General features: G+C 32.1%; 4 protein-coding genes and 1 long non-coding RNA gene across 5 annotated transcripts; 4 read left to right on the forward strand and 1 right to left on the reverse strand.

Moving 5' to 3' along the window:
- Window positions 1-18,467: 18,467 nt before the first annotated feature.
- LOC143051175 (uncharacterized) lies at window positions 18,468-22,861 on the forward strand. The gene is made up of 5 exons (XM_076224170.1): window positions 18,468-18,664; window positions 19,516-19,680; window positions 20,859-20,986; window positions 21,419-21,542; window positions 22,613-22,861. The coding sequence occupies exons 2-5, from the start codon at window positions 19,587-19,589 to the stop codon at window positions 22,795-22,797; spliced, it is 531 nt and encodes a 176-aa protein (XP_076080285.1). The 5' UTR covers window positions 18,468-18,664; window positions 19,516-19,586; the 3' UTR covers window positions 22,798-22,861.
- A 1,859-nt stretch (window positions 22,862-24,720) lies between these two features.
- Window positions 24,721-41,320, forward strand: LOC143050761 (uncharacterized). The gene is made up of 3 exons (XM_076223881.1): window positions 24,721-24,757; window positions 27,688-27,790; window positions 41,197-41,320. Exons 1-3 carry the CDS (start codon window positions 24,721-24,723, stop codon window positions 41,318-41,320), a joined length of 264 nt encoding a protein of 87 aa, XP_076079996.1.
- A 21,996-nt stretch (window positions 41,321-63,316) lies between these two features.
- LOC143051640 (uncharacterized) lies at window positions 63,317-68,287 on the forward strand. The gene is made up of 3 exons (XR_012970862.1): window positions 63,317-63,436; window positions 66,410-66,542; window positions 68,123-68,287. It is a non-coding gene; the product is annotated as an uncharacterized LOC143051640 (long non-coding RNA).
- A 7,133-nt stretch (window positions 68,288-75,420) lies between these two features.
- On the reverse strand, window positions 75,421-96,294 carry LOC143051176 (uncharacterized). Its single transcript, XM_076224171.1, has 5 exons — window positions 96,222-96,294; window positions 81,261-81,345; window positions 78,462-78,526; window positions 76,862-76,948; window positions 75,421-75,855 (listed from the first exon to the last, which is right to left on the reverse strand). The coding sequence occupies exons 2-5, from the start codon at window positions 81,293-81,295 to the stop codon at window positions 75,614-75,616; spliced, it is 429 nt and encodes a 142-aa protein (XP_076080286.1). The 5' UTR covers window positions 81,296-81,345; window positions 96,222-96,294; the 3' UTR covers window positions 75,421-75,613.
- Window positions 96,295-102,645: 6,351 nt separating this feature from the next.
- LOC143051178 (uncharacterized) lies at window positions 102,646-113,460 on the forward strand. The gene is made up of 8 exons (XM_076224172.1): window positions 102,646-102,754; window positions 103,671-103,834; window positions 107,065-107,189; window positions 107,973-108,121; window positions 108,687-108,747; window positions 111,330-111,489; window positions 112,011-112,146; window positions 112,902-113,460. Exons 1-8 carry the CDS (start codon window positions 102,670-102,672, stop codon window positions 113,261-113,263), a joined length of 1,242 nt encoding a protein of 413 aa, XP_076080287.1. The 5' UTR covers window positions 102,646-102,669; the 3' UTR covers window positions 113,264-113,460.
- The last annotated feature ends 2,578 nt before the right edge of the window (window positions 113,461-116,038 follow it).

The following is a 116,038-nucleotide window of genomic DNA, read 5'->3' on the forward strand; positions in this document are numbered from 1 at the left end:
AATTCAACACTTATTTAAAATTTTAGTTATCTACGATATGCAAAGATATACTAAACAATAAGACCTATTTGTGTTTCATACATGATAATTAGTTTCACTAATGCAGGCAGTAACTTATGTACCCTGTCCTGTCTGTAATGTGATGTTCTATTTCAATATGATAAATCTTTTTACTTCGACACTTCAACGAGTGACCGCACAAAACATTAATTCACGGATGCGCGTAGCGCATGCGTTAATTATCAGTGTTGTTTGGTCACGAGTTAACTACTTTTCGAGATTTGATATCTCAAATAAGTTATTTATTGTTTTACATTGGCAATGGCTTTTTTCAAAGAAATTAATGTAAAACATGTAAGGAACTATATCTTTTTTCTACGCACCCACAATTTGTTTTGATCCGCCGTTAACGAAGTCTTGAAAACGCCTATTGTTGTGTGACGCGAGAAAGTGAAATAACCACGTTTATTTAACATGTGAAATTATCGGTTTTTATTTAACTGGGAAATCATTGTAATTCATTGCAACTATATGTAATATTTTTTTTCCTCAATACATTTTTAAATATGTAGTATATTCATTTGAATAACTTATAATCGATCTGCAAAATGAGTGAAATTAATCTTGACAATCGATTATAGTTTTCAGACACGTAATGTAGTTTTATCTAAGATTGTAGTGTGAAGTATTGGCGACAATGACAAACGCGAAGTGATGTTAATACTGTACATGTTACGTTGCGTCAGCTGAGCTAACATTGATAGTAAAAGAATAACGTGTTGACAAAATTGCATCTACATATAAGTTCACTTTAATTTTTTCAACGGTTTTTCAAAGCAGAATGGACGGAACTGTTGATTTTTACAAAACATGGAAAGATTATGAGATTAGATTTGGAGAGTTGAAATCGGTGTTTTGGTTAGGTAATTTTATCTTTAAAATACATAAAAAAGCAAACATATTTTTCAGTCTGCAAAGCCAGTTACGCTAACTTTCATCAGCTTTTCATATCCTACTTGAGTACACGTTTTCCTAGGCATATGGGGAAAAGTTTTTAAATTCATTTCGTTGTATAAGAATCATAACAATATCAGCGGAGACAAAAATAAATAGGCGAAATATATCAAAGGGAAGTCGAAAATTCACTGACACCGGAATGGCTAACAAAATAAAATATGACCAATAGACAACCAAAAAACGACATAGAAAACTCTAAACTGAGTAACACGACCCCCTAAAAAAACTTGTGATGAGCTCAGGTGCTCCGAAAGGTTAAGAAATTCCTGCTCCACCAGTGACATCCGTCATGTTGCTCATTTTACTACAAACCATGTAGTCAGTCTTTTTTGGTAGGTTACACTCGCGGAAAAATAAACAGGGTTATAGTTCTGACATTTAGAACATATGAGCATTCATATGTAAATTGAATATCCCCTAACGACTTCCATAAAATTTACGAAGGTATAATTTCAACTTTATTACATAGAACAACGAATTTTTGAAAAAAGGTTTGTATTTACACATGCTACTTGTTTAGCTTAAACTTTCGGAAACATATTTATGAAGAGGGTACTTTGGTATAAATATTTGTCAGTTATTTCATATAATAAATATCAATAACTAATTCAACACTTGTTTAAAATTTTAGTTGTATACGATATGCAAAGCTTTACTAAACAATAATACCTCTTTGTTTTTCATGCATGATAATTAGTTTCACTAATGCAGTTACTTATGCACCCTGTCCTGTCTGTAATGTGATGTTCTATTTCAATTTGATAGATCTTTTTACTTTGATAGGTTAACAAATCACAGAAACGTAGAGACATATAAGCGCGGTAGAGAATTATACGATAACAACTAAATAACAGTCACGCGTTCGGTTTGTCTAAAAGTGTTAAAAAGGCCGTTAGTTTTCTCGTTTGAATTGTTTTACATTGTCTTATCGGGGCCTTTTATAGCTGACTATGCGGTAAGGGTTTGCTCATTGTTAAAGGCCGTACGGTGACCTATAGTTGTTAATTTCTGTGTCATTTTGGTCTTTTGTGGATAGTTGTCTCATTGGCAATCATACCACATCTTCTTTTTTTATATTGTCTTCTTTCTCATGCAAAAAAAAAACATTTTGTTATATAACTGTGACGTCATCAACTTTAATGGCAAGTCAAATAAAAGGTCGACGATTGAAATTTTTGTTTTCTTTTGAACAGGAAATAAATTTCTTAATCTTCTTACATCTTCTGACACCTACAATATGTACATCCATCCTGAAGATTTTGAAGGGAATTCGAGGTACGCTGAATATACTGAGTTCAGTATAGGTGATGCCACAACAAAGTATACTTTGGATGTATTTACACGGTGTCGAATAGTAACAGACTTATCGTTTTTTTTTTTCGGCGGTTTCGTACTAATCGGGTTCAGCAACGGACTTATCGTGTTTTCAGGTGACAACATTTGGCGTAAGTGGTTATTTCTTTCAATTTGTATTACAGCAGAATTGATATTTCCAAATAAGCTTGAATGGGGAAAATATTTATCATGCTGGATATCTAGTAATATACTCATGGGAAGCTACGATTTATTTTAAATTGTTTCCACCAATATGGTACCCCAACTTGAAAACAAACATTTTTCATGGAAAGATGTCCAATTGAAGCGTGTTTTAAGTTTATTGTTTTCTTCTCCAAGTAAATATTTGGTTATTATTCATCAAATTTAGTCATTTTCCCCTTCGGAACTGTTTCATGCACTATTAAGGTCTTAAATGATGGTTAAGTTGGAAAATTTGTGGCACTGGACTCGTGTTTTTGGCAACGGACTTTTTGTGCACAAATGAATATGGAAACTCATATCTTCTCAGTTAGTCTATGTGTTTACTCTGCCTCATGGTAGTTCAACACTTCTTACTTTATACATTAATCACACATCAAACAATGATATACTTTTATTAATCCACAAGCAAATGTGTGGAATTCTATCAGTATCTCGTCCTCATAGCAGGGAGGGCTCTAGTCGAAATAATTATGACGTCTGGGAAGGCTATTCTAAATGCTTACTTTGATGCCCTTCTGCGACGATGTAAGGCATCAAAGAAAGCCTTTCAAGACGTGATAGTTATTTGAACTAGTAGGTATAAAAAAAAAGTTGTGGTATGATTGCCAATCAGAGAACTCTCCACAAGAGACCAAAATGACAGTTATTCCCAATTATATGTCACCGTACGGCAAAGTAAAAGTAGTACAACTTTTAAGTAACATACCCTTTTCAAACATTAATTTGTTATGATATGTTCCAAATGACGTAACTAATTCCATCCCTTTTTCCCATTTTGTGACCTACCGAATTTACCTATCGTTAACAACATACTTGTACTAACATGAGTAAAATGAAGGGTGCCACATGTTGAGCATGAGCTGCTTACCCTTTTGGAGCAACTGCGATCTGCTTACCCTTTTGGGGCAACTGCGATCATCCCTCGTTTTTGGTGGGATTCGTGTTGCTCAGACTTGTGTTTTGCATACTATCGTTTGTCTGTGTCTTTTGTCTCGTATAGCCATTTCGTTGTCAGTTTATTTTTTGACTTTTGAGTTTGAATCTCTCTCTTGTTACTTTCGACTCTGCCTTGCTCCGTATCATTTCAGACACACACCTTAACAACCAACATGTGTTACTAATATTAGAGTTTAAGTTTAAATGTGTTCATATTCCCCTTTTTATTTACTTGCACAGGAGATAGCCTGATGTATTCTGATAACAGCAACACTTGGAATCAAAACGGCATGATGTTTTCTACTTACGACAAGGATACTGACAGAAGTCCTAGCAACTGCGCACTTGCATACAAAGGGGCATTGTGGTACAATAATTCTCTTTATTCTAATTTGAATGGGAAATATCTTGGAAGAGAGCACTCGTCTTATGCCGATTTTATCAAAAGGGGTACATGGAAAGGATTTCGATATTTACTAAAATCTACTAAAATGATGATTAAACGAAAATAGGAAAGACTGACAATTTATTAAGGAAAGCACGCAATAAATAACATTTGAAGAACATTGTTTAATGATGTAACATGAAAATAAAACAGTTTGAAGATAAGCACAGAGAGTAAATTATATGCTTACTAGATAAATAAACTTTCTTTATATTCGTCTTTTTGTTTTATTTTTCGTTTATTTCCTATGAACGTTCTGTTTGGTGAAAGGTAAACTTTTCAAACTATGAAGTAGCTGTTGGAACAGAGTGGTTAACAAGTTAAAAAATATTTCGCTGTACTCGTGTTACTCCTTACAGCCCAAAAGCTTTACAAAACTGATAGAAATTCAAAATAAACAATTGTTAAGAGAACAATGGAAGGTTTTTCCAAAATATATTGACGAGAAGCTTCTTCTGGTTAGCTAACAGTGACTACTGGAGTCCAATCATATATATTTAATAAACATATGGTTTTTATAAATGTTTGACTGATTAAGGGACCTAATTATCAACTTCCGGTCTCAGATGATAGCTGTATTTACATTGATTTCAAAAATATTTGGTTTCTATATACTTTTGCCTGTAAAAATGGAGATATTAGGTACTTTCAGTTTATTAAAGGTCAATTCTGGATTCTACTGATTATGGTTATGTATGCATGTTTTAAAAATATATAGTTTCTGAGTACTTTTTAATGAAATAAATGCTACCCAGGCTACTTCCGCTTTACTCAAGGTTACGCCCGGTTTATATTTTCAAGATCAGCATCTAACAGTTTGCAAAACATGCTATGGCTTTTTCGTGAGGGAGTAATAACCAATTAACCTTCAATTGAATCTTTCAGAGACAATTTACATGCAAGAAACTGAAATAAATAAAAACCAATTATTCAGAGATGAATTGAAGGTCTTTCAACCCTTTCCGATATATTTTTGATGTGCAAAAATAGGTTTAAAATGTTAATTCAGGTGTCAAATGATAGCACATTCTTTGTTGATTCCCAAAACTGAATGGTTTCTGAATAATTTTTACATCAGTTCTGAAAAATGGGATGACCTGTATTGTTTGAAAATTAATTTGACACAGATTTCAAAAAGAAATGTAATAATTTTACCTGAACTAAGTAAAAACAACAGCCACATCCGGTTCATCTCAGGTAACTTCTGGTTTGATTTTGCAAGGTCATATGGCTTTCAACCTAATACATAAAGTCCTATGGCTTTATGATTTATCAATGCGAATTTAAAGAAAAGTCAAATTCATCTATGACCTAGGTCCTAAACCAAGCATCTCGAATTAAAGACCCTAGGTCTGTCATATTCATGGTTAATGAGTTATATCACTTTACTCACAATTCATTTGCAATTCTTAATACAAAAGGGACGAAAACTTTAATGTCTACGCACTGTTTCAACCAACATTTTATGAGTTATGACTTGTCCCAAAAGATAAATTTTAATAAAATATTGTCGGTACCTTGTACGGTTTATAAAAAGAAATGAGATAACAAAACAAAATCAAAATTTAGAATAAAACCTTGATTTACTTTTGTTTTGGAACAAGGATACCCTTTATCTCTATCACTTACGCATGTTACGGTTCATTAGTTACATTAATATATCACTTATATCAAAAACAAAAGAGGAAATAACTCTGAGGATTTAACGAGTCATTTGGAAAAATAATTTTGTCGATTTCTGTCATGGTTGTGAAGCAAATACACACACAAGAAAAGCATATTTTTGGGAGATAACTCTTAGAAAGAAATTAGTTCAGTTGAACAAGGTCAAAATTAAAGAATATAAACTGTACGATTACTTATACAAAATATTTAAGAAACAAAAATTACATGCAAGAACAAAATTTGGCGGAAGAAAAAGCTGATAATCAGAACAAAAGCAATACTAGTAGGTCTTTCCACAGAAAAATGGAAAGACCTAATAATCGGAAAAAATACATTCTTTAGGTATTTCCACAGAAAATTGGAAAGACTTCATACAGTAAAAATTGTTAACGATAAATACAATAAACAATAACAGCAGAATATAATATTGTCTAAGATGATACATGAAAATAAATTTAAGTCTTATGAAACCTCAAATTAAAATAAAATTATTTGTTCACATTTAGAAGAAGTTTATTTCTTGTAATTGTAAGGAAGCGATTCGTCAACATATTTTTAGTATGCAAGTGACCTTAGCGTGACCCTTCTCGTAAAAATCCAGTGATCGCAATACGCATGAATCGGTGTTTAAAATAAACTATTATCTGATTGAACATCTTATACACGTGTCCAATAACCATGCCTCTTTGTTTACTATAAGATGATAATCGGTAAACTACGGCTTTAAAACACGGCAATTAATAAGCTGCAATAACAGACAGAGAGAAAAAAAATTGACGATCATACGATATGTTTACGTAAAAAATGATAAAATCGTGCACAGAAGAAGTTTATGATATATACATGACTTGGTTCAATAATTGGACAAACATTATTTTCACCAGTCACTCGTTTCATATGATTTTAAATGGACATTTTAATCAACTGACCATTCTGAACAAAAACAACAAAAAATAAGTTCAGAGTTTAAGATAGTATTTCAGATTTTAAAAAATGGTTAATTCAGCCATTCAGTATGTTGTTGTATTTTAACATGTAAAAAACCCTACTGAACAGTCTAGACTGAAGATATCTAAATTGACTGTAATTGAAAGAAGGTTTTAAGAAGAAACGGGATATACAGTGTACAGAGTACAAACTTTGCGTTGAAAGTCAATATGTATACTTGGTCTGCAGTAGCATTGACAGTTTAATTGTTTGTCATACATGCATAAAGATATAAGATAAACGTCATTTATATAAAAACACATGATATATCATTTAAGCTTCATTCAAGGTATTTTCATACCTATTTGTCCTTTGATAACAATGTAAACAAACTACTATAATGTTAACGTTTTATTTTAACAAATTGTTTGCAAAGTTTTGTAATTTCATTGAATTTGGGTTATCAGTTAGATAAAAAAAAAAGAAGGCAATACACCTTCTGTTTGAATATAATGTTCAGCATGTTTTACGCATTTCATCACTACGCGGGCATTTCTTGGTTTATAAGACATTTCAATAGGAAATTAAAATGAAAAATTATAAATCAAGTCGTACTTCTTTTCATCGACAATCTCATACTCATACAATGAAGACTAACAGATGCATTTTCTTGCAGAATGTATTTTTAAAAACTGTCAATTTCATTATCAGAAATTTCAAACCATTGGGTTGATTGGATGACACCTGGCTATGCGTAACACTTTTAATCATACCTTCAATATACAATACCGTATAGCGGGCTACTTACGCGAGGATGAAAGGTTCGCTTCTTTTCGCTGAAAGAACAAAATTTACAAAACAAAAATTATAAGCGTACATACAAAGGGATTGATAACAGTTTTAAATCTGCCAGAATAATAACCGCAAAAATATTTCTTTTACCTTATTCAATACAAATCGCGAAATTTTATAACAGAACCGCAGAAATAACCCGCTGGAATTTATTTTACAAATCAATTAAAAAACAAGCCTAGGATAACTCATGATCGTCGAAAAAAGAACAATAGATATACGAAGATGTGGTATGAGTAAAATTGTGAAAGGAAATAGGGAATGTGTTAAAACGACAACAACTTGACCATAGCGCAGACAACAGCCTATTAACGGCAACAGTAGTATACTGCTGTTCGAAATTCATAAGTCGAGTAAGAAGAATACCGATCCGGGGTACAAACTAAAACTGTTGAAAGCACATCAAATATAAAAGGAGAACCAAGACGCAACAAAAACACAACACTAAAATGCAACAAACACAGAAACGAACTATATTATAAAAGTGGCAATTTTTCTGACTTAGTGCAGGACATTTTAAGAAAACAATGGTCGATTGAACCTGATTTTGCGGCTAGCCAAAATTCCCGCTTTTATAGCATTGTTATGTATAACACTAAAATGATAACATTACATTACAGGACTACAGTACAAATAAACGCAGTCCTACACACATACGGGTGCTCTTACCAACACCCCATTTCATCTACAAACCGCGAAAAGTGGAAATTCTAGCAGAGAGCGCCGTTGACATAGACTTCTCAGAGAGTTATACGTCTGTTTCTACAAATGTTTAGGCTGAAAATGAAGCCATAGGTACAGATGTGGTTTATCAACATCATACTACACATTTGAATATCCTCAGAGGAATATTCAGAAGCCTGTATTCTTGCCAAGCGAAAAGACGGTGCAAATGTCGTTTACTTGATTCAGAAATTTGGAGAGCCAGCACAGAATGCCTCACACTTTGTACTGTTGTAAGATCACTTTAGCAAGCATCATTGACTTCAAATCTTCACTAAAAAACATATGTCAAAATTTGAAAATAGCGCAGTCAGTAAAATTTACAATCTAACAACTATTCAGAGATATTACGATATAATGTTAATACACAGACCTATAGCGTATCAGTTGGCGAAGTTGTCGTAAATTTGTATTGTAGATTTAAGCCGTACTTCGTCTTTACTCTGTAGGAGCACACCCCTGTTTATGAAACCCGTATATGCTCAACATATACGTGCGTAATGTAGAATTTATGATATGTAAATGTCAGACGATGAGGCAGAATGTACGTAGCTGCTGAGCAATTTAAACAGGAAAACCAACGGTATAATCTATATAAAAAAAAAACGTTAAACGAGAAACTTCTATGACCACAACAACAAACGACAACAAATGAACAACAGGCTCCTGACTAAGGACTGGTGCCAAAAATGCAGCAGATGTAAAGTTTTTAATAGATGCCAACCTTCACAAAATCCTGAGACAGCAGCAAACTTACAACATCAAAAGACACACATCAATTGAAAATGTTAAAATCTATCACGATAGGAACTGGTTGTTTCGCAACTTCCAAAAAACAAATATGACACCGTGGATGTTTTTATTTGAAGATTTTTGTTTCAGTGTGCTTTCTTTAAAAAATAAAAATAAACCTACATTGTAACGAGACATAATTGTTTACATTTTAAAGTATTTTGTATAAAATTGAGGATATGTGGTATAATTGCTAATAAATCACAACTATCAATTAAAGTTAAAAGGGATGCAGATAATGTTGAGCATCTGTGAAGTCTTCAACAATTAGATAAACCTACTATTTGTCTTTAATTTCTGACAGCATTTAATCAAATTCTTAATAGAAAAATTACGTTTGACATATTAACAGGTAATGATATTATAAATATTTAATTATTCATAGTACAACATTGATAATTATCCTTAAACTGTAAAAATACCATACTTTCGGCTTACATTCGTGAAAGGATAGGTTAAAGAAGATATGTCAAAAAACATTACTGAAGTTAGAGATAACTTGATACACTCAGACAATGTTCAAGTTTCGATAAAGTGTTTTACTGCATCATTAAATAACAATATTTCGAATGAAAAGAGTTTTTTGCAAATAAACGTAAAATATCAATATAAAGGTCGTTATAAGAAAACAAACAAAAAACTTCAAATGTAAACGAAGTTTATTTTATAATTTACACAATCCGTTAACGCGGAAAGTGAACGCGCTTTTACATGTACTTTCAAGCACGTACAGATAAACTTGACATTTGTGAAATCTGAGGTAAACGCCCATTTAGTACTTACTTAAAGTAATACTTGGTTTGCAGTCAACTTAAAAACTCGAGGTTTTTTGTGATTGCAATTACCGTGTTCCTTTTAACTATAAAGTTACCTTCGTATAAAATATAAAGCATATTTACAAAGACAGAAATGTTACTTGGTTATCTAAGCGTCAGGTTAATTTTGAGTTGAAATTGCTGTACAAAAATGCAAACAAACAAATACCAATCAAATATTGAAATAAATACTGCAGTGTACCGGTTTGCAAAGGTCATTACTCGATTGAGAGAAAACAAATCATGATTACAAACTAAAACTGTAGGAAATATACAAAAGAAGATGTGGTTTGATTGCCAATGGGACAACTGCCCACAACAGACCAAAATGACACAGACATTAACAACTATAGGTCAACGTACACATCAACTGTAAGGTGTAAATTGAAATGTAAATTAAACGATAAAATACATGATGCCAGAAGACTAAAAGGCAAATTGACAGAAAAAGCAGTAATATAGTAGATCGTGAATAGAAACATGTCTCAGGGGGTCCTGGGGAACAAAAATCACAACCAAAACCGAGTTGAACGCAAGTACCTGGAAAACATGCAGAGCTATTCAATTGTGTCGCCAATTTTGTCCATGTATGTGTGTACAATTGGATATTCTGTTTAACTAATTTGACAGGGTAAAAGGAATAATAAATTTAAGAGTAGTTGATGCATCAGTGATTAGAAACCTTCCACCTGGTAACACACATGACCTAACTGTGATGATTGCTGAAAAGGCAGCAGATCTAATAAAATGGGCACGGACATTCTAAACATATAAATAAAAAATGTATTCAAGTTGATTGTTTTAAATGTGTACCTTGCATATGCATAAGACGTATTAACAAAAATGATTCATTGGCACAAAATTGACCTATTTAGAATATGCTGTGTCATTGTGTGTGGTGAAGCTCAAAAAAGGGTTAGCAAACATGAATGGTTTGGGTACAATAAACCGTACATATATGTTTGTTTGGACTAAAGAAGCAGAAATAAACAAAGTGCAGCAAATCTACATAATTTGTTCACTACAAAAAGTCTTTCTGTGTTTTCTTATCCCTTGTGGAATGTTTTCTTCCCGACAATCAAACCACATCTTCTAATTTTTATATATTAACATACAATATAGGTGGCATAGGCTATTCGTTTAAATATTTGCAGAGTCAAAACTGTAAAACAGAGTCAGTGTACCCCTACAACTATTGTTTATTTTTATTTTTAAAAAATATTTGGTCAAATGTTATATTTTTGAAGTTTAATATTATACTTCAATGTTTATATATAAATACACTTTTGGAGGAAATAAAATTATGTGTATATACTTTCATGAGGAAAATAAGATTTAATAAACAACTAAATCGATGCACTGTTCTCGGGTTTAAAAATTGTCAAGTACAATTTCATGATGTGGAGGTGTTACATGTACAATGTACATGTAGGTCATGAATAAAAAACACTTTGTCTAAGGTAAATATAGAATCTTTGTCCTTAAGATAACTTTGCCTTTGGCATGTTCAAAGTTGAAAATCTATAATCATTACCATTTTCACTTTAGCAATAAATAATGATTTTACTTTTGACATAAGTGATACAACTACTTACTCATTACACTTTTGTTACATTTCAATTAAATAATGATTTAATTTACTTGAACTAGGATTGCTTCTTCAAACATATGTTTATAAAGTAAGTTTGCTGCTCAGTTTTAAAAAAACAAGTTTTTCAAACATTAGTTTATATTGCTACAGGATTGTTTTCCAAATATGAGCCTTTGAAATTTTGGCGGGAAAATGTTTTTTGAATATTTGTAGCTTTCTCATTTAAATTTTAATGTAACATCTTACAGATGGCTTATGATTATATGTTAAAGATTAATGTTTTGATTTTCCTTTTTCCGATTTGTTATGATGTTTAACTATTTACCTTAGAAAAAAGTAGATAAAGAGTTATACATATAAATATAAGATGTGGTATACTTGTCAATTGTCAACTTCCGAGCTTGTCATCCTACGGTTCACAACCATGAGCGAACCTAAAAATACATGGTCAGCCGAAAAAGCTACGAAATGTAAATTTTAAACAATTCAAACAAACAACATAGTGGCTTCATTTATGTGAAAACAATGAACGAAATACAGATATGATTGACAGCAACACATGATATCAATGGATTACAGGCTTTTGACATGGAATAAGTGAGCGGGCACCCATTCAAACCATTTACATAGGACAGCGATGCAATATTACAACAAATGGATAAACTACCTGTCGATCAGGTTCAACTCATCAAATCACAAAAGCACACACACACAAAGATTTAGGTAGTTGTATTTATAAATCACAACAACAACAAAAAAACAGACATTAAGTTCATAAGTGTACTCTAAATTACTGATACATTGTAAATTGTGTCAACCGACACCGGGGAAACAGAAAAAAATGTTGGATTAAGCAGGGTGTCGTAATACTCAGGTTTTTTCTGAAAGGATAAGTATATTTTGGAATCATTAACATGTGTCGGTTAAAGCAGGATGTTGGAGACCTCGGGTGTCGGATTATGCACGTCACACTGTAGTTAGTTTAAAGGCAATTACAAAAGTAATGAAAAAAATGTATCTCACAAATTTGTATCAATCACCATGAATCTAACATTTCAATTTGAAGGTGTGACAGAAGATATCAATTTTGTAACACACTTACGATAGCCAGAAATACAGAAATCAGCTGAAGCATTCAGCGTATCCTACATACAACAGTATATATTTCATTATAAATCATGATATATAAACTATCTCATGACATATTGTTAATGTTAATTATGCTAATTATGCATAGGTAACATTATTAACAAGTTGCACAGTATTGAATTACTTTTATTGATGAAGGTATGTCTTGTTAATGATCTTTTTCATACGTGCAGTCATTGTCTTCTTTATGCATTCATGCATTGTTATTTTTACACGTAAGTTTCTTTAAACATACATTTATTATGTTTTATGACACCAGAGGTTACATGAAAACCCAATAAAGGTATGAACTACTTAGTTAATTATCGTTTGTAGTCATTAACATACTACGTCATTAGATAGTGTATATATTATGTTTAATAATGGATCCGTATTGTTTTTATTTGTGCAAGATTTTCAAAATAATACTTCGCTGATTTACATGTTCCTGGCTTTCGTAAGTGTGTTACAATCACAACTGCATCGACATTTTGGATGTGTGTTGATTGATACTATAAACACAGATACATTATCTATAAATGAGTTGTTATCCGTCAGTAATTCCGAGTCATTTTACTGACTTGTTCCTTTATTCGTTTGAGGCTGATTTCAAACACTCAGGAACTTGTTAGAAAAAATAGAAGTAAGCAGTATCCTTTAATTTTTCTTTTCGCTACATTGCTTTTGTACTCCCACTAATAATTTCAAAATTTGGTTACTATATTGATCGCCTTTATCCCATGGAACTTGAATTATAACAAATGCAGTTAGATCTACTGAATATCTTGACTTTCACCTATAAATTCATAACGACGGTCGACTGAAAACAAAAACGTACGACAAAAGAGTATATTTCACCTACCTATTACGATATTCAAAGGCACGTATTTCAAGTTATGACGTCATTGAGAGAAGGTCGCTGTTCACAAAAAAGCTATTAGACTATAGGTTGGAAGTTTGGAGTTTAAAATATACATTCAAAAGTGTACAGACGCCTGGACCGTAATGGAATATCCTTTTCAAAGATGACAAGGCACTGCAACACGACGAGGTGGGTGGGTGTTGGGTGGGGGTTAGGTGGAGCTGGATCTTCTCACTCCTCCGGAGCACTTGATATGTTCTTTTTTTTAGGTTGGGTTCATGTTGCTCAGTCTGTAGTTTTCTATGTTGTATCATGTGTACTATTGTTCGTCTGCTTGTCCTTTTTTTTCTTTTTATTTAGCCATGGCTTCTATTTTTCACTTTGAATCTTCCTCTAGTATCTTTCACCTCTCTTGTATTGTATATAAAATTTTATATATTCACATTATTACAATAACTCAGCAAAACATACATTAAAAAGTTCCTTTACGAATTCATTTATAATATTTTTGAAACCCTGATTGCATATAATGCTTTTATAAGAGTGTTAAACTTAACCATATCGGGGCCTTTTATATCTGACTATGCGGTATTGTTTTTGGTCATTGTTGAAGGCCGTACGGTGACCTATAGTTGTTAATGTCTGTGTCATTTTGGTCTCTTGTGGCAATCATACCACATCTTCTATTTTATATATGGTGACATAGTAATCAGTGATCGTTTAGTGCGTCCAAGACAAATCTTCTGCTTAAGTTGTGTGAACTAGAGATATGCATACCTTTAATTTGATTCCGTTTTTCTGGAGAAAGTTTAATATAGAGTTTTGTCCAGGTCAACCCCCCCCCCCCCCCCCCCCTTTTCCCAAACTCATTCGTTCACTTTATATGTTGAGACTTTTTGATTTTTTTAATTTCCAGTGAAGATGGATCGCATACACATTGACTGTAAAATTAAATGAAATATTAAGTCCAATTGTACATTTTATCAATATCTCTATTTTATGATAATTATTTAACCCATTACACTAAACTCAAAAACTTTATTATCATTTAAAGATATTGTAAAATTAAATTATATAGACAATAACAATTTCGGTAAGCCTATGTTTTTTAAGACATTTTATTGCCGATAATTTATTTGTTTCATCGTAAGGATCAGATAATTATAAACAAACAGAACTTGATTGCATTCTTTGTATAATGCAGACTAGAATTGAATAATAAGAAAAGAATTCGCCGGAGCAGTAATGGAGCTTCACCCTTAAACGTTGGCACTGAGTATGGCCTTTCATCCTCAAACCTAAATTGATATTGACAAGAGGTACAATACAAAATAACTTGAACTTGACCTGAACTAAATGTTAAGTCAACAGTCATAAAATATGCTTAGTTTTGAAAATAAATCAATGAAAAGATATTTAATTCAATTCCAATTCCTAAAACGATTTACATTTCGGACTGACTATTGTTTTCAAGAAAAGATTAATGCACTATTCCTAGACGTTCTCTTTTAAAACCTTTACATTAATTCAACCTATACAAGCTATAAAAAGAACACCAGTTGACATTAAATGGAAATTTTGTAAGTACGTGAAGTAATTCAAATCTAAATTATATGTTGTTTAAATAACAAAAAAGTTTGATTTATGAAACTGTTTGTTTCATAATCAACAATGCATGTATTATACAGAAAACAGAGAATGAACGTTTGAAGAAAAATACGATAAATAAAAGTGTATATAGAAAAAAGATGAAATTACGTTTTAAGGATAAAAATAACCACATATATCAATACAAATGATTCGAACCTACACATCTTCCTTATGAGCTTACCTGTACATCATAAGAATAATTAACATTTTATGTCATTGAATAGTGCATACATTAAAATAAATGATAAATGAATATTATCTTTATTTATACATGATGAATTTAAGACTTCAACTGATTTCAATTTTCTTCACTACGGTAAGTTTTTATACATTATGATTTTCACAATCGCTACTTTAAATATACTTTATATGGAATGTACTTTTTGTAAAGATAAGGTAAATTTCACTTAAATAAAATACATTACAAAACCTTAACAAGAAATACAAGGGATAGACAATATAATATACAGGTAAATGAAAGTATCTGCAGTTAATAAGTTAGAACTGACCTAAATATGAAAGGAAATTATTTTTCATTATATAGACTTATTAAAACGAAGTCACTTTCTATGAATAATTAGAAATTAAAATTTGCCCCATTAAAAAATGGAACCAACGACTTTCGTTGCATTACCGTAAAAAACTTTCATTTAGTGAAGATTATTTGTACCTTTTAGAACATCGTTACTTTCGTAGCACTGTTGCGGGAGTGGTCAATAAATATGATGCTATATTTCACGAATAACTACCAAATCAAATATTTATAGTTGAAAATCATAATTGTGGTGTCATGAGGAAATTAACATTTAGTACCTACGAAACAAACACAATTTTCAATTTAATCTGCGTATTGACGATCACAAAAACGATTGATGAGTCTTAGCAATTAAGGAAAACAGGTGACCCCGTTTATCTGGTAAATGACATGAAAAAGGCGAGTATAACTTACCAAGTTTTTCGGTGAAGGATAACACTCGACAGTGGTCTATTGTGTCGTCACTATGTAGGTGAAATAGCGGACACAAGTTACGTTATAGTGTCCTTAAGGAATCGAATTTATTAAATTTGTTAAGATCGATTTCAATTATACGTTTAAAATATTGATACATGGAGCCATAAATGCTGAAATAAACAAGATGTCGGATCGCCATATGATTCCAAATGAGATTACTCTGAATAAGTCCAATTGAAGCAGATTATATTAAGTGTAGGTCATCTACCGTCTACGACAAAACACGTCGGCCTATTTATAGAACAAACCAATAACATAACAAAATATGGTGCATATATAATATAGCAGAGTAAATAAATATAAGAAGACATGGTGTTAGTGACAGTGAGTCAGATAACTCTGCAGTTAAGTCGCAATTTGTAAAATGTAAATCATTATATGTGAAAAACGGCCCCACACAAAGAGCATTGACACGAACAAGAGGTTCTTGGCTTAGGACAGGTGCAAACAAATACAGCGGGTTTAAACGTTGAAACTTATTGCAGTTGATTCTGAAACAGTTGTTTAATTGTACAACATACTCATGTATAACCAAAGTTTAAAAAAAAATATAGTTCGTAAAGGCTTAACTCAAAAGTTTAGACAAAAGAGACAAAGTACTGTAAGCAATATCAAAGCCAGTCACAACCAATTGATAACAAAAAACAACAGGTTAAATAAATAAACATTTCACTAATTCAGTGTGAAGACGTCATCAAAATTCTTAGAATCAAACGACCTTCTGGAATAGAATTATGTAAAAAAAGTAGATACAATTGCAAACACATTTTGAACTGTAAGCTGTTTTGATCAGAACAGTCATGGAGGTATAGAACCACTAATTAAGACCAAGTCGAAAAGAACGTACAAGAAAATGGAACATATTATAAACATAATGGTTCTTAAGCATATCTGTATTTAGGTGAAATATATGGGTATTATATGAAAGCTTAGGGACTTGGGATTTAACAAAACCCTCGTTTAAAGTTTCTTTTAAATAAGGAAGAAGAATAAACAGTTATCATAGGAGGGCACATTTGCCCGATTTGTTCCGATCAGAAGAAGAGGTTTTTGTACTTTAAAAATTCCGCAAACTAGTATGCTTTAATATGTAATTAAAGGTATGTTGATTTTTAAATACTGGATAGCCTATAGTTTTGACATTGATGACTGCTACTGCATTTGAGCATGAAACTAAAGAAGAACGAAAGATACCAGAGAGACATTAAAACTCATGGATAAAAGAAAACTGGTAACGCCATGGCAAAAAAGGAAAAACAAACAGACAAATAAACGTACACAAGACACAACATAGAAAACTACAGACTAAGCAACATGAACCCCACCAAAATACTAGGGTGACATCTGGTGCTCCGGAAGGATAAGCAGATCCTGCTCCACATGTGACACATGCCGTGTTGCTTATGATATTACAAACCTGGTAAATAAGTTAAACTTGATGTGTCACATTCGTGAAAGTGGAACGGGATTGAAGTTACGACCTTGGGATATATCCGATAACATCTGTCATGCGAAAATTCTGTAACGGTCAACCAACTCCTAATAGCGTCCGTAATAATTACGTCGGGATGGTTTAAACTTCAACCATTGCAACTCTATGTTAAATGGCTTCCTTCTGAGATGTCATAAATGTAGCATAAAAATCAACGAGGCAATGAATTAATGGTTTTATACAAAAAGGATATCAGTCAATTATTAAGTCATGTTCAGTCTGTCTATTAATTTTCCGCTTTATCCACTGCCACAATGGTAAATACAGAACTATTCAAAAAATTTGCTTGTACTTAAATAAGATCACTTTATTCTGTAATGAGACATTTTAGTATTGCTTATTAATGTATACAATAGTTCTTAATTAAATCGATGTTATCTTCGGACAAATATTTTGTTTTGATTCATGGTAATTAAGATGATAATATTTGCTTGAAATTATGTTATATTGGATGTTTATACCGCTTCTTCTTTTAAGAAAAAATGCCACTGAAGAATGTATATAAATAGTTCCTTCTTGCATGCAATCTAGTCTTAACTTAAAGATAAAAAGATATACGTCAGAAAATGGTATATCACTTTCAAGCTAAAGAAATGACACCAATTAAATCCCGTGATTGTAAAGTATAGACCAAACGATAAAGTTTCTTGATCCCGTTTACTAAACGGGTAGTCCTCGTTTGCAATTTTTCCTTACACATGACGGAAAGTCTAATGAAAATCCGAACAAGCAAATAGACTCTGAATATTTCTCGACGTTTTGTTAAAGTTTCAAAATATTGAAACCATATTCTGATGAAAAAGGCCGTTTAAGACTAGCATGCACGGTCGTGATACAATAACGTTAAGTATAAGTGGGAAAACCTAAGTCTAACATTCTGTTAAGTTAGGTTTATTTAAGTGCATAGACGGAATTTTACAAATACCCCAAAAATAAAAATGAACAAACATATAATTAATATCAGTTATGATCAAATTATATGTATGTAATTAACATGATACTTGTATTTTTTACAGAAAATTGGTGTTATATCATGTATATCAGGTCGTAATATATGCGACCTACCAAAAGTTGTTGGTTCATGTAAAGCAGAAATACAAAGATATTATTATGATGTTAAAACTGATCAGTGTAAAAGATTCAAATATAGTGGCTGCTGGGGTAACAATAATAATTTCAAAACGAGACGAGATTGCACAACTGCATGTCATAAACGAGGTAAGTTGTATGTTAAATATATATATATGATCGATGCCCAGCCTTTAACTATAACGTTTTGTTTGTTTGTAAATGTATTGAAAAACATCTAATAAGGCAAAGCATATGCAAGTGCACATAAAACAGTTAAACATGTACAGGAAAACAGATATTATTACGCAATTTTTCTTATATCTTACTTAAAGCGGTAAAATTAATAAATTCTCACTTTATTTTCACTCATATGGTCAGAATCCACACATTGTTAAAATATGATTATTAAAGTAGGAATAAGACACAGTTGAGATATACATAATATTTAAAAATAAAAACTGTGTTTTACAAAATTTTATAAAATTTGTACATAGTTCGAACCGATTGACATACATACTTTCGCCAGTTTATGTTCGACGTACGAGTTTGAATATCCCTCTAGTATAATGACCTTCTCTTTTTTATACTGACGATACAATATTGTGATCCTTGTTTATTTGAACAGAAACAAATACCAATAAAAATATATTGCATATGGCTGAAGCCGAAGTTACAATATACCTCGTTGTATACTTTTTATAGCCCTAATGACGTATATGTTTTACTGAATTTTCCCCCATTAAGTTACATGTACGTTTGGTATCGTTTTTGGATTCGATCCAGAACTTGTTAATTATTTGTAATAATGATGATATGGAAAACAAAAGAACATTGAATGGTACAATACTATTATCATATATGTTGTATAAATAAAATTGAATTAATGAATTCGTCGTATTAAAGTATTAAACTAACACTATATCTTTAAGAATAATTTAGATATTTGATTGACATAACATTAAGCCGTATTTAATTTAATCGATGTTTGATATTTTCAGTGTGTACGTTACCAAAGTTAATTGGTAAAGGTGATTCAAAATCTCCGAGATGGTTTTACAATCCTACAACAATGCTGTGTGAAAAGTTTATGTATGGTGGTAAAAAGGGCAATGAGAATAATTTTAGAACCGAAAGAAGATGTGAGCAACTATGTGATGGCGTTAGTGAGTACAATGTGTCTAGCTTTTGATATTGTTGCTAAAAAACAATGAGAGTAGAAGTAAACGAAACAGCAGAAATAGAAAATAAAAATAAACATCTAAAAATCAAAATTAGGTCTCACAGGTAAATGGTTGATATACAGAGTGTGTCCATAAATATTTGTCACTTGAGATTTTTTGCTATATATTGTATATAAAACTACATTTTTTCAAAAAAATATTTTGGGGTCATTTTTAGTTTGCTTTTTTAAAAGTAACTTGGTACCAATAGAAGCAGAATTGTCACAGGTTTATTTGTTATATTTTTTGTGTGAATCATTTTCATTTTTTCACAAAATAAACAGAAAACTTATTTTCTGTTAAAAAATTCACTATATATTTAACCAAATTAAATAATAAAATGTTATTGTATGTCTTAACATCAAGAGAAAACAAAAAGACCTGAAGACAAAACTATGACAAAATAAACAACCATACTTTAGACAATTCTACCTCATTTAAGACCTTGTTAAAAAAAAGGATCATAAATCCCTTCAAAATATTCAAAACTAAGTACTCCAACTACTGTTTATCATATAGATTGATCAAACACAAGGTATTTCATGACTTACGGATTTTGCCCCACTGGTGTTTGAGTTTTGTCAGATATAAGAATCATCTCGTTTTATTCAGGCAGTGTCAATAAAGATTTTGCCCACTAACCCATCATTTTATTCTACATGGTTTAAAATGCCATATTTACTTTTGAAATATATTTTAAAATCTTAATAATTATCATTGTTTTGAAAAGAAAAGTGTTTGTTATATGTATCTAGAGAGAATCATTTACCGCTAAATTTTTAAAGACCTATTTCTCGAAAACGAACACCCTTCATTTTTTCTTTGTTTTTTTTTTCGTTTTTTTTTTTTTTTTTTTTTTTCTTTTTTGTAACGTACTTTAAGTTAACATTCTTAAAAAAGCTTGTGTTTATGATACAGAGTAACAAACATCTTTAAGTTGAATCAAAAAGCAGCAATCAGTAAGGTAATAATTTTGAGAATACATGTTCTTGTAAGTAAAAAAACATGATGAAAGTTTATTCATTCTGTTTTTTTTTTTTTTTTTTCTTTTTTTTTACCGCTGATCTTTGTACCTGTTGGTTAAACCATACATTAAAATTCATAATTCTGAATATTTTTAGAAGAACATCCATGTACACCACATCCCGGATGCCCACGGCCATTACCAGGTATTTGTCGAGGCTATATATATGAAATTGTCAATGGAGTGAAATGCTTTGCTGGATGCACAAATCCCAGTTGTAAAAAAGTAGGTAGATTTTGTAAAATGTACATGTAAGTGAACATTATTGTACAATAATTCAGAAAATAGTACGTAGCACACAAACGAGTATTTGATAGAGGAGTGAGAAATTGGTATTACTAATATAATACAAGTAGAGATCTTGTTGAAGTTTTGTGATCTAAGCAAACACATAGCAATCGTGAGGATCCATTTCAGAAATTAACAATATAAATAAAATTGCATAACATGTTCCGCTGGCTACTCTGTTGACATTGGATGAATTATATTGTACCAACAAATGCAATTCAACACTTAATTGACTTCTTTGTGCAGCGCTCTACTTTCATAGTATCATTTTAACATAACATTTCAATTTGTTTTACCAAATATTGTTGTAAATGAGATTTTTTGGGAATGCCTTTCTCATTTGTTTATAAATTAAAGGTATTTTTTTAGGGTTCATGTCCATCTAGCCCACCAGACCTTCCATGTAAGTCAAGATGCGACCTAGAAAGTGATTACCAATGTCCGGGTGATCAACTATGTTGCCAGGAACGATGTTGTCGGGATCCAGTTTTAGGTAAGTACAAAGAATCATATATCTGTGGTCTTTCTAAAAATTAAATTTTGTTTACCAAAAATAATAGATTTATCTTGCTTAATCAACACATGTTTTCCTTATTCTGTTTTAAACTCAGGTTTACTTACTATATAAATACGAATTAAGTTATATAGTTCATTTTACTCAATGTTGAAGGCCGTACCGTTACCTAAAATTATTTGCATCCGTGTCATATTGTCTCTTGTGGAGAATTATCTCATTGACAATCATACAACATCTTCTTTTTTATATAAGGAGTCTCACCGTTAAATTAAAATATAAATGATCGGATTTACACCCTCGTTCTTGAATGTAACACAAACAGACCTGTGTAGAGACGTTAATCTGTAGACATTAATAGTTTTTACCTTTAATTTTTTATTTTGTTTCTTTTTTTTATATTTCTTTTATGTTATGTTATTTTCTAATTACTTCTTTGTCTTGTTAACACAAAGAACATATTAACTTATCTTCTATATGTTTATACTGAAAATATAATCAAAAATCTTCGGACGCCATCGTCCATATCCATGGTTCCATATCACCAATTAGTAGCTTTTTGTCTTTCGAATTCCCGTCAAGGCAGACTAGGGAATAGAACTAGCCATTGATCTTCCTCCGAACGGCAGTATACTTCTTCCCAAATTGGGGCCTTCGTTTGGCTGTGCGGAAAATAAAAATATGCGGCCATGTCCGATAAGATGCCTCGTGTAAAAAGCTCTTTGCACGTTATGAACCTTTGCAACAACACTTTGAATGGTTCGTGTCTGCCTGTTACAAGGCTACATTTATGTCCCAAATCAGTTTATCCTACTGTTTCTGTTGCAATCTACTATTTCCTGGACCGTCGTCTCAGTAGGCTTCCTTTTCAGAATCTTCTTTTGTTTTTATTGTTTATTTATTCTCGTACTAAACATGCATGAAGCATTTTGACACTCGACGTTCAGGAACCAATAATCAATCAATCGTGCACATCCAATTCGCTGGTTTTTAAACATTTGTTTACATCGTTAGCCTTAAATTTAGCAATGCATTTATTCTAATTTCAGAACCGAAGACGGGTTATTGCCCAGAAGATCCGAAACCAAGAAATTGCTATTTAAGAAACTCCGAATGTGAATCAGATAGTCAATGTAAAGGGAAACGGAAATGCTGCAGATTTTCATGTCAAAAATTCTGTGTTGATCCTAAAGATGAACGTGAAATTATTATGATTAGTAATGTTGAAAATTAAAATAATACATTTTAGAACTCGGAATATGTTTCATTTTATATTAAAACGATCATGTATTTCGAAATGTTTCTCTTTTTTTTTTAAATTTGTGATATTAAGAATAACTAACTCACTAAACTCTATGCATGTTACATATTCAATCAGTAGCTAAAATAACTATACATTGGAACAAAATAGGGTTGGATATAGAGTTTATAAATACTGCCAGCAAGTAGCAAAAACATCAAAATATAAATCAAATCGCATCATCTTTTTTACTATTTTAACTCATGTTCTACCATGTCATCCTTTTGGACGTATAATCAAATTCGCCCTTTCAAAAGGGGTAAATGTTCGCCTTACCAATGTAGTGTACACTTGAATACACTTACTCTCATCCAAATCATTGGGTATAAGTTCAAATCCACAACGATGCACATATTTAAATAGTAAAATAACAAACATACCGAACTACAAGGAAAATAAAAATCGGAGAGACCCGTATCAATTGTCAAAATCAAAAGCTCAAAAACATCACAGAAATAAAAAAAGCTGCCCTTTTCCTTGCTTGGTACAGGCATTTCCTGATGAGAAAATTGAGGATAAAAACTAAGTTTACAGTTATTTTATCCTCTCACTTGTATGAGAGTCGTATACATATTCATTATATTGAAAACAATGTGTGAACAAAACAAATCGGATTTAAAAAATAAATAAATAAAAGTTACATATAACCGTTATTACTATAAAATTAACAGAAAATATGCTCTTCAACTTCGTACTTTATTTGGCATTTTTAACTTTTTGGGATTCGAGCGTCACTGATGAGTCTTTTGTAGACGAAAAGACTCATATTTGTAAAGTTGGCACGGAAGATTTATCAAAACGGTCTTGGTATATTCTAAAAAAAAAAATGTTATTAAAGAAAATACGAAACGTTATTTGACATAACCCTGTCATCAACTTTCTGCTAAGACATTTGGATTTTGTCTAATGCATAGTTCGATTCTGTGTGTATTACATTGTAATGTTGTTTTGTTGTTCTTCTCTTATATTTAATGCGTTTCCCTCAGTTTTAGTTTGTAACCCGGATTTGGTTTTTTCTATCGATTTATGAGTTTTGAACAGCATTATACTACTGTTGCCTTTATTTGTGACATTTTATAAATTAGGACTACCACTGTCACACAATAGAAGTTCCACCATAATATTTACTCGAAAGATAATATATTATGTAACAAAAATTCCATATGCAATTAATATTATGTGATGTATATTCCATAAGCTTAACAAAAGTATTCAATTTTTAGACTAGAATGTAAACAGGGTTGTAATAAACCATGAATATTTTGAATATGTCTCTTCTATTCTTTCCAATGTGCCATATTGAGAACAAGAACTCGCTCTTACCTTCTGAAACTGATATTGCATGTGAACACTTTGCAATTTGGGTGATATGTAAACGCTTTCAACTTGGATGACATGTCAAAGTTTTGCAGACCGGGGACATGTTGAAGCTTTGCATTTAGGGTGACATGTGAAAGCTTTTCAGTTTTGATGACAAGAGAAATATTTGCAATCTAGATAACATGGAAGCTTCGGAGTTTGGATGACATGTCGAAGCTTTACAGTTTAATGACATTTGAAAGTTTTGTAGCTTTGCAAGATGGCTGACATGTGAAAGCTTTGTAGTTTGGCTGACATGTTAAAGCTTTGCAGTTTGGGTGAAATGTGATGGCTTTGCAATTCGGGTAACACGTGAAAGCTTTGCAGTTTGGTATGTAAAAGCTTTGCAGTTAGCGTGACATATGCAAGCTTTACAGTTTAAGTTATATGTAAAAGTTTCGCTTAAGCTAAGAAACAACCAACAGGAGTGCATGCAAAATATATTGAGTAACATAAGCTTGACTCTTGAAAGGTTCATGCGTGATAAAACATATCGTCATGAGATTCCCAGTAAATAAACTCATCCTAGATGCTAGTATTGAAATTTTGTATTTGCGCTAAACGCGCGTTTCGTCTACATAAGACTCTTCAGTGACGCTCGAATAAAAAAAATGTTAAAATGTTAAATGAATTACATAGTTAAAGAGCATTGAGGACCAACATTTCCTAAATGTTTTGCCAACTACAGCTTAGGTATTATATTCTTGAGGCAGACAAGCTTTAGTATTTCAAAATTTCAAAGTTTTATGACCATATTAACGATAATTCATGTCACCACAGAAGTTAGGACTACTGGGCTGGTATTATATTACCCTCGGAGAACAAAAACTCCAACAATAGTGGCATTGACCCAGTGGTTGTAAATAAACTGATCAAAGATACCTAGATTGAAATTTTGTATTTGAGTCAGACGCGCGTTTCGTCTACATAAGACTCGTCAGTGACGCTCGAAAACAAAATTTATACGAAGTAGAAGAGCATTAAGAACCAAAATATTCATACAGTTTTGGCAAATACAGCTAAGGTGATATTATCCTGATGTAGAAAAGCCTTGGTATTTTAAAAAATCAAAGTTTTGTAAACAGTTTATAAATATGACTTTATAAACGTTACTTCAAGTCAATACAGAAGTGCTGACTACTGAGCTGGTGTTATCCTCGGGATATAAAAACTCTATCAGCAGTGGCGTTGACCCAGTGGTTGTAAATTAACTCATCATAGATACTAAGATTAAGATGTTGTATTTGAGCCAGATGAGCGTTTCTTCTGCATTATACATAAGACTCATTAGTGACGCTTGAATTAAAAAATGTTTAACCTGCCAAAAAAATGTATTAAGCTGAAGAGCATTGCGGACCAAAAAGATACAGCTAATGTAATCCATGCCTAAGGTTGAAAAGCCTTAGTATTTGAAAATCCCAAAGTTACCTAACACTACAAGGACATAACTCTGTAAAATCAACTCAAAGTTTTAATAACGTTGTATTGGTAGGGCAAACATTAAGCTTCTCTTTGATCAAAATCAGTCTTCGTCAAACTGATATGTATCCAACCATTTTTTCCGAGAAAGTGATTGGTTCAAGTTTTTTTTTTTATTTTATTTTTTTCACACGATCAAAACAAATATTTTGTCAACATTTAAAATTAAACGAGCCTATCTTATATTTAATATCTTTATTTCTGATTTTCCAAAAAAAATGCTTTAGTAATTGAGATTGAATCCTGATGAAAACTGAAACAAGTAAAACACTTACTTACATATAACCCGCACAGCAGTCGATGAAATTTATTTGCAATTCTTATATTACGCATTGTAAAATCGATTGACATTCATTACTAAATAAAACATCAAAACAATATGGATTTATAAAACACTTTTTTATTCTAGACGTTGTCCTGAAACGTTTGGTGCTCATAACATTATTGTGACCTATAAAAGAAACACATCTGATGAGTTAAGCCTTTTTCAACTGACTGTTAGTTCGTTCTTATGTTGTACTGTTATACCACTGTCCCATGTTATGGGGAGGGTTGGGATCCCGCTAACATGTTTAACTCCGCCACATTATTTATGTATGTGCTTGTCCCAAGTCAGGAGCCTGTAATTCAGTGGTTGTCGTTTGTTTATGTGTTACATATTTTTTTTTTACATAGATAAGGCCCGTTAGTTTTCTCGTTTGAATTGTTTTACATTGTCTTATCGGGGCCTTTTATAGCTCACTTTGCGGTATGGGCTTTGCTCATTGTTGAAGGCCGTACGGTGACCTATAGTTGTTAATGTCTGTGTTATTGTGGTCTATTGTGGATAGTTGTCTCATTGGCAATCATACCACATCTTCTTTTTTATACATAATGACATCACAAGAAAGTTTACTAAGTTTTTTTTATATCTGCATTTAATGATATAAAAACTACAGATGTTGCTGATCCGCTTATGCAAACCTTATCTTTATAATTTGTAGCTATTAATATAGTGCATACATGTAAGTATTGTATTCTATACTTTTTCTGGATCAGTGTTGATTTTATCATTCATGATGCAGTCAAGTCTACAGCTGATTATCATATTTCTCGCCTCAGTAAGTTTGTTGATTATCATCATACACAATGTTATACTGTTTTTGATATGCAATTGTTTATGGCTTTTTTACACTATGATAATATTTCTTTACCTTTGTAAAATTAGTTTAAAATTTTCGAATTGACATCACTTATAATTATTTTTAACCCTCTGATATAAAGAATGGTAACAGTAGTATACCGCTGTTCGAAATTCATTAATGGAATTAGAAAAAAAAAAAAACTCAAATGTGTCAATCTACAGTGCTTATTGTTATCAATCTAGAAAATTTTCAAGAACATGGCGAAGCCTATTATACGTTTTGTTTTTTTGCTACCTCTTTATTGTGTATCAATACTGTATTGATTTGGCATCACAACAACTCATACAGAGCATCATAAATACAACAAATGATTTGAAATCAGTTCTTCATCGAAAACGTATTGTGTAACACCTGCTTTCATTTAGTTCAACAGAAGTTCCACGATTGTGCTCACCATTGAAAAATGTTATTCAAACAATTACCTGATCTATTTCTCTATATAATGAAATGTACCTAGTGTTTATCGTGAAAGCTCCTACCGGTTTATCCACCTCAATATTTATGAAATAACCATGCACTATTGTTACAGTTGTGAAATACATTCAAAAGTACATATTTGTGTACATAAATTAGTCCGATAGTGTTCTCGTTTGAATTGTTTTATATTTGTCATTTCGGGGCCTTTTATAGCTGATTATGCGGTATTAACAAACAAATAAAAATCAAATTAACAACCAGATCACAGTATGGCTTAGCACTAGAACAATTTCATTTGACATAATTCGTAATATCATTAAAGGTAGTTGGTTTAATATCGAGTGATAATGTTTGCGACCTTCCAAAAGTTGTTGGTCCATGTAAGCAACGATAAAAAGATTTCACTATGATGTACAAGCTGGGCGGTGTAAAAGATTTTTCTATGGTGGTTGCGAGGGCAACTATAATAATTTCGAAACGAGACAAGAGTGTGCTACTGCATGAAAAAAACGAGGTATTTATATATGTCTTTAAACTATGCAGTGTTTATGAATGTAGATATGCGGTAATCATATAATATAACATGATTTGTCCACACGCAACTGTATATTTAAGCAGTTAAAATCACACACAATTACAGGTAACCTATTTGAAGAGATATCGACATGATTATTTACCCCAAGGGTGACTGGGGTACAGAAATATGATCACTTAGTCTTCTCCCGACCGGCAGTAAAACGCTTGCCGAAGTAAGGGCGTCCGTTTGGCTGTTCGGGATTTATCAAGTTCGCAGTCACGTCCGGTCAGAAGGGGGACGTTAAATCCGATGTCTCGTGTAAAGAGAATGCCACGCTCTTTGCACGTTAAGAACCCTTGCAACAACTCTTTGAGGGGTCCGTAGGTGGCCTGTTGCAAGGCAAAATTTCTGTCCCTATCCAATATACCCTCATTTTCCAGTGGAAGTTCAAATTTCCCCGACCATAATCCCAGATGACCTTCTATTGAATCAACCTACCTACTGTATTTATTGTATATATGCATGAAATATTTGCCACTGGACGTTAAGCAACCAACAATCAATCAATCAATCATGAACCGAAAGTTTATACTTGAGTTTTAAAGAGTCGAAATACTTATATATTTTTTTTAAACATTTACGATATCGAATAACAAGATTAGCGTATCCTTTTCATATTATTAAAAACTCATAATGAAATTTGTACAGTCATGTGCTTTCCTATGAAAAAAGGGGTCGCAGCTTAATAATAAACTGGGCAAACACTTAAGGTGTACTTAGAGAGAAAAAAACTATCATTTAGACATGATTAACGTTCTTTACAAAATAAATCATCTGAACATTATTTATTTATAAACCGCTTTTAATCTTGGACGTTGTCCCGGCACATTTAGTGCCCTTAACATTTTTTCCTCAAACATGAGAATCAACTGACATCAAAAGGAAGTTTACTAAGTTATTATTTCATATCTGCAATATATGATTTATAAAACTACATATGTTGCTAATCCGCTTATTCGTACCTTATCTGTATAAGTTGCAGCTTTTATAATGATATAGTGCATATATTGTAAAAAAAATCTAGATTAGTTCATTTTATCATTCACACATGCTTTGGCAATACATAACTGTTCAATTAAGCAGTAAAAATCAAACACAATTACAGATATCTAATTTGAGGATCTATTAACTGAATGTTAAACGGAAGTTTATATTTGAATTTTAAAGTGTCCACATACTAAAAGTTAATAGTTTTTGTTAACATTAAAGCAATCGAATGACATGATTTGCGTATACTTTTGATAATAACAAAAACCCATAATGATATTTGTACATGTGCTTTCCTAAGTTAAATTTCACCGCAGCTAAATAATGAACCAGACGAACACTTAGATGTGTATTTCTTGTCAATTTTATTGTCAAAAGTATACTCAAATTCTCATATTTGATTTGTGATATATAAAACCGTATAGTCGAATAACAAAAAGTATTATAAGTAATTAACAATATATGTAATCAATTACATGTATATTTATAATCATTATTCTGTATATAAGTCTATGTGTCATCTTAAGCATTTTAACCAACAAGATGGCCTTCGAAAACTGCCGACTGTCATATAAACTGACATAAACATAAATTCAAACACAAATACTTGTAGGTAATGAACACTAGCGTTTACAATTTTCTTATTGAATGATTTCAAAATTATATTGATCATCGTTTTACCTTATACATGTTATAAGAATCAGTCAACAAAGTGGTTTAGCCTTGTTTCACTTTCTTTTTTACATCTTTTTATTTTTAATAGCTTAACAAGCATAGTACATCCGAAATGTTTTATTCGGCTAAGAAGCTAAATCTAGGGTCACATGAATTCGTCATAAATGAAGTTGATTTATTACTGGCAAATCAATAATCCATCAGGAATGTTTGTGAACTGATTTTTACAATATTTGGCCAAAACCTGTTCCTAGTAACGAAATATTATTTTAGTATTAGGCACTTATTAGAAGTTGAAACTTAAAAACGCATCGTCAATCTAAATTTTCATCAAATATGTAGCTAATGCAGTTTAAGAAGATTGAACCATAAGTAATGGTAGTAATAATATGTTCATAGCATACATGTAAATGTGTAAAACATATTCAATTAAAGGTCGAAATACGACTTTCAACACGGAGCATTGGCTAAATTTTGTCTAGTCACACCTCTTGATGATAGAAATTGTAATAGCTTTAAACGCATGGCATGGATAAGATGATGTGCATTTGCTTTTGATACCAATTTAAGCCGATGACAGGATGTTTATTTTGTTATACAAGTGAAAGGTTTAGATAGCTATAACCAGGATTAATCCACAATTTTCTGATAAAGAAAATGCATGTACCAAATCGAACTATAACAATTTGTTATCAATTCGTTTGATGAGTTTAACTTGTGGTTGAGATTTCGATTTTGACATCTGATAAATGACATCCATTTTTAGTTTCCTCGAAGATCAGTGTGTTTGCGAACTTACTTTTATAAGCAGTTGACAGTGACATTCCAATAGCCTATATATATAATGAAATGAATATTGTCAGCATTATTGTAATGTATATGTTTTAGTGTGCACTTTACCAATGTTTATTGGAGAAGGTCAATCTTCTAGACCAGGATGGTTTTACAATGTCACGTCAATGAAGTGTGAAAGATTTTTGTTTGGTGAAATAGAGGGTAATAGGAATAACTTTAGAACCAAAAGACGATGTGAGCGACTTTGTAATGGCGTTAGTGAGTAAACTTTAAACATATTTGTTATGAAAAGGAATTTGAAAAAAATGGGATTATATGTTGTTAAACAACAAACCAAAAGCACAAGGAAAAATATTAATTTCAAAATTTGGTTGTATAAGCATTGCTTTTAACGATTGAAATATTGCACACAAGGTGCACATTAATCTCCGAGTATTACCTGTTGCCGATATCAGTATATTTACATCATACAACTATCATGTTAAGCCAACAATCATTCTTGCATATACTATTTCCCCTGTTTCAAAGGAGCACATATACAACTCGATTATACAGATAAAAATATAACTTTATAAAAAAGATTAATCAAGTTCTCGTTCAACAATATTTCAAGTTACATGCAGAGTAATCATAAAAGAATATTTTTTATCAGAAAAGTTGTTCTTGAAAATTAAGAACAAATGAACTAATGCATTTTTACTTTCTGATGTACAATCGATGTTTGAACCTATTAACACAAATTAATATTCTGAATATTTCTAGAGGAATATCCATGTAAACGAACCCCAGGATGTCCTGCGCCCCCGCCAGGTATTTGTCCTGGATCTATATATGAAATCGTGAATGGAGTGAGATGTTTCATCGGGTGCACATATCCCAGGTGTAAACAGGTGATTATATTGAAAAAGGAATAATTTAAATTCAATGAACACGTACATTCTTGTATTAATAAATTGTAATTTTTGGTTAGCATTTCCAACGCTGTAATTTCAAAAATATTTAAACATGCCCTGGTTGCTTCTCTGTTCAAGTGTTGATGATTCCTCAAGTAAGTTAATCATTTTATTTCAAAGACAAAAACACTTAAATTAAAAGTGAAATATTCTGCTTTCTTTCACTTCGTTATTGACTTGGCTTTGCGAAAGGTATTCCTACGTTCCAATTTTAAACGTGGTACCCTTGATCCATTTGAACGAACAATATGAACAGTAGCAATTGTACCATAAGGCACGTGTTTAAGTAAAAAATGTAGCAAAATATATACAAACAAAAGTCTTTGAAAAAGAAGGCGGACAGACGTAAATTGACAATCAAAAAGAAGAAGTAACGGAGAAAACCGAAACAGACAAAAAAATGCATAACTGTCGGATAAACAATTTGAAGAAAAACTACAGACGGCGTTCAAAAACAATCTTGAGTAATCTACGATGTTCTGTAAGAGTAGCCAAATCATGCACCAGATGTGTCACCCGTATAAGTGCTTCCAGATGTGTCACCCGTATAAGTGCTTCCAGATGTGTCACCCGTATAAGTTCCAGATGTGTCACCCGTATAAGTGCTTCCAGATGTGTCACCCGTATAAGTGCTTCCAGATGTGTCACCCGTATAAGTGCTTCCAGATGTGTCACCCGTATAAGTGCTTCCAGATGTGTCACCCGTATAAGTGCTTCCAGATGTGTCACCCGTATAAGTGCTTATGATAAGAACGAAGAATAAGTCTTTTTCTGGTATGTCACATTCCAATAGAAAACAGAATGGAATTGTGGTGACATCAATTGACACAAACCATGCTAGAATAATGTTGACCTTTTCAACACATTGAAGTGGAGGTTATTCACGATATTTGTGTTTTACATTTTTCATTAGTCTATCACACATATTTCAATACATCATATTCCAGTTTGTTTACCGATATAATTTATTGTAAGGGTACTTGTCCTACTGACTTCACAGTAATTCCATGTAGTTCAAAATGCAACCGGGGAAACGACGAGCAATGTATAGGTGATCAACTCTGCTGCCAACAACGATGTTGTCGAGATCCAATACTAAGTAAATTGTTTATGTATTTTAAGTGTTTAAAGCAAACACACTAGTCAAAGTTGCTATTCTGAAATTATAATAACTGGTACGATAGTTTTATTAGTAAGTTATCATTTGACTTTTAAATTCCTCTTTTGCTACCCTTAATGATGGATGACCCTAGCTAAATCGGCACATCTATATCTATTCTGCTTTGTTTTGTCAATTTTGCTAATTAAATTACTTCGATATAACACGGATTTGACATAGCATCTTTGGGGAGTATTATTTATACGAAATAACCGTGTTGTGTTTTTCTAACCATTCATGGTAATTATACTTTGAACTTTAAATTTATATCACGATAGAACTCATAACATTGATAGTTATCAGAGGTACCAGGATTATAATTTTGTACGCCAGACGCGCGTTTCGTCTACATAACACTCATCAGTGACGCTCATATCCAAATATTTATAAAGCCAAACAAGTACAAAGTTGAAGAGCATTGAGGATCCAAAAATTCCAAAAAGTGGTGCCAAATACGGCTAAGGTAATCTATGACTGGGATAAGAAAATCCTTAGTTTTTCGTAAAATTCAAAGTTTTGTAAACAGGAAATTTATAAAAATGACCACATTATTGATATTCATGTCAACACCGAAATGTGGACTACTCGGCTGGTGATACCCTCGGGGACGAAACGTCCACCAGCAGTGGCATCGACCCAGTGGTGTAAATAGTTATCGAAGGTACCAGGATTATAATTTTGTACGCCAGACGCGCGTTTCATCTACATAAGACTCATCAGTCACGCTCATATCCAAATATGTATAAAGCCAAACAAGTACAAAGGTGAAGAGCATTGAGGATCCAAAATTTCAAAAAGTGGTGCCAAATACGGCTAAGGTAATCTATGTCTGGGATAAGAAGATCCTTAGTTTTTCGTAAAATTCAAAGTTTTGTAAACAGGAAATTTATAAAAATGACCACATTATTGATATTCATGTCAACACCGAAATGTTGACTACTGGGCTAGTGATACCCTCGGGGACGAAACGTTCACCAGCAGTGGCATCGACCCAGTGGTGTAAATAGTTATCAAAGGTACCAGGATTATAATAAGTTATCATTTGACTTTTAAATTCCTCTTTTGCTACCCTTAATGATGGATGACCCTAGACTTACTAATAAAACTATCGTACCAGAATATTCAATTTTTGTGTTATGATTTATGACGAACAATCCAATGGATAAAAGGCATATAAACTTTTCAAAGGGTTATGCCCTATATTGTTTAATTATGATATGATTGAAAGACTACTATGGTTAATAGTCTCTTTTTTGCATAACAAAAAATGTAAAAGACCGTTTTAGATACATCAATATGTACATTGATATAGAGCCAGTATAAAATATCATGTTGTCATTAATTTTTGTGCCTGTACATTTTCACTGTAATTGACTGAGGTTCATTCTCTCCCAATGGTTGTATTGTCAACGAATAGGATATTGTTACATATCTTGTGTGTTTTACTGAAAATTATAAAAGTCTTCGGACTCCATTGTCCCTCTCCATTGTCCCTATCCTTCGTCCGTTGCTTATTTTTGGAAACATATTACATGTATTATGTTTGCTGCTTTTGTATCTTTAGCATTATTTGATCTTTGCATCTTTAGCATTTTTTAAATTTTGTATCTTTAACATTCATTGATTTTTATTTTTTTAGCCAAATTTAAAACAAAATATTTATTTTATTTTCAGAACCGAAAAGGGGTGATTGCCCCGAAGATCCACAACCTTTACAGTGTTTGATAAGAGCTTCCGAATGCCAATCAGATAGTCAATGTGGTGGAAAACGAAAATGTTGCAGATTTTCATGTCATAAATTTTGTGTTGACCCAAAAGATGAACATGTACCATTAATAATTAATTAGCTATGATAAATGATGCTGAAAATTGATATATTTCTTTCTTTTTGGAAATCGTAATATGTTTTCTTTTGCTCTTTAAATGTTTTCATTTCTACCCTTCTTTGAATTAAAGTATCTAGTCATTGGCTACAATAAGTCACTCTCAAGATGGAATAGATCTTGTATCCAGTAATACAGACAGTAATAACAAACAGCAAAATAAAAAAAAAAAGACTGCACATTTTCCTTCACATATTTCATCTCCTTCACATGAGCATTTGTGTTCAGCCAAGATATAAAAGCAATACAAAAAAAAACAAATTCCAAAAAAATTTAACAAAATGTACAGAAGATTAACTCACAGTTTAATATGAAGGTAGAATTCAAAATGGTATATATACCATAACTTAAACAAATAACTATTAAAGTCTAGAAACCAAGGATTTTAAAAGAAAAAATCAAAATATATAGAATAATGTAATATGAGTGCCATTTAAACAACTGTCTATTTAAGTCACAATTAATAAAAGTAAACCGTTGTAGGTCAAGGTATGGTCTTCAACACGGAGCCTTGGCTCACACCAAGCTGCAAGCTATAAAGAGTTCGAACGAAATACTAGTATAAAAGCATTCAAACAGGAAAACCAATGGTCTAATCGATATCAAAAAACAGAAACGAGAAATACTTACTTTTTAAGTACATCTAGGTTTACAAAATGTGTGGTTCCTCTGCCTTTGAAACTGGCGACAGAGGTTGCGGTGTAGATTCTTGACATATATCGTCTTTTTTTGGTGCCCGTAAAATTTTACAGAATGACAATGGCGAAGAATTTATTATTTTCTCTTTTAAAGATTTATTGCCAGAGTGTTAAATCATCCATGGATCCATTGGATGTTCAACAATACACACGTGTCTTTGCAAACTATATTGCTACAATCGCCATTGCTCCAAAAAGTCAATTAAATTTAAAAGATACGTTCAGGACATAGATGTGAATGACCAACAATATGTTTATAAAACTTTGAATTTTTCGAAAAAACTAAGGATTTTCTTATGCCAGGAATAGATAACCTTAGCCGTATTTGGCACAACTTTTTGGAATTTTGGATTCAAAATGCTTTTCAACTTTGTTCTTGTTTGGGTTTATAATATTTTGATATGAGCGTCACTGATGAGTCTTATGTAGACGAAACGCGCGTCTGGCGTACTAAATTATAATCCTGGTACCTTTGATAACTATTTACACCACTGGGTCGATGCCACTGCTGGTGGACGTTTCGTCCCCGAGGGTATCACCAGTCCAGTAGTCAACACTTCGGTTGAGTTTAAACATATTTTATTGTCCAAGAAAAACATTGACAATAGGATTGGACACAAGTTTTGCAACTTAGAACGTCTTCTCCATTACATACAAATAATACATATCCGAACAAATATGAAATACATACTAATAACACCATAAACAATATTAATATGAAGACATGAAATTAACAAGAATTTATACGACATGGTTCATCGATTCCTAAAAGTCGAGTTGACCGTAAATTTTTATGAAAGACCTACCTAATAGGTTGTTTTAATCTTTGGAATAAATAGTCACTCAAAAAGTAAGTTTTTATTGTATTTTTAACAATTAAATTAAAGTGCTGTTGTCAATTGATGGATAATAAAATCAAATTGATGATCCATGTCTTAGGAAAAAATGAACAATTTCATTCGAAGTCGACAAAAAGTAATAACATTGTTATTGGTATATATTTAACCATAATGTTTATAAACTATGAAAAGCGATTGGTCTCTTTAATATAATTCTGCACTTTTATAAAAATTAGCGTGTGTATGTTCATATTAAACAAAGCATTGCCGTACATTAAATGTTCAAAGTCGGTAGGTATATTTTCTTTTCTAAGTTCAAAAAATAATTTATTCCTTTGCACTGTATAATTTTTACACGAGAGGAAATAATGTTGAGCATTTTCATATAAATAACCACATTGACACATTGCGTTAGGTTTAATATTTGCGTGATACAGATCCATGTTTAGGGCACTGCATTGGTTTCTTAATCTTGCGTATAAAACATTTAAATATCTAGCGCCAATATTGAAATATGTAGGGGGTGATTTGTTTTTAAAATATTTCTGTTTAATTTTTAATTTAAACATATTTAAAGAAAGTTCATTTCTAATACTTAAACATGTTAAATCGAGCGAATTCCATAGTTTGATACTAGATGGAATAAATGATTCCTGATAAATAGACAGTCTGCTAGAGGTTTGGTATATATTTTGACTGCTTCGTAGATTGTAGTTGTTCCTTTCTGCAACTGTAGGGGTATTAAATTTAATATGTATTCTGGGGCGTCCTCTTTCATAATTTTGTAAAATAAAGTTAATTTCTTCACTAACCGTCTAATCTTTAATTTTTCCCATCCCGTCTCTAAATAAAGTGATTGAGTGCTAGCATAGCTTGTTAGACCAGTGACAATACGTGCTGCTTCCAGTTGTAATTTTTCTAATCTTTCAGAATTCAACTGACCACAATTATTCCAAACTTTAGAAGAATATTCTAGAACAGGCCTTATTCAAGTTAAATATATTCTTTCTAAATATTCCCTTTTTAGTCGGAATTTCAAACGTCTAAGAACATTTAATTGTTTTGATACCTTTTCTATTAAAGAATCAACATGTTTGGTCCACTTACAGTCACTGCTAAAAAATATGCCTAAGTGTTTATGACTAGTAACCGTATCTACCTGAACTCCGCCAAAATGAAAAATCAAGTTATTTTTTGAATTTTTGTAACAAAATAACATAATATTAGTTTTATTTGGATTGAATTTAACTAGCCAATCATTTGCCCAGGAATAAATATTTTGTAGATCGATATTTATCATAGATTGGAGAGTAGTTTCATCTGGAGCAGTATGTCCAATAGATGTATCGTCTGCAAACATTCTACTTAATCCAAACATATCATCTGCTATGGCATAAATGAATATTAAAAATAAAAGAGGACCCAATACCGAACCCTGTGGAACACCAGCTTTAAGATTACATAATTCTGAAGTCGCATCTTTTAATACTACCCTCTGAGTTCTATTTGTATAGTAACTTTCGATCCATAATAACAGATTACCTATTATACCATATCTTTCTAACTTAAGAAGTAGATCCCTTATCCATACTCGATCGAATGCCTTGCTTACATCGGCAAAGGTTAAACTTGTATAGAATTTATTGTCTAAAGCATATACGATAGAATGATACATCTCAATTAGTTGATGAAAAGTAGAGCAGCCGGGTAGGAAACCAGACTGAAATTTATACAAAAGTTTATTAGAAACTAAATGATTGAATATATGTTTATATATTATTTTTTCTAGTACCTTGCGTACGCAAGAAAGAAGTGATACTGGTCTATAATTACACGGCATTGACTTATCTCCATTTTTAAATAAAGGAATAACATATGCCAATTTCCAATCTTTAGGAAATATATTTTGAGAGAGCGATTTGTTCAAAAGAATACATAAGGGAAGTGCAATTTCATTTTTTACTGCTATAAGCATTCGATTACTAATTTTGTCAGGACCAACAGCTTTATTTGGATCTAAAGTAGAAATAATATCTTTAACGTCTTCTAAAGTTACTGTAATTTCAGACAAAATGTTAATACCTCTATCATCGAACTCGGGCAATTTTTTGTTTTCTTCATGTAGACTAGCTATTGAACAAAAATATCTATTTAGAATATCAACTTTTTCTTTTGCATCATAAGAAAATTCAAAATTATTACTAGGGTTTTGCATCGGTGGAATATCATTTGAAGATCTGTCTTCTTTTAATAAGGAGTTTATTATTTTCCAATATACTCTACTATTCGTTTGCTTTAGTTCATTTAAGTTTTCATTAATATTTTCATAAAAGTTTTGTTTAATTTGTTTCTTTAAATTATTCACTCGATTCCTTTGGTTTTTAAATTTCTTTTTGTTGGTCATGCTTTTATTTTTTATAAATATTTTACGAAACCTGTCTCGTTTTCTTATTTCTTTACGGAGATTTGAATTAAACCAAATTTTATCATTAGATCTAATAATTACTTCTTTTTTTGGAATGCAAGATTCAGTCACTTTTAAAAATTCGTCCGTAAATATATTGCAAGATTCATGGATGCTAATATCATTATCCAGTAATTTATTCCATTCGACCTCTGAAACCATCTGTTTCATTAAATTATAATCCCCCCTTTTATAGTCCCATATTGTACGTTTGAAACTCTTCGAGTTACTGAAACCGCTTCTGACTGTTATGTAAGTACCTTCATGATCACTTACGTCTCTATTGATAGGTATAATACCCGAGTCCATAAATCGAATGGAATCAGTTATCAATATTGGGTTTAATAAGGACAACGATCCAGTTCGAGAATCAAAATGAGTAGCATCGCTAATTGTATTAAATAGGCCATTTATACATAGTATATCACTGATACAGTTAGGAAGGTTGAGAAGAAATTTTTGTTTAGATCACCCAAACAAATAATATGATTACTTTCGTCTAATGCCCTTTTCAACATCATATCGTATAACGACCAAAAATTGGACGGTGAAAAACGTTCAGATCGATAAGTTATGTTTATCAATATCACGTGGAATTTCGGTGTTGACATGAATATCAATCATGTGGTAATTTTTATAAATTTCCTGTTTACAAAACTTTGAATTTTTCGAAAAACTAAGGATTTTCTTATGCCAGAAATAGATAACCTTAGCCGTATTTGGCGAAACGCGCGTCTGGCGTACTAAATTGTAATCCTGGTTCCTTTGATAACTATTTATACCTAAACCGTAATGTAATATATGTTAAAGACTTTTGAGAAACTACTTAAAATGTATTGTATTTTACTGTTTTGATGCATTGTCACTGTCCTGTCATATATGTTGATTTGAGAATGTGTAGATGTACTCTGTCAAAGTAAATAAGAGAAAACAATTATGTCATACTAATCGAATGAAATTCAGTGGAAACGATGGATATCTCAAAACTATAAGGTTTTGCATATTTACACGTCTACTTAAGCATCAGGAATCGCATCAAAAATCGTGGATAATATTGTAATAATTAGCAAAGAAAGACGGATTTATAGAGCACTTTTAAACCAAGACATTGTCATTAAACACTTCCTTTCCTTTTTATAATATTGACCTATAGAACGAACACAAATCGTTCAGAAATATATTTTATCAGATCGGCATTATATGATATTTAAACTACATATGTTGCCAATCCGCTTACTCGTACCTTATTTGTATAATTCGAAAAAGTGCATATTATACACATTGTATTCTGTGAAGTTGCTCATATTTTTAATTTAGGATGCAATCAAGTCTTCAAATGATTTTCCTGTATCTCGCCTTGGTAAGTTTGTTATAATTTTGATCATACCTGTTCACAACGTATTACTGACGATGATTTTTAATTGTTTCTTTTTACATTTTTCACATGCCACGATATGAAACCCTAAACGGTATATAACTCATTTAGTAACTTTTAAGCATCAAGTATTTCATACGAAATACTGAATAATGCATTGAATGCGTCAATTAAGAATATGATGAACGTTCGAATATTACTTTTATTGTACATTACGTAATTCTACTATGATAGAAAAGCATCAACATCATGGCAGAAAACATCATCAGTATAAGTCATATATATATACATACTGGAAGGGCAATACATACATCACAATAGTAAATCTTCTTCGTCTAAAATTCATCTTTTTACAATTACTGTCATAGTGTCTTACACACAGTTCAAAGGTTGGGCTGTATTTTTCCTTTTTACGTATGTAAGCTTCGCCAATACGTTGTGTTTTCTACATAATTCAAATTGTCTTTTGTTTATCACGAGAAAAAAATCATTGGGTAGTCTCCAATAATTGTTAAATATGCCTGCAGCATCCTTCAAGTGTGAGATAACTCCGGAACTATCCGATTTTTTTTCAGTCGAAATATGAATACACAGCTTATATAGTGTTCATAGTGGAAATTTTCTCAAAATGTGCATTTGACTACCAAAAACTAAGAAAATACGTTATACAAGCATGCTCCATGTACTTAAGGAGCTAAACAAGTAGCACTTTTTTTTATTATTCAAAGAAATCTTAAATAAATGACAAAATAGAATAAAGCAAGTTCATAAGAAATAATTATCGGTCTACCAGTATACATGTATGCTTTATAAGTACCTTCTCCACACTGCAAAACAGTTCGTACGACTGTATGGACTGGGAATCATATATACAAACCTTTTATTTCGACTGATATGTATCGCTCGAGCATATTCTTAGAACACCGTATTTTCAAAGTGTACTTATCACGCGAAACCCTCTGAATAAGAGTATCAGAAAGAACGTCTGACCTCTACATTTAAGGCAATAAAACTCACCATCAAAAATTGGTTTCCAGATTTGATGTTGGTGTCTCAGTTAACTAACACAATGTTTTAAATTGTTAGATAGGCGATTATAATGTAATATGTCGCCGTGTTGATAGTGATACTTAACTGATTCAAGATTGGCTCTAAGTATTGTGTATGCATCGCTGGAGTCATTTACCTTTTCGATACCATCCGGTTTACGTTTGATCTTCTTAATTGGTTAATGTAACATTTATAAACGGCTGTTTTACATTTTCAAGTTGTAAATTAATATGACAATGAAGGTTTTACTATTATAAATCAGAAATCAAAACAGAAAACTACCAAATGAACAGAATGGCTAAAAAATAGAAGCATTTCGTTTAATATAATCATTATCATCATTGCAGAAAATTGGTGTAGTATCGAGTGATAATATTTGCGACCTTCCGGACGTTGTTGGTCCATGTAAAGCATCGATAAAAAGATTTTATTATCAAAGTATAACTGGGCAGTGTAAAAGGTTCTTATATAGTGGTTGTGAGGGCAACAATAACAATTTCAAAACGAGACGAGATTGTGTAACAGCATGCAGAAAACGAGGTACTGGTATTTCGTATGCTTGATAAGGTCACTCAAATAATTATTGTTAATGTTGCTATATATTCACTAAGCGTCTTATTGGATATTCAGAGTTGTAGAGTTTATTAGTTAACATGTGTTATTTAGTTTATAGTTGTTTGGCATCTTCATTTAACATTCATTATCCTTATATTGTTTTGAAAATTATCAAACAAAATTGGATTTCTAAATTAAGGTGATACAACAGAATCATAAATTTATCAAGTACACAGTGTCAGAGCTTTTTTTAAAACAATCATATATTCCAATTTAACTTCGATGAGCTTTTAATGCCGGCACATATCTATAACTATATATTGTCTTTGCATATGCTTTTCTACGATAAATGACAAAGCAGTTGAGAAGTAAATAAAACGAAGACTTCAGCCGCTTTTACCATAATTCATGCATGTGGGAAGGTAAACTCTATATACGGCAAATGATTACAATCCAATGTACTCCAAATAAGCGTAACAGCTATAAAAAGATCCGTAACCGACGTTCTAAAACGTTGTTGTAAACACAATAAGAAATTGAACAGCATCTTAAGCATTCAGAGTCATAAAGTTTTGCTAAAAAACATCTAATGTAATTCATTCCTCACGTAGAAAATCATTATAATTTCGAAAACAAAACAGTTTGTTTCAACACCTCAAGTGAATTTACAGTTTTGATCTGTTCAATTATAAATCATGTCAATGTAAAATGCAAACTATACGGGTGTATGCTATCCACCAGGAGAATATTTCATCCAACGTTTGCAATGAGCAATTGCTCATAAGGTAAATAAGTTGTATACCATCTTATACATGTCATACGTGTAACATTTAATTTGTATACTGTTGTTTACATAGCAATTTCGATGAGCAATATTTTATCTTTTTTTTTTACATGTTTTCCACTTACACATAAGTAAGTAAGTAACACAGTTTAATAAAAATTTCAATACGTTTTACGTTTCTTTGGTTAAATGCTATGTTTTTTATTAGGATAATATTACATGTCGATGATCAAATGATTTGAATGCGTTTAACTCGTGAGCATAACTCGTCATTGACAGTGATATTGTGACAGTAGCGATTTGTAACTAAAATTAATCAAAATATTTTTAAGTGTGTACATTTCCAAAAGTTACTACATTACCTATACCAGCTTTCCGACCAGGGTGGTTTTATAATGCCGAGTCAATGGCATGTGAAAGGTATAGGTATGGTAGGGAAAAGAGGAGTAACACAAATCACTTCAGAACCAGACAACGATGCGAGAGGGTTTGTAAGGGTGTCAGTGAGTATATTATAACATATTTTCAATTTTAAATTTAATAGTATGTACAAATAGATACAAGGATTGCATTTTGTACGCAAGATGCGCATTGTATCTTCAAAAGAATCATAAATGACACTGGAGAACAAAAAACAATTTGATAATTGAAATGAAGTACAAAAGTTAAAAAGCATTGAGGACCAATAAGTTCTAAAAAGATTACAAATACAGATAATATAAAATATTCCTTTGGTAGAAAATTTCTGCAATACAAGGTTTTAAGAAAACAGTTATTTCATAATCCTAACCATATCAATGAAAATCCACTTAAATGTAGAATTGCTGACTGAAATGAGTTAAGTCATTTGTCAATAACACAATAGCTTTCCTTAGAAAGAAAGGCAAAAACATTTGGGCCCGGTTGTTCAACTTGTCGTTAACTTAATGTAAGCGTTAAGTTTAACGTGTCGTTAAATGCTCTAATGTATCGTTACTTAACCCATGGTTGAAATGGTGTTGTTCAACTTGGTTAAACGCCGTCGTTAGTTAACGATGACGTTAAGTAATTTAACCAATCGTTAAATATTTAACTAAAGTTCAGAGATTATTCGTGTTACCAACAATGCATTGGTTTGTTAATATTTACTTCAACATGGCTGACAAATCTGCTGCTAAAACACAATGGGACAGAAAACCTAACTTTACCCAAGAAGAATAAAATGTAATTCAAGTTCAAGTGCAAAAAAATTACAAAGTGATAAATGAAAAGTTTGGGGATGGTATAACCAATTTCAGAAAGACTGCTGTCTGGAGCAGGATTTCCATCTTGGTCAGTGCTCTGGGTGTTGCTAACTGGTCTCCCAAAGACTGTAAAGACACTTGGGCTAACACCAAGAAGGAGGCTAAAAAGGTCTTTAACAAACGTAACAAAGAGCAGAGGGCTACTGGTGGTGGTCTACAGCCAAAATAAATGAGTCTGGCCATTAAAAGAACAATAGACCTTTGTAAAAACTCAGCTTCTTTCAAAGCTCTTGAAGGAGTTGAAAGTGTACTTGGTATGTATCAGTAACTAATTTATACTCTTCTGTGAATATGTTAAAATAATAAATCTTTAAATGCTATTAGTTATTCTCTCCGATTTTATGCAACTTTGTGGCCATAACAAAAAATCGTCGATTATTTATACCATGTCATCAATATTGCTATCTCGTCCTGATGGCCCTTGTATCTTGATGTGTGTGTGTGCAATCAATGTACCCCAAAACATTTGGGAACTTCATTTGTCTGTGGAAACCACACTTCATCCTGTTTTTAGAATCGATGTATTTTGGCCACTGGATGAAGTTGTCTTTCACATCAAGTAAAGCATTTGGTAACACCATGCAGTGATCTAAATACAGTTGCTTTGTCGTAGCCCATTGTATCTCCAATTACTTTTAAAAATGACACAGAGGCATAAAACCTCAAGGCTATGCATACTTGTTGTTCCACTGTTAGAGCAGTTTCCTTTGCTGTAGATCTTCTCAATTTATCTCCCACCATATTACATATGTAGGCTATAGAGTCTCTTCCAAACCTATATCTTATCCTCATTTTATTGTCAGTCAAATTGTTTAACTGTGAAACCATTCCTCTGGTGCTTCTCTCTTTTCTTTGCTTAGGTACCATTATTAGAGTAGCCATTTTATAAATTATAACTCTTCGTTAAGTATTTAACGAAGGTCTATAGCAGCGTTAAATTTCATAGAAGTTATCGACAGTTTAACGTTCCGTTAAATCTAATGTAGAGATGAACAACAGGATTAACCATGCGTTAAAATTTAACGAAGCGTTAGCATATTTTAACGACAGCATTAGACTTAACGACAAGTTGAACAACCGGCCCCTGAAGGTAACAAAAATCGAAGGTCTGAAAGGCAACACTATAAAGTATATACATATATATAAAATGTTGAACCGTTTGGGTTTAGGTTTTTATAAAATATGAGCACTCATTTAAACATACACACAAATATTCACTCCTGCTTATAAAAGGAGAGAGGAATAAGATAAAAACAACCTTAGACGCCGATATTTGCATTAGACCTGAACGCCAATTAATTGTGTTGGCAATTGGTGTAATGCTATGTAGAGTTTTAAAGAAATATAATACATAATTCGGCTAGACATCATCCCAACAATGTCATATCTGTAAATTTACTTTTCGAATAAATTCGAATTAATGCTTCTGAAACGCCTTGCACTGTATCCAACACTCTAAACCACTCGGCCACCTAGGCCTCACAATAATAAATCTGTCAGTGGCCGTGTGTTACGTTTCCTCGTCAGTTTTTAATTTAGCGTCGTAATTCAATATATGAAATAAAAGGCATAACGATAGAATTGTTACAGAACAGCTGAATCATCTTTTGTGAAGGTTCCTACAAATTAATGCAAGATACAGTCACAGAAATAATAAAGTACGTCTGAACCAGTGACAATTCAACAATCGGATCACCAGCAGTGATACATACATAAATATATATGTCTCACAATAATTTAGAATACCATAAAAGACAAGTATAAGTCCATATCAAACGGATGTCCAACTCGATTTATATTTTTTCTATGTTCCATAGAGTGTGACATTTGGGTAAAAACTCTAATTTAGCATTGAAATATCAAAATCAGGTCACTTTTAGTATGTGTCCTAAGTTTCAAATTGATTGGACTTCAACCTTCTTGTCAAAACCCTTTCTACCTTGTCAAAACCTTTTAACCTGAAATGGAACAGACGGACACACAGACGGGCGGAGGAACAGACACACAGACCAAACAACACAAGCAACCTCTACTATGGAACACATGTAAATTTTTAGTATTTAAAAAAAAAGATTCAAAGTGCCCTGGGTAAGATGTTCACCTTAATTAAAGCAACCAATTAATACACTTGTTGGTATTTTCAATACATAATTTACAGACACATGACATAAACATGTCTTTTTCTGAATATTCTAGAGAAAAATCCATGTGGACCAAATCCAGGTTGCGCTCCCCCTCCGCCAGATGTATGTGCGGGCTCTATTTATGAAATAATTAATGGAGAGAAATGCTTTACTGGTTGCACTTATCCAAAATGTAAAAAGGTGATATTTTGGAATTATTACAAGGTGTTTTGGGGTGACGTGCAGATGATTTGTATATATTGCCGAACAATAGCCTAATTTACAGGCTCTGTAAGATGTAGACATTTAGTTTATTGATAAAGTCATGCATATGTACATTTTAAACACGTTAATTTCTATTATGATAGAAGTTCGCAGTGACAGACTAAGACTTTTCGATATAAGCAGACTGTCACTACAAAAGAAGATGAGGGAATCGAAATTATACAATTGAATCATTCTTCAATATTTCTTCATACATTTTTTTGTAAAGCACAGACAGACCACGTAAAAAGGTCATTACAAACCTTATTCAATAATGTAGACTGACAAAACAATGAATGGCAATTTAAAAATTAAACCCTAATGTCTAGAATAAAATTTCTGATAAAAGCAGCTTTCGTGAAAATAAATGAATTTTGACAGTTAAACCTTTAATATATAAAGCTGTCATATCATATTTATAAAGCATGTTCTACATTCTACAATATGCAATATATATTCACTGTTTGCTGTTGTTCTGTGATCATATTTTCAAAAGATAGTATTTCAGTTTTACTTTTTTTGGTTTCCATGTTTCTTTAGATTGATTTTTTGTTTTTCTAGTTCTTGCGTTTTAAGTCTTTACACTATATCAAATGAATTTGTACTGATTGATGCTTTGGTCTGAGGGAACAAGTTTTTACATTAGTATTTACCGGCTATTAAGTAGCTCTGAGTCACTGCAAGAACCAAATTATCGAGGCCTTGTATCTTTGGATTTTTATGTCACTTTGAGTTAGCAGGATGAAAGTTTACCTGTCGAAGATCGAATGTTCTTTGTATGCAATCAATTCTTATTCATAATTTTTTTTTAAAAATGACCATCAAAAAATCAATTGTTCTGAAGTAGGTGTCAAACCACAATCCATCATAGTTTCCTTATTGTTTGAAGACATTTCATTTTTAATAAAACTTCATGTATGTCAACTAAAATTTATAAATACTAACTACATTTCGTTTTGCTTTCAGTTTTCACTGTGCTAATTTACTTGTATTTTATGGACATGTGTTGGTTTTTTTTTCTTTTCTTAAATGCCTTAATTTTTACATGTTTTCAGGGCTCCTGTCCAAGTATTCCTCCATTGCTTTTATGTCATTCTAGATGTATTAACGACCAACAGTGTACAGGTGATCAACTGTGTTGCCAACAAGGATGTTGTCGGAATCCAGTTTTAGGTACGTTTTACGATTCAGTCATATATACCGAAAAATGTGCCTTCAAATTCTTGTATCATCCCCTGTTTTTTTTTTTTATATTTTTATAGTTACGACATGTGCTTTTTTTCTAGAAATGATACACTTGTGACAATTATTCATTAGAAATATTTGTAAAGAATAACAAAGATAGTTAAAAAGGGTGTTTTCATGTATGTTAAAAGATTTTGTCAACCGAACTTGCATTTTGTAAAGCTTTCACAAGAACAAATGAATAAGTATAGTGTGTGCAAAGAACTTCAATCGGAAAATCGTATGCAACTGTATTAGACAGATATGGGTACTTTTATTGTTGAAAACATTTTTTTTTAATTTATGAACAAGCAAAACTATGATTTGAATCATCTGCCACTCATCATAACTGGATATTTAAATCGCAGTGGAATAATCATGATTTTAACGTTCAATATTGAATTCATTGTATCATTGATTAATTTTTTTACTTGTTTTCAGTATCCATGAAAAGATAATTTTTGCTATGCTTTAGAAATTTTTTAATGAAAACTAAAATGTTTCTAGTCTCTTGATTTGTATTCTCTTTTCGCCCGCTTTCTGCTACAACTTATAAGAAAGTTGTTATGTTCATTGTTTTAGAGACATGTTTATATTTTATTCTTTATATAAACATCATACATCTTTCGATTTTAGAGCCAAAAAACGGGGATTGCCCTGAAGATCCGCGACCACGAAATTGTTCTATAATTAGACCGTCTGAATGTCTTTTAGATGGACAGTGTGATGGGAGACGAAAATGCTGTAAATTTGGATGTCGAAAATTTTGTGTCGACGCTATAGATCAACATGAAGTGATTGTGATTAAAACTGATTCAAATTAAATTATTTTTCATATAAAACTGGAATTTTGATGCAACTGTAATAGAAGTGAGAGGTTTAGCTTGCTATAAAACCAGGTTCAATCAATCATTTTTTACAGGAGCAAATGCCTGTACCAAGTCAGGAATATGACAGTTGTTATCCATTCGTTTGAAGTGTTTAGCTTTTTGTTTTGTCATTTAAAATTAGGGACTTTCCGTTTTAAATTTTCAGTTCAGTATTCTTGAGATTTTACTCTTTATATACATTATACTTAACTGAAATATTTCCTTACGTGTCAATTACTTATAATCAATATAATGTCTACGGTGCCCGCTTATTTGCCGTGATAAGTCAGTGGCTAAAATTCACATATCCAGAAAGAGTGTAATTTGAAGAGAAAAAAAACATCAATGAAAGCAGTCAATACAAATAAACTTATTATAGAAATATAATTTAATTTTGGATGTAACGTGTCTTCTGATTGGCTGACGTTATTTTGTTATGAGCCCATAGACATAATTTAGTCATGTGACTGTGACGTCATCAACGTTTTTTTTTATGGTTTTCTACGGTTTAAAATGGAATTTAGAATTAAATTATAAGAAATGACTGTAATATTTTTTCTGTCTATTCGAAATAACAAAAAAATGTGGTGCACACTGTTAAATAACCCACTACGCGCGTTATTTAGTGTGCATCAATTTTTTTATGTTATTTCTTCATAGACGGAAAAAATATTACAGTCATTCCTTAAATGTCATGCAAAACCTGCATATGTGTACGTTTAATTGCACTTTGTTATGGCATTGCTCGATAAGTAAAATCCTAATGAGTTAGAACTAAAACAAAAACAAGTTTTACATGTATTTTCTCTCGATCAGAAACCACGTTACTTTTTTTTGTAATGGTTATGTCAAGGTAACAAGGCATGGTTATACATTCATAAAAAATATCAAATGATGTTGTGACAGGCCAATGATCGTTTTCCATAAACACGTATGTGTGCTTATACAACGCACATGTGTTGTTTGTCAGTTTTGATTGGATAAACCTAAACTATTTTTCCCTAGCATAGGAAACTCATTAAGGTCAAACCAGGCTTCTTAATCTATATCTTGACATACTTATTGAATCCTTTAATCATTTGGATTTCTAAGAAGTGTATCTTTTAGTTTGTGTAGCAGCAGTTTGTTATTACAATGTATCTTTTACCATTTGTCTACATTTTCTGTGCTGATTATTGTTTACATAGGTTTTTAAACAAATATATATTTTTTCTCTTTTGTATACATATTATACATAAACTTTATCATGTTTATATGCCAAAATCATAGTAAAAATGCCGTTAGTGTGAATAATCTTTTTTAATAAATATTGTAAAGGCATATCACATTTCTATACACACATATCTGATTTTTGTTTGTTTATTCATTATATAATTCATATTCGTTTGAGCTGCACAAATTAGAAAATAAATGATTAACATATTTTGCAATTGAAACAATATTACCTGATGACAGATGTTTATTTTCTAACATAATTTCTTGTGCATTTACAGTTGATACTGTTAAGGTTACTTATACAACTTGGTCGATGATCTGTTGTTGGATTGAGCATCACCAGTCCAAATACTTTCAGTCCATCGATTTTACCATTAAAGTAGAGAAAATGATTGCATACTATTTGCTGTAATATGATATGTATGCCTCATTTATTGGAATTATGTTTTCTGGTCTGTGAGTCCGTTCGTCCGTTCCTCCTTTCGTTTGTCCGTCCGTTTTTCTGTCTGTCCCACTTTATGTTAAAGTTTTTGGTCGAGGTAGTTTTTGATGAAGTTGAGGTCCAATCAACATGAACCTTAATACACATGTTCCCTATGATATGATCTTTCTAATGTTAATGCCAAATGAGATTTAAAACACCAATGTCACGATTCATAAAACTAAGAAAATGATTGTGCAGATGGGGCATTCGTGTACTATTGACATATCTGTTTATTATTATTATTATTATTATTGCTATAACATATGTATGAAGAAAAATATCTAAATCAAGCAACGATCTGATTACTTGTTAGTGTTTTGGGTTGTCGAAATATGTTGGCCTCAAGTAAATGAAGACACATTTATGTCAAAATGCACAGTAACAAAGTGCAGTGAAATTAAGTTATTACAAAATGGATCTGTATTGTCAGTCAACGAAGGCATTATACCAGCACAGTAGCCAGTACGGGAGAAATATGGATATTGTTTCAATATGAGTTTAAACTAGGAAATGATATATATTTTTTCTTGATGAAAAATTCTGGCTATACCTGTGATCGCTTCAGGGTAGATTAGCTCTTCAACGTTTGTATAACTTTGACCTCAAGAATAAAATGAGAGAAATAGACATCCGGTGAAATAAACTTTAGCACTGTTTGCTGATCTACTGACAGGTTAGGAGGGTATAACAAGCTCTGAAGTCAGGTCTACGGGGTACGTTAAAAACAATCAGAATATTGTTAGAATACCATGTGTTTGAAAGATACGATTACTCGTGCGCACTTTCCTATATTTTTAGTCCTTTTATGACTACTTTGGCACTATAAAAATTATTACTGATGATGAAATCGTATTTATCGATTACGGAGATACATATAAAGGTTACAACCAATATCTTAGGGAATTGCATGAACTCATAAAGCAGCAAGATCGTCACTACTACAAAATAAATGCTGGAAACCCCAAAATTATCATTAACTATAAAAAAGAAGATGTGGTATAATTGCCAATGAGACAACTCTCCACAAGAGACCAAAATGACACAGAAATTAACAACTATAGGTCACCATACTGGCCTTCAACAATGAAAAAAATCCCATACCGTATAGTCAGCTATACAAGGCCCCGAATTGAAAATGTAAAACAATTCCAACGAGAAAACTTACAGCCTTATCTATATAAAAAAAAACGAACAACAAATATGTAACACATAAACAATCGACAGCCACTGGATTACAGACTCCTGACTTAGGACAGGCACATACATACATAATGTGACGAGTTAAACATGTTACACCCATCAACATATTGCAACAGGTAACAATTCAGACCAGTCGACTATATATGTTTCCCAATAGTCTTAGTTACCATAAACCTGTTCTTTTTCTTTAACATTCACTTTAACATTACTGATTGTGGAGTTTCTGATTGCGACTTTATGCGGGAAGTGTACTTACATGAACATCAACCTATGGAACATGACCTGTTCTCACTCACAAGAGCACATGACAGTTATTGCATTACGTGGTAAATACATTAACTGATACAAGTAGGGGGAAATAAATCAGGTTATATTCCGAGAATAATAAATGCAACAATAATATACCGCTGTTCAAAAATCATAAATCAATTGAGAGAAAACAAACAGGGTTACAAACGCAAAACTTTGTAAAACACATTAAAATGCTTTTCAAATTAAGGCCGTACGTTTACTTTTATAAATTGTTATTTGAATGGAGAGTTGTATCATTGGCACTCACACCACATCTATCTATATCTAAACCATACAGCAGTATCAGAGGTGTGTCTGAATTTCGCACGTAATATAATAATAGAAAATAACAGTACTTTTACTGTAACCAATGCTTAAAGGGTTCATTCTCCTCATTTATATTCTTAAGAGAAAGATTGATGTATTGGCAAATTTTTAGACATATATCCATACATATGATTATTCCTAGACTTCCTATAACTTTAACACCAACTGTCACCAACCCAAAGTTTCCTCATTTTCAAGTAACATGTGATTTATCCAGTTTTTGCTGATGTCAAATTAATACTAAAGAAGATTAAAAACTGTATGGGCTTTAATAAATCAGTATATATATATATATATATATATATATATATATATATATATATATATATATATATATATATATATATATATATATATATATATATATATATATATATATATATATATATATATATATTGAAAAAGACATGTGTTGCAAATTAGCTTATTTGTACCTTATTACTTACATGTGCATTTTATAATATCATAGTGAATGTTGTAGTGTGTTATTTTGAATTATTATTGTGATTTTCTGAAGCAGGATGCGCTTTTTTCAACTGAGTATTGTTTTTCTCGTTTTGGTAAGTTTGGTCTATTTCATAAACAAATGTGCAGCTTAAAATGTTACCTTATATAGACTCTTGTGAGTTTTCAACAGATGTTATAAGCTGTGGTCACACCTTACAGGATAGCACGAACGGACACCTAACGGATGAAAATAAAAGTGCTCCGTTGACAAAATTGTTATCAGTTGGGGGTCCGTTGATGTACTGACAAAACTAAACGGATGCGTAACGAATGCATAACGAACACACACCGGATATGCAACGTACGAGAAACGGAAACGTTCCGGACAGAACGGATGTCGAATGTACATTTAACAGACGAGTACCGCATAAAATGGACACCTAACGGATAAAACGAACGAACAAGATATATGGAAAAATAAAGGCAACAATAATAATACATGTAAATGGCATAAATATTCAAAAAGTTTCTGTGTAACTGGTATTGGTTTGTTCTTCAAAATGCCACCAAAGGGTAGTTGGTGTCCTGAATAAGAGCTGCGTTATAGTGAAGAAGTGCCCTTACTTTAAGATGGATTATGAATAATAAGAATGCATGACACTCAAGAAATATGACATACTAATAATTGGCATTTCTGACGCGAAATTAATTGTCAATTTGCATTTATCCATTTAAGATCCGTCAAATATCCGTTTTATCCGTTATACGTCTGGTAGAAGTCCGTTTCACATTCGTTAAACATCCATTTTATTCGTTATACATCTAGTAGAAGTCCTTTGGGGAACTTGTCTACCAGACCTCTAACGGACAAATAACCGGATACAGAACAGAAACCAAACGGACGACTACAGTACAAAACGGACGCCTACCGGACGTTCAACGTACACTTCATCCGTTGGATGTCCGTTCAAAGTTGTGAACATGCTCAAACATAACGGAAATGAAACGGATATGGACGGAAGTCTAACGGATAAGAACGGACGTCTAACGGACTTGAACGGATTGAAAAACAGTTATCCGTTCCGCATCCGTTCGTGATAAACGTTAAGGTGTGACCGAGGCGTTAAGGTATACAGGCAACATTATTCCTATACCTAAAGATCTATAAGTTTGACTGTCCCTCTGGTATTTTTCGTCCCTCTTTTAAATGTATATTATAATGGTGGTGTGCTTACATGGTATGACTATGGTGTGTCACTTTTGGAAAAATTATGCCATGTAACTTGCTACCATTATTGTTGCATTATGACATGATTCAAAACCATTACACATTTCTATAGTTTACTGCATGAAAACTAAAAAATAAATCAAAATTGGGAGTAGATATGATTCATTTGAGTCGTTTTAGTCACATGAAGCGAACATGGAATTACAATCTTTTGTGTTTTGACCTTTACGAATAATCTGACTGTAATGCGTTCTTGAAGGAATTTTCCTTATGAAAGAATGAAGTATTATGCCTAGCATAACTGCAAAATAACGTGTTTCATTTAAAAATTTACTGATATAGCTTAGTAAAATACATCAAATGTAAATATAAAGATGCATTATACAGAATAGATCGATAATGCTCAAAGGCAAATATTTGATGTACAAGTACGAAAAGAAAACATCTAAGAATTACATGAAAAAGAGACCTCAAAACACCAATCTCCTGTAACTGTAGATTTGACTAAGGGATTGTGAATCGACATGTAAATCAACAGATTAATGTAATTTAAAGAATAAAATGTTAAATAACAAAAGAGCTCCAAGGAAAATTTTAAACGGAAAGTCCATTATCAAGTGACAATATCATACGACTGAAAACAACTCTCGTATTTATGACTTTTCCTTCTGTAGAAAATTACTAAGTATTGTAGTTAGCTACGTAGCTAAACCTCTCACAATGACAGTCGCAAACAATTCCATTATGTTGAAAACAATGAGTGACCATTACAAACAGATATGCAGGCACACATGTCGAAAAGGAGTACAGCAGTCAACATTGTGCTGTAATCGTAATGACTTTAAAAACAAACAAATAATTATGTGAACAAAGAAAAAAAGAAACTATAAATAAAAATATCTAAAATTTATATGTCATGGCTTCTTACTTAATAACTTTGCAGTCCTGTCTAGCCACTTAATGTGTATTCGATCATTAAAGGTTGTTGGTGTATATTCGAGTGAGAATATTTGCGACCTTCCGAAAGTGGTTGGACCATGTCGTGCGAGGTTGCCAAGATTTCATTTTGATGTAAAAACTGGTCGATGTAAAAAGTTTTTTTTATGGTGGTTGTGGTGGGAACGAAAACAATTTCAAAACGAAAAAAAAACTGTCTTACTACCTGCAAGAAACGAGGTAAATTGTAACTCATACGCTAGAGATAGTTCTTTTTCTTTTTCATATAACATTACCGTGAACATATTTAAAGACATACTTTTATTTGTGCAAACAGATAAAATGTCCCAGGACAATTTTTTGGCTTACTATTTAATATAACCATATGATGTGAGCCTCGTAATAAATATTAATATTTCAAATAGAACGTCTTCTTCTTATTAATGTGATGCAACACATAAAACACTAGAAGTTAAGGGTAAACTACGGATCAGGTAATGACAATAGTTTACAATTGTCTAGAAGTCTTTTAGACGGTTGTGTGTATTGATAAATTGTTAAGGAAAATATTGATTTATTTATAAATACACACACACTCCCGACAAAGTGCCTTCAATGTCAACCAACCTTCCAAAAGTTCTCGTTACATTTTAATAAATTTTCATATATTTGTGGTTTAGCTAGGTTAGCTTTCTTTTGAGAATGCCTCACTAGGGATATGGCAGTTGGTGTTTTGTTTCTTGTCAACTTGCTTCAATTTAATATGGACCTCCCCCTTTTTAATCTACATTGGAGTTAAGTATTATATTATATTGTGTTTACTTTTGCAAATTGATCGATTTTCTTATTACTTAACCCCATCCTATGACGTTGGCGTCACTCAGTAGAAAAAAAGTCCGTCTGTTTGTTTCTAATACAGGCGTCATATACTGGAGAATGGGTTCTGTTACTTGGTCTTGGTGGTTTCATTTTCATTCGTTACATAATATTCCTGTACATTTGACCCTTTTATGATTTGTCATCGTCCTAGTTCTTCAGCGTTTATAAAATGATGTTTTTGTATACCTGCACTACAATGAACATGACGGATCATCTATACAGTTGCCAGGATGACCATTTAAACCTTGAATAATAACTCCTTACGTATCTGAATGGTGAATATAGGTTTCATTTAACAAATCATGAACATCCCATTATCCTGTCGAATGGTGTTCCCATTTCGTATCAGCCAGTTATCTTAAACCATATTTGTCACTGTGCACTCAATGTTCTGTGTTTTCATTTAAACATGAGTTTCCCTTATTTGACAATTAAAGCTATGTATCATCGACTTTGATCTATGCATTTATGAAGCCAGGTAGTATGTAGTTCTTAAGTTTAAGGTTTTGAATACCATCTGTTCATGATAATCTTTACATGTACTTTTCGTGCCACCACTTTTTCACATTACCTTTGATAGTAAATGAATTGATTCCTTTCTGATTTGTTAAATCAGAGGGAAAAACATTCAATCAATAATACAAGTTATCTTACACACTTCTATGCGATTTTGATAAAGGTTTATTTTTTTCACATTGGGCCTTCTAAATGTATTTATTACGAAAGAAGAAGAAGTTCAATATTCGTTGATATACTAGTATTTTCTTTTGATTGGTCGACGAAGTAAACCATAAATGCTGTCAATCACTTCTATTTTGGCTGCAAAAAATCAAAAAAGGTTAGGTGGTAGAGTGGTCTAGCTCGTCGGGCATAGTACAAGACGATTTGGTGCCACGATATTGCATTAGCATGAACCAGTAAATTATACTCCTGGTACCTTTGTCCCAATTTATCTTATGTCTTAATAGTTATCAAAGGTGTCAGGATTATAATTTAGTACGCCAGACGCGCGTTTCGTCTACACAAGACTCATCAGTGACGCTCATATCAAAATATTTATGAAGCCAAACAAATACAAAGTCAACAAATCAAAAATGTTCTGGACGTGCACTAAATTGATTGGATTTTGTAATGCAAATATCATTAATGTATATACATGAATATTGTGCCGAGTCAAACTTTAGAACATTACGAATGTCGTCTTTTGCCACGAGATACTTAAAGCCTTGTGTAATGAAGTGACAGTTTTTTTTTTTTTTTTTTTTATATATAACATTAAGCTAATTGAATTTGCACTACAAATGTAATATTACGTTTCGCATGCTTTAAACACATATTTAACAAACCTCAAAGTTAAAAGAAGCTTATTATTGACATGTAAGCAGAAGTACATGTATTTGGCTGCTCTTTTCAAATCATGTAATGCAACAAGTTCAAAAAAGTTTAATTTCTGCATGTGGTCACAAAGGCTAAATTGTTCATACTGTATTATTTTTTTAAGTTTTAAGAATCCAAAATGAAGTCAATCAATGGTACAGAAGAGACAATCAACAGCTTTGAAGTTTTTATAGTTCTACTAGTAGATATATACTCCTGTGGATAAAGGATATCGAGAAAATTATCGAGAAAAGTAAAAAAAAAAATAGAATTCGCTACAATATGATTTTGCCATCGGACTTTAAACAAATATCAGCAATCATGTGTAAAACAGCTTTTTATTCAATAATTTGTAAACAAGAAGTATGTATTGAGGAAGGTAATAAACAATGTAAACAATGTTTAGTGTATGTATTATAAAAACTGGTGTTATACCTATAAACATAAAAATATTTCTGTAAATGGTAATACAACAGCAGATGTTTACCACAGTTTATAGATAAACATATCAATACATACTATTACTAATGTTAATCTGACACTTATAAATGTATGTAAGCTCTTTGTAGGGCAAATAGCTTATCCGTATAGCATGTTTATATGCACTGTAAATATCACTTGCATATGGTTGATATCATGATAAAAAAAGGGGAGTTTTTGATTTACAAATGATGAAATATATACTTCTTTAAATATTTAAACATTTAAAAATCCAAGACAAGATGTAAATTGATTAAATCTCAGTTTCTGTAGAGTTGTGTGTTCATATTTTGTGGGAACCATGTTTATAAAAAAGAAGATGCGGTATGATTGCCAATGAGACAAATCACCACAAGAGACCAAATGACACAGAAATTAACAGCTATAGATCATGGTACGGTCTTCAGCAATGAGCAAAATCCATACCGCATAGTCAGCTATAAAAGGCAAATTTAAATCAATTCAAACGAGAAAACTAACGGCCTAATTTATGCACAAAAAATGAAAACAAATATGTAACACATGAACAAACGACAGTCACTGAATTACAGGTTCCAGACTTGGGACAGGCACATTAATACTTTTATTTCCCATTAATTAGATTATTCATTCCGGATCGATTTGAAATTTAGTTTGAAACAAAAGAGGCTGATTGATTGATTTTTGGTGTTGAACGCCCTTTTTTTTAACCATTTAGTACTTTGTGGTAGTCACTTTTCATTAATGAAGGTAGCTAAAGTTTTTAGAGTGAACCACTGACCTTTGGTATGAAAACTAAAAATCCTAGTCAATTAAGTTTAGAGATGAATGCATCTGCCACGAGCAGGATTCAAACTCTCAACCTCAGTGTTGACAGGCTTCTGATACAGTTGTTTAACTGTTTAGATCACTTCGCTACTGATACTCCGATATTGTAAAAAGGTTAAAATACTGGGTGTTCTACCATGTACAAACTTCATTTAATTGTCTAACATACCAACCGCGCATAGCATTTATTAGTTTTTTTTTATTCATAGCCTAAGTTTTTAGTATGGTGTTTTGCACAGTGCCATTAGTATGCGTGTCTTTTCCTCTTTTGGCATATATCGAGCGGGATCAGCTTATCCTTTCGGAGTTTCTGATATCAGCTTTCATTGTTGATTGGGTTCGTCTTTTACGGTTTTGAGCAAAACGTGGGGTACTGCATGTTGAGCAGGATCTGCTTACCCTTCCCGCGCACCTGACATCACTCGTATTGTTTAGTCTTTAGTTTGAAATTCGCACAGGTAGACATGAAATAATTTGGTCGTTCAAAGTTTGACGTGATGCATAAAATACAGTCACGCAAAATAAATATATCAAAAACTGACTTGACAGTTAAAATAATAATAATAAATCAAATTAAAAACCAATTGTTCAGAGAACAATTGAAAGTCTTTCCACATCAAAGAAATTATGAAAAGAAGCTAGTTTCTCCATACTGATTCAATAAATGAATGGTTTTCATATACTTTTTGAGTTAAATAAGGAAGGTACTGTGCTACTTCCGGTGAAGTAAATGTCACTTCCGGTACCATTTGATAGTTTCGTTCACACTGATTCCAAAAATATATTGTTTTTATAGACTTTTGCCTGTAAATAAGGAGATAATTGGCCACTTCCGGTTTATCAAAAGTCACTTTTAGTCTACATTGATAAGTAAATGTATAAGAATTACAAAATCTATGATTTCCAAGTATTTTTTTCATGAAAAATGTGCAAAAATGGCTACTTCCGGGTTTTTTCAAGGTCACTTCCGGTTTGTCTTTTCAAGGTCATATGTCAACCTACATTTTGGTTAAGGTCATATGGCTATATAATTAACCAAGTTGGAGTCATAATCAATAAACCTGATAATTACACATTTCAGGGGCACTAACTACTATAAGATGCCATTAGATTGTTACAGACCAAATGTAACATATCTAAATTACAATTAAGCAAACATTTTGCACTTGTTCTTTTGTATTCAGGGTTAATTTGATATCATATTTACAGAAAAATATAGAAAATAATTCCATTGTGTACAGCTGATCAATAGTTTCCTTGCTATTTAAGAAATAGTTGATACAAGCTATACTTTATTGAAATTTTAACATGGCTAGGCATTATATACGTGATTTTTTTTTTTGACCGAGCTATATTTTTTTCATAATATTATATATATCCTGTACACAATAAGGAGTAACAAATTCAATTTTTACTATACAGATGTATATGTTAATCTTGCTGAATGTTTACTTGTGTTTTTTTTATTATTGATTTTAGACATATTTGAATGCACGAAATTTATAAAATATTATCGTGATTTAACGCATCATAGAAACTAGGATAGTAAAATTACACCAGACCTTATAAAAGACTCTTCAGTAGAAAGCACCTCGGTAGTGACATAAATATCAAGGATATGGTCATTTTAATCAATTCACTGCAAAAGTATGAGTTATTCGATATACTAAGGAATTGTTTATACCAGGCATAGATTTTTTTAGCCGTATTTGGATTTTTTTTGTCCTCAATGCTCTTCAACACTGTGTTTAACTTTGCACTTAGTTTATTGTCTTCTAAATATTTTGATATAAGTCTTGTGTAGACTTGTGTGCGCGTTTGGCGTATCAAATTATAAGCCAGAAACCTTTAATAACTATTTAGTGACGCAAGAATAAAAAAAAATCAACTGAACTTAAGAGCTTTGAGGACCAAAATTTTCGATTAAAATGGGCCAAATACAGCTAGAGTAATCTATACCTTGGTAAGAGGTCTTAGTATGTAACTTGCATACTACATTTATCTCCTTTTACATTTATCTTTCTTAACGGTATTGCGTCCTAAAACTTGTACACTAGCAGTCTGCAAGCGAAAGTTTCATAAGTACACTTTCAAGTAAAAAAGGTGATTAATCCAGTTTTTTCTGGTGTCAAATTAATAATTAAGAAGATTAGAAACTGTATGTACTTTATTGAATAAGTATATATTAAAAAAGACACGTGTTGCAAATCAGCTTATGTGCACAATATTACTAAAATTTACACATTTCATGTAATAGTGGATGTTGTGGTGTGTTATGTTGAATTAATAGTGTGCTTTTCTTAAGCAGGATGCGCAGAAATATTATACTGATTCTGGCTATTCTCGTTTTGGTAAGTCTGTTCTATTTATATTAACGCATGTGCCGCTTTGATTCTAGCTTGTCTTGATTTCTGTGAAATTTCATATGATGTAATGATGTAAAAATGCAGGCAACATTCATCCTATACCTATAATTTAAATACATTATGACGGTGATGTACAGAATGCTATGAATGAAATTCGTCGCCTTTGTAATATGTCTAGTAATTTTCTATCTGTAATGTGGCATTGTCCCTTTAAAAACAAATTCTGGTATTTTACTGTACTATAACTATAAAAAAAAATTATATACATTTATTTGAGTCGTTTCGTCATCTGAAAACATACTGAAATATTTTATTTAGGCCTCTACAAATAAAATGACTACTATCAATTCTTGGAACAAAAGTCTATTGAATTTCCATGATGAAAGAATGGAAAAAAATGCTTAACTCAGTTCGAAATAGGGGGTTTCAATTCTTCTGAAATTACTTATATAGCTAAGTTGAACACATAAAAGTAAACATAAAGATACCTAATATAGGATGAATCTATTACGCTTAAAGACAAATATTTACAAGTACGATTACATTTAAGAGCTATATAAACATGACGAAACAGAAGCCTAAGTGTAACTTTGCCTTAATTCTAGTAATTCTTTCTAAATTTCAAAATACTATATACCACTATAAAAGAAAACACATTCTTGGAGAATATAGAAGCCTTGAATGGCTTATCATATATTCTTCAAGTATAACGAAAAGTAGAAAAGCAACAAACCCGTGCTCCAAGGAAAATTTTAACAGAAAGTTACTTATTAAATGGCAAAATCAAAAGCTCAAACACAGCATACGACTGGAAAATAAATCTCGTATTCCTGATTTGGTACAGCAAATTCCATATGTAGATAATTGTGGAGAAATTCTTGTTTAGAATTTAGCAAATTCTCTAACTTGTATGACAGTCACATACAAGTCCTTTATATTGTTATCAATGAGTGAACATTACAAACAGACATACATGTAGAAATATCAATAAGGGATACAACGACCAACATTGTGTAATAATCTTAATCACCTTAAAAACAAACATATATGTCAACAAAGAAATCAGACACTATTTGTAAAATTTGTCAAAAAAAGATATGTCATCCTTTGTGACTTACTAGTAATATTTTTGCGATCCTGTCTTGCTACTAAATGTGCATTCGAACATTGTAGGTTGTTGGTGTAATATCGAGGGATAATATTTGTGACCTACCGACAGTTGTTGGACCATGTAATGCAAAATTGCCACGATTTCATTATGACGTAGAAACTGGTCGGTGTAAAAAGTTTGTCTATGGTGGGTGTGATGGAAACGAAAACAATTTCAAAACGAGGCAAGACTGTTTTGCTACCTGCAGGATACGAGGTAAATTGGAATTACAGTTAAACCTGGCTTGACCGAATACTCCGTTACTCGAAAACCTGTATAAACCAAACATTGTTTAAAGCACCGTCATATCAAACTGTATGAGTTGTGAACCTGATTAAACCGAATATCGGCCAAAACCGAACAAAATCTCAAGTCCTGAAGAGGTTCAGTTTAAACAGGTTTCACTGTATTACGCTAGGGATAAATTTTAAAGTGCGAAGTTTTTTTTATTTCATATGACGTGAACATAATTTTAGACATATAGTGCTATGAGACGTCTTAAACTTGCAATGATATGAGAGGTTTTGTTTTGCTCCTTGTTGAAGACCTTACTGTGACTTTGAAATGAAGAGCAGCGATGAAAGTGCTGTTTCTTTGCTTTGTGAGTGTTTGTATTTTGTTGCGCATGTACTGATTTTGTGTCATGGACAGATACCCCATAGTATTATTGATTGATTGTTGGTTGTTTAACGTCCAGTGGCAAATATTTCATGCATATTCAGGACGATAGTATTGTTATTCTATTATACTAGTATGTGTGCTATCATAAACGTATTAAAACTTTTTTCTTTAAATTAATTTCTCTAATTAACCTACATAATTGGTACCATTCAACACTTCTTAATTATTTCTAATATATATTTTTGGTCCTATTAGGCTGATGCAACATATTAAAAACCAATACATACTAAGGACAAGCAATGACTATTGTATAAAACTGTTTGGACGAGTTTTTGTTATAGATTATATGTATTGCTAAATTGTGACAGAAAGAAGATATTTTTTTAAATAGATGAACTCCCAACAAAGCTCTTAAAACGTCAATCCGGCTTCAATTCTCATTAGATTTTTCTAAAGTTGTAATTTAACTAGATTAGTTTTCTTTCGAAAATTCCTGTTCCAAGAAATGTGTCAGTTATTTTTCATTAGTTCTCATGTTGGTAAATTTCTTTTGTTTGATAGACGAAGTCGAACAATCACTGCTGCCATTCACTTTTATTTGGTTTGCAACAAAACGAATAAAGTACTAGTAAAGTATTTGTTTGAAAAAATATATCGACCAATTGAATTTTTGTAATTGATCAGTGTAATACATTTAAATTATTTAAATGCTACAAAACTTGTAACACCAAAGCAAAAAAAAAAAATAATCGCCGAATAATTTGTAGCCTATATGCACCGTTTTGAAGTGTCAATTGTGTTTTTGCTGCTAATTTGTATAAAAAGTTCAAACATCGGTAAACTTTTGATTCCTATAAACTCCGATACATGATTTAATAGTATTAAAATATCATACTTCCAATGATTATATTAATCGATAATTATTCATTTTCAGTCTGTACACTACCGAAGTTGAGTGGGACGGGTCCATTGGCTATTCCAAGATGGTTTTACAATGTCGAAAGTATGAAGTGTGAAAAGTTTATATATAGAGGAGGAAAGGGTAACAAGAATAATTTTAGAAACAAAAGGAAATGTGAAAGACTTTGTCAAGGCATCGGTAAGTATGGAATATTTTTTCTTATATGTCAGTTGACTAATTGATTGTTTGTTACTGCTAAATATCCGGTGACCAATTGTGCAAGTGTATTCCAGGTCAGTTAAAGTCCAATTATAAATTTTGAGTGCTATTGTTTTTGACTTACCCTTCACCATGTTCACAATAGCTCCTTTTGTCTTGGTAACGATTGACCATCGTTTATAAACCGTTGAATTCATTTTAAAACACTTTTTTGTCATACTTTTTACTGGAAAGGAAACATGAAAACAAATATTTGTTCGTTAAATAAATCAAGACAGACAAATCTTGAAAACCCCTATAATGTTTTGTTTCTATGCACAGGGCAGCCAGATTCTAGAATTTAGTGTTACCAATCTCAGATCAGATGAAACCCTTCAAAAGTTGATTTTGACACCAAGCAAATGGTTAAACAATAAACATGACATTACGGAACTTTCATTTCGAGTTAACTCCTTATGACTGAGTCGATATATAAGTGTATACATGTACTACAGATTTGATATTAATGCTTATATTTGTAGAGAAAGATTCGTGTGGGCCACCCCGTGATTGCGCTCGACCTCCGCCAGGTACTTGCGTGGAATCTGTATTTGAAATCATCAATGGAGAGAAATGTTACGCTGGGTGCAAATATCCAAGGTGTAAAAAGGTAATGTATTGTTAAATTCAGATAATCATGTTCTTTGAATTTATCATTTAACTATTAAAGGGAGAAAGTGTTCCGAACAGTCGTAAGTGTAAACAAGTTATGCATGAACCCTATTCTATAGTCTACAAACTTGTATCACATAAAATGTAAATGCAAATTTAACATTTGAGACAATTCAACAGAATACATAGGGGAAATAATACTAATAGGAGTATCCGATGTATGTTACTTGTATCATTTAACATATGATTCTATAGACAATATGTTTTACAGTGATGATTCCTTGACGGGTTTTGGTTCTACTCGACATTTTTGTCATTTTATTTTGGTTTAAAGCTCTTTTTAATTAGCTTTGGATTACAAATTATGGGCATTGAACTTTAATAAAGAGACATTGATTGTCGAAACGTGCATCTGGTGCAGACAAAATTTGTACCGGTTATGTTATTATAGAATAAGTATCCCAATAATTGAAATATAATAAAATATTTAACAAAGGGACATTATCGTGCAGGTATATTGTACTGTAAGATTCCAGATAAAACTGTGACAAGGCAATGCAACTCAGCAAACCGAAATGTGCTGGAGGTGTACATAATAAAGGGGATCTTTCATAAATTTATATTATGCAACAAGTTAAACAACGTGTGATGTCCTTGTGTGGTCATAAAGACACGATTTTATAATGACGCTGTGTGTAGACCGAAGTAAGTTCGATTTCTTGAGGGCTCTTTTAAACTGTAATAATAGTCTCTCAGTTGTACAGTACAAAATAAGTAACCTTGTATCTTATTAATCATTAATAATTTTAGTTAGTAGATCATGGAAGTCAAGAAAACTTTAAGAGAAATACATTGTTACTCTATAGTAAAACAAAATAAATTTAGCTGCAGATGGGTTTTGTAATGTTACTCATACACATACATGTATAAGTAATTATTTGCAAAGAAGGCTTATATATTAGTCGTAAAAACAGAAAAAAATGTATTACGAAAATAATTAACAATGTATACAATGTTTAATTTATATATTGTAAGAACTGGTGTTATTTCTATAAACAAGAAAATAAAATTACTGTAAATAGTTATTAAACAGCAGATGTTCACCCCAGTTTACAGACTAAAATATAAATATTTACCATAACTAATGCTTGATATACGACTTATAAATTGACATGAATGTAAGTTCTGTTTATGACAACTACCTTATCCATTTATCATGTTTATATGCTTTGTAAATTTAAGTTTCTTTGATTAATGCCATGGTATAAAAGGGATATCCCACTTAGATTATTTGACGAATGAATAAATATATACTTTTAAAACAGGTTAAAAGTAAAATTACAAAAATACTAAATTTCGAGGAAAATTCAAAACGGAAAGTATGTAATCAAACGGTAAAATGAAAAGCTCAAACACATCAAACGCATCGATAAAAAACTGTCGATCGAAACATTCATAAATCCATAACAATATGCAAGTTGTTTGAATATCAGCTTCTGCTAACTTGTGTATATAATTTAAAGCCGTGTTTCACATTTAACTGTTCATTACGGATCATTATGAAATTAAGATTGAAAATGTACATGATGATGGATTCATTGGTATTGAACGCCCTTTTACAAACCATTGGCTATTATTTTGTGGTAAATTTGTATTGGTTAAGGAAACTGCAGTGTTCAGATTGAACCACTGACCTTTTGTATGATTACAGACAATCTAGTCAATCAAAATTAGAGTTTAATGCGTCTGCCACGTGTTGGATTCAAACTTTCAATCTTAGTGCTAGGCTAGTGATGGAGTCGTTTAATTATTTAGATCACTTTGTCACCGATGCTCCGTAAATGTAAAGAGGTTAAAAATACAATGTATTCTACTGTGTAAAAACTTTCAATTTTATTACATTAAATTTTCTAACAAACCAACTGAGTATGGAATGTATTGTTTTTTATTAAAAAAAAATCTCAACCTAAGTTTTACAGACTGCTATTCGTATTTGTGTTTTTTTTCTCTTGTGGTATATATGGATCGGAATAAGTTTATCTTTTCGTGTTGTCCAATGTCTAATTGTTGGTTTGGTTCGTGTTTTGCAGTCCTCAGAAACACGACATATGTTGCATGTTGAGCTGGATCTATTATTCTTCTTAAGCACATGAGTACACTCCGAGTTTTGCTTAATCGTTAGTTTTCTAAGAAATGTTAAGCGTACTATTGTTTAACTGTTGATTTTTTTCACGTCTTTATCGTGGCGTTTTCAGTATATTTTCGAATTATGAGATTGAATGTCTGTATCCCACTTAAAGGAAGCATTGGCATTATTGTACGCTTTTTCTTTCATATTTTATGTATACTTTCTCTGATCTTTACTCATGTTGTTTGTGATATATTTTCATGTCAAGCTACTTGCTCAAGAAACAAATTAACCGTCATAAATTAAGGGCGCACGTGATAATGTCAATGTGAACATCAAGGGGCTTGGTAGGCAAAATAGCGATCAAAAAATTAAATCTGACATAGAATGTTTCGATGAGATTGTAGCTGAGAAACACCCTCTCGTATGAAACACCAACGATTATATATTAGTTATGTACTGTTAAGACAATAATCGAATTTTGATATGACTTGCTTTTATATATTATGTAGCATCTACGTTCGAGATTTAGATCAATGATTCCTTGTTTGGTGATATTTAAAATTCAATTTTACTTATCCTAGGTGCACGAAAAAGTATTGTATCTTATACCGAATCGGTGTATACTTTCCACGATTTCATTTGCTTTGATACATATAATGTCGCCATTTTCAAATAGCACACATTTTTACATTCTCTGGAATTTTTTATTCATATTTGATGTCTTTGCAAAACTACATTATTTTTTCTTTCTTTTATGAATAGTATTTTTTCCGACCGACTATAAAAATGTAATACTGAACTATCATAACATAAATAACGTATCGTATATTTAACTTATAGGGTTCCTGTCCGACAAGCGCACCACCTTCCCCGTGTAGTAACACATGCAACGAAGGACACAACGGAGATGACACAGACTGTCCTGGTGATCAACTGTGTTGTAGAGGAGGATGTTGTCGGGATCCAATTCTAGGTAAGTTTTGTATAAAACCTATTGCATTTCCGAACCCAATATCGGTTTAATTCAGAATAGGTAAATAACTGAAGTTAATTTCCATGTAAATAGTATCTAATTCCAGGAAAAAATAATTTCATTATCGATGTTTATCATATTAATTTAGTCAGGTTCCCATTTTAGGAAAATTTAGTTTATACTTCTATGACATGCAGATCATTAGAAATATAAAAAAAATCTTAAGAGCCTTTTAGTGTGACTGGTGGATAGCAGTATTATTGCCAATCATACCACATCCATATCTGGATGGCTTTTTGAGACGTAAAAATAAAATTGAATGCACTAGATCAGACAAATGATTTCATTGATAATTATTATTCCTGTCATGAAATGTTTTCATATTAGTTTCTGTGTGTGTTGCATTTAAGTGTTGTGTTTCTGTTGTGTCGTTGTTCTCCTCTTATATTTGATGTGTTTCCCTCAGTATGAGTCCGGATTTGTTTTTTCTCAATCGATTTATGAATTGTAAAAAGACGTATCCTACTGTTGCCTTTATTTACTGATGTATAATGCGAAACAATCTAACAGATGTATGCAACCGTATGGAAGGTATTCCGAAGGAGACTGACTGATGTTTTTTTTTTAATTCTAAAGTTTAAAACTAAAAATTATAACACGTTGCTTATACAAAAAAGTTCATGCAAACGTTGTTCTATCAAATGCAATTATGTCTTTAGATCTTTGTTCAATTTATACAAATATTTCTTTTTAATTGAATTTTACAGTGCTTTTGTTTTACTGTAACATCACTTTTTGTCGGATTTAGGGATAATGAGCAAAATCATACATTCTTAATCTCCCAATATTACCTATAATAGATACAACTAGGGGTTACGAATTCCATTCGTATTATTGACTTAAATTTTTGCCTGTATATGTAAATATATATAATTCTTTTAATTTTTTTTTTATTGATTTCAGATTAAATACTTTTACCTCTATGTAAACATGGTAACCGGGTTTTTGTTCACAAGAAGCTATTAAACCATGTTGTTTATTGGTTAAGTTAAAGTATTCCTTTCGACTGCTTAACAAGCGACATCACTTAAGCTGTTTATCAGTGTTTTATCCGTGTCACAGTTGAACACAGATCTAAACGTCCACATTGATGTGGTCATTATCTCTCCCTCTGTTCAACGATTGTAAAATCACAGATTGAGACTGTGTATTAACGACATAGAGTCACTTTTGTAAACACATGCTTACTCGTTTGCAACACAAACCATTGGACTTCTGCAACATATCTCTTATGCATATAATTGGTCATTAAAACTTACAAGCTGAATTTGGCTAATTTGGACGCACGGAATTTAAAATGTTATTTTGATGAAATGCATCATAGGAACAAGGATTGAAATATAATACGCTAGACATACGTGTCGTCTACAAAAGACGCTCGAATAAACAAATGAAATAAAGCACGAAGAAAAGAAGACACAAAATTTCGAAATGTTATGTTACATACAGCTTAAGTAATCTATGTCTTGATAAGAAAATCCTTTATAAGTGTTTTATATACTACAATTTTTCAATTTTAGAACCGAAAATTGGTGATTGCCCTGAAGATCCAAGACCACAAACTTGTCTCTTAAAACAATCTGAATGTCAACTGGATGGACAGTGTAACGGAAAACGGAAATGTTGCAGATTTACATGTCACAAGTTTTGTGTCGACCCAGATGAAAATAAATAAATGATTGTGATAGAAATCTTTATATTAAAACACTAGGTTTTTTGTTTCTTACAGCTGATTCATAACATCGTGTATTTTCATTTTCACAGTTGTCTTATTATCATATATTAATGTAAGAAACAGGCTATACCAGAACAAGTGTTTGTCTCTCACCAGAGTTTTATACAATTATCAACAAAAAATTACGAAAAGTTAGAGTAAAAATCGTTTATTGTGAAAATATGTCCATGCAAAGTCTCTACATTTGGAAAATATTTAATTAATATTCCACGTGAGAAAAAAAAACAAGTATCAAAAGACTGCTAAGCTCAATATTTGGTTCTTCAATATCAATCAAACAAAGGGTGGTTGAACGTTCATGTTGAAACTCACCAGACTTCAAACTGTGGATCGTTTAAAGTATCGTCTACATTGCACAACTTGGATGGGCAGAATCAAGAGTAAAAGGAACATTGTTTTGTACTTGACCACCATCCAAAATAAGTTTTGAATATTTAGTATTTAGCAAATGCATTCCAATGCAAAAATCTAATAATTTATTAATACAGTGATACCGACTTAGACTGTATAAACAAGACCAATGATAGGTTACTCTATATAAAATGTCAGCTAAGAGTATAGTTAAATATATTGCATGCATTAGTAATTCAAATATTACAATGAATGATTCAAAACTTCTATTACAGATAGAAATAAAACTTTTGAGTAAGAAAATACAGGAACGAAAATTGAAATAAATTAATAAAACACTATGTATTTACAACAACAAATGAGTAAAAGAAAAAAAAATTATTTGCAAACAGAAAACTCACGAGACGATAAATAGATGACAGTTTATATGATCATTGAACACTAGCAGTTGTATACTCCACTTCATTAGGTACAATGTATCATCTTGTATTAAATCTAAATATGTCAGATTCAAGATAATTATACTTAAGTACCGGTCTTTGTAAGAATCATGCAGGTTCCTGTTGATGGGCGATTCATGACCCCTCTTCTAATGTCTTTATATTTTGTTTATGATGAAGGTATGGTATGAAAATAAGTTTTCTGTATTAATTTTTTCTTTTCAACTTTGGTTGCCATGGAAACCATCCTTACAAAATTTTGCCTAAATACGTCCATAAGTAGCCTTTGAAAATTGAAATATAATGGATTTTAAAGAACCATAGAAATAAAGTTAATCAATACAAACAATATGTATATTTACAGTATTGACAAACACAACCCCAAACTATACAAAAACGTTAAAATTTTGAATTTACTAAATGGTTTGTTTCCATAGCAACCATTTAAAAATGTGTTAAAATTCGAAAATGAAAAATTTCAAAAACTTTAAAATTTTAAATCTGTTTATCTCCCAAGACCAACAATACCATGACATGTCATTGACAAATTTTGAAAAACCACATTCTATATATTCAGAAAATAAAAAGAAAGTCGTGTGTTTTTTTTTTCTTTAAAAAAATAATTTTAGTCAAAAATTGTCAATTTTCACCAAAATTCAGATTACCAAACAGATGAATACTGAAACATTTTGAACTTAAAAAGCTAAAACATTCCATTTATGCGTGCATTCCTGACACAAATTTGGTAATTATAAATGAGAAAATATGATTGATAGAGATATTTTTGTAGAGAAGGACATGTTTTCTTTCTGGGCATGGTGCCCCCCCTTTTTTTTCAAAATTCAAAAAATCATTAATAAATTTAAAAGATGGAATTCAATTGTGAACATTTTGAGCATTAAAACATGAAATTTCTTCAAAGGGTGAGGGCAATAATAGAACCCCCTACACCATTTTTATATATTAGATTTTTTTTTAGAAATGGGGAATGTGTCAAAGAGAGAACAACCCAAACAGAAATTTAAAATCTTTAGATTCTATTTCATGGTCTTTAAAATTTACTCTAAAGAACCTGAATCGATCACCTGTAATTTTTGGTTAAATCTTGCATCAATGATTATTTGTCCCTTCAATATATATCAATGAGTGGCTTAACAATTCCATTTAAATGTTCTTTGTATCTGTCGTTTTTTCTTCAAAAGCAAAAAATGAATTTTACCCCTATGTTCCATTTTAGCCATAGTGGCTAAGTTTCTTGAAGTACAAGGAAATAAAAAACTAAATTTATACAAGATTATAACTCCCAAGTTGGGCTGAAATTGATTAAGCATATTCAATATCAAAAGAAGATTTTTTTTTTAAAGGAAGCAAACTAGATGAACAAATTGTGAAAAATTTCTTTAAAGGGCTATAACTCCATACGGATTCAATTGACAATTCTGGTCATATAAACTTATTTGTAGATCCTACTTTGCTGAAAGTTGTGCTGTTTACAGTTTATCTTTGTCATTAATAATATTCAAGATAATAGCCAAAACTGCAAAATTTACGTACAATTAACAATTAAGTGGCAGCAACCCAACAATGGGTTGTTAGATTCATCTGAAAATTTGCTCTTAAAAGGCTTTAGTGTTTGAGATATGAGCTACACACTGCATTTTACCCCTATGTTCTTATTTTACCCATGGCGGCCATGTTTTTTTACAAAATAGAAAATAGAACACAAATTTAATTCTAGATATCCTAAGGATCATTCAGTTTATAAGTTTTACTGGAATTGGTTAAGTAGTTTCAGTGGAAATGTTTCAAATATTTTACACCGGACAGACGACAACGGAAGCAAAGTGATGGCAAAATTCACAGTTCCTTTGAAACGGTGACCTAAAAAAACTACGTCCGTTCTATCAGAAATAAACTGAAAATAAAAATTTAAAAAATTGTACCATCGAGAGCGCTAACAAGGCAACTTTCCATAAATTTTAATATTTTTAAGGGTCATAAGTCTTTTAAAAAAGTCAATTGTCCATGATTATAGAACTCATCCGAGATATTGTTGATATTAATCTAGTGTATAAGTTTTATTAAAAATCTGGCAAGAATTGTACCTGTGGGAGCGTTAAAGGGGCTATTTTCCATAAATTTATTATTTTCAAGGGTTATAAATGTTTTTATTAAAGTCGATTGACCACCAATATCTAACTTGTTCGAGATATTGCTTATAATAACCTAAAGTATTAGTTTCTTAAAAATCTGACATAATTTGTACATGTGCGAGCGCTGCAAGGACAGCCAGATGGACACAAGGACGGATGGCAATCAAAATTTGAAGCAGACCATGTTTAAACGAAAAAAATTAAGTTCTAATTTCGATTTTTATTAATTGAAAATTTTTTGGTCGCATATTGGTATCACGTTGGCGTCGTCGTCGTCCGAAGACATTTGGTTTTCGCACTCTAACTTTAGAAAAAGTAAATTGAAATCTATGAAATTTAAACACATGGTTTATGACCATAAAAGAAAGGTTGACATTGATTCTTGGTGTTTTGGTCCCAACAGTTTAGGAATTAGGGGCAAAAAAGGGCCCAAATAAGCATTTTTCTTGGTTTTCGCACAATAACTTTAGTATAAGTAAAAAGAAATCTATAAAATTTTAACATAAGGTCTCTATGACCACAACAGGAAGGTTGGGATTGATTTTGGGAGTTTTAGTCCCAACAGTTTAGGAATTAGGGGCCAAAAACAGGTCCCAAATAAGCATTTTTCTTGGTTTTTGCATAATAACTTAAGCATAAGTTATTAGAAATCTATGAAATTTTAACACAAGGTTTATAACCACAAAAGAAAGGTGGATTGATTTTGGGAGTTTTGGTCCCAACGAATTAGGGGCCAAAAGGGTCCAAAATTAAACTTTGTTTGATTTCATCAAAAAATTAATTATTGGGGTTCTTTGATATGCCAAATCTAACCGTGTATTCAGATTCTTAATTTTTGGTCCTGTTTTCAAATTGGTCTACATTAAGATCAAAAGGGTCCAAAATTAAACTTAGCTTGATTTTAACAAAAAAAGAATTCTTGGGGTTCTTTGATATGCTGAATCTAAACATGGTCATAGATTTTTGATTATGGGCCCAGTTTTCAAGTTGGTCCAAATCGGGGTCCAAAATTATTATGTTAAGTATTGTGCAATACCTCTGCGGTCGTATAAAGCTGCGCCCTGCGGAGCATCTGGTTTATTTATAAAAATACTATTTTTGATATAACAAAAATAAAAAAATAAAATATTTTTTTTGTCTTAAATCAGTGGTTTTGATAAGATAATAACACTCTGTAAAGATTAGACAAATGGGACAGTTTTAATCTTGGTACAGTGTTTCCAATTTCATTATCTATGGAAAATACATTGCCTTGCATCGTTTCTTTTGTGGACTAGTATACTATTGCACAGAGTCAGATTATGTACACATAATGGCTGTTACTATTTACCTCCCATGTAAATCGACATGTATCGAAACCTTTATGCAAACACTTATTTGTCACTATGTCGATTTAACTGTGCTAAAATTGAAATTGAAGAAGAACTACAGAACCTTTCTTTTTATTCTAATATATAATAATCTAACTTATCTAAAAGATTTGAAATAAATGCGGAATGTGTCCATTGGACACAGATGATGCTCCCGCTTCCATATCATAACGGTCATAAACGGACATGACTGAAGACACTTACCAATTGTGTACTAACTTTTATGGTGATAAGAATTGTGTAAAAGTTTCGTAACATTTGGTTGAGGCAAACTAAAGAAAGAAATACAAAACAAAAAATTCAGCAACTTTTTCCCTCTATAAAGAGGCATTGCATAGAACAGTGAAAGTTACACCACCAAAATTCAAAGTTGATCTGCATTTGGTGGTTTTAAGCATTGTGTATAATTTTAATAACATCTGGTAAAGACAAACTAAAGTTAGAGAACAGAAACGGAAATTCAGCAATATTTCTATTTGTAAAGGGGCATAACTCTTGGACGGTTTAAGTGACACCACCAAACTTAGTCTTGTTTTATGGTAATAAGCAATGTGATTAGGTTTCATAACATTTGGTTGAGGCAAACTAAAGATAGAGAACAGAAACCAACGTTGGGACATACTGACGGACGGACAAGGGTTAACCTTAATGCCCCCTCCGCCACTGCGGGGGCATAAAAATATGTAAATATAACAATTGATTAAATTAGGCAAAATTCAAGAATGGCCATTGCACATGGTTGTCATAAAGGTTTGAGAATCAAAACAGTATACAATAGTTCGGACCAGCAAATTTTCCTCAGGGCCACAAGGATAATATTTTTGAGAACCATAAAAAAACGCGATTATTCTGCGGTATACAAATAATAATTCAGTTAGGTTTTAAAAAAAATAATAGACAAGCTGTCCTTTTCCACCATATACAATAGAAACATTGACAAATTCTTGCACAATTAATGTAGATCGTTGGTATATATTTCCTCAGATAAAACATGTAGAATTTGTATGCCCCCACTGTAGCAAAGGGGGCATTAAGTTGTACCCTTGTCTGTAAGTACGTCCGTTCCAGAGTTATACCCTTATACAAATGGAAAAAAAATGCTGACTTTTTTGTTTCCGTTCTCTAACAAGTTTGCCACAACCAAATGTTTTGAAACTTATACACAATGCTTATTTCCATAAAATTCAGAACAGTTAGAATGTTATTGGTGTAACAGGTACTGTCAATAAGTTATGCCCCTTTAAAAATGGAAAAAAATGCTGAATTTTCCGTTTCCGTTCTCTTTTTTTCGTCTGTCTGACATAGTTCATCTTACCCTGACCTCATTTTCTTAGAACATTGATAATGTTAAGTTAATATGATACTTGTATTAAAATCTTTACATAACACTTACAGAGTTTCAAAAGTAATTCAATTATAAATAAAACCAACCAGACATTTCAGGGAGAGTGTTCTTGTTTAGCAGATCTTAGTCTAGGGTAAAAGTTTTTAAAGCATCAATCTGTTTCAAAAACCAACAATGAGTTGCCTTAAATTGTTACTGTAACTTCTTTGTAGCCATTTTGAAAGAGAAAGTATCCTGAGCTATTTTTTTTTAAATGTTCATTAAGATTTGTTTTATAGATAATCATGTTATGCTCATTGTTGAAGGATATACGGTGATCTGTGGTTGTTTATTTCTATGTCTTTGCTCTCTCTGGTTGAGAGTTAATTGTCTCATTGACAATTACAACACATCCTCTTATCTTTATACATAGACTTACTAGTAATTAAGTTTTGGATTCAACTTTATTCTTTTTCACTGACAGCATCAGTCTTAGACACGACAACGGGTTATGCGTATTACCATTTTTTTTTAAACTTCTGAGAAATCTTACATATAAGATTGAAGGGAGGGCTGCCCTCAACTGTAGAAGTTGTGTTATGCTTAAATTCTTAAAATACTTAGTTCACAAGTAAACACAATGAGATACCACATTTCTTTCAACAAATTTTATAATTTTGAAAAAAAAAAAAAAAAAAAAAATCGAAAAAAAAGGGGGGTGCACCATACCCAGAGTGATGATTTTTCATTTTGTACAAGTATATCTTCATTTATCATATATTCTCCTTTAAAATTAACAAATGTGTGTCAGAATTGCACATATAAATGGAATGTTTTAGCTTTTTAAGTTCAAAATGTTTGATTATTCATCTGATTGTTAATCTGAATTTTGGTGAAAATTGACAATTTTTGACTAAATTTTTTTTTTTAAAGAAAAAAAAACACACGACTTTCTTTTTATTTTCTGAATATATAGAATGTGGTCTTTCAAAATTTGTCAATGACATGTCATGGTATTGTTGGTCTTGGGAGATAAACAGATTTAAAATTTTAAAGTTTTTGAAATTTTTCATTTTCGAATTTTAACACATTTTTAAATGGTTGCTATGGAAACAGACTATTTAGTAAATTCACAATTTTAACGTTTTTATATAGTTTGGGGTTTTGTTTGTCAATACTGTAAATATACATATCCTTTGTATTGATTAACTTTATTTCTATGGGACTTTAAATTCCCTTATTTTATATTTTCAAAAAGGGTCTTTTTTCACATATTCAGGCAAAATGTTGATTTGATGGTTACCATGGCAACGGGCATAATACAGGGAAAATAAAGACAGAATTTTGACCATCTACCAAAGTTCTTATGATATAGGGCAAAAAAAATTACTTCTGTGACATGCCATGAATCGCCTTCTGCATGATTTTTACAAAGACCGGTACTTAATCGTGCACTGTCTATTCCCTGAAAAGGGATGATTATGTTCGTACAAATCCTGACAAACGTTTTCCAGCTGCTGCAAACTAGGTTGTAATTTCAAATATAAATACACCATTCATTTTACTCTGAAACCAGAGTTGTGACTTTGAATGACAGGTCTTGACACAAAACAAAACCAATACCCATTTTACAACTCACTACATTGCTACGTATTCATTATCACTTGCCCGTTCTCTTGCGACGAGTTGGTTCTGTTCAACGTTATTGGATTCTTCGTATATGCGATTTATAACACCTGTATTTTGGATAGTTTCTGAATTTGAGTTAATGTTTTCCTTGTGAGACTTTTTATATACACATAAACCGATGATAAAACAGAGAATAAAAAATGTACCGACTCCAAACAACGAATAAATGAAGATTTCTGTTTTTACCATACCTACAAAACAATAGTTATTTAGTGTTAAATAATGAGTATGAAAGAACAGACTTACAGTGTTCCTTCTGTTTGCACATGTTTTATGAATACGGACAATGCACGCGTTATTCTATCTCTTTCTACAAGGTTAAAATGAAGTTCACATGAATACGGATTTAATGAGGTCGAATAATTCACTTGCAAGTGAATAATTCAATATCAATGCTTATTAGCTAAATTTAACAAAATTGAACCATTTTAGCTGATAAAAGCAAATTATTATTTCACTATTTCACTTTCATTAATGAATGATTACATTAGATGTATGTTTCATTATAATACGTTATTCTGATTGGCTAACTGCACATCACGTGCTATTCCTGAAACAATTGTATTAGACAATAACATTTCTCATTCATGATGACACGAGGTCCCACAATAAAGTGCACAGGTAAATTAAATGAAAACTTGATAAAAATCGTGTTTTCATGATTATAGTTAAAAAAATGTAATTATAAGTATTGAATGCTTCTTTTTGTAACTTTATAGGGTTGTAAAAGCGTTGACCGTGCGCACATTTTTAGTATACAAAATGTACTTCGGTCAACGCTTTTACACCCCAATAAATTTACAAAAAGCAGCATTCAATTCTTAATTGAACAAAAAAATCATACTTTTGATGTTTTATATATCTCGTAGCTAGTGCCCCGTGCACATTATATACGTACACAAAAGGCAATGAAATGTGTTTTACAAGAGGCATTTAAAACAAATGTACGAAATGTGCATAAAACAGTGTTTTATTTCATTTAGTTGACTGTTGAAATTAGTTTTTGTTATTTTGTTTGTATTTTTTCTTATAAAAGGTTTTGTGCATTATTCGTCAGGTTTTTCTATTAAATAAACGGAGTGTAGAAAGTGTATAATTAGTAATAAGGATTCGACAGCCCATTCCATGGGATCAAGAGGTCAAATATCTAGTTCGCTTTATCAGTAGGAAAAATTAAAGCGAAAATTGAAAACTTACCTAAACTTGCATTCGTTAAAGATGTTGTTGCCGCCACTGGTGTTGGAGCACTTTGTTCATTTGTCAATGTCAGTGGTGTAAAACCGTCTGGAATACAACAATTATTTACCTCATGCAGTCATATTAAAGTACATACATGTTGGTTATAAAGCGCACATAATGAATTGTATTGACTTTAAACGATATTCATGATAAATATACCGAATATATACAGATTTTAACATGTTTGTGTTTAGAGAATACTTTTTGTCGAGCATTCGACTTTTGGCGAACAAGCGAGATATAGCGATCCTATATTCGGCGTCGTCGTCGTCGGCGGCGGCGTCCACAAATATTCACTCTTTAGTTAAAGTTTTTGAAATTTTAATAACTTTCTTAAACTATCCTGGATTCCATTTTTCCGTGTATGACTTATAAATGGACTTAGTTTTTCTTGCAGTTAACATTACATGCAGTCTGCAGTTAAAGTTTAAAAAAAAACATTTAAAAGATTCTTAAACTATCCTGGATGTTTACCAAACTTGGACAGAAGCTTCCTTCAATCAAAAGATACTATCAAGAGGAATATTATCATTTTTTTCCCTCATTTTTGTTGAGCCTGCGATTAACAGCAAAAGTAGACCAGACACTGGATTCTGTGGAACCCTTACATTTTTTTACATTATATCAAAGTGTAATAAAAGACAACTTCCGGATTTAAAAAATCATGTCTAATGTTATAGATTGCCTCCTGAGTTGATGTGTGTGTCGCATTTTCGTTATTTTTTTTTTTTTGTACTCCAGTGTATCTGGTGTTTCGTTTTTTTCCTCTTATAGTTGATATTTTCCCTCGGTTTTAGTTTGGACCCGGATTTGTTTTCTCTCAATCGATTTATGACTTTTGAACAGTGGTATACTAATGTTGCCTTTATTTATAAGGTTGTTTTGATCTAGTTATTTGCTTAAGGCCTTTTTTTTATCATATCACTATTCATATATTTGAGTAGTTATACATTCTCATCAATATTTGGTTTTGAACGCTATTGGTACAGGTACGTATATACATTCTGATAAGGTCTTTGGATTGAACAAATCTAGAAAGTTACAATTTAATATTTAGGTACAAGTATATATACAGTTGTTTATATCTCTATAATATAAAAATATTGCTATGATAAAGAAGACATTAATATAACTTAGAATGTCATAGTCATAAGTGATGTGCCTTAGTTAAACATGTGCAAAAGATATTTTATGATACAAATATAATATGTAATTGATGAAAACCAAAAGAAAACAATAATAAATGTTTGAAAAAAGTTTTAGGACATACATGAGACATCTCAATATTTACATTTACAATCTTTCGCATAATAAGATCAACCTAATTTTAATTGCTAGATCATTTGGACAGGTAATTGTCTTCAACTTTCAGTCTTGTTATCTGCAAATTTACAAGTATTCTTACAGATTTGAGGACGAGACACACCAATTGTGTTCTCATTAAGCCCTCATAATATAGAATACAAATATAAAAACAACATACTAGACAACATATCATAAACATTTGTTTTTAATGTTGCTTCGAATAAAGTTTAAATAAAGGATTTATTAACTTTACCATGTTTGCTGTCAACTTCTGTGTACAATGGCTTAACGTCTATACATCCATGCTCATTGTGGCAACTGTAGACAAATATATTTTAAAATCAAAAATGTTCAACATAATATGAAACATAATTTAAGTTCCTAATGTTGTCATTGTTTGACGCAAGTACAACACTTGATTTTAAAATTTCAAGAATGTGTTGAAAAAAATCGTTATAAAACTACAATGATTTGTGGCGAAATGTTTAAACTTTGATATCGTTATTCGATATGAATACCGTCGGGATTGTTCTTTGCTATAGTTCAATTATTTATTTTCCCATTTAACTCTCGCGTGATATTTTTCACATGAAAGTTAAAATAAGACAAACGAACAAATCTTAGTGGACCATTGGTGTGCGCATTTGTAGTTTGAAATATGAATTAATAATTCTGACCATTGTGTTTCAATGTAACTTTGAAAAACAGATATTAAGGATGTTTAGTTGGGTGTTGTCTACCTGCACTGTACATGTGCATGCCGTGTTATATCATATGTAAATATATCAGATAAATTGACGTTGCGATTTTTACATCAGCTATAAATAATTAGTTGTACTTGCTTTCAGATACTATAAGCCTTCTTAGAAATAAGTGTGTTTCCACTGTATCCCCATTTAAATAGCTTCATAAACATTTGATTATTTGAAACTATCAATCACCATATTCCACAGAACCTCAAATTCACCTCGAAGAAGCATACCCCCCCCCCTTTCCCCCCCCCCCCCCATCACGTATCATCGTGACTTCCTCGTTCAACTTTAAGCGCGGTTCATGTACTTAGCGTTTTGAAAGTTGAGGAAACACAAGTTTAACTAAATGCAGAGGAACAAAACATTCCTTCCCTTTTCTTCATGAAATATGAAGACTACTTGACCATCCAATAGTCCTACATCACTCGTGCATAGCTCAATATTAAGCTCCTGTGAATATGAATTTTGTCGAGTGAACAGTCTTCCTATCCCCTCAGAAACGGGAAATATATGTAAGTATGTTTAGGTTATCAGGCTAATCAGTTTAACGCCTCTTATGCATTTCTTTTACTGTTTTGTTTTAAATTACCCTTTTTAATTCAAGCTTTTATGATCAACTTTTTTATAATTTATGTCCTTCATGTTTTGGCAATCATTATTATTTCCGATTTTCGATACTTTTTGCATGTTATGTAATTTTTTCTCCATAAAACCGAATTGCTATTTCAGATCCTGCGACACATTTAACTATTGATGTCATACAATAATAACAATTCCTTCCGCATTGTCACAGTGCAGAACGCAACATGCGGGTTATCGGCTATGTTTGAATCAAATTTTTTTTTTGAGAATTGTTAGAACCATATCTCGTATTACACGAAAGTAATCGAAACATAATATAGTTCCTGTAATAAGAAGTAGATGCCTCCATATAACATTTGCATGAAGCCACCAACAGTCAAACTCCATCAAATTCATCATGTGATTCCTAAAAAAAAACATTCGAGCACGCCGCAAAATGCACTCACTCCAAAAATAAATTCGATTACTCTGAGCTGAAAGTTATATGTGCAAATCATTTACGATCTCGAAAAATACAAAACAAATATGGTATATTGAGATTAAAGATATATGTGCAAATCATTTCTTATCTTAAATTTACATTTGCATTAACAACATTGAAAAAAGTCACGGAAATATAAAAGATTGGTCTGTTCATAGCATTAACTAGAATTTCTTTCTATGCAAGCTAATTTAAAAAGTAATAATCTGATTATGTATCGGGTACACATTTTTTGCGTATATACGTGTATTTTCAACCGTTTTGTACTGAAAAGGTATAAAACAAAAATAAGTAACATTTTACATCTCTCCATATACCATTATTTGTCTATTTAAGGCTATTTTCTCTTTTTCCAACATTAAAAATATACATTACTTAAAAGACAGAAACATATATGCAACATAAAATACATTAAGTTTGTAATTCATATTAAAATAACAGAGTATGTGTGTTTCAATAACAACGAACCAGATAAAGGTCGATCGATAAGCAAATGTTTTCAAAAAATGGCTCTGCCCCTTGAGACGCAAAGTTTGACACATGATATGATTTTTTATTTATCCAGAAATTAGTATATGAAGCCTCAAAATCTACAACCCGGAAAACTAGAGAAAAGTGTATGAGAAAACAGAGCATTGAAAACGTCTGCTTCTGCTTGCAGGAAATATATCATGTTTCTGTTCCTTCTGCGCAATTCATACTATGGTACTAACAATTCTATAAAAATAAATATTGATACTTGCACTTACCTTGATTGTTTTTCTTTGCTTCAAAGCCGACACCCCGCATGTGGCGTTATACACGGTGACTGTTGTGTCACACAATAAATCATGACGTTAACATTGAATAGCCATTAGTAATGACTAACAAACTGTGACAAGGTTTTTTTCTATGGCTTTATTTCAACTTTCTTCAAGTCTTTTGAAGCTTAAGGAGGTGTATATGAATTGTTGCAGCAGAAGTTTTTTTTATAATGAAATCAACTCCACAAGTACACAATTACCAAATATTTCAATAAGAAGTTTTTGTTTATAATAATATGAATAACAAATTTCATTTTTTTAATTATGTTGAACTTTTTCCACCTTGATCATAGTACATTTTAAATCCAATCAATTCTATATAATTTTAAACAATTACATTTGTAAGTATACTTGAAAATAAACAAAGATACAACATGCGAAATTATCTATTCCAGCTGGATTGTTTAGAAAATAGATAGTTAATATACATGTACCGTTGATTATCCTTGCAAATACACCGCCAGTTCATACATCTGTACTCATATTTCTTTCTCCGTGATTTAAAGCCAGGATAACATTCTACAATGAAAGTTTCAAGTACCATGAATCTTAGCTGTAATTGATTTTATAAATTACTCTTATGCAAAATACTAGTATTGAATAATTAAGCTTTGTGTTTTGACAAACTCGGCTCCGTAATGTTCACAAATCTCAACTTAAACGTTATGCTACAATGTAGTGCATACCTACACTATACTGACTTCATTTACAGGAGTGTGCTCCTTACCCAATCACTGCTCCAACAGAGTTATCAGGAGAAACGATTTAAAATGACATTAAAAATAACACGTTTAATATTTTCTTGCGTCCGTAGCGCTTTTCTGGATTTAACTTCATCAGGAACTCTCAAAGCCAAATATTTGAAATCCAAAGATGTATAAGTACCGAAACCGTTGAAGAGCTATATGTCAAAAATAACTAAAATAAATAGCCAAATTCATCAAAAGTCATCTTTGTCTTAGGGATTTGAAACTTTAGTTTCTTAGTAATTTCAAAAATTTTAAAACGGACAAAAGTAGGGTTAAGATCTCAAATAACATGTTTAACCCCGTCGCAATTTTGCGCCTGTCCCAAGTCAGGAGCCTCTGGCCTTTGTTAGTCTTTTATGTTTTTAATTTTAGTTTCTTGTGTATATTTCGGAGTTTAGTATGACGTCCATTATCACTAAACTAGTATACATATTTTCTAAGGGGCCAGCTGAAAGATCCCTACGGGTGTGGGTGTTTCTCGCTACATTGAAGACCCATTGGTGGCCTTTGGCTGTTGTCTACTCTATGGTCGGGTTGTTGTCGCTTTGACACATTCCCCATTTCCTTTCTCAATTTCAGTCCAGTTTGTTAGATCATGTCAGTACCGAAGTACTGACTACTGAACTGATGATACCCTCGGGGACTGATAGTCCACCAGCAACGGTATCGACCCAGTGATGTAAAAAATTGAAAACAACGCGTTTAATAATTCCTTGCGTCCAAAGCGCTTTTCTGAAGTTGTAACTTTAGTTTCTTGATAATTTCAAAATTTTTAAACGGACTATTTAGTACGCCAGACGCGAGTTTCGTCTTCATAAGACTCATCAGTGACGCTCATCCAATAATAGCACTAGTGAAATATCTGGTCTCAGTAAATGATTGGTCGTAATGTAAGTATGACGTCTAATTTTCTCGGTTTCTTATGAATTTTCCATTGTGACGTCATGAAAAATACAACCATGCCTGATGTCGTCACATATAAAGAACGCAGATTTCTGCAGATCTTTGAACTGGAAGGATAAAAATCAAGAAGAACAGATTCCACCATAATATTTCGTGTATGATGATATTTCATCTCTCTTAACGGTTAAATTTCAATTATTTAAACAGCATAACAAGCCTCGCGCTTTAAGTACAGGTCCATGTAAGAATCAGGCAAACAGTGATAAGTCCATGTTGGCAAATTGATCAAATTTCATATTCTAGATATGGATTTACCTTATTAGAACTTGAATATGAAATTCTTTTTAAAAAAAAATAATTTTTGTGTTAAAAATATTCATTTTCAAATTTCCCCTTGATGGCCCCTAAAAATGAGCAAGGAAAACTACAAAAAAGCATGTTTTTAAAGTAATTTATCTTGCTTTAATAATATATTTTTTGTTGCTAGTATATACTTTATATAGAGTTCATATGTATAGTGATATGAAAACAGATTGAAAATTGATTTCAAATATTTTCTTCCCTAGCAACCGTAACCATGGAAATGTGATCAAAATGAATTTTAGAAAAATGCAAATTTCATCTAATTTCATTTTATTTTTTTAAGAAACAGCAACAGTATACACACTTTTATTATATATTCCCTTTTAGTAGAAGCCCTATAGAATAAATCGAAACAAAAAAAAGTTCGGAAATATTTCGCTGTTGTAGGTGGCAGCACCATCAAAATCGTCAATTTTTCCGGTTTTTTTTATTATTTATGATTTTTACGCCCCATGTTGATCAAATTTAGGTGAAATATTCACTTATGTCATGCAACTTCCTATATATATATGATATACCAGGGTTTAAAGGGTTAATAGTTTGCATATTGAGTGGAACAATATATAGCTTGTTTGTGTATGATTGGGGAGGAGGGTCGCTTGAACTATTTCTAAGTGGGAAAATGTTATGATTTACATTTAGTAATGAGCCAAAGTCCACAATAATTGTGTTGTTACCTTGCAAGCATCAATGGGGTCTGAATTGATATAAACGAAGGATTTGATTTCTTAGAACCAAATTGTTTTCTCAATATATTGATCCAAATATCACACGGCACTTTAGTCAAGAAATTTGAGCAAACAATTACTATGTTTTGTGTCTCCCACATTGATTTTTTTTATTTAAGATGTGATAAACAGGTACTCCTGCAAAATATTTGTTCAGTGGTACAAGCAGTTAAATAAAAAATAAACAGGTGTCTGTGGCACAAAGGTGTCCCCATTTTCTTCCTCAATATGTAAATATATGCAAGAGTTAATGGTCTTGCATACAAATGATTTTCCCTTTAGAACAGAACATATCTACTGAACTAACATGTTTAAAGTGAAACCACCCTTATTTGCATATCGATAATATAGAACTTAAATTCAATGTTGTAACTACATTGAAGAAAGTCAATTGGAGATAATGGAAGTAAAGAATAAAAAAAAAGATAGATAATAAGTTGTTCAAAATAATGTTTAATTTTCTAAAAACTAAATAATTATATGGTCATGATGGTACAAGCAAAATTATTTTAACATATATTCTAATAATACTTAGTTTTCATTGATCAAATATGTATCTTAACGTTCTATTCAAAAGAGTGATTGCTTAGTACTTGAATAATATGTGACAAATACTTTTATAAAAAAATAATGAGGAAATCTTGATATTCTCCTGTCTTTCTTTAAAGCCCATCTCATATTACTTGTAGAAAATTCATTTTCAGTCCCATTTGTTGATGTTTTTTTATTTTTTGGTTGTAAATTACACTTCATTGCACAACATGGTCCACTGGTGTCAGGTTGTTTCCTGTTGCAACTGTTAAAAATGCTTTCCTATATATATATATAGCTATCAATAGATGGTTTTCAAGTCCATTTAAAGTAGCAAATCTAATGACACAGCCAACTTTTGAGCAAAAGAACAGCATTTAATCAGAACTTTCTGAGTGACGAGAGGATAATCTGGATGAGTCTTCACCATTTTCTGTTTTTATTTCTGGTCCTTCATGGAGATTAACTGCACCAACTGTTTTAGGTGTTTTGATTTTTCCAGTTACATAACAGGTAAATCAAATGCTGATATTAACACACATTATTCTGTTTTATTTTCCTGCCGTTTACCAAAACCAATTTGGTCTATAGATTTATTAGGAAAAAAATTGTCTTTGCCGATGTTGTAGGCTTTCCTCAGTAGTATACCATTTTCTTCAACTCACAACTCATTAAAATCATTTATTCCTTTTAACTTGTGTGTTATCAGTTTGTGTTATGAGGTGTCGTTAGCACATTCAGAGACTTGACATCCAGCAACACCTGTGAAAAGAAATAATAATGAGGAGAATTATAAACCGATTCAAAGGTCATGTTTTCAACTTCAACAAAATTTGTGTGCATTACTACATAGGTCAACATGATATTTTCAAGAAAAGAAAATAATTTAAACTAGAGGCTCCAAAGAGCCTGTGTTGCTCACATGATATTTTTATTTACAAGCATGGAATAATGCAACCGTTATACTTTTGCTCTAGTTTCAGAGATACATGTATGGAAAAGTCAAAAACCACAGTTTTTCCCTATGTTCTATTTTTAGCCATGTCTGCCATGTTTTAGGCAGACAGGGTCACTGGACACATTTTTAAAAACTAAATACCCTAATGTTTATTTGGGGCCAAGTTTATTCAAATTTATCTCAGTTGTTTCAGGAAAGACTTTTGTAAAAGATTGCAAAAATTTACGCAAAATTGTAAAATTTGACTTTAAAGGGCAATAACTCCTAATGAAGTCAATTGACAATTTTGATCCTGTTCACTTATTTGTAGAGCTTACTTTGCTGAACATAATTGCTGTTTATAGTTTATCTCTATCTATAACATTATTCAAACTAGAGGCTCTAAAGAGCCTGTGTCGCTCACCTTGGTCTATGTGAATATTAAACAAAGGAAGCAGATGGATTCATGACAAAATTGTGGTGATGGTGATGTGTTTGTACATCTTACTTTACTGAAAATTCTTGCTGTTTACAATTATCTCTATCTATAATTAACTTGACCCAGTAGTTTCAGTGGAAATGTTAGTTAAAATTAACAAATTTTATGAAAATTGTTAAAAATTGACTATAAAGAACAATAACTAAATGCTTTGGTTTTTGTGTTATAAGCCAAAAACTGAATTTTACCCCTATGATCTATTTTTTGCCGTGGCGGCAATCTTGGTTGGTTGGCCGGGTCATCAGACATATTTTTTAAACTAGATACCCCAATGATGATTGTGGCCAAGTTTGGTTTAATTTGGCCCCGTAGTTTCAGAGAAGAAGATTTTTGAAAAAGTTAACGACGACGGACGCAAAGTGATGGGAAAAATAAATAACCAAAAACAACAAAATTTCCCTAAAATTACTAGTTCAGGGGAAGCAACCTAAAAAGTTTGTCTGAATGATTTAAGGACACATATATCTTAGCCCAATGAACATTTTTGCCTTTGTCAAATTTGCTCTAAATGCTTTAGTTTCAGAGATATGAGCCTAAATTTACATTTTACCCTATTTTTCCTATGCCTATGGTGGCCATCTTGGTTAGTTAGCCGGGTCATTGGTCACATCTTTTAAATTAATACCCTAATGATAATTGTGGCCAAGTTTGGTTAAATTTGGCTAATTAGTTTCAGAGAAGATTTTTGTAAAAGTTAACAGACAACGAAAACAGACGCCAAGTGATGAGAAAAGCCTTAGGGCCATGTGAGCTAAAAAAGTAAAATAAAAGTTGCTTTGCATGATGTGCTGTTTGCACTATTATTTCAAGGGTTCAGTTTAAAGTTTGATATTGAGACAGATAATATTATAAGGAAATTATGCACTAAATTTCAAACCATTCTGACTTTTTACTATGACCAGAACCTTTACCCTGAAAAATAACTGTTTTAACATTGATTAGTTTTTTTATGATATGGTCCTAATCTGGCATACAATTTGATTTGTACTAAATTTCTATTGATGAAACTAACTTTGAAATTTCTATCAATGAAACTAACTTTGACCAAATTAAACAACCATAGTGAGCACGATCACATACCCCACGTCCCCAAATTATCATTAAAGAAATATAATAAGTGTAAGTAAAAAACAAAATTGTGCAAGAAAAAAAATTGAATCATAATTTCCTGTTGATATGTACATCTGCATAGTATGTCCTTATTATCTACAAAGTTTCATAAAGTTCTGTTGTGTAGTTTCAGAGGAGTTGCAATGACACATTGCAGAAGTACATTAAAGCAAATAAGTTCAAAGGAGCGCAATTCCTAGAAAAAAAATTGAACCTTAATTTCCTGTTGATATGCACATCTACATAGTATGTCCTTATTATCTACAAAGTAACATAAAATTCTGTTGTGTGATTTCAGAGGAGTTGCGATGACAAACTGTTAAAAGTAGTGCATTGCTGCAAATAAGTTCAAAGGGGCATAACTCCTAGAAGAATAGAAAATCGTAATTTCCTGTCCATATGCTCAACTAAATAGTTTGTCCTTATTATCTAAAAATGTTTCATGAAAGTTTGTTGTGTGGTTTGAGAGGAGTTGCGACGACAAGAAACCGGACTGGCGGACTGACAGTCGGATCAAAAACATTATACACTACGCAACTGTGTTGTGTGGGGGTATAATAAGGAACAGATAGACAAACATTCAAGCAGATGGATACACAGAACAGAAAAATTATGTTAATATAATATCACACATGGGGCTTCAAACAACATGCCATGGATTATTTTAACCAATGCTTTAATTTTTTCTGTTTAATATGGGTGATGTAATTGTTACATGTGGGGCAGTTTTTATAGCAGCTGCTGGTACAATGTTTTTTTTCCACTTGCAACCCAACTTTTCATCTTTTTGCGCATATTTGCCATCTTTGAATCACAATATGACTTTCCTGCATGGGCCTCAGAGTAGCAATATCCCTGAATATTGATCCCTATGAAATATAAGATATTCATTACTCTGCAATTTAAATATACACAAAATAACTAAAAAGTATTGTGTATAAGTTTTATTACATTAGATTAAGGCAAACTACAGAAAGAGGAAGAAAACTAAAAATTTAGCAATTTTACCATTTGTAAAGGGGCATAACTTTAGAACGGCTAAAGTGACGCCCCCAAAATTCAAACTTGATTGTGTTTAATGGTAATAAGCATTGTATAAAATTATACTAACATTAGGTTTAGGCAAACTAAAAGTTATCTATAGTTGTTAACTTCTGTGTCATTTTGGTCTATTTAATTGTGGCGAGTTATCTCATTGGCAATCATACCACATCTTCTTTTTGTATATAAAGTTAGAGTACAGACATACAGTGGTTGTCGTTTGTTTATGTGTTACATATTTGTTTTTCGTTCATTATTGGTTCATTTATCAGGCTGTTAGTTTTCTCTTTTGAATTGATTTACATCGCCGTTTCGAGGCTTTTTATAGCTGACTGTGCGGTCTGGGCTTTGCTCATTGTTGAAGGCTGTACTGGGACCTATAGTTGTTACTTTATGTGTCATTTGGTCCCTTGAGGAGAGTTGTCTTACTGGCAATCATACCACATCTTCTTTTTTTTATAAACAAGGGTTAAACTTAAAGCCCCTCCGCTATGGCAGGGGTCATAAAATAAGTTTATGAGATACATTTGTACATCTAGAATGATATCAAGGTTATAACAAAATGCACCCAAATTTCCTTTAGAAAAATGGCAATAACCCTTCAAGTGTTGTCTGATTCATCAGAAAATTTCTTGTTAGATGGCTTTTGACATGGTGAACAATTTTACTACTTTAGTTTTCCCAAAACTATAATTATATTATTTTATAGATATAAATTAAATGATATCTCTAGGTTGTTTTCTCCAAAGCAATGTCTCATGAAACATACATTTGTATGTGCTTTAATAAAAATAAAGATTATAGCTAACTTCCTAATGCATGTAGAGCAAGACTTTCTTACTTTGTTTGTATATTGTACAATTGTAATTTAGATAACATCCAATTGCTTTTAACAATTATATTTACAGGTTTAAGTGTGCCTATATTTATTGTATGAAGATGTCAGTCTTAATTACAAAGCTTGGGTAAACGTTTCAAAATCAAAATTTTACTCTACAAGCATAAAGAAATTAGCTGTAAGATGAACATTAAACTTCTGTCACTTAGGGAAAACATAAAAAAAATCCATGAAGGATAATAAACTTAATTCAAATAGTTTGGGTGGGGGTAAAAATTGCTGCAAGTTTTCTTTAATTGAAATTATTTTATACTTTCCTGTGGTCAATCAATTTTTCCCAAATTAAGTTAAGAGGAGAGTAAGAGGGTCAGTGAAAATATCTATAATACTAAAATTACGAGGTCCAATTTGTCAGCCGTCATCGGGTAAAAACGACAAATTAAAGAATTCAACTCTATATATAACTAATATAGGACAATGGTGTAGATTAAAAATTACACCACTCCAGACCCTTTTGTTTTCAGCATAATTAATATTGCCACTAATTAACAAGTTCCGGGTCGAATCCGATACCGATACCAATAGTATATTTAACTGTTACCTATTACCTTATCTGTACGTTGCGCATTTGACAGGCGCACCACCAAACGGTGTATTTAGAATTTTGCTATATACACGGGTCATAATCAAAGGACTGACACTACTAAATTCAATCATTGTCAAATTGTTCCCTATTGTAGTTTTATTCAGCAATCAGCAAGACTTTCTAAGATAACTAATATAGGACAATGCTGTTGATTAAAAAATACTCCATTTCTGGATAGCCAGGACCTTTTGTTTTCCAAATAATTATTATTTCCAATAAATGATAAGTTCCAGGTCGACGGGTTCAAACAGAAAAATTTGAAAGCAGAGAAAACTGTGTATCTTATAATCGACATGACTTATCAGATGACAATCCCAATTACTAAAATAAGGCTTAGGCATAGTTATATACTTTAATTCAGTCATGGACCCGCGATATCACGGGTGTGTACTTGTATATATATATATATATATATAAATTAGGTTTTCTATCTTACATTGAACTTTTGATGTCATCCCTAATTCTGATATTGTTGTCTTCTGTTTTTATCTTATATTTACTTAGCCCAATTTTTTTGTAATATACATTGTATGTTACCTGTTGTTTTACTTATTTCTTGTAAGCATAATAGCTTGTTGTTCGGTGTGAGACAAAGCCCCCCTTTAAGGCCGTACATTGACCTATAATGGTTTACTTTTTTAAATTGTTATTTTGATGGAGAGTTGTCTCATTGGCACTCACACCAAATCTTCCTATATCTATATGTGGTATGATAGCAAATGAAGTAACTCAGTCAGGGTTCTCATTACAGAGTCAGACTTTTCAAATTTTCATGAGTCCAAAACTCACAGACTACTGAGAGTTACATGTATGAAATTTTCCACAAGAGAGCAAATCTCTTAGAGGTTAATTATAGGTCAGGGATAAATAAATAAGCTTTATTTAGAGTCGGCAAGGTATATAAACATAGGGATCTCAGAATCCAGGATTGTGTACCTAATTTTAAAAAAGGGGGGGGGCTTTACCCTAGACTCCCTTTGAATGTTGCACAGGCTGATGTAACAATGTGCAGTGTGCCCTTCAAATAACAAAATTAATATAGTTTCCTCAAAGCCAATTGCAACATTTCACGAACTTTATTCCAAATTACATGGGCCCCTTCACCTAAACTCTAAGAAAATCACTGAATAGGTAAAAGACGATTAGCAATGAGCAAATGATTTACTGCATAGTCAGATATAAATGGCCCTGACATACTGACTGTGATATTTTCCATATTCTGCATCATACTTATCTTTTTAAAATTTATCAAAAAATTCTATACATGCTTTACACTTATATCCAGAAATAATTACTGGCCTATTATTCACTGTGCTTAAACGGCTGTGGGTAACTTAAGTTACCCACAGCCCAAGATGGCGGACTCTAAACTCGTTGATATTTAATTCATGCAAAATGTACCTTTTGCGGCGTTTTTCATGCAGAATGTAAATATTTATAGGATTATTGAATAAAGAAATGACTATCAATTACCATAAATTTGTTAATATAGAGTTCACTGAAGCGCAAGGTCAACTTTAAAAAATGCATAAGATGTCCGTAACTTTTTGATCGAAACTAAGCAGACTGTCCGTAACTTCATTTTTAGATGTGGGTAACTTTTGATTTAAAATTTTAAGAATTATAATTTCAACAATTAGAAGACAATTAACATCATATTTGTAACCTTTGCGGCCGTTTATACTACTCATTCACCACCAAATGTGATTTTACTAACGCATCATACTTACACCACAGAAGTTTTATGTGGGGTTTGTGGTACTCCATCCTGGTTATGGTTTGAACTTTTATTTACTAATGTGCGTCTTATCGACGTTTTTCGCTTGTCAGACCAAGGCTTTTCCATACTCTTTAATGTTTTGAGTTTAATTATATGTTTGCGGTTTACCTTCACCTCTGTTTCTTTCTATGTGTATTTTGATGAATACTCTTTGACGCGGCTTGTTATTTATACATCCCACCAGTTAGTTATAGTGTTATGATTTTTTGAATATGTTTGCTAGTATGTTTTGTTTTCTCTCTTTGTATGTTATCAGGGGTTGTTAGACTATTAAATTATCCTGTTGTCCTACGTAGTTATTTATATTTTTATATACTATGTCGAATTGATACACTATGTTGACTGCTCTTTTCCTTTTAATGTCACTGACTTTTACCTATTGTGTCTTTTAGTTTTATTCAGTTTAATCAAATTTAATGCAACTTGCATACAAATGAAATATGCAGCTAGCTGTAAAACTAGGTTTATTCATTTATACAAAATGTACTTTTTTAAAGTTTTCCCATTTACTGTAAATCTTGGCCAGGGTGCCGCAATATCACCGTGCGCAACGTCCCAGTGTGTCCAGACTGACACCCCTTTTATTTTACTGTCAATGCAGATGGGATTTGTTTTTGTGGGGATGAGAGAAAAGTGTTTTGGCTTTTTCAAAAAAGACGGAAAAATTTTGTGCACTTAAGTCTCGTATAGTCTATCCACTGCATGCCTGGGCAATTTGGGTTCCCCTCCAAAATCCCGGATTCACGCTACCCTTGTCGTTGCTGGCAGAAAGTAAGTGTATACATGCTACATGTATGTGTAAAAAATACTTTTGTAGTCTACTTGTTCAAAAATAAAAACGAACAATAATGTTTCAACAGTTTATCTGCTATGATCGGAAACAACCCTCCGAACTAGGTGATTCGGGTACCCCGACGTTATACAAAATGAGACCCGAGTTTTGCGGATTTATCTTGATTTTTTTCATATTTTTCCCAATTTTGTCTTCCATCGATACAATGAATTATATCATACTAGACATCTACTTCGTTTTGTGAATATGTATTCGATGCAATCTCTATCATCAGTTTAAACATTACATCCGCGTATGTCGATTCTTTGAAAGTTACGGACATCTCTATTGGTATGATGAAAAAAGTTACGGACAAGTTGTTTTGAAGTTACGGACAGCCTAAGTGTTTTTTAAAATCGTGCTGTGATCGTTTATTTTGTAGAATTTAATCACCTTTCCAGTTTAGGAGTTTCCCTAAACGATTAATACAACTTTTAAATTCAGTTGTTTAATTGATGCATTCGTGGTATTGTTATTCTATAGAAGAAAAGTATCTAACCGACGCAAGGCGGCTCCATCTTGGGCTGTGGGTAACTTAAGTTACCCACAGCCGTTTAAGCACAGTGATTATTGTTGTATCCAAAAAATTGATAGAAAATTTAAGTAAAAAATACAATGGCCAGAACCAACCAATTCTAGAACATTTGGTGAATGAGCGAAACAACAAAAGGCTGAACGGTTCCATGGTCTAAACATCTCGAAAGCACCACAAGTTGTTGCATAAATTATATACATTTTATATCTTATAATACAAAAAAAACATATATAATGAATTCAATTGCAAAGTAAATCTTAAAAGGTTTCCAACCCATTGTGGAAATTTGTCCCAACCTAGTTTTGACTAGGTTTTTTAGCCTTAGAGGACTAAGAACATATGGTACTACATGTACTTTGTCTATGGATGCAGTTTCAATAGTTTGAAGTTAGTTTCAGGTTTGTGTTCACTCACAATGATCATATTTTTTTTTATAGTTTTTTTAGCTGGATAAGTTGAATATCATTATCTAAATTGTTCCAGAATCCTTATGTTTTTAGGAGCTACCATTTCATTTGATTTTTATAAGGGGCTAGCTAGGATGATATTCGAAAAAGGCAGGGCAGGAGTTTTGATTATAAAAAAAATGGCAAAAATAAAAGCATGATGACAATTTAAGTCAAAAAAAAGATAACCCAATTAATATTGACAAGACCGTATAGACATGTCGATGATAGAGTGGGGGAAAAAATGCAAGACAGAGATTACAACTAAAAAAAAATACAGGGCAAAATTTTTCATCCTACACCCCCCCCCCCCTAAAACAATTAAATGGTAGCTCCCTTAACAGCTTGATGGATGGGTGTGCTGCCTATTTAGCAATAAGACTCCAGTTAAGAAACCCTGTGACTGTAGTTAGTCCGCTGGAACTGGAAACCTAACAAAATATACCGGGCATAAGGACACGATGTAATGTGTATCATGGGTTTTATCACTTGTTCTATCTTTGTTGGTATTAATGGTATTACTTATTTTGCAGAGTGTGGGGACAGAGGCAGCATATTGATTTACCTGAAAATACCACATCTCAGTGCTATCATAACATGCATAATCAACTCTCCTTCATTGGCATTGTCCACGGCTGGTTCATGTACAGTCTGGCAACCTCCACACAGTCTCAGATCTGTCAATGTCGCTGCGTTATTTCTTGATTACATTCAGCGAGCTTTCGTCACTTTTATCCTGATTACATACAGGATTAAACCCCATATGAATTGGTTAAAACAGACTTATACTGCCCTTCATGTCTGGCGGGACCATTCGTCTGCCATTTGTTATTGTTGTTGTGCAGACTACGCGTCTTTTTTTAAAAGAGGTAACCAAGCGAGGGAGATAAACAATACGGTGAATGACGCATTTCGATGATTTTACTTTAGTGAATAACATTTTTCAAATAAAAATTTTTATGCATTGAAAGAGAAGATATGTATCAAATGATTTCAAATATAAAAAAAATTGTGTGCTAGGCATCTGCTGTTTACAGAAAATCAATATCGAAGTTGACCTACTTTCAATGCGTTACTATCAGATTATTACATGGCATTTTTCATATCGCATGTATTATCAGCCCTAGGTTCAATATCAGCCCAAGAGCCGCACGGCTCGAGGGCTGATATTGACCGAGGGCTGATAATACATGCGATATGAAAAATGACATGTTATGATCTTTTTATCATATGCTTCAACGGTAGAGAAAAATAACAGATTCACATATTGATCCTTTTATGTGGTTCCCGAAGTTTAAAGAGTAAAAAAGTTCACGGCCGTCGGGCCCAAAATTTGATACATGCAATATGAAATCTTTCTATCATATGACTCAACAGAGAGAGAGAAAACAAACATTTTTAATATGGACGAATCGGCAAAAAATAATTCAACAATATACCTAATGATCATTGTTTGGAAAAGTCAACCTTTTAAGGAAACTTTCTAAATTATGTTTAAGAAAAACTTAAAAAATGCATTTATTAAATATTTCTTTTTTTTTTTTTTTTTTTTTTTTTAATTATTTTAAACAATATACTTTCCAGAATTCAAATAATTGTTTTGTACACTACTTTGTAATGTTTTTCACTGAAAACGTAGCATTCCGGAATTGGCCGAGTATTACCGGAATGCCATGTGATAACGTTACGGAAAGGCATGTGATAACAATCGAAGCATGTGATAAACTTTTCATATCAGCCCGCTAAGCACCAATTCGAAAAATATGGAATTTACGTCAATTTAATGCTATTATCATACGGTAAAATTTATATGTTATTTAGTCTAAGTATATGATAAACTGTTTTATCCTGCAATTAGGTGTCCTACTATACAGATACAGCCCTACAGATATCGTTATGCTGTATCTGTATACTATACAGATATCGCTTTAAAGCTCCGCCCACTGCCGGACTGAGTATTGTTTTAACCTGTGTGACCTCAGAATGTGTATTCCAGATGCATTCCAATGACGATGACAATTGTCGATTTCAAAACTTGAATGTGTATGATTGTGTTACAAAAGCAACCATGTCAATTTCAGCATGCATGTTTAGTGAATGTCAAGTCTGAAGCGTAGGACAACTCGTACACTTCTGTTTCAAATTTGACAATGTTTTGTTATTTGTTTTAACTATTGAAATTCGTTGTTATTTTAAAATAGATAATTATTCACCTTGAGCGGTGTATTATTGTTGACCATTCGAGATTCTTTTTTGCGAACCCGTCTCCAGCGTAATGTGTGATTTTGATATTACTACGCGGGCCTCAAGGGATTACAAATCGAAAATAAATGCTAAATATGTTAGTTTTTGTGTCTTTCAAAACAAAAACAATATACAGAATTAATTGCAGGATAAAGACAATAACTGTTTAGTGTCTTTAAATATCAGCTGTATTTGTACTCGGCTCGAAACAGGTGTAGTAGCTCGCTAAAAGCTCGCGTACACCTTGTTTCCTAGCCTCGTACAAATACAGCTGATATTTAAAGACACTAAACAGTTATTGTCTATGTATATGCGGACGGCGAATGCATTCAATCTAATTTTTTCTAGACAAATATGGCATACATCGATGTAATACTATGGTTTTGTCACTTTTATTAATGGATTACAAAGTTCCCAAAATTTCACCATATTCCGTGTATATGGACTTATCAGTTTTTATTTGATTTGCCTGATTCTTACATGGACCTGTACTTAAATATAAAAATAGAACTGTCTCGAGTTAAAAAATATTGTAACATACTTGTTGTAGTGATATAATCTATATTTCTCCCTATGCTAGCGAAATATGCAAAATGATACTTGTTTGTTTACTATAAACCCAAGCATTACCTTTTGATATGCTAAAAGCACAGGTCATTTAATTTGATAACTTGATTACATTGATCATTTCAGGTATAGTACCACTAATTCAGGCCCGGTCGGAAAAACAATACATGAAAGTAGTACATATGTTAAACAATATAGTTTCTACGCATAGCTGTATCTCTGTCAATAGCGGATATATTTGGGTAGTTTTTGTATCAAATGAAATCTTGGTGACTTGGGATCACTGTAGAACCCTTGTTAAAAGATTTTTTTAAATATTAAAGAAGTTACTGAAATTATGATAGGAGGGCACATTTGGCCTGTTGTTCAGAACTGAAGTTCCTGTTTTTGTACTATCAAACTTCCGGGAACCAGTACGCTCTAATATGCAATTAACGGTATGTTGATATTTTCAGCACAAGTCAGGATAAGGTACAGTTTTCACATGAAATAACTGCCACTTTATTTGAACTTAAGATAAAGAAGCAACTAATGCTTAAAATTGCAGAATTTAACATAGAAAGCAATTGGGCTATGAATTAGTGGTTTTATACCTTCATAGAATTTGTTGAATTAGAAGTGACATTTAGGATTAGAAAATTAGTACCTTTGCAAATTCCTAATTTCTCTTGTAAATCGTCACAGCAAAATAACTCAAATGGTTTTTGTACACCAAATATATATCTGCAATATTTAAAAAAAAACAGGTATGATCAAAATACTGCCAGGATACATGTTAACATTAGGAAGGATTTTATGCAACTAAAACTTTAATACAAATACAGTGGAGATCACTTCTAATCTCTCATAAGAACTGTCAGAATAATCTGTCATAGAACTGTTCTAAACTATCATAGAACAGTTCATCCTAACACAATATGATTGGATATAAACATCATGGTTTACGTTGCTTCGTTCCCCGTTTTAATAGTCTCTTCCTAAATATAACTCTATGCATTTAATACATGGAATTTTAATCGTAAATTACCTTGTTTTGCCTTGGATTTACATTTATGATCTAAGATTCTGTTTTTCCAAATGTTCAAACGAAAACTGTACAGTGTATATATAGGGATATTAATGAAATAAGTGTTGTATAAGTATGTACATTTTTACTATCTCGTCAATTTAGACAGACTTATCAATAACGATTATCAATGATATCTGGGAGTCTGGGACGTCCGAAAAAATATACTCGATCTGAACATGAATGAAATATTTGCCCCTGGACGTTAGGCTGCAAGCAAAATCAATCATTCTACAAAATATATTAACAGTTTACCATTCAAAGAATAGAATATATCATGCATGTACTTTTCATTTTAAAGTATATGAATCAGTCATGTGAGTTTTGAATGATTCATTTAAATAGTTTTGTTTAAAAAAGCAAACTCATGAACCAATGACTTTAGTAACGATTCATTGTTATGGATACAGAGAGGACATACTTGCACTCTAAATTGATGTGGACAACTCTTTTGTAGTCATGGTAGTCATTGTTTTCCAAAATTGGTGTCATCTTTATCATACGATCCGTCCTGACATAGAAATGTTATTGATGTACAATGAGGCCATATATTTACATGATATTAAGGTAGATAGGGTGTCTTCCTCCATCTTGGATTTGGAAATACTAGAAAACAAGTTCTAGATCTTCATAAAATGTGCGAAGTTTTAGAGTAGTAGGTGATTCATGTGTAAGAACTTTCACTTCAATATAAAAAATGACATATTTTATCATATTTATGGTTGTATTTTACAAAAAACAGAAAACTTTTGTTTGATTTATGTTTTTCCAACTTTGCTACATATTGGAAGGCAACTCAAATGCAAGGGCAGATAATTCAGATTAAGGTATGATGCGGTCAAATAATGTTGGTAGTCGGAGGTATGAACACTACTGATATTTGTTTATGATGCAATATTTGAATAAAAAAGAGGACATTGTACCACTCTCAATTGATGCGAACAAAATTTAGTAAGTCATTGTGTCTTAAAATATTGTTACACGAGTCAGTCTGAGGTATGAAAACTCCTGCAAATTGTTACACGAGTCAGTCTGAGGTATGAAAACTACTGATATTTGTTTACGATTCAATATTGTGAATAAAAAAGAACATGCTGGGATTATAAACTGATGCAAACAAAATTTTGTAGTCATTGTTTTCCAATATTGGTGTAATTTGTATACTACAGTCCATACTGGCCAAAAAAATATAACTGTAATACTGTGCAGCCTCGTGTATATAAATTTACACGATGAAGTGCAAATATGGTCAGTTTTAGTTTAAACATATTTATTTACAGTGGATTGCATTTGGTTAATGAGGTAAAAAAAAATTGTTTTACGAGTCATCCTGACTTCCTTAATGACAAATGTAAAATAATTCAAACGAGAAAACTAACGGCCTAATTTATGTACAAAAAATGTACGAAAAAAAATATGTCATGAACACATCAACAAAGGACAACCACTGAATTACAGGCTCTTGACTTGGGACAGGCACATACATACAGAATATGGCGGAGTTAAACATTTTGTCTTGATTAAAAATCTAAAATAAGACCGGCAAAATAGCAAAACTCTATATAAATCGCTATTTTGCTGAACCCAGCAAAATTGCTTCCTTGGCGCTATTTTGCCGGGTTCAGCAAAATAGCGATTTATATAGAGTTTTGCTATTTTTCCGGTCTTATTTGAGCAAAATAGCCACGGCCTTATATCTAAGACAAAGGGTTCTTAAAACTTATAAATCAATTCTAGCCGTAGAACTGACCAACTCATTTGTAATCGCAAAACTGTTCTAGAAGTGGAACTGACCAATGATTTGGTAGATGTATGTAGAACTGTCTAAAACTGTTCTAGGGTAGAACTTTCTAAAAGGTGTCAGGCTGGCAGTTCTACACACTGTCCTAGAACAGTTCTTCTGGCAGGTTCTGACAAATTTGATAAGAGGTTAGAAGTGATCTCCACTCTACATGATAAACATGTAGCAATGTAAAAAAAAAAATCCATGCCAAAATTCTAATATAGGTTACATATTAATATTTTCCTGCATTTCTTTCAGTTCTAATTTATTTATTATGTGGAGGAACTTAAGGGACATCAGCTACGATTTTAACCAAAAGCCAAGTTAAAAAGAGGAATCGTGCTGTAATCTTTTTTAATCGTCAAAATAGGCTGTTTTGTTGGCTTGCAAATCAATAAATTCAACTCGTTGTAATAGGAGGGGTCGGTGAAAACACCTCTCGTGAGAATGGTAATGGCAAGTACTTCGACTTTTTTTCCGACGTAGTCGGTATAATTTCGGTTTGTGCCCTTTGAACTTAAGGACGCTTAACTATGGCAACAGAATACGCATGCTCGAAAATCCTTTCCGTGATTGGACAAAATGCTGTCATGGTTGTGTTTGAAAAAACGTCTCGTTTATTATATCGTGATGTGCCTGAAATTCTTATGACGAAAACATACTCTTTGAATCAGTTTAGTTGGAGTCTGGAGCTGGCTAGCGGTATAGGGGGAGGTTTAAGATCTCAAATAACATGTTTACCCCCCCCCCCCCCCCCCCGCGCAATTTTTGCACCTGTCCCAAGTCAGGAGCCTCTGGCCTCTGTTAGTCTTGTATTATTTTTAAATTTAGTTTCTTGTGTATAATTCGGATTTTAGTATGACGTCCATTATCATTGTACTAGTATACATATTTTTTAAGGGGCCAGCTGAAGGACGCTTCCGGGTGCGGGAGTTTCTCGATACATCGACACATTCCCCGTTTCCTTTCTCAATTTTATGTTATTATTCACTATGATTCATAATGTGTGTACAACTGGATCTTCTAAGAGATTTATAATGATAAATAAGAAATAAAAAAATACCCGTAATCTTCCTGTACACCATCGGTGCAAATGAAAGAAAAAGTCGGCGCAAATGCAAAACGCCGCTTTATGTATGTAGGTATACTACGTTTATCTTAAAATGTGCGATATAAATGTTTGGTTCATGACTGCATGACAGTAATAAGTATATGTAAGAGAGTGCATGTATCATTCGATTGGCTTACAAACTAAAATATTTCAACGTTGTATTTACCTTTGAGAGCGAAAACATTTGGATGAAACAAGCACATTCCAAATTGTTATCAAAAGAAATAAACTTAAAATATATCGTATTCCCATGTTTGTCTGACACAAGGAAGTTATTGACAATAAAAAAAAAAGTTAATTTGATAAAAAGAAAAAAGGAAATTAATAATTACATTACATCCGAGTTCCTACATAGATATCTGCTAAACATTTTTTTTTAATTTCGTGTCTTTAATGATTGAAAGTGGTACATATCAAATGTGTTTTAATCAATTACCAGAATTTTACTTTTTGTGTATCATATACTGTTTCTGTACGTTGTGTTAGTTTTTATTTTATAAATATTTTATATGGCAATTGTCCTTTATAACACATGATTCAAACAAAAAGGAAATACACAACCAACAATTCTATGATATTTGTCTCTTTTGATTAATATTTCCGTGTTATATGTACATAGGTGTCGTACATAGTATTTATTGAAAGTTAGTATATCTAGTTTGGTCATTCTAACTGACAATTCACTACCATAGCTTATGTTGCTATTTAAAGTTTTAACTACTCTTACATTTATTTGCAAGATTAATTGAAAAATTGTTGAAATTGGCCAAAATTTTTTTTGGTTTTTTGTTGTTGTTGTTGTTTGGGTGGGGTTTTTTTTTTTGGAAAGGGGGGGGGGGACATAAACTCTTAGAAGGAGTTTAGTTCGTTGTAAAAGATCAACCAGTGTCTAGTAAATCTGTTTGTATCCACGTCACACAATCTCTCTAACGATTTCTCCGAAAAAATAAAACAAAAATAAGGAATAAGAGACAAATATAAAAAATAAATAAAGAATGGAGAAAATGGGGTATTAAAATATGAAGAATATATTATAGAGAAAATGAGGTGTTAAACATAAAGAATAGACATAAGACAAATAAGATAAAGAAAAAAGAAAAATGGTATGAAAAATTAAAGAAAACAGATATAAGGATTCCAATCCAGACCCTCATGTATATTGTGCGAACATTCACTGATGTACATGTTCGACATTTCATAGACAAGGATCAGTATTTAAAACTGTGTTTTGTTTGTCTAATCTTCAAATCTTCTTTCTCTTTATATCACAATGATTTATCATAAAAGAAACAATTGAAGCATTTAAACTTGAAAGTTTATTAATCATTAATCTTTAACGTGTTAAATCGTGTAAACAAACTATAATATTCATTATATTACATATTTGGCTTTCATGAAGGTATGTTTTGTGTGTTTTTCTAATTTTAACTACTATTTAATATATTTCGTTATTTTTTGTCTATTTCTATATATCTGTTTATACATAAAATGGAAAAAAAGATCACTGAATTTAAAAATGATCGCAATGTTAATATATTATAGTCAATTGTTTCCCATGCTAACTTTCTCCCGAGTAAAGCATTTTTATTCCCCCCTGGGATTACCATTTCCCCCCTCTGAAAGATGACAATACGTTAACATATATCCATCTTTCCCCGGTGCTAATATATTTACCACAATATGGATTTCGCTAAATATAAGCATCAAATAACTGCCATTTATTGCACATATTTTTCGTATTTCTTGTAAACATTATTGATTCATGCCATGATGGAATGCTAAAATGATATGTGTTGGACATGATTTGCGTTGTTTAAATGATATGGGGACATACCATAAATGTGTGGATTTGGGCACCTATATTTTGTTGCAGAGATGTCGTTTGCATTCGAAAAAATTACCCCCCCCCCCCTCCTCGATATGTTACCCAGTCTAAATATTTGATTTATTCGCATGTCTTAAATGTAAACCGTCCTATTCATATTTGCTATGGATGATAAAATTCTTAACACTTCCATGGCAGGCATAAGTTTGATCTAATTTTCATAAAGTGTTTTGACCCATTGATATTTTGTAATTAACAATGCCTCCTGGCCACTGTTATATGATAGACTGAAATTGTCCATACATTCATATATTTTACATGCTGAAAAAAGGACATCGGTTTAAAACTTATTTATATGATGTGAATCTTAAACATTGAACTTTATTTGTGTGTAGTTGTCTGCGTCCAGTAACATGTACATGAAAGATTATATGATAATTGCAACACATTTCCACAAATCCTAGTACATTTCTGCATGGCAACTCGTCTGTCCCTAATGTTCATTTGGCTGTCTTCAAATTCGGTAGTCTTTAAACATCTCTATCAATCTATATATATATATGTCCATACACGTTTCCATTTTCAATTGACTATGTGTATTATACTCATAGCATCATGGCCAATCTATCGACACACCTACTAGTGATGTCTATCTGTCTAAAAGTCTGTTAGTGACATGCAATTTCTGTACAGTAAATGTTCACCAATCTGTATACGTGCTCATCAGTCTAACTTTATATCCAGGTTGTTTACATATCGACCAGTCATTCGACATATTCATCCATCAGTCTAGTTATGTCTGTTCGTGTGTCCACCCACGATGAATGTGTTGTAACTAGACTACATTTATGAAAAAAAAGGTTACTATCCATAAATACCAATAGATAATTAATATAAAAATGACGTCGCCAACGTAAAGTATTACAAGAGTATAAATAGAGAGCTTCTCGTGTTACTAGGTTCCAGCTACAATGTATATATATTCTGTGCGTTGGCCATACATGTACATGGCCTGTTTAAACAAATTGTATAGACACTACCATACAGGCAGTGGACCATCGGGTGCGGGATATTCACGCTGGGTTTAAGCCCTATTGGTGGCCTTTGGCTGTTATCAGTTCTTTGGTCGGGTTGTTGTCTCTTTGACATATTCCCTATTTTCATTCTCAATTTCATATCATTGGGTATGTGTGACAGATATTCCATGATAACAGTCATCTCATGACAGGTCCTTTAACTTTATGGTTAACACACACACACACAAATCTTGCATTACTTTTTTTACAGCTGACTTTAAGTACAGAACGTTATGGTTTGGAAAGATATAATATTCTTGTTTGCTGTATTGTCTCTAACATTAGATTGGTCAAGAGGAAATCTGTTCAGTCCGAAACGTAAGTATCTTATAAAACATATGTTCAGATGTCAACGTCAGCGGTTGTTACTATACTAAAAAGAACAAGAACTGCTAACCCTTTCATAGTACCAGATTTTAGCATAGTTCTTTTAAAATCAAGAAATTTTAAAATTTGTATATCGGATAACATGCAAAATATACGAAGCAAGAACGCCAAATAAAAAAAGAAAAACTGAGTATACGAAATCAAAACTTAGCTAGGCCGTCATGCGGGAAGCCAGGGTCTATCGGAATGCAGTCATCGTCCGATCCAGAAAGTCAACACAAGAAATAGGACAGTCGAAGTTTCAGGTAATATGTCTAAGCATATGCCATTGGATCTAGGACCGATATTTTTCTTAATCGATGATGCTAAAGTCCGTTGTGGCATGCAATGATATAACACGTATGACCTCTTACATGTACATGTAACCGAAGTTATATCTTCTTTTTTCCTAATAATTATGTATGGGGGATAGATGATGATACTAGGTAAGTATGTGCTCCTTAAGGTGGTACCTAACACTACAGGGAGATAACTCTGTAAAGTCTTCTTAACGTTTTAATTACGTTGTGTTGTAAAAGGAATATTAAGCTTCTCGATGATCAAAATTGGTGCTTGTCAAATTGCTACGTAACCAGTGTAATTTTTGTGACAAAACGGTTGGTTTTTGTTAAAGTGTCAAAGTAAATACTGCGACAAAATTTTATGAAAATTAAACGAGCCAAATTAATTTTAGTGAAAGTGTTGGGTACCACCTTAAAAGAGAAATTAAAAACAGGCATAGGACAGCTTGCCAGCTTATGTGTGATGCATTCAAATAATTGATATCGATCCGTTTAAGCTTTTAATTTTGTCATTTGTTCCTCAGAGTTCAATATTTTTGTGATTTTAATTTTAATTTTATTTACAGTGGTCTTAAACAGTTGTAACAGGAATACAATAACCATTACTATAAATAATGCTACAGATGGTGGAATAGTGTACATTCTAGGTTCAGGTCCCGGATGTAACCGTTCAACATTCTCGGGATATAATACATATTCTTTTGATTTCTCATCCTGCAACGTTATATGGGTAAGTAGCGAGTTTAGTAATGAAATGCAATGTTATAATAAAAATGAGTGGAAGTGTATAAAAATAAGGAGATGTGGTATGTATGATTTTTATGAGACAACTCTCCACATAGCCCAAATGACACAAAAATTATCAACTAACGTTCATCGTACGGCTTTCAACAATGAGTAAGACCCTTATTGCACAGTCAGTTTTAAAGAGCCCTGAAATGAAAAATGTGGTATGATTTTAAATGAGAAAACTATCCACGAAAGTTCAAATGAAGTTGATAAAAGCAATTATAGGCGACAACCGTACAACCTTCAGCAATGAGAAAAATAAACATACTGTAAAGTCTGCTATAAAAGTCCGTGACATAAACAATATGAAATATTTCAGTTGAATAGACAAGACAGACTCTTGACTTGGGAGACTCCTGACCTGCTTATAGTTGAAGGCCGTATGGTCACCTATAGATGTTAATTTCTGTGTCATTTTGGTCTCTTGTGGAGAGTTGTCTCATTGGCAATCATACCCCATCATCTTTTTTTATATTTTTTTTTATACTTCAAGAATGTACATGGAATGCGGTATTGAAGTGTATTAATAATAAAAAAAATATATCGCATGATATACTGTACATCCACAATTCCCAGGTCCGACTAGACCACGATCGCACCCAGCTCACCGCGATCTAAAACAAATTCAGATCGTGGTGAGCTCGCAGGATGAGGGGCATGAAAATGTAATTCGTTTTAATCACGTTGCTATTGCGTCCTCATTACGCCTCTACAACGATCCCGCTACGATTTTGTCACGTTCTCATCACGCTTATTCTGTTACCATACTGCGATTATCACGATCTTTCTAACCCCATCACGTCCTCACGAGGACCATACCACGATTTATCCGATTGCAACACGATCATACCACGTTCATACCGCGATCTTACTACGCACTCTGCAATAACGTCAACATCGTGTTCCATATAAATACTGTATCATTCCTTCTATTTCTCATTGATACGTAGAGTTTCTCGGAGACAACTCAGTAAGCAACTAATATCTACGCAAGGGTGAGGTTAGAGGTAGACTCAGAGGAAAGTCTGATTGTAAAGAATCATGATGTCGGACCGACCAATACAACCTGAATCACAACTTATTGCTGCTCCCATCAAGATCCAATGACATTGCTTTAGTGAACGATAGTAGGCATGACACATATATGTGTCAATAATGATTGAGTCGTTAGAGATAAGGGTTAAGAGATCCAAATTACACACCTAGACAAACAAAAGCTGGAGAGCTTTTATAAATTTTATATGACAATGACAATGAGCATGATGATCGTAGTTTGAACGTACGTGTACATGTAGCCGGGTCGTAAGAACCGCGTGATTAGGATGGCATGGGCGTACTGAAATCGTATAATGGTTTTGAACAGCGTAGTATAAGCGTGGTATACACGTGGTATAGTCATAGTGGAAGCGTGTTTGGTTTTCGGTAAGAACGTGATGGTCGAAGTAAAGTCGCTGTGAGATCGTAGGGCTGCTCCTCGACTAGAATCGCACTTTCGCTACGCTGTCCCAACGATCTTTTCATTATGTTCTTAGATCGAAATGCGATCGTGGCCTTGTGTGACTGCAGTACTAGATAATGAGGTTGGTTGATTTTTTTTATATTCAATGTCCAGTTGCAAGTCTTTCATTAATATTCAGAACGATCGTACTTTGACATTCTGGAAGCAGTAAATTTAGTTTTCTATGACAGGAATAGGAAAAATAAAATAAGCAGATGTGATAGGGTTAGGCCTAAATTAAAATATTGTTTGTTTGCCCTTTTCCGACCCTATGTTTTGAAACAGGGTATTTAGGTAGGTAAAATATTTTATTTTTTTCCCCAAAAAAATAACTTGGCTCGGTATATTATTTGTCATGGGTAGGCAGGTAGGTAAAATATTTTATTTTATAGATACAAAATCTGCATAATGTCATTTTTTTGTCCGTTTGTTTTTGCAAATAAGTTTTCCGCTGGGACTATTAGTTTTGAAAAAAAAATATATAAGAGATAACTTTGTACTGGTAAGATAATGTCCGGGCAGACATAAATTACTAGTAGAAAAAGTCCCTAGAGTGTTACAAATTTCGTGTGTGCCTTTTTTTCCAATAAAAATGCTTTAAGACTTAAAACTCAATTGTCACGTATTTTGCATCACATTTATAAATGATCTGTATGGAAAACTTGGCGATTTTACTGCCAGATATTCTCCACTTTACAGGGTTTTGTCACTTTTGGTTCATGTCAGATATAAATAATTTAGCGGCATCGTTAAATAATCATTCTGATATGCGGATCACAAAAGGCCATCCCTACATAGAATACAACGTCCGTTTACAAATTAGTTTGTACACACGTAAATACTTTTGTATCAAACGAACTTTTTTGTAAATGAACCCTGCTCTTTAAGTTTAAAGGTACAGAGTAACGTACTTCATATCATGATTTCAGAAAGCGTTCAACATCGATTTCAAACAAATGCTTTGAAACTTCAAATGCAAGTGTTCATGTCAAACGCTCAGGTGATACCAAACGGACTGGACCTTATACGTAAAGATAAAACCCGAGGATTCCGGTAAAAAAGTTTTGAGCGGGAAATACAAATATAAGATTTTTGGTAGGAACGAAAAAATAAAATAAAATAAAATCTTGCTGGTAAATACAAATAAAAGATTTTCAGGCGGAACGAATTGATAGGGTCGGTCGGTAAAGGGCAAACAAACAATATTTTAATTTAAGCCTTACCCATGAGACTAATATACACAAGCTTCCAAATTACATGGACTGTAAGTCAACGTACGGCCTTCATTAGCCAGTAAAACCAATTGCAAATGTATATTCTCCTTAAAAAAATATCTTTTTTATTCTTGACTATAATAACCAGTGTATCTCTTATTATTGAAAGAGAGAAATATTCCAAATTCACAAGTCGAAAATGAACCGACAACGTCATGGCCAAAAAAAAAGAAAAAGACCATCAGTCAAACAACAGTACACAAACCACAACATAGACAACTAAAGACTAACCAGCACAGACCTAACCAAAAACACTTCGGTGATCCAGGTACTCCGGAAGGGTAAGAAGATCATGCTCTACATGTGGCACCCATCGTGTTGCGTATGTTTGTACAACCCAGTGATAAGTCTAGTTTGGTAGGTCATATAAAATATATTATTGAAATGTATATTTAACAGGGAAGAGCGTTTAGGATTGTTATCCAGAGGAAATCTTTGTACCAGACTGGGGATGATAAAATTATACCGATTAATTGTATAGCTGATTTAAGTGACATTAATGTACAGGCCGGCTTAAATATTGTGTAGGTATAAATTCAAACAACATTGATAAGCATCCATACGTCTATCGAAAGATCAGCAAATCTTTGATAGAACCTTCAACCCTTATTGGCAAGCACAGAGTGAGAAATTATTGGGTAGCGAAGTTCAAAGATAATATATCGATTCAAATGTAGTAGAACAACTACTATTAATTTTAGAGAGCATTTTGTCGGCTGCGCGTAAATAATTGAAATTATAGTAATATGACAGATAACAAATTTTCAACAAAACTGTATACTAGTATTAGACTAAGTATGATTGGGAAAATCGTCTTAACGGTATGGAAACAAGTTGTATTTGAGCGGAAATAACTGAAACACGACCGTGAAGCTGAAAAGTATTTAAACTTAATTTAAAACAGACTGTAAGAACTCATTCACCCCTATCGATTGATTCAGTGTTCAACTGAATGACCAATCATGTTGCTTTTTTCTCAGGTAGTGACATTCAAATGGCATTTCCAAACGCACTGTATCCAATAATTTGAACAAAAAATATAACACATACAATGTACCAAAAGACAGTATGACTGAAAGGGCGTTTTATTACTTCGTCTCGACCGACATTCTTTCTGGTTTTTTTTTTCTTCTGAAATACATACGACATGCTTCTATGTAACGGAAATGATGTACGAAGCAAAAATATACACACTACATTTTGTGTTTCTGGCATACACATATTTTATTTCATTAAAGCGAGTGTACTCTGCCTTTTTTCTGTATAAATATATTTGTTTTCTCATCACTAAAACATTGACACTACAGACCTGGACAAGATGACACACTTCAAACAGTAACAACTAAACCTGCAGCATACATGACACTTCTAAGTAACGGAAATGACGTACGAGGAAAAATGGTTCAACTTACAGATTCTATAACTCTCAATATAGAGCTGTTTGACCAGTATAAAGGTATTGTTCAAACTTTGTGTATGTCTTATATGATATATTCTGTAAATTTTGATATAATAATTTCATTTTTAATGTTATTTTCGAAAGATGTTAAAATCAATGCGTTTGAAACTGGGTGACATAATAACTTTTATAAAGAGGCTAAAAGACAAAGATATCAAATGTGGTGAGCCTTCTCATATTTAAATTCTTAGTATTTTGAATCAATATCAAAAAGCTTTGTCTTCTTTTTACGAGCATTGTATGGTGAATCCTTTTTGTTTCGGATAACAAAAGATAAATGGCGAATCTTCCTCTATGATTGGACACAGTCAACCTTATCGGGGCTTGTTCCACTCTTCCCTCACTACCACAACTGACCATTAGGCCCATCCGGAACACTCGGGACACTCTTGGTATAGTTTATATAGCCTAGTATTTTAGCCTTGCTGTCTTTCATCCTGTTTTGTGTTTTGAAATGGTATTATCAGTTTTACTTCGATTTATGAGCTTTAAATGTTCTCGGTATCTTACACCTTTTTTTCATGAAAAAACTTTAGAATGATATATAATGTACTTTTTGTAGGTGACTTTGACATTAAAGCCAGCACATGTACAGCATCTACTATTACCATAGTCGATAGAGGGTATGTTTTGTATTCAACAACTCTTGTCAGGCTTGTATTTTTGTAGACCACAATTACAATATTCAAATCTGTATCAAGAGTTTCCGTTCTCTTTAAAAGGAAGATGGATTCTTTTCTGGCGTCAAACAGCATTTTCATACTGGCTTTTGTCGGTTAACTAATTAGTAACACGACTTGAGTCAAACATTGATTAAGTTACTTGTCCTTTTCAGTTTTATATTATTTTCATTAAATTTAAACACCAAAGTAATACATGTACAATATATGTCATTTTGTGTATAGATAGATGACCCATTGAAACAACATCTGATACAAAAATTTAATAATACTTTTAGATATTTTGATGATATATTGGCTCTTAATAATAACGACTTCAGCATGTATACTAAAGAAATTTATCCTGTTGAACTTATTTTAAATAAAGCTAATACTAACAATGACCACTGCCCTTTCCTCGATCTTGATATCTATATCATTAACGGAAAGCTTAATACTTAAATTTATAATAAAAGAGATGATTTTTCATTTCCTATCGGTAATTGTCCATTTTTAGATGGTGACGTTCCCTTGTCACCATTTGACGGTATTTATATATCTAAACTTGTACGATTCGCTCGTGTATGTAACAACGTTTTAGAGAGGAATTTATGTATTACTAAAAAATTATTACACCAGGGTTTTCGATATCACAAACTAGTCAAAACTTTTACTAAATTTTATCATCGGTACAAAGACATCATTCGTAAATATAGCGCAACATGCAGACTTCTTAAATTCTTAAACGTTCAGGTATTTCACATCCAATCTTTTATGGTAATATTATTTATAGTGCACAAAAATGTCTACCTCAGAAGCTTACAAAACCTTCAAATAGACTTTTTAAGAAGGGATATAGTTACGATACTGTTGTCAGGTCATTAAAGATTGCATATTTTGGCTTTAATATTTATTCACTTATAGGGTCTTTGCTTAGGAACTAAACACATTTATTTAAAAACCAGCTGTTGGCATGACACGGGTTATGTTCTTCTTATATATGTTATGATGGTATACTAAACCCCTAACGGGAGGGATTATGCCTGATATTCATATGATGACGACATAATCTTTCAGTCAGTTTAATTGAAGTCTGGAGCTGGCATGTCAGTTAACTGCCAGTAGTCTGTTGTTATTTATGTATTATTGTCATTTTGTTTATGTTCTTTTGTTACATCTTCTGATATCAGACTCGGACTTCTCTTGAACTGAATTGTAATGTGCGTATTGTTATGGGTTTACTTTTCTACATTGGCTAGAGGTATAAGTGGAGGGATGAGATCTCATAAACATGTTTAACCCCGCTGCATTTTTGCGCCTGTCCCAAGTCAGAAGCCTCTGGCCTTTGTTATCATGTTTTACTTTCAATTTTAATTTCTTGTGTATAAATTGGAGTTTAGTATGGCCTTCATTATCACTGAACTGATATTCATATTTGTTAAGGGGCCAGCTGAGAAGGACGCCTCCGGGTGTGGTAATTTCTTGCTGCATTGAAGACCTATTGGTGATCTTCTGCTGTTGTCTGTTCTATGGTCGGGTTGTTGTCTCTTTAACACATTCCCCATTTTCATTCTCAATTTTATATACATTATTGTAAATTCAGAAATTAGTGCAAAGGCGACTCCTTGAGTATCGCAATAAATTAAAATAAATTCGCATACTTTATATGGCCTTTTGAACCTTTAAGAATTCAAATGTCTCTGATGAGTCGCTTGTTGAATATATTTTAATCCTGGTATCTATATGATGATTTTCTTAATGTTAATTCTTAAAAAATCGCACAAGTAAATGCGATGGGGAATTTCATAATTTATTAATAGAATTAGTTAGCATTACATTACATTTAAATTACAATACATTTACATTTACATTACATTAACATTACATTTAAATGTACATACATGTACATTACATTACATTTACATGTCCATTACATGTCCATTTACATGTACATTACATGTAAATTACATCTACATGTACATTACATTACATGTACATCACATTTACATGTACATTACATTAACATGTACATAACATTTACATGTACATTACATTCACATGTACATTACATTTACATGTACATCCACATTACATGTACATGTATATCTACATTACATGTACATTACATTTACATGTACTTTACTGGTACATGTCATTACAGGTACATATACTTTACAGGTACATAACATTTACCTGTACATTACATTTACCTTTACATTACATTCACATGTACATTACATTTACATGTACATAACATTAACATGTATATAACATTAACATGTATATAACATTTACATGTACATTACATTTACAAGTACATTACATTTACAAGTACATTACATTTACAAGTACATTACATGTACATTACATTTACAAGTACATTACATGTACATTACATTAACATGTACATTACATTTACATGTTCATTACAATTACATTACGTAACATGTACATTAAATTTACATTTACTTTTACATTTGTATATATATATATACATCAACATTTACATTCATGTGACATTTACTTAGTACACAATTCTATTACAGCTGTTCAGTAGACACAGACTTGTTTCCTTCTTTCTCCAAACCAAGAGTAGGCTTCATAACTAGTACATTCAGAGCCTTCGTACCAACGGAACAAACCGGAAGTATACTGTCCTTACAGTTCTCTTGTACCTTAGACATCTGTTTAAAGTCATGTATAACGGTATGTACACATTTGCACTTAGAAGGCCATTGGATGTTTAACTATAACATTTTCGTAAATGTCTTGTATTTTGAATAGTTTTATGCATTGAAGTTTCAATATTGAAAAAAACTTTTTTTGACAGTCTCACATAGACTGATTCTGATACTATACTTTTTATCCATATGTATGCACTGTAAAACACATGCAGTGTATGTACACATATGTAAGGCATGCAAAATTTACATATTAGTATATGCTTATTGTGGTTTCGTTTTTAAAAATATTTAAAAGAATTGACACTTCAGTGTTTGTAAACAACTTGACCTTGCACACATAAATACATAAAATACTTGCCCACGTACATATAAAGTAATACTTTTTGTTTGTTTTTGTTTTTTGTCGTTGAGTTGTTGTCTCATTGATTGATTAATCATTATGATTACAGTTTTTAGATGAACAGCAAACTAAGTTTACAAGATCTCTCTCTTTGCTTTCAATGATAAGATCACATAACGTTACATAGACTTGTATTTTTACAGACGCATTGTCCAAACAGAACTGGTGGTTACGGACGAAAAAGGAGAGGATATGGTAAGCACGCCAACGTAACATATGACCAGCTACTTGTAAGCTCAGCACTCATGATATCTGTTGACGACGGTGTCAAAATAGAAGGTGAATAATATCAGGGACCATTATACTAAGTGATAGAATTAGGGGGAGTGGGGCTAAGGGTGCCAGCCCCCTTTTTGTGGGAAAAATTTAGTTGATTATTTCAGTGCGGCAGATTTATAGAATTTCTGGATCCTCCATAAGTACTATTATGACCCTGCTAATGTATAGGTGATATATAGTGTGGAATCTCAAGGTCTCCTAAATCAGTGCTAAATTAAGATTTAGCCAGTGTATAGAAATGTTATTGACTGACATTCTCCAATATCATGAATACACACACACATGAGAATTTCAACTCGTATACTACAAGTAGTACTATGAAGTCAGAGATTTATCTGGATTTATCATGTCCAAATTGAATTCGGCTTGAGTTTATTCTCGGTACTGTAATATGCAATTGTTTTAAAATTTCGAATTTAAAAAATTTATGCAGTCCTCTTTCAACTATAATTGACTGTATAACCAACTATACGGTATGGGTTTTCTCATTGGTTAAGGCCGTAGGGTTGCCTCTAATTGCTTATATACAATTAATTTGAACTTTGAGGAACAATTGTCTCATTCACAATCATACCCCATTCCCTTGTATCTTTTTGTTATTGGCGTGTTTCATGTTGCTAAGCATTTTGTTTTCTATATTGTGTTACGATAAAAAAATTTTTTATCTTAGTTGTAACATTGGTAACCCTACCACATCTTCTTATTTTATCATTCATAAATATATATTACACCTATGTGTTTTATATTCTTTGTAGGTAACGACTCAGAGAAAACAATATGTATGGAGAGATCAGTCTTTATTGTGTGTTTAGTAGTTATGCTTGTTTTGCTTCTCCTGACAATCTACTTTGGTGTTATGGCCTGTCGTTGGAGACACAAGGCTATAGAGAGAAAAGAACAAAAATCGACTTTCGATGAAAGATTATATAACGAAGAATGTAGCACTTTCAATAATCTGCCATATGCCTCTTTTCTTTCGGACAACAACAGCAGCACACATTCCGATCAATATGGCTTTGATGTGGAAGAGAGTTCCGAATGTTCTACTTCTACTTCAACTTCTACAGAATCAGTTCATTTTGTTCCAAAAGAACTAAAGCATGTTCAGTTTGTTTAGTTGTGATTATTACAAACTATGTGTAAATAACACAATTGTGCAAAAATAAAGTATTTATAATTTATAGAAAAGTAAATTATCTTCCAATGTTAATGCAGTTCATATGGGTAATATGGATTTATACTTCCGGGAGAAATCCCATGCAATACAATAAGGGATCTTTAAGGAATATTTAAAAGAAAAGTTGTGAGCATATAATCAAAAAATCTGTCCAACGTTAACAAAAATAAATGAGTAAGGAGATTTTAGAATTATAGTCTATGTGATTACTCGGTGATATGGCTTTTTATCTAACAGTACATTGTAATATACAGTTTGGATGTCGTCATCTGCTTCAAGTCAACAAGTTCTTGAACAATGTCCATATGAAATCATCGCTAAGGAGGTAAGAAAGATACCAGAAGGACATTCAAACTCATAGATCGAAAAAAAAACTAACAACGTTATGGCTAAAAAAATGAAAGAAGATAGACTAACAATAGTATACAAGACACAACATAGAAAACTAAAGACTAAACAATATGAAACCCACTAAAACCTGGGGGTGATCGTAGGTGCCCCAGAAGGGTAAGCAGATCCTGCTCCACATGTGGCACCCATAGTATTGTTCATTTCATTACAAAACTAGTAAATTGTATAATTCGGTAGATCACATTCGTAGAAAGGGAATATTATTGAAGTTTCGACATTGAACATATCCGATATTACTAGGTTAACGGTCAACCAACTCATAATGGCGTCCTTAAAACTTGCAAAGCGATGATTTTGTTTTCACTATTTGGAACTCTTGGTTTAAAAGATTCCTTGTGAGCAGCAACCCTCTATCAAGAAAACCAATAAAGGAAATGCAAGCTCGAAAATATGGTGTCAATTTGGAGATATATGTTGTGTGTGCAGGCGCTGCTGGAATATTGCTACATAGAAATGGAGAGTTTACAATCGGGAAGATGAAATCATCGCTTTTGACTCACAAAGTATGTTCAAAACTAGTATGGTTATTCCTGAATTGTTTTGATACCCTGCTTAAGGGACAAAGTGGGACATTATATTTTTCGGTACATGCATGTGAGTCTGGCCGTCCGTTCGTCTCTCCATCTGCCATGCTTCAGGTTAAACTTTTTGGTCAAGGTAGTAATCGGAATTTTGGGTCCAGTGACCATAATGCTCTTTGACTTCCTATTTTATTCGGGCTTTCTAATTATTTTGATGCGTGGGTAACTGGTAAGTCTTTTGAAGTCTAAACGTATGTGTTGAGTTAATGTGAGTACTCTCAGTACTGCTGTTTTGGTGTTGGGATGTAGAATACCCGACCACGTCCACTGGGTGTTTATTATAAGATGTTTTTATATATGTATCCATCTGATCATGATGAGATCAACCTTTTTCAATTGATTTTTTTAGTTTGTTCTAATTTTGTTTTGTTACACAACTGTCCCAGGTTAAAGGAGGTTTGGGTACCCATTAACATGTTTAATCCTGCCACATTATAGATGTACCTTTTGTTTTCTTAGTTATAAATTATGTTCCCGTGCAAGATAAAAATATAACATATCATAACAGAATTGACTGTACTATAGGACTTATTTCGACAGAAAATTATATTTAATTTTTTAATGAATTTTTCAATCCCCCCCCCCCAAAAAAAAAAGGCAAAGTTACTGATTAATGAAATATTGTGATTATGACTATGCTGTTTTGTAATTAAATTAATGCGTTAAGATATTTGTAACGTTATTAAGAGTCAAATTGACCATGTATACATGTATCTAACTCGGAGAATGCATCCCTCTCAGTGTCCAATTTCTCACTGGCAAGGATGGTGAGTACCACCAACGTTTAGCAGTGGATACCGATATCACGACAAAATTCAAATCTAACCAGAAGCTTTAAATAAAATCGGCGTGCCAAAAACAAAAGCAAAAGCTCTTTTAAATCTTATAACCGACAAGTACATACATTTACACAGCAAAAATACACAATACTGACACCGGTGATACTAATATTAAAAAGACATTAAACAGTCATATATTTCGTGCTCAGAAAAAAAAACCTATCACAACTTATAAAATACTAAGAAAACAGAATAGACACAACAAGAACGGAAGTAAATAAGTAGCACTTGTTTCAAAGATACAGTCAACACAAAAATAAATACGAATCACACACATTGCAATGGCATGAGTTGACATTCCGTAAGTTTATAAGTCTCCTTAATAGAGTAAAATTAGTTCAGATCATCTGAAGCGGTTAAAAATCATTCTGGTTAATGCGATATAAGACAATTTAGAGCTTGGCATATTACATGCACATCATCCCTTAACCTTTTTGATTACCAGTATTTTCTGTAGTTTTGTTACTGTTTAATGAACCTATTCCCTACCTAATAGTATACTTGTTCATGCGCGTATGTATTTGTTTTCTTTTTTACTTTTTGCTTTCGAAAATCATAGAAAAAAAAAAACACTTAAAATTTGAATGTCTAAATCATACATACGTGTACGCGATGCCATTTTTATAGAAATATTTTTTTAAATAGTAACAAGGGAATACACTTGTATGTGATTTAACTTGTTCGCATAAAAAGTTAATCAACAATAAAGTGTGTATACGCATGCAAAAGACCTAAATTCAGACATTTGTGAAGTTTTACAAACTGTAATGCGTGAAAAAACACCATTATTGCAACTTTATGGATTAAGGTATACTCAATTGGTAGGTCTTCCTATGTTAGTTTCAGACACAACATCTGAACACTATTTGCCGCTAAAGCAAAAA

The sequence above is a fragment of the Mytilus galloprovincialis genome, chromosome 11 (genome assembly GCF_965363235.1).
Source record: "Mytilus galloprovincialis chromosome 11, xbMytGall1.hap1.1, whole genome shotgun sequence".
Classification (NCBI taxonomy): Eukaryota; Metazoa; Mollusca; class Bivalvia; order Mytilida; family Mytilidae; genus Mytilus; species Mytilus galloprovincialis.

What these genes read in the sequence shown, in the direction of transcription:
- LOC143051176 (XM_076224171.1), bottom strand. Translation starts at nt 81,295, where the DNA reads ATGAACTGGCGGTGTATTTGCAAGGATAATCAACG. An exon ending in ATTTGCAAGGATAATCAACG is followed by an intron (nt 78,527 to 81,260) that starts GTACATGTATAT and finishes ATTTGTCTACAG; the next exon opens with TTGCCACAATGAGCATGGAT. An exon ending in TTTAACGAATGCAAGTTTAG is followed by an intron (nt 75,856 to 76,861) that starts GTAAGTTTTCAA and finishes ATTGTTTTGTAG; the next exon opens with GTATGGTAAAAACAGAAATC.
- LOC143050761 (XM_076223881.1), top strand. Translation starts at nt 24,721, where the DNA reads ATGAGATTCCCAGTAAATAAACTCATCCTAGATGCTA. An exon ending in TAAACTCATCCTAGATGCTA is followed by an intron (nt 24,758 to 27,687) that starts GTATTGAAATTT and finishes GGTCCATGTAAG; the next exon opens with CAACGATAAAAAGATTTCAC. An exon ending in AATTTCGAAACGAGACAAGA is followed by an intron (nt 27,791 to 41,196) that starts GTGTGCTACTGC and finishes TTATTATCAAAG; the next exon opens with TATAACTGGGCAGTGTAAAA.
- LOC143051175 (XM_076224170.1), top strand. Translation starts at nt 19,587, where the DNA reads ATGCTGTGTGAAAAGTTTATGTATGGTGGTAAAAAGGGCAATGAGAAT. An exon ending in GCAACTATGTGATGGCGTTA is followed by an intron (nt 19,681 to 20,858) that starts GTGAGTACAATG and finishes GAATATTTTTAG; the next exon opens with AAGAACATCCATGTACACCA. An exon ending in CAAATCCCAGTTGTAAAAAA is followed by an intron (nt 20,987 to 21,418) that starts GTAGGTAGATTT and finishes GTATTTTTTTAG; the next exon opens with GGTTCATGTCCATCTAGCCC.
- LOC143051178 (XM_076224172.1), top strand. Translation starts at nt 102,670, where the DNA reads ATGGTTTGGAAAGATATAATATTCTTGTTTGCTGTATTGTCTCTAACA. An exon ending in ATTACCATAGTCGATAGAGG is followed by an intron (nt 108,748 to 111,329) that starts GTATGTTTTGTA and finishes ATTCTATTACAG; the next exon opens with CTGTTCAGTAGACACAGACT. An exon ending in GTTTAAAGTCATGTATAACG is followed by an intron (nt 111,490 to 112,010) that starts GTATGTACACAT and finishes GTATTTTTACAG; the next exon opens with ACGCATTGTCCAAACAGAAC.